A 144179-nucleotide genomic window follows, 5' to 3' on the forward strand; every position below is an offset into this window, starting at 1 on the left:
AGCACTAATGCTAAATTCCTAGAACATGAAGGCTGGGACAGGTTAGAAAAAGCAGACTATGGTTTTACAGATGTTGATGTTAAGATGGACCATATTCCTGATGATAGTTCATCTGAGATGGATGAGAAACCATCTATTAAGGTTGAAGAACAGGAACAGGAATCAGGGTTAGGGGAGGATGAACCCAATATACCTGATGTTAGTCCTGTTATGCCTAGACAATCTTCCAGGGACCGGCATCCACCAGATCGCTATAAAGCCACAGTGGTTTGCCAAGTAGATATCGAACCATCCAGTTATCATGATATAAACTTATATCCAGAAAAGGAGCAAAAAGCCTGGCAAGAGGCAATGGATAGAGAAATTGATTCATTGAAGAGGCTTGGTGTCTATGAAGTTGTAAGAATACCACCAAATGAGAAACTTATAGGCTGTAGGTGGGTCTATAAGGTAAAGAAAAGTGTAGATGGGGTAGTAACCCATAAAGCTCGGCTTGTTGCACAAGGGTTCTCACAGACAGATAGAGACTATGATGAGGTTTTTGCTCCAAGTCTACGAGCGAGCACTTTGAGAACGATGCTTGTTTGGGCAGCTAGAAATAAATGCTCTATTACTCATTTAGATGTCGAGACAGCTTACTTGAACGCTCCGTTGAGGCATACAATATATATGAAGAAACCTCCTGGTTATGATACACAGGATAGCACTGAGTGTTGGAGGCTACAGAAAAGCCTATATGGTTTAAGGCAATCAGGTTACGAGTGGAACCAATGTATAGTGCAGGAATTACATAACATTGGGTTCTATGAGGGCGTAGCAGATAAATGTCTGTTTAAAAAAGAACAGGATGGATGTGTTTCATTCTTGTTACTCTTTACAGACGACATTGCCATAAGTACCAGAACTGACGCTGAGGCCAGAGAGATTATCGGTCAGTTGCAAACAAAATTTAAACTTAGAAATCTAGGACATATACGGCATTATCTAGGGCTGGATATCCTGAAAACATCTAGAGGATTTAAAATTTCACAGTCTAATAAGATCTGCAAATTGTTGACAAAATATGGGATGGAATTATGTAAACCTGCCAAGACTCCTATGACACAGGAATTCCAGCAGGATAGTTTGCAGAGTCCACAGTTCAGTAAAGAACTGTATCAATCATTAATAGGCAGTTTGTCGTATTTGAGCAACTGGACACGGCCTGATATAGCTTTTAGTGTTAATCAACTAGCACAATATAGTTCAGAGCCTACTGATAGGCATTGGCAGGCTGCTAAACGTGTTCTTAGGTATCTTAAAAGAACATTGCATTTTGCTATGTATTTAGAACCAAATGCCAATATGGTGTTAAAGGCATATGCTGATGCCAGTTTTGCCAGAAAATCTATGTCTGGAATAGCAATCATGTTGGATAACTGCCTGATTGGATGGAAATCAATTCGCCAGAAACACATCAGTTTGTCTACCATGGAAGCGGAGTTTTCTTGTCTATCACTTACATGTACTGAACTGATTTATTATAAACAGTTGATGGAAGATATTGGATTCAAAATGGACTATCCTATCACGGTTTATGAGGATAACCAGGCAGCCATTAAAATGGCAACGAATCTTGCTGTAAAGACAAGGACTAAATACACTGATATACGTTATCTGAATGTTCGGCAATGTGTTAAGGATAACATGATTACATTGGAATATTGCGCATCAGAGGACAATATTGCCGACAACTTTACCAAAGTGCAAGGTGCCATTAAACACACCAATTGTTGTGAAAGATTTGGATTAAGAATCTGAAATGTAACTGATACTACTGTACAATGTATGATTTGGATGTGTATTTTTGTTTCTATATCTATTGTGTATATTGTCCTGCCCAATGGGGAGAATGTTAGGTTCAGCTTGCAGCGTACTCCTAACTTGTTGGTCAGGCAATATCTGTTTCTTTAAGAAACAACTGAGCCATGTAATCAGGGTTTGCTGAACCCTGTAATTAGGCTACAGTGCATAAATAAGCAGCACAGAGAAGCGTTCTTTCTTCCTGCTTCTTCCGGATTGATACCTGATTGTATCCTGTTGCTTACTGAGTCTATTATATGGTACTGTATACCAATAGTTACTAAAGTCTGTTTGCTTTGGTAAGGGAAGATACTTACTGGACTGATATTACTGTTTATGACCTTGGACTGTTTTACTTACACCGAGACTGTTATCTATAAAGTATTATTCTCACACGAGCTGGACGTTTATCTCCTTCCCTGTGTGTTTCTGCTCTGCTCGTTGCACAAGCAACAAATACTTTTTACACACACCCTAACAATATCTACCAATAATAATCTTTTTACATAGTTCAAAAGACTATTATCCATTTGTGCCAGGGAGAAAAACATGCTGAAGTGGGCAATTGAAATAAAGAGAGGATTCAAATACCTTCTATATGAGAAGTAGCTAGTTTATTTCCATCCCTTGAACTTAGAAAATAATATGATTCAAGGGGGTGTACAGGTAGTCCTCAATTTACGACTGCAATATATGTTGTTAAGTAAGAAAATTGTTAAGTGAGCTTTGCTGCATTTTACAACTTTTCTGAATCGCAGCAATTGTTAAATTAGTAACACAGTTGTCAAATGAATTTGGTTTCCCCAATTGATTTTGCTTGTCAAAAGGTTGCAAAAGGGGACCACATGACCATGGGACCCTGCGACCGTCATAAATATGACTCAGTTGCCAAGCATCCGAGTTTTGATCATGTGACCATGGGGATGCTGCAACAGTCATAAGCGTGAAAAATAGCCATAAAACACTTTTTTTCAGTGCCATTGTAACTTCAAACGGTCACTAAATGAACTGTTGACAGTCGAAGACTACTTGTAATTGAGATGTATAAAATAATACAAAGGATTGTATTCCTTTCCTTCCTTTCTTCTCTTCCCCACCTGTCTCTCTGTCTGTCTGTCTCTCCCTCCCTCCCCCCTTTTCTCTCTCTCCCCCTCTCCCTCCCTCCCTCCTTTTCTCTCCCTCTCCATTTCTCTCTCCCTCTCTCTCCCTCCCTCCCTCTCCCTCCCTTTCTCTCTCCCTCCCTCCCTCCTTTATCTCTCTCCCTCTCCCTCCCTCCCTCTCCCACCCTCTCTCTCCCTCTCTCTCCCTGTCCCTCTCCCTCCCTCCTTCTTTCTCTCCCTCCCTCCCTTTCCCTCCCTCCCTCTCTCCTTCCTTCCCCCCTCTCTCTCATCACTAAAATGTGGATCCATCTGATGAAGTTGCTTGCAATGTGATTTAGAACACTTCAGACAGCACATAATTAATCTGGGATAATTAATCACATTATACTTTGAGACTTGAAAAATTGATGTCATTCCTTTGCAATAGTCCAGATAAGACGCACAAACAGTGACTATTAACACTGCTTTATTTTAAGGTTAGGTAACAGAATGTTGCGTCTCTACAAGCATTTCTCTCCTCCTTTACATTTATTTTCCAGGAAACCACAACTTCTGGAGGCAAGTTGTTCCACTGATTAATTGTTCTATCAGGAAATTTCTCCATAGTTCTAGGTTGGTCCTCTCTTTGATAAGATTCCATCCATCATATGAAATGTTCTTCAACATTTTGGTAAGGCCACACTTGGAATACTGCATTCAGTTTTGGTTGCCATGATGTAAAAAAGATGTTGAAACTCCAGAAAGAGTGCAGAGAAGAGCAACAAAGATGATTAGGGGACTGGAGGCTAAAACATATGAAGAACGGTTGCAGGAACTGGGTATGGCTAGTTTGATGAAAAGAAGGACTAGGGGTGACATGATTGCAATGTTCCGATATCTCAGGGGCTGCCATGAAGAAGAGGGAGTCAAGCTATTCTCCAAAGCACCTGAGAGCAGGACAAGAAGCAATGGGTCGAAACTAATCAAGGAGAGAAACAACTTAGAACTAAGGAGAAATTTCCTGACAGTTAGAACAATTAAGCAGTGGAACAACTTTCCTCCAGAAGTTGTGAATGCTTCAACACTGGAAGTTTTTAAGAAGATGTTGGATAACCATTTGTCTGAAGTGGGGTAGGGTTTCCTGCCTAAGCAGGGGGGTTGGATTAGGAGACCTCCAATGTCCCTTCCAACTCTGTTATTCTATTCTATTTCCTTGTGGAAGTCACCAAACCTGCAGGAAGAAAAGCTGACGGAACTATTTTCTTTAAAGGAAGGAGACATTTTCCAACTATTTATCAAAGGTAGGATTCTCCCTGATGACAGTAGTTAACAGAATAACAGAGTTGGAAGTTCTAGGTTGGAAGTTCTAGTTCTAAATTGCTTCTCTATTTGATTAGTTTTCATCCATTGCTTCTTGTCCTGCCTTCAGGTGCTTTGGAGAATTATTGATCCCCTCTTGTTGGTGGCAGCCCTTTAGATTTTGGAACACTGCTATCATGTCTCTCTCGTAGAGTTAATTACAGATAGTGCTTAACTTATAACCATTCATTTAGCATTCATTCAAAGTTACAACCGCATTGAAAAAAGTCACCTATGACCAGTCCTTACATTTACACAGCATCCTCAGAGTATCCTCATGGTCATGCCATCAAAATTTGGATGCTTGGCAACAGATGTATTTGCAACAGTTATGCAATTGCTATTCCCAGCTGGCTTCCAGCAAAGTCAACGGAGGAAAATGAATTTGTTTAACAATTGCAGTGATTCACTTAACAACTGTGGCACAAAAGGTCATAAAATTGGATGTGACTCACTTAACAAGCACCTTGCTTAGCAATGGGAATTCTGGTTTCAATTGTGGTCATAGATTAATGACTATCTGTATAACACCTTGGAAACCAAGTCAAACTCCATCCCTAATTTATTATTAAATTCATTAAAACAGGAAGTACGTGAAGTAGGGGGGAGGAAAGGAGGAGGGGGAGAAAGGAAGGGGAAGTAGAGAAGGAATAGGAGAGGAGGGAAGAAGAAGGTAGGAAGGACAAAAGAAGGGAGGGAGAGGAAGAGAAAGAGAAGAAAGATTGCTGTGAAACAAAAAAGATGAAATGGAAGAAAGGCATCCCCGAACACGTTTAAATATATTAAGATAAAGATTGAATTAATAAAAAATAAAATTAAGGAGAATGTATATGATTAAGAATAGAAAAAATAGAATTTGAGGGTGAAAGAAGATACTGTTTAGAAAAATAAGAATAGAAAAATTAAGATTTGATTAACAAATATGGAAAAAGAATACTTTGGCAGAAACTGTAACTAAGTAAAATATATTTGGATATGACGAATTATATATGATATGATATGATATGGTCAATACTCTATTTCAAAAAATATGTGGGTGTGTTTGGGGGGGAACCAATAAAACCTATCAAAAAAAAAAAGGAAGTACGTGAAGTGTGTGAATGTGTTTTTTCTCCAGACTGTTTAACTGAAGAACTAATTGTTCTTTATCCTAATGAGACTAAAACGTCCATCTATATGTCAGGCCTTCAAGGTAGACCAGAGTTGGAAACCCTAGTACTGAAATTACTTTATTATAGGCACTCCTCAACTGACAACAATTTGTTTAGTGACTATTTGATGTTACAACGGCACTGAAAAAAGTGACTTAGGACAGCTTTTCACACTTACGACCATTGCAGCATCCCCATGGTCACGTCATCAAAATTTGGGACACTTGGCAACTGATTCATATTTATGATGGCTATAGTGCCTCAGAGTCATGTGATCCCTTTTTGCAACCTTCTGGTAAGTAAAGACAATGGGGAAGCCGCATTTGGTTAGCAACCATGTTACACTCACGTAACAACTCTAGCGATTCACTTAACAGGTGTGGCAAGGAAGGTGGCAAAATGGGGCAAAATTCACTTAACAAGTGTCTTGCTTAGCAACATAAATTTTGTTTGTGGATGTAATTTGAGGATTACTACCTGTATAGGGTTACCGTAATAGAATCTTGCAACTCTAAATATGCTTCTTTATCCTAACTCAGATAACTGATCTGAGGGCATTTTCACAGATTACACTTCTACTTTGGATTCAGATTTTTCTTATCTGACTTTAACTTGGCTGTGTTCCTTTTGTTCCTCAAGGTTATTCTCACAGTTTATTACCAGCGGTGGGATTCAGCCGGTTCGGGACAGTTTGGGCGAACCAGTTGTTAAATTGCTGGCTGGCCCCTCCCCTCCCTGCTCCTTCCAGGAGTCCCCACGCACTCATTTTGGCTTCCAGATACGTGCAGGGAGGCCTACTAGGCCCAAAACGGGGCACGAGGGGTGTGTGTGTGCAGTGCGGGCCCTTCCCCTCCCCGCTCCTTCCAGGAGTCCCCACGCACATGTTTGGGCTCCCAGATAAGTGCAGGGAGGCATACTAGGCCCAAAACGGGGCACGGGGGGGGGGATTTGCAGTGTGGGGAGACCGAGTGCTGCCTGTCACACCCCCTGGCCACGCCCACCATGACCACACCCACCCAGCTGGTCATTATGGCAGAGAACCAGTTGTTAAATTATTTAAATCCCACCACTGCTCATTACGCTGGTCTTCATTTGCCACATTTTGAAATACTCTTATTATGATTATTACTATTAAGTTTTATTTGTCACCCAACTCATGACTCTGGATGATTTACAAATTGCTTAAAACATTAAAGACAGGAGGGGAAGAAAAGAGCAAGCATCTGAAATTTCTTTCAGAGGAAGCCCCTCTTTCTAAAGAGGTCAGTGCGATTCTAATGATGCCCGACTTGGTTAAATAAACCTGGAAGTGATCTCTCAAGTATATTATTTAAAGAGCAGTCAAAGCTCCTTCATCCTCTCCATGGACTTTTTTTTTTTTTTTTAATGGAAAGGTTAAACATTATCTGGACTTCACTTCTGGCTTGAATTTATCCTGTCATACATTTCTCCCTGAGCAAATTCCACAATGCCTTTTTTTTTTTTTTTTTTGCTGCTGCTCTTATTGAATTCATAGTTCCAAACTTTTATGTCCTCTGCTTGGGAACATCCATCTGAATGGCCTAAGCATCTGATTTAAGAGAAAGCGTTTTGATGTTCCTTCCTTGTAGAAATTTATCTATGTAACCTTTTCAACACCACTCTAATTTTTTTCTGTCCACAGCCCTAGTGTAAAGCAATTTCTCCTTGCCTCTCTTGAACTGATTTGCCAGCCGTTTGAGTTCTTATGGCATGTATGTGCTGAAGAAACAATTATTTATTCACAGGCCTCAAATGAAGCCTAATGTTCAGCCTCATAAATTAGTGCAGCTAGATTGTTCCGGGCTGGCATATGTGCCCTTCAAAATAAACCCTTCCCTATGCTTGTTCCCATGTAATAAATAGCTACCCTTGTCAACTCTAATGGCCAGAAGCCATTATTAATGTTAGTTAATTCTCTATTCGAGTAATCAAATGTACAAAACCTTATTGATTAATCCCTCGCAAGGGACCGTGGTTTGGCAATTTATTTGATCTCTTCACACGCTAAGGTAACATTTTTGTCAAACTGGTACCCTTCAGAGGGGCAGCTGCAGGAGAGAAACTGCTTTCCTTTCCTTTTTATAGAACTTGATTTTCTTTTCTTCTTTTTTAAAAAAAATATGGAGTTATCCTTCTTCAGGATGGTAGTCTCTGCTCTGAAAAGTCTTTTTTGTGCAAAATAATTTTTCTCTGTTCTCCTCACCCCCATCGCTTTCTTTCCCCCAGTAATTCTCATTCAATTTCATGCAAGAGAATGTGTTCAAGGAACTCAATTTAACTCAGTTTTTCAGATGGGAAAATGTAAGCCGTTGGGAAAGCTACTCGAAATATCATACTCTACCACCTCCAGAAATAATCAATAATCAAAGATGATTATGGGACAGGAGGCTAAAGCATACAATGGATGATTGTGGGAACTGGGTATGTCTAGACCGGGTGTCAGCAACCTGCGGCTCCGGAGCTGCATGTGGCTCTTTGGGCCCTCTGCTGTGGCTCCCTGTCAGGTGATCCCACCAATGGCTGGCCTCCCCTCCTCGCCCTCCCCTCCCACTCACTCCTCGCCTGGCCTGAGAAGATAAAGGTGACGGCGGGGGATGGAGAAGCGGCTGGGGAAATAAAGAGAGATGGAGAGAGAGAGAGAGATATAGAGATACTGTCAGGTTTTCAGGCCGTCTTCAAATAAATTGCATCTCAAACAAAGTCTTTTTTGAAACAAACTTCCATTTTATTTAGCACAGCAACTTTTACACTGACTCCATGCAGCCAGCACTGACGTGCTGACTCAAAATCCCTCCTCTTTCTTCCCCCACTCCTCTGCATTCATTGGCCATCTTCCCAATCATTCACCCCTAATCTACTGCTCCAATTCAAAGAATTTCCTCCCTCCCATCCATCTCCTAGGGGACATTATCTCCAGCTAAAATAAGTAGGTGAAAGGCAACCGTCCCGTTGCAGACACTTGCGTTCTCCTTCTTATGTCAGCACTAGGATAAATGCATCTTGACGTGCTGACAGATACAGGGGGGGGGGAGAGAAAGGGGGAGAGAGAGGGGAGGGAAGGAGGGAGGGAGGGAGATGTCAAAAGATTTTTGTGGTTCCCAGTGTTTTTTAACAACCGGTTCTCTGCCCTAATGACCTGCTGGGTAGGCGTGGCGGGGGGGTCATGTGACTGGTGGAAGTGAGTGACGTTGAGTTGGCCATGCCCATCCAAGTTTTTGGCTCCTGGTGTTTTCTTTTCTGTGGGAAATGGGTCCAAATGGCTCTTTGAGTGTTTAAGGTTGCAGACCCCTGATCTAGGCTAACAAAGAGGAGGACTAGGTGTGACATGGTAGCAGTCTCCCAACATTTGAGGGGCAGTTGCAGTGTCCCAGGGACATGGGATGTCAAACTTATGCTGAAAATGTAATCAACAAGAAGGGACATTTCATCATGCTACTTGGATGTGAAAAAAATCCAGAAATCTTTTGAACTCCATTACATACAAAATATACAGAAGATGTTAAACACTCATCTACAATTGAAAAGAAAGATTTTTCTTTTGGAATTGATGGATAAGTGGTGGAAACAAATTATGGAACTTTGTTTTTATATATGACAACTGTAATGAGATTATTATATGAACAAAGGTGGAAAGATTTGACTTAATTCAAAGTGGAAAAATGGGTAGTGAAGATGACGGAACTTGCTGAGATGGCCAAATGGACTGCTTTAATTAGAGATAGGACTGTGTCTAAATTTCACGGTGGAGATTATTATTGGCTTATTGGTTTTTGCAGGAAACCTAAAAAAACGATATTATGATACGGTGACTTTGAGGATTAGAACAAAAATAATCGAGAAAATGAAACAATGCTATAACTTCATCAGATAACATCATCAGTGCTAGAAGGGAGTGGGGTTTGACCTCTGTTTATACAGGTCGTCCTCAACTTACAAAGTTCATTTAGTGACCCTTCAGTTACAATGGCACTGGAAGAGTGACTTATGATCATTTTTCACACTTATGAGCATTTCAGCATCCCCATGGTCACGTGATTAAAATTTAGGCCCTTGGCAACTGACTCATATGTATTATGGTAGCAATGCCAGGGTCATGGGATCCCCTTTTGCAGCCTTCTGGCAAGCAAAGTGAGAACAAGTTAAGAAAAATGGAGGTCTCTTTCACAGGTGTAAGAAACCTTTGAGGAATCACAAGGCAGCATTCAAAATCATATATGGCTGAACAATGAATACAAAACTGAAAGGTATGACAGAATGGTTCAATTTTGAATTAGGGCAGGGGAAACCCTGGTGAAAATTCATTGGTGCTGTTGTCCTTTAGCCCAATTTTCCTCATTGGGTTGGTTGTTGGTGGTGTGAGGAATAAAATTGACAGAGGATTGCTACCAGGGATGAAATGCTCCCGGTTCAGACCGGTTCAGCCGAACCGGTAGCAATGGTGGCCGGTGGTTCGGAGAACCGGTAGCGATGGTGGTATGAGACTCCGCCCGCCTGGTCATTACTTCCTGGTTTTAACCAGGAAGTAACCTGTTTTTTACCCTCTGCGCATGTGCAGAAGGGTTTGCGCATGTGCAGAGGGTCCACACGCACATGTGCTGTGCACACGCACACATGGCGCATGCACTTCCGAACCGGTTGGGAACGTAAGTAGATTTCACCCCTGACTGCTACATATGCCTCTACAGCTCCTGAAGGGAAAATAGAATGTAAATTTAGCAGTTTAGGATTGATGTTTTCAGTTTAGAAACCAACATGGGAGGCATAATTTATCTCTCTCTATAAGGAGGTCATTGTATGTAAATCAGCCAATAATTCTCAGAAGCCCTGTTCTTTGGCTTGCCTTACAAATTACCAGATTTGCAAAGTAGTGAAGTCTGAACTTGCAAAGGAAGGTGAAGGGAAGCACCTCACTGAAGCATATCCAAGCAGCCTGTCAGAAACTTTTATTTCAATTTATATTTTTTAAAATTGATGTATTTTATTTATTTTTACTTACTTCATTTCATTTCATCCCTCTTTCAACAGATGGGAAAGGATACAACAGCATCTATCTCCAGTCTACAACACAGTCCTTTAAGAAGTTCTGAGAAGGCTCCACACCCATTTGGGCGACCCTCAGGTGACCCTGATGACACAGATAAACCTCCAGGTGGCCTCAATGACTTGCTAAAAGAATGCAAATAACCAGCTGTCAGCAAGGAGTATAAATCCTTCCATTCCTCACCATCCAGTCAGAGCTGAAGAAGCTTCTTGGATGAGAAGCGAAACGTCTTCAAAGAAAAACCAGAAAGTCCAGTTGCCTCTTGAAAAAGCATCTTTGGCACAACCATGACCTGGATGACTAAGAATCTCCATAGACGTTTATTTCATTTCGTTTTTTTTTTTTTTATTCCATGTGTGCATCAACAGAGGGATAGCATCAAAGTGTTCTGTCCCCGTACCACGCACACACCCAACCAGCCAGTCGAGGGTTAAATAAACTCTTCAAACACTCAACGTCAGTGATAAGGAACTTGGCAGCAACTCCGTGGCTGCCTGCCAAGAACTTTTACTCCGATAACACAGACAAAAATACACACAGTTTGAATAGTCCAGTTTGTAATTAAATCCACAGCAAATAGGTGTTGTGTCCGAAGGTGCAAAGTGCCTCGCCAGAGATTAGCTTTGTCTGTCACAGAGTCCGAATGGCCACCACACTCCCTTTTATAGCCTGTGGGGTGTGGTCCAGTGACTCAGCTTAATCTCTGGCATGCCTCCTTTTCTGCTGCGCCCGCTTGTCTCTCCGACGCTGGCGTGGGTCCAACCACAATGTTTCTCGTCACTATCTGATGGCTTGGAAACACCTGGCTCCTGGCCAATCTCTTCTCCTTCGGGAGACACCTGAGGCATTGCCGGAGAGGAGGGTCCTGGAGAGGGAGGCCTGGCCGTCTCCTCTCCTTCATGTTTGGAGCCTTCTTCCTCCGATAACATAGGCTCGGAGGACGGAGCCACAACACAAAGATGATGTGAAGTCAGGGGTGAAATTCAGCAGGTTCTGCAGACCCGGAAGCGGAAACTTTGAGTAGTTCAGAGAATCAGTAAATACCACCTCTGGCTGGCCCCGCCCCCATCTATTCTCTGCCTCCCATGTCCCAGTTGATTGGGAAGAAATGGAGATTTTACAGTATCCTTCCCCTGCCACACCCACCAAGCCATGCCACGCCCACAAAGCCACACCCACAGAACTGGTAGTAAAAAATTTTGAAACCCACTACTGTTCTGCATGCTTCCAAGATGATTTGGAACAGCTACTTTGGAACATGTAGATGCATAAACACCACACTTCTTTAAATTAAACACATAATTCTAAACAAAGACAGGGCTGCTTCAATGAGTTGCATTAAAGACATGGCTGCTTTCATGAATCAATTCATTACTGCAGACCATGTCCCTTTTTATGCTTACCCAGATGCCTCTAAAAAAGACAGGGCTATTTTAAAAAGGCACTTTGTTCACTTTCCTTTGCATTCTAAAGCGTTTCTTCCAAAGAATTTTAAAGGCGTGCAAGAGCCCTGGAAGGAACCAGTTCCATCCATTTTAAGATGAAAACCTAACACAAATTACAGAGCAAGTCCTAAAAACTTTAACTCTGCTTAAAAATTTCTTAAGAATGAAGAAATTAGAATTTCTTAAGAATTAAGAAACTAAGAATTGCAGAAATCAAATCCAGAAAGCACACACAGGTAACTGATTCAGCAGGATTCATTAACTTCTCTTTATACATAATATAACACATGAACTAAATATACAATACCAACAGCAGAGGAGAGAACAGTTTTCAGCTCAGAGTTGCAGACAGATTAGACCAGTTTGCAGCTTTTGTACAGACTCAGAGATGAGCCACACCCAGCCTCCAAACTGTTTCAGTTTCCAAACAGTCCCTATTGGCTGATCCAGTTGCTATGTCTATCCAAACAGTCCCCATTGGCTGATCGATTCCAGTCTATGAATATTCATACTCTGACAAGAACCTTGGACATTTCCCAGCCCACTTTACATCACTGCTTCATTTTCAGATGTTCTTCTCCACCAAGGAAACTAGGATCCCTAATCACCAAAGTTTTTCTCCCTCTGGTTAACATGGTCACAGTTCTGCTCCTGTCATATCAAGTAATATCAGTAGACCACAAAAATAAAATAATCATGCACTAAACAAATAGTTTTTTTTAATTAAATTCTGAGTAAACAAGTTTTAGTTCATAGTCCCCATTTTGATTAAGACCATATTTCATCTTGCCAAAATCTGAAATTTTCTCATTAGAGTGCAAGCATATCGTCATGGAGGACTTCTATTTGCAAATTTGGTCATTTGCTTTCTTCTAATTATAGAGTAATCCTCCTAATTCTTGGGGATTAATTTATAATTTTGCTTCTGGATGTTCTTCAGCTGCCCATTATCACAAACATTTTTCAGTGGTTGGTTTATTTATTTATCATATTTGGATAGCGCCCATCTCACTCACAGAGTGACTTTAGGCAGTGTAGAGTTAAAAACATAAAAGCATAAAAACCACTTAAAAGATGCAAATACCTCAGTAGAAGGAAGCCAGGTAGAAACAACAAGAAACCACATCTAATTCTGGTATGCGATGGCTCAGTGGCTAAGATGCTGAGCTAGTCGATCAAAAGGTTGGCAGTTCAGCGGTTCAAATCCCTAGTGCCACATAACGGGGTGAGCTCCCGTTACTTGTCCCAGCTACTGCCAACCTAGCACTTAGAAAGCACGTAAAAATGCAAGTAGAAAAATAGGGACCACCTTTGGTGGGAAGGTAACAGCTTCTGTGCGCCTTTGGCGTTTAGTCATGCTGGCCACATGGCCACAGAGATCTGTTCGGACAGCGCTGGCTCTTCGGCTTTGAAACAGAGATGAGCACTGCCCCCTAGAGTCGGGAGCGACTAAGCACATATGTGTGAGGGGAACCTTTACCTTTACCTTAGTTCTGGTGTTCACAATACAAAAAAGATGTTGGGACTCTAGAAACTGTGTGGAGAAAAGCAGCAAAGATGATTAGGGGATCGGAGGCTGAAACCTATGATGAACAGCTGAGGGAACTAAATAAAATATGCCTAGCCAAACAAAGAGAAGGATTAGGAGGGACATGATAGCAGTCTTCCAATACTTGAAGGGGCTGTCACCTGTCACAGAGAATAAGGGGTCAACCTATTCTCCAAAGCATTTGAAGGCAGGACAAGAAGTAACGGATGGAAGATCATTAAAGAGAGATCCAACCTAGAACTAAGGAGAAATTTCCTGACAAAGAGAACAATTAATCTGTGGTACAGTTTATTTCCAGAAGCTGTGGGGTCCCATCCACTGGCAGTTTTCAAGAGACTGGGCAGCCATTTGTCTGGGAGGGTATAGGATCTCCTGCCATTGGTAGGAGGTTGTATTGGAAGACCTCCAAGTTTCCTTCCAACTCTTATTAGTGTCTGTTCTATGTTGTAAAATGAGTTAGGTAGTCATAACTTGTAAGCCACCCAAATTTACTTGGTAGAGTTGGGCTGCTACAGAAATTGAATGAATGAATGAATGAATGAATGAATGAATGAATAAGCATAAATAAAAAGCAAAGGAAAGCTCTTAAAGGAACAAACAATCCTAGGGCTGCATGCTGTTCTGTGAGCCCCACACAGGTTGACAGAGGCAGGTCTTCAAACTCTTTGAAAGGTCAGGAGAGGGGGGGCACCTCACCCCTTGGGGGAGGATATTTCACAGGACAGGAGCAATGGCAGGGAAAGCTCTCTTCAGGGGTGGGCTGCTGGGGGTTTGGGAGAACCTCTAGCTAAGATTCTGTGAAGTTCAGAGAACCCCCAAATCCCACTCCTGGCTGGCCCCTCCCACCTTGCCCCTCCCAGGAGTCCCCACGGGGCCCATTTTGGATGCAGGTAAGTGCAGGATGTGTGTGAGGCTTGGAGAGGGCGAAAAACGGGCCTACCGAAAGTTTGGGAAGGCTGGAAATGGGCCTGTTTACAGCCTCCAGAGGGCCTCTGGAGCTGGGGAGCCTGTTTTCACCCTCCTGGAGACTCAAGGAAAGCCTCCAGAGCCCGGGGAGGGCAAAAATGCCCCTCCCCGTCATGGTGCAGGAGGCCAACTAGGCCACGCCCACCATGGCCACTCCTACCCAGCAACTGGGCAGAGAACCCCTTGCTAAAATTTTTGAAGCCCACCCCTGGCTCTCTTCCTGAACCCCGCCAATCAAAATTCGTTGACTGACGTCCATAATCTACCTTCCCTGCCTGACCAAGTCATTGGGATAAGCCATGTTTCTTACCATGATTAGCTGGCATGCCATGATACATTACTGAAGCCATGTCTAAACCATGGTTGTGCATTTCAATGCCCAAATTATTGAACCAAGCTCCTTGTTATGTGTTGTGTTCATCTTGCCGCACTTCTGTGCCAGCGGATAAAGTCCTGATCAAAGCTCACAATCTTTAATCTCCTTCTTCTCTCTTTAATCCACCCGCCTACTTACCAAGAAACACTTTGTCAATAAAGATGAGGACAAAACACACCCACAGAAATACATAAACAAACAGTCTAAATGCTGTATTAATACTCCAAATTATTTTTATAGCTGTTGTGCACATATAGATGTCAATTGCCCATCTGTCTCATCCAAACTTAGAGGATCTAATTAGAGTTACAGCTCAGAATAAAAAAGTCTAAAAGCCGTGTGCTTCCTTTACACTTGGCAGGAAGAAGAAAAAGAGATTTAGTTTGCTAACAACCATCACTTTCAGCTTTAAAACTAGAAAAGCAGCAATATGCAATTGAGGAAGTAATTGATGATACCAAAAATGCAATTGTTTTGGTAGGTAATTTCTCTTTTTAGGCAAGAAAAACAAAATGCACAGGTACTGTATATGTGGTACCTTGCTCAATAGTAGTAACGATGAGAGGGATCTTGGTGTCCTTAGTGGACAACCATTTAAATATGAGCCAGCAGTGTACAGCAGCTGCCAAAAAAGCCAACACAGTTCTAGGCAGCATAAACAGCGGGATAGAATCAAGATCACGTGAAGTGTTAATACCACTTTATAATGCCTTGGTAAGGCCACACTTGGAATACTGCAAGCAGTTTGGTCGCCATGATATAAAAAAGATGTTGAGACTCTAGAAAGAGTGCAGAGAAGAGCAGTAACAGTAACATAGTTGGAAGGGACCTTGGAGGTCATCTAGTCCAACCCCCTGCTTACGCAGTAGACCTGTACTAGGGATTCGAACTGCGAAACTGCCGACCTTTCTGATCAACAAGCTCAGTGTCTTAGCCACTGAGCCACCTAGTCAGGCTAAAAGCAAAATAAATTGTTAGACAACCTGAACAATAAAGCTAATTAGGGGACTGGAGGCAAAACCATGAAGAATAGTTGCAGGAATTGTTTAATAAAAAGAAGGACTTAGAGTGACATGATACCAGTGTTTCAATATCTCAGGGGCTGCCACAAAGAAGAGGGAGTCAAACTATTCTCCAAAGCACCTGAGGGCAGGACAAGAAGCAATGGGTGGAAACTAAGGAAGGAGAGAAGCAACTTAGAACTAAGGAGAAATTTCCTAACAGTTAGAACAATTAATCAGTGGAACAACTTGCCTCCAGAAGTTGTAAGTGGTCCAACACTGGAAGTTTTCATGAAGAGACTGGGCAACAATTTGTCTGAAATGGTATAGGGTTTCCTTCCTGAGGGGGTTGGATTTCTCTTCTCTTCTCTTCTCTTCTCTTCTCTTCTCTTCTCTTCTCTTCTCTTCTCTTCTCTTCTCTTCTCTTCTCTTCTCTTCTCTTCTCTTCTCTTCTCTTCCCTTCCCTTCCCTTCCCTTCCCTTCCCTTCCCTTCCCTTCCCTTCCCTTTCCTTTCCTTCCCTTCTTTCAAATTTCATTTCATTCCCCATGATTTCATAGACACAATGACATAATTATCTTGGCAACAATAGGAAAGTGTTTGCATTCTTCTGAGATTTTTTTTTTCAACATCCTAATCTAATTTACAGCTTTGAGATTTCCTAGTGGTCTCTGGTGTGAGTATCAACAGTACTTGACTCCACTGAACTTTTTGAGATCAGCAGGGTTCAATTAGATGCGGCCACCTGCTATAACCAATTAAACATTGCATTCAACACACCAATGCCTATTATAAAAGGTTGTCGTTGAGCTGGAAAGAAAATTATACAGTAATGAAAGTTTAAAGGTGTTCTTATTAGAAAATGTCTCCATATAAATATAAATGGGCATGAAAGGAGAATAATTAATTGATGGGTTACTCATGAATGAAGGCAAATATATGTGTCCCAGAATAAGGTTGTAGGATCCAATCTGGGTGGATCACCAGGACTAGAGGTTTTGCCTTGTGGCTCCTGCTGGAGTCCATCCTCAGGGAACTTCTCTCTAACAAAGTGTGTCACACACTCTCCTAGAGAGAATTTTCCTGAGGATTGACTCCAGAAAGCTCCAGAAAGCTCAAAGACCAACCTAGATTGGATTACTTACTTTCATTCAAATCATTGTAGACTCTTAAAAGCCACATAGATAGATTTTCTCTGTGAAGATCTGTCACTAACCAGGTCCTTCAGCTCTTCTAATAGTGCCCTAATCACCACTATAGTCCATCCTCCTTGCTGCTGGTTGTCTCCTTCTTCTCTCTCCTTCTACCTTCCCCAACATGAAAGCTTCTCCAGAGAGCTAGGTTTTCACATAATATGTCAACATTAGGATCATTTGAACCTGGTCATTTGTGCCTCAAATGAAAACTCTTTTGTTTGATTTGTTTGGATGAGTCATTTGTTTGCTTTCTTGGCTGTCTAGATTCTTTTCAAGCATCTTCTCTTAACTATAGAGATTATGACATCTTTAAAAAAATATTCACAGAAAATTTGATGGAAAGAAGCTATTGGGTTTTGGGCTTCTCTGAACTTCATTGTTCTGATTTGGTTTACAAGCAAGGAAGTTCTAAGAACAAGAAGAACTCAACTGTTCAACCTTGAGCTACATATATTCTTTGTGTGGGAAAGAAACAAATTAAAACATATGTTATAGAAATTCAATGGATTGGATGTTTAATCATTCAAACCTTTTCAGAAAATACCAAGGAAGATTTTTCGTAGGAAGTGTACAGCAACTAATTAGTTAACTGTATCTATATGTAATATAATCATATATAACCATAGATAGATAGATTAGATTAGATTAGATTAGATTAGATTAGATTAGATAGATAGATAGATAGATAGATAGATAGATAGATAGATAGACAGACAGATACAGTAGATAGATAGATAATGATAGATAGATGATAGACAGACAGATAGATAGATAGACAGATAGACAGAGATAGAGATAGATAGACAGACAGACAGACAGACATGATAGAGACAGACACAGACAGATAATAGATAGATAGATAGATAGATAGATAGATAGATAGATAGATAGATAGATAGATATAGACAGACAGACAGACAAATATAATAGATACAGTAGATATAGATGATATAGATAAAGATATTGCCTAAGATTTCATGTAAGGATATAGAGATTTTGCAAATTTCCTCTCTCAATTTGGGTCATGGACAATGTACCCATCATCTTTGTTGCTCTTCTCTGCACTCCTTTTGGAATGCAGAAAAGTGATGAGCCATGACTTAGTGAAGAAAAGTATATGTGCAGGAAATAAAAAACTAATCTTGACGAGTCAATGAAATCAAAGCAGATGCAACCATGTCATGTAATGGGCAAAGCAGGGACATTTTCCTCATTTTTAGTGGAATACATCGTCTTCATTTTCTTGAGAAATAGTCAAGGAGCTCATTTATCAATTATTACTATCAAATCTCAATATCTAGAGAGTGCAAAGCAGAATTCTGCTTTGATGTTAGCCATAACTGCATCATTTTTCAATAAATTCATATGAAAGCGAAGACAATTTCTCATTTCCTAGAATGTTAATCATTTCCATTACAAGGGTTTGTAGCATTTCTGTGAGTAATCTATCTCAATTGTATCTCTGGCTCTATTTTTTATGTAGAAAAGAATCCAGTTTGACCTTGCTGGATTAAAAAAAAAAAAAATAAGGAAGGGAATTGCTCATATGAGCTACCTATTAGATGGCATAATGACAAAAGTTTGTTTAGACTGAAGGTTTTAATTATTCTGATTTAAAAAAAACTATACTAAAAATAAACCAAGCATGAAATGTTAACATATGGCACTAAAATCATATGGGAAAAGGTTGTTTTAAACATCCCTCTCAAGATCTGAGTGTTTTTAGACTTCCCCTCCCCGTCTTTAATTGCTTTATACAGTTTTGATTCATATCCTATTACCACAGGAATTCAAAGCAGCAAATGGCATACAATTATTAGGTTGGCTCAGAACAAGAAGTACAACAATGTACAATTCTGTGGTAACCAAAGCAATCAAATGTCAACAATCAGTCAACATTTCCCACAAGACGGTTTCTCCTCACATACATCTGTACAAATAAAAAGAGCCCACTCTGTGGAATTTTCTTCAAAATAACAGAATAACGGAGTTGGAAGGGACCTTGGAGGTCTTCTAGTCCAACCCCCTGCTCAAGCAGGAGATGCCTGTGCCATTCCAGACAAATGGTTGTCCAATCTCTTCTTAAAAACTTCCAGTGATGCAGGTTTTTAACTCCAGTGATGGACCCCCACAACTTCTGGAGGCAAGCCTGATTAATCGTTCTCACTGTCAGGAAATTTCTCCTTAGTTCTATATTGGTTCTCTCTTTGATAAGATTCCATCTGTCACATCAAATGTTCTTCAACATTTTCTTGTGGAAGTCACCATTTTTACCCACAATGCTTTGCAATAAGTCTCCCTTTGGAGCACTCTGAGTATTGGAAAATGGTGGCTAAGTGATTTGCTTCAGTTGCTACCATTGAAAGAACAGCAATAGCAATAGCAATAGCAATAGCACTTAGACTTATATATTGTTTTACACTGCTTTACAACTCTCTCTAAGCAGTTTATAGAGTCAGCATATTGCCCCCAACCATTTGAGTCCTCATTTTACCGACCTCAGAAGGATGGAAGGCTGAGTCAACCTTAAGCCTGGTGAGATTTGAACTGCTGAACTGCAGCTAGCAGTCAGCTGAAGTAGCCTGCAGTACTGCACTCTAACCACTGTGCCACCCTGGTGCATGAATGAATGAAAATAATGAATGAAAATAAAGTCATTTGCACATGATTTTATTTAAAAAAAACCCCAATGATTGAAAGTAAATAAAATTTGGAGATCTATTTGTTTCAACAAAGGAATTAGATTCTCCATGCCTTACTTCTCCACACCCCACCTAAAAACTTATTCTTCAATATTAGAAGAATAAAATACACTACAACATGTTTCTCAGCCTGAGTAATTTTAACATGAGTGGATTTCAACTCCCAGAATTCCCTAGCCAGTATGCTGGTCTGGTCAGCTTCAGCACAGCCTGACTTAGCATGACTAGCTGATTGGGGTTGGATCTGCCTCCTAGTATACCACCTATCAGCTGTTCCAGGCTGCAGGGATTGCCACCGCCTATCACCGCCTCTGTGCGCAAAATTTTGGCCTCCGCATGCCCCATTTTTGGCATGTTCCAGTCAGTGGGGATAGGTGGCAGTGGCAGGGATCCAAAAACAGGGTGCGCGGAGGCCAAAAATGAGGCATGCAGAGGCGGCGAGATGCCGTGGCGATCACATGACCAGGCTGTTTGCTGCAAGGAGGCAAATTGTTGGGAGGCAGTTTTTAAGAAGATGTTGGATAACCATTTGTCTGAAGTGGTGTAGAGTTTCCTGCCTGGGCAGAGGGTTAGACTAGAAAACCTCCAAGGTCCCTTCCAACTCTGTTATTCTATTCTATTCTATTCTATTCTATTCTATTCTATTCTATTCTATTCTATTCTATTCTATTCTATTCTATTCTATTCTATTCTATTCTATTCTATATTTTTTACTTATTTCAATATTGTAAGCTGTCCAGAGTTATGGATTTGAAATGGATGGCTATACAATTCAAATAAATACATTTCATATAGATTACCTTTGAATGGATTTTAATCAATTCTGACCCCTCATTTGGCAAAAAATTATACATAATTTTTATATATGCATACAGTATGTATCCATGAATGTGCCCCATGCGTTTTAGTTTCTTAGTTTTAATTATATCATTTCTTTCATTATATGTTTGTGCATTTTTCTTTTTTAAAATTGCATTCAATTAATATATGCAAATCAAGCAAAGTGGGGATTTGGAAAAGAAATGAGATACTCCTGATGATGAAATAGATGTATTACAATCTGGCCCCATCTACTGGGGTTATAAAACTGCTAGCCAACATTACAATTTGGGAACATATAGCAATAGCACTTAGACTTATATACCGCTTCACAGTGCTTTACAGTTTCTAAGCAATTTACAGAGTCCCGCATATTGCTCCCAATAATCTGGGTCCTCGTTTTACCCACCTTGGAAGGATGGAAGGCTGAGTCAACCTTGAGCCGGTGAGGATCGAACTCCTGGCAGTGGGCAGAGAAAAGAAACTAGATACTTGAACTAATGTTTGTATCCTGTGTCAGCATGTGAGATGAACTGTTTTTCAAACTTTACTTCCTTTTGCAAAGTCAAGCAGGGAAGCTAAGGTGCAGGGTTACAATGCTCACCAATTTGTACCTTTGAGGCCATCTCTGTTAAAGTGACCAAATTAAGGGAGAATATTTGTAGCTCAAGGTTGAAACAGCAACAGTATTTAGACATGTACCATTTTACAGCCCCCTCTGAGCAGTTTATAGAGTCAGCACATTGACCCCAACAATCTGGGTCCTCATTTTACTGACCTCGGAAGGATAGAAGGCTGAGTCAACCTTGAGCCAGTCAGGATTGAACTCCTGCAGTGAGCAGTAAATTAGCCTGCAATACTGCATTCTAACCACTGCACCTTCAGGAGCGCAGTGATTCCTGTACTGATCATTTCATGATTTGAATTCTTTTAACTCTGTCTTAGAATCCTAAGGTTTGAAACCACCATAGGGATGTTCTAGTCAAGTCCTTGGTGTCCAGGGCAGAAACCATCAGTCTACAACCACTGCTCCACCATGGCTCTAGTGATTAGCACCTAGTTTGGGTAATGAAACCTGTGCAAGAACTCAGGGAGCACCTCTCAGACCAAATTAACATTTGAGAATCAGCCATTCCCTTTTTGGTGTGGAATAGGAATTTTGCAGGGCTGAAATGCCACTGGTTTGGGCCGGTTCGCCGGAACCGGTAGTAATAATTGTTACCGTTCGCCCGAACCGGTAGTAAAAAAAATGTTTTAAAAAGTACAACAATCAGCTGTGCCACGCGATCGTTGGAATTTTTTTAAAACTTTTTTTAGCATTTTTTAACTACCTATTCGCCCAAACCATAGTAAAAAAATGCTTTAAAAAGTACAACAATCAGCTGTGCCACGCGATCGTTGGAATTTTTTTAAAACTTTTTTTAGCATTTTTTAACTACCTATTCGCCCAAACCATAGTAAAAAAATGCTTTAAAAAGTACAACAATCAGCTGTGCCACGCAATCGTTGGAATTTTTTTTAAACTTTTTTTTAGCATTTTTAACTACCTATTCGCCCAAACCATAGTAAAAAAATGCTTTAAAAAGTTTTTAAAAAGTTTTAATGATTAGCTATGCGACAGTCAGCTGTGCCAGGCAATGTCAGAACTTTGTTTTTACTTTTTTTTAAGCTTTTTTTTTTTTACTACCAATCATCTGTGAGACAATCAGCTGTGCCTGATTGTCTGTGAGGTTCCTGCTTGTTGCAGAGGCCATTTTGTGTGAAGTCCAGCTGCTTTTATTTATTTATTTTATTTATTTTTATTTTATATCAAATTTATATACGGCACCTTCTCCCAAGGGACTCAGGGCGGTGTACAGCCAGATAAAAACATACAATACAAACATTAAGAACAATTAAAAGAATATATATTAATTTGGCCCCAATTTAAAATGACAAACCAATTAAAAATTAAAAATTACAAATATGTTAATTCATATGCAAAATATGTTTTGCATTGTGTGTGAGTCAGTTGTGTAGCTTTTGTGTTATTTTTGTGTAGTGATAGTTTGTTTTTGAGCTCTCTGTGAGGCTCCTGCTTGTTGCAGGGGCAATTTTGTGTGAAGTCCAGCTGCTTTTACATTGTGTGTGAGTCAGTTTTTCAGCCACGCCCACCCGGTCACATGACCACCAAGCCTTGCCCACCCGGTCATATGACCACCAAGCCACGCCCACAGAACTGGTAGGAAAATTTTTTGAATTTCACTACTGGAATTTTGGGAAATATTTCCAATTGCCTTTGAATTTCCTTCTCCTTTTTACTGGTGCTGTATTGGATTATTTTTTAAGTTCCTTTCTCACACTTTCCTCTTTCTCAGAACTGTGTCATAGTTTCCACCAGTCTCCCCTTAATGACTTGCTCATGCCTTCCCTATTAGCCTTACATCATTAGCACAGCCTATGGTTTTAGCACAAGCCTTGGGATAAAAAGCATTAGTCAGTGACGAACAGTATCCTGATCTGTGTATTTATCTAGAAAGTAAGATTGATTTAAATGGGAATCAAACCAATTTCTGCCCCATTCTATTGAAAATGTTGAGCCTTGAGAAGTGAAGATGGAAGGGGATGTGACCATCTTCTTCTAACACTTGAAAGATTGTTTGAAAGGGAAAGGTTGGTCCAGTGGTTAAGGCATCAGTCTAGAAGCCAGGAGACCCTGAGTTTTAGTCTTGCTTTAGACATTTATTTATTTATATTTATTTATTAGAATTTGTCAAACAAAAACAAGAATAAAAGAATAAAAATACAATGACAGGGACGATAGGAACATTAGTGCACTTATGTACGCCCCCTCTACTGATCACTTAAGTACGATGTAAGGTCCACAGAAGTCAACTTGTGACTGAAACTGTGAAAATTTGTAGCTGAAACAACTGAATCAGGTAGAGCATTCCAGACTTTGACAACTCTATTACAGAAATCATATTTTTTTTATAGTCAAGTTTAGAACGATTTACATTGAGTTTAAAGAGGTTGTTTGCACCTATATTATTGTGATTAAAACAAAAAAAAAGTCATTTACAGGAAAAACATTACTACGTATAATTTTGTATGGAATACCTAGGTCTGACCACAAGCGACGCAGTTCTAAGTTATCCAAACCAAGAATTTCAATCCTAGTAAATGAAAGCTAGTTGGGTGACTTTGGGTCAATCACCAGCAGACTGTGATGTCTAGTCCCATCTTAGGCATGATAGCCATCTGAATGAGTTTGGGCCAGTCACCAGGAGAAAGTGCGTTCTAGTCCCATTTTAGGCACGGAAATTGGCTGGATGACTTTAAACCACAGCAGTGGTGGGTTCCTCCCAGTTCGGCCTGGTTCGGCCAAGCTGGTAGCGGTGACGATATGACGTCACCGAACCAATTCTCTTTGTTCAGGAGCTGGGATCTCCCCCCCCATCCCCCTGCATTATTCTTACCTTTTATTTGGCCCCACCCCCAATTTTTCGCTGCCTCCAGAGTCCCAGTTGATCGGCTGGAAGGAAAAAACTTTTTAAACTCTTGCCGCGGGGCTTCAAAGGGCCGTCCTATAGTTGATCAGTGTTAAAAGGCAGTGTGGTGGTAGATCGGTATCTCCAAAAACATATGGGTGGACCAGGACGCTCGAAAAACAAATGGGTAGACCAGGACACTCCAAGAACAAATGGGTAGACCGGTACAGTTCTGCAAGCAGTTAAAAGCCTGGTAGACCAGTACCTCTGCTAAATCCTAAACAATTGTCACATGACCACCAAACCACACCCACAAAATAAGCCACGCCCACAGAACCGGTAGTAAAAAAATTTAGAACCCACCCCTGAACCACAGGTATCAAACTCGCCACGTCACGTTGCCATCAAGTGACATTTCACAATGTTTTCCCCATTTGTGGAACTGGGGTGGGCACAGCCTGTGCATGACACATCCGGCCCGTGGGCCGTCAGTTTGACACCCCTGCTTTAAACCAATCATCAGGAGACTGTGAATTCAAGTCTCATTTTAGGCATGAAAGCCATCTGGTTGGCTTTGGGTCAATCACCAGGTGGCTGTGAATTCTAATCCCATCTTAGACGTGAAAGACAGCTGGGTGGCTTTGGGCCAATCACCAGGAGACTGTGAGTTCTAGTCCCGCTTTATGCACGAAAGCTGGTGGATGACTTTGAGCTAATCACTCTCTCTCTCTCAGCCCAGCTCACTTCACAGGGTTGTTGTGAGCAAAAATAGAAGAAGGAAGAAGCCTGATGCATGTTCAGCACCTTGAGTTATTTATAAAAAATAATAAAGGCGGGATAAAAATAACTAACTAAATAAATAACCTCTCCTCTCTTGTTCCAGGAAATGGAGTAATGGATTTTAAATTACAGGAACCCAGATTTCGAATGAGTGTTTCATGGTCATAAATGTCACGTTGACTTTCATCACACTCCCTCTTGTGGTTAAAGCCCGATAAATGGTTTGACACCCTTTCATTAGATATGCTCAGGGAGAGGATTGGCAATCATCCATCAAAGGTGTTTTAATTTGGGATTGAAGAAGGTATTATGGTTGGAATGGCCTTTTCTGCCTCTATTATTCTATTTAGGTCAATTTGATCTTCAGGTGGCTTTTATGGTTCCTTGTTTCTCCATTTCTTCCAATTGTGTCCCTTTTCATCAGCACTTAACTGCATTAATTTTCTTCCTCTTTGTTATTCTATCTACAAGGGTGACATAAAGGGAAGAAGAGGGCTAAAAATAATTCGAAGGAAGAAGAAGAAGTAACAACACCTGTGCATTTGGTACACCCTGTACAAAAATAGAGACATGACAATACGAAGAGTGCTTTAAAAATCCAATTGCATTTTGGGAAATTAATTGAACGTTGCGAAGATGAGACTGTCCAAGTATTGCTGCCACCAAACCTGCAGGAAGGAAAGCTGGCTGAAGGATTTTCTTTAAAGGAAGGAGAAATTTCCCAACTCTTTATCAAAGATAAGATTCTCCCTGATGACAGTAGTTAACAGAATAACAGGAGTTGGAAGGAACCTTGGAGGTCTTCTGATCTAACCCTCTGATCAAGCAGGAAACTCTATTCCAAACTTCCGACAGGCCTGTTTTTTGCCCTTCCCGAGCCTCTGTGGGAGCCCTGCACTTACCTGCATCCAAAACAGGCCGCGTGGGGACTCCTGGAAGGGGTGGGATAAGCAGGGTCAGCCAGGAGTGGGATTTGGGGGTTCTCCGAACTGCACAGAATCTTAGCTAGAGGTTCTCCCGAACCCCTGCGAACTCCCAGCAGCCCACCCCTGGCTAGACTGAAAGGTAGCAGATGACCCAGTCTTCCAGGAACTCTTCCATAGCAAAGTAAGAACTTGAAACACAGTGTCCAAAGTCCCAACCCAACTCTTTAGCCATTATGCAATGCTGCCTTTGCCTAAACAATAGCATATATTCCAAAAAAAAGTACACAATCCTTTGGATAGGCCAAGATGAATACAAGTTGATGGATGAGATGTAGGGTGAAAGTAAATGCAGAAAATCAGAAGTAAATTCAATTTGCAAAATCCTTGCCATGCTAGAGAGGCCTGGTCAACCAAAAAGGAATAAACTGCGGGTAGAATCACAAATAATAATGAGCTGCCATGAGAATAATCCCTCTTTGTGCATATGAAAAATGTTATGAAACAAGCAGTGACCTCCTGCAGAGCTTATGCGCAGCTTTCCCAGCAAAATAATTTTAGTATTACCACGTATCAGCCCAGAGGCAACTGATACCTAAGGGGCTGACACAAAAAAGATGGGGTCAACCTATTCTCCAAAGCACCTGAAGGCAGAAGCAAAAGAGGGAAACTAATCAAGGAGAGAACCAACCTAGAACTAAGGAGAAATTTCCTAACAGTGAGGACAAATAATCAATGGGAACAGCTTGTTTCCAGAAGTTAGGAATGCTCCAACACTGTAGGTTTTTAAGAAGAGATTAAGCCTAAATAATATTGCTATCTATATGAAAACATGGTTGTCCAGCTGTTCTTGAACCCATTGAACAAATGGGAGCCCACCACATCTCTAGGTGAAAATTCTGCTCTTACTCGAAGATACTTTTTCAACTGAAATGTGTTTTATCATAGTTGTTCAAGCCTGTTATTTCCTTAAGACTCCCCCCACCCCCCATGCAGTAGTCAACGAATTAAAATAAATGGTTGTGATGACAACTCACAAAAAATGAAACGGGAAAGAAGAATCAATGACCTTGGAAGGGAAATTCCTTTTCTATTTTCCACTTTAAGGTAAAGGTAAAGGTTCCCCTTGCACATATGTGCTAGTCGTTCCCGACTCTAGGGGGTGGTGCTCATCTCCAGTTCAAAGCCGAAGAGCCAGCGCTGTCCGAAGATGTCTCCGTGGTCATGTGGCCAGCATGACTAAACTCCAAAGGCACACGGAACGCTGTTACCTTCCCACCAAAGGTGGTCCCTATTTTTCTACTTGCATTTTTTACATGCTTTCGAACTTCTAGGTTGGCAGAAGCCGGGACAAGTAATGGGAGCTCACCCCATTACGCGGCACTAGGGATTCAAACCGCTGAACTGCTGACCTTTCAATTGACAAGCTCAGCATTTTAGTCACTGAGCCACCGCGTCCCTTACTTTCCACTTTAATGTGACTTTCCACTTTAGTGTGACAATAAAAAGGAGATTGTTGGCTTGAGCAACTGAGATCTTAAATTAAGTATTTCCTTTGTCAGGAAGTTTAATTAACACATTCACACCCTCTAAGCTTAAAAGTCCCACACAAGATTGTTGTAAGGATAAAGGGAAACATCTACATCTGCCATCCTGCAGCAAAGAAATTCTTCTCTATATACATAGATAGTGCTTGACTTGCGACTGCAATTAAGCCCAACATTTGATTGCTAAACAAGGCAGTTCTTAAGTGGGTCTTTTTCCTTCATATTACATCGTTTTTGCTACAGTTGTTCAGTGAATCACTACAGTTATTAAGTGAATCATGCAGTTCTTAAGCAAATCTGGCTTCCCCCATTGCCTTTCTTGTCAGTATAGGTAGTCCTCGACTTACGACCACAATTGACATAAAATTGTCAATGACGTAAAAGAGCCTTGGTGGCACAGCGGACTAAAAGTGCTGTTAAGTAGCACTTAGCTGCCAGCTGCCTGCAATTACTGCGAGTTCAAATCTCACCAGGCTCAAGGTTGACTCAGCCTTCCATCCTTCCGAGGTAGGTAAAATGAGGAGCCGGATTGTGGGGGCAATAAGTTGACTTTGTATAAAAAAGAACACCGCTTGGGGGGGGGGGGGGCAAAAGCCCTACTAAGCAGGTATATACAAAAGTATGAAGGCTATTGCTTAACGCATTGTAAGCCGCCCTGAGTCTCCAGAAAAGGGTGGCATATAAATCGAACCAATAAATAAATAAATAAATAAATAAACAAATAAATAAATAAATAAATAAATAACAATTTTTTGTTGTTAAGTGAGACATTTGTTAAGTGAGTTCTGCCCCATTTTACAACTTCTCTTGCCACAGTTGTTAAGTGAATTGCTACAGTTGATAAGTTAGTAACCTGGTTGTTAAGTGAATCTGGCTTCCCCATTGACTTTGCTTGTCAGAAAGTTGCAAAAGGTGATCACATGACCCCCCAGCAATGGTCATAAGTATGGTTATAAGTATGAACCAGTTGCCAAGCATCTGAATTTGATTATATGATCATGGGGATGGTGCAATGATCGTAAGTGTGAAAAACAGTCATAAGTCACTTTTTTGAATGCTATTGTAACTTTGAATGGTCGCTAAATGAACTGTTGTAAATTGAGGGCTATCTGTGTTTTAAAATACATAGTTGTAAGCATAGCCCTATCACTTACCCAGCTAAATATATATTTTTAAAAAGTATTTTAATATTCTCCAACAGCACCTCCTATGCCTGACAGAATTGTCATGATTGTTCATTAAAAATATAGTTTGGATAACTTTAATTGGCGTATTTGCAAAGCTGATGGGATCAGGCATATCAGATTTTGGAATGGATAAAAATCACATTTCTAGTGACTAGACAAGATTAGATAAACTGTCAGGCATGAAGAATCAGGACCACACATTGTTCCAGTTTAGCTGATTTGTTGCTGATGTCTATACACAAGAACAGAACAGAACAGAACAGAACAGAACAGAATAACAGAGTTGGAAGGGACCTTGGAGGTCTTTTAGTCCAACCCTCTGTTTAGGCAAGAAACACTATACCATTTCAGACAAATGCTTATCCAATCTCTTCTGAAAAACTTCCGGTGTTGGAGAATTCACAACTTCTGGAGACAAGTTGTTCCACTGATTAATTGTTCTAACTGTCAGGAAATTTCTCCTTAGTTCTAAGTTGGTTCTCTCCTTGATTAGTTTCCACTCATTGCTTCTTGTCCTGCCCTCAGGTGCTTTGGAGAATAGCTTGACTCCCTCTTCGTGGCAACTCCTGAGATATTGGAACACTGCTATCATGTCTCCCCCAGTCCTTCTTTTCATTAAACTAGACATACCCAGTTCCTGTAACCGTTCTTCATATGTTTTAGCCTCCAGTCCCCTAATCATCTTTACTGATCTTCGCTGCATCTAGTCAACTGTTAAGAGAGGCGAGGCAGAGCCTGGAGCCAGAGTCAAGAGAGGAATCAGCCTCGAGTCCTTATGCTCCCACAAGCAACCTACGCCAAGCCTTCCTTGAATTCCATGTAACACCAACTCAGTGCTACATAAGAATTAATGGAATTCAAGGGGGGGCTGACTTGTGTTGCTTGTGGGAACGTAAGGACTCCAGCCTGATTCCTCTCTTGACTCCGCCTCCAGACTTTGCCTTTCTTCTCCTATATAAACTGAGAAAGGAATATACTTCCAGAAGGCTTATAAAAACAAAACAAAAAGATGGACTGAATTTTGAAGTTATGACATTTCTTAGGAACACATCACATTTTAAAAGAGGAGAAAATGTAGTTTCTGTTACAATGAATGAGTGACAGAGGTTTCCTCTAAATTTCCATTCTGCCTGCAGTTTTTGAGCATCATATTATCTTCCCCGAAACAGATGTTTGAGATTTTTATGGCTTTTTTTTTTTGGTCTCTTTATTAAGGCTGGACAGGATGCTGATGAATCTTACAGAGCCACACAATTTAATTTTCCCAATTACATGATTTTTCATTCTTTGCAGACCCTGCGTGCCACAACAGGCAGCTTCCAAATGACCTTGCAACACCTCCTCCACAGGGAAGGTTGACGGGTTGGAAACCTTTCTGCATGACAGCACAAGGTTCATTACTGTAACATTTCAAAAAGCCATTTCCAAGCTGGGTAGAAAAGAACTTTGCAAATTCAATGTATTCCTAATGGACACTCCATTGGTAGCTCTTTGCAGTACGTTTGGCATGAGAACTTGGCATACTGGGCAATGTCCATTATTAGAAGCTGATGAAACTAGATGATTGCCCCATGTGATCAATTACTGAACTGGCCATATTGCCTTCTTAGAAAAGTTGTCAGGGTTCCAAGTAACACTCCCAACAAAAGAAGACTCTGAGGCTTGAATTTCCTCAAAGTTCCATTTTATTAGAGACTAGCTAGATGTCCGTGCTTTGCTACAAAATTATGTGCTCAGGCTTGATAAATTGACTGTTACCTTCCCACCAAAGGTTGTCCCTACTTGCATTTTTTAAATGCTTTCGAACTGCTAGGTTGGCAGAAGCTGGGACAAGTAACGGGAGCTCACCCTGTTACGTGGCACTAGGGATTCAAACCGCTGAACTGCCAAACTTTCGATTGAGAAGCTCAGCATCTTAGCCACTGAGCCACTACGTCCCTTTAGTCATTTTGTCTGCAGAAATAGAGATCCTCATGCTTGAGACAGAGGTCAGCTCAGACCTTTCCTTTGTTGATTACAACATGTCAATCTACACAAAATTTCCTTTGGTAAGTAAGACAGTTGTTAAGAGAGTTTTGTCCCATTTTACGACCTTTTCTGCCACAGTTGTTAAGTGAATCACCATAATTGTGAAATTAGTAACACAATTGTTTAAGTGAATCCGGATTCCTCATTGACTTTGCTTGTCAGAAGATCACACAAGGTGATCACATGACCATAAGACTCTGCAAACATCATAAATACATGCCAGTTGTTAAGTGCCCAAATTATGATCATGTGACCATGCGGATGCTGCATCAGTCATAAGTGTGAAAAATGGTCGTAAGTCACTTTTTCTGATGCTGTTGGAACTTCGAATGGTCACTAAATGAGTGGCTCTAAATTGAGGATAACCTGTACGTAATTTCTTTCACAAGATTAGCATTTATATTTGGTTGATTACATTTGTCCTTTTTAGTAAAAAAAAATTACATTTACTGTATTTAGTGCAAGGGACGCGATGGCTCAGTGGCTAAGATGCTGAGCTTGTTGATCAAAAGATCAGCAGTTCAGCGGTTCGAATCCCTGGTGCCGTGTAATGGGGTGAGCTCCCGTTACCTGTCCCAGTTTCTGCCAACCTAGCAGTTCGAAAGCATGTAAAAAATGCAAGTAAAAAAATAGGGACCACTTTGGTGGGAAGGTAACAGCAGTCCATGAGCCTTTGGCATTTAGTCATGCCGGCCACATGACCACGGAGATGTGTTCGGACAGCGCTGGCTCTTTGGCTTTGAAACGGAGATGAGCACCGCCCCCTAGAGTCGGGAACGACTAGCACATATGTGCGAGGATAACCTTTACCTTTACCTTATTTAATGCAAGATAGAAAAACTTCTCAATCCTATGATGAATGTATTTTTATGATTACTATGATCATGATTTATTACTTATTGCTTGTATGTACACTGAGAGCTTATGCACTGGAGACAAATTCCTTGTATGTCCAATCATATTTGGCCAATAAAGAATTCTATTCTAATTCTATTCTATTATTATCAGGAGTTTCCTGCTGTATGTCTGTAGTTTGTTTGTCAGTTTCACAAGGAAGCCTACAACGAGAAGGGATGCTTAGACAATCCGGTGGGTAATTTAAACAGGTTTGATTTTGTCTGGCTTGCGTCTATGTAATTTGAGCAATTCTAGGATTTAAAGAGAACTTTTGCTATTTGAAGAATTCTATTATTTTATGTTCTTCATCATTTTATATTCTGAAGCTGTCATCAAGCTATCACAAGACCTTCCTGAGCTGTGGTATTTTCATGCATTTCTTACTTTTGATTCAAGCTACATTTATCTACTATCTCAGTTCCAAATTGTGGGTTGTTTTAGATTTCTTGGTTTTTTTAACTTACATCCTGAAGTTAGATTTCTTTTTTTCCTAACTTTTAGTTGCTCGACATTTTGGTTTCTTACCTTCTTGTTCCTACCTTCTGGCTCAACTTCTGAATACTTTAGTCTGGATATATGGTGAGTTTAGCTTTCCCAACTCCATCTGCCGCTGGCATTTGGCTTACAGCTCACTTCAGACAGTTGTCTGTGGCCCAACAGAAAAGACCTGCTAGCTTTAATACACATCTTAGGACTTAGTCAAAAATACATTCAAAATCAGCTTATTTCTATAGGCAAAAAACTGTAATTCCCCTAATACACCAGCAGTGACAATTTTGTATAGAAAGAGAAACTTCAATGACAATCCATATAAACTGTCGTGAAAATAGCTTTTTTTTTCTTTTAACTTTCTTAAATTGAGGTGGAAGCGAGACCAATCTTTTTAAATTTGAAAAAAAAATGATACACTGAGAATAAGCGAAGCAGAAAGAATTGCCTGCCCCTATTTCAACCCAGAGATTCAGGAACATCGGCTTTCTGGAGATGTTGAATTACAAAGCCAATTTGGTATATACACCATGAATTAGTCTCTGGATGATTTGAATTCATTTAGTCCATTTAGGAGCCGTGGTGGCACAGTGGTTAGAATGCAGTATTGCAGGCTAATTCTGCTGACTGCCAGGGGCTCAATTCTCACCAGCTTAAGGTTGACTCAGCCTTCCATCCTTCTGAGGTCTGTAAAATGAAGATCCAGATTGTTGGGGCAATATGCTGACTCTGTAAACTGCTTAGAGAGGGCTGTAAAGCAGGGGTCCCCAACCCCCAGTCCATGGACTGACACCGGTCTGTGGCATGCCAGCAACTGGGCCGTGCAAACAAGAGAAGCCCTATCTGCAGGATGCAGGCAGCATGTGAAATCATGCCCCCCTCTGGTCTACGGAAAAACCTCTCTCTATGGAACCGGTCTCTGATGCCCAAAAAGTTGGTGGCCACTGTTGTAAAGCATTGTGAAGTGGTATATAAGTCTAAGTGCCATTCCTATTCCTATTGCTATCTTCAATTGAGAAACATCACTCTTAGGCAGTGTACTGATACTGCAAAGCGAGAGAATGTTGTAAAGTCCAATAGCACTAGCACTAGCAGTAGCACTTAGTCTTATATACCGCTTCATAGCAGGGGTGATATTCACTTACCTTCGCTACCAGTTTGCAAATGTGAGTGCGTGTGTGAAAGCCTTCTGCGTATGTGCAGAGTGTCAAAAACGGGATCTGATGATGTCCAGGCGGGTGGCCGGAGCCTCCCATAGCCGCCACTACCGGTTCGCTATACCGGTTCGCTACCAGATAGAACTGGCTGAATACCACCACTGCTTCATAGTGCTTTACAGCCCTCTCTAAGTGGTATACAGAGACGGCATATTGCACCAAACAATCTGGGTCCTCATTTTACCGATCTCGAAAGGATGAAAGGCTGAGTCAACCTTGAGCCTGGTGAGATTCAATCTGCAAAACTGCTGGCAGCTGGTGATCAGCAGAAGTAACCTGCAGTGCTGAACTCTAACCACTGTGCCACCGCAGCTCATCTGAGTTGGTCATTGGGACCAAACGTTTATTCTTCCAAGATTCAGGTTTGCGCTGGACCCCATCATCAGTGGACTTCTCTCTTTTATAGAATATGTGCACGAGGCTGTTCTCCATTTGCATGATTCCCTTTATATGGTTCCTGGTTGTGTGTAGCTTTAAGTTGTTAATTAGGGTATTGATGGCTGGCTATTAAGTCATTAACTGTTGTTTCCTTATGCTGCCCACCCTTGGCTCCTAAGTACCTGATAGACAGGTGGCAAATCAGCACTGCTATTGACTGACAAGAGGCCTGTTTCAATCATTGCTCTGATGATGTTTGTTAAATGATTGAAGCCTAGGAATGGGCCCCTTGTCAGTCAATAGGAATGTTGATTTACCACCTGCCTATCAGGTACTTAGGAGGCAAGAGTGTAGTGGCACAAGGAAACAACAATAATGACTTAATAACCAGCCATCAACACCCTAATTAACAACTTGAAGCTACTCTCAACCAGGAACCATACAAATACAACATGTAGAACAGCCTGGTGCACTTTTCTGGAGACAGAGAAGGTCTCTAGCATGAACCCGAAAGCTTGAAAGAATAAACATTTGGTCCCAGTGACTGACTAAGATTGGACCCTGCAACATTATCCTGGGATGTATATATTTACCTTCATTTGTTAGGGAATGTTATTTGTATTGCCTTGAGATCCTGGAGCAAGGGGGTCAAACTCGAGGCCCGTGGGTCAGATCTGCCCCGTGGGTGCTTAGATCAGGCCCATGGGGATGCCCTGGAAACACCAAAGGACCAGCCTGTGGTGCCTCTGCCAGTGAAAACAGAGCTCAGGGGAGCCAGACACGCCCTCCCGGGCCCTGGTTTTGGCCACGATGGCCTCCTGCAGCCCTCTGCCAGTAAAAATGGAACTTGGGGGCTGCATGCGCCCCCCTGGCCCCCATTTTTGGCTGCAACAGTCTGCTGCAGCCCTCTGCCAGTGAAATGGGCCCCGCCCACCCTGGTCCAGCCACCCTGGCCATGTCTACTCCAGCCACGCCCACTCTGTACCCCCCCCCAGGTCAAACACAACCCTGATGAAATCGAGTTTGACACCCCTGTCCTGTAGGAACCCTGAGATATAAAGGGAATAAATATACAGACAAAAAGAATATAGCTCCCAGCATCCTTAATAATTTATCGTGATGGCTAGGTATCTGGGATTTGTAGTTCAGAGGATGAAGTGTGAAGCTCCCAACTAATTTTGAATTATACTATGGCTATTAATACTGCTTCTTTTGGAATATTGGTGGAGAGAGATATGGGCTTCCATGTACACAATGCAATTAGTTCAATGAGGCAATCTAATTGCAACAGCTTGTTTAGGTGAATTGTACCATTGGTTCTTACCATTGTGCCACCTTCACTTTTTCATTCAGGAAATATGTTTTGGGTTTAAGGCACCTGTGGTCCTATTGCCCATTGTTTCATTAGCAAGCAGTCCATTTTGAATCAGAATGAATATATAAATATGCAGTTAATACAGCATGACAACCTTTTGTTCTCGGCTTGTTCGAAGAACAATTGTTCTCTTCTAGCATCTGGACTGTGAGATGCTTCGGTCTGCTACTCAAATGCATAAACTCATTTTTCTGCAATCGGCGCTGTCCTTAATATTAATTGCTTACTGTCATAACATTATGAGGAGAACTTTGATGGATCACCCCCAAGTCCTTATTCCCAACTTCCTGCATCGCACAGTGATCAATCCACATGGAGAAAGACCTCAAAGGGAACATGGACATGATTGTTCCCCTCCATTGTTGCACCATATCATTACCTAAGTTTGGACCAGATATACTTTCTCAACCCATCCTACCTCTTGTTGTGGAGATATAATGATAGGAGATCCAGAAATAAGTTCTCTTAAGTCTTTGAATCCAACTAAAAATAGAATAGAATAGAATTCTTTATTGTCCAAGTGTGATTGGACACACAAGGAATTTGTCTTGGTGCATACGCTCTCGGAGTACATAAAAGAAAAGATACATTCGTCAAGAATCATAAGGTACAACACTTAATGATAGTCATAGGGAACAAATAAGCAATCAAATCATATTAGGAAACAATCAATATAAATCTTAAGGATACTAGCAACAAGATTACAGTCATACAGTCATAAGTGGGAGGAGATGGGTGATAGGAACAGTGAGAAGATTAATAATAATGTGGACTTTGTAACTAGTTTCACAGTGTTGAGGGAATTACTTGTTTAGCAGAGTGATGGCATTCGGGAAAAAACTGTTCTTGTGTCTAGTTGTTCTGGTGTGCAGTGCTCTATAGCATCATTTTGAGGGTAGGAGTTGAACAGTATCTATTCCTACTTCATTAGCTATTAAAAAACCTGGAAAACACCCCTGGATTTGACCAGTCCTGTGTGATGTGGACAATACTGAACCAAGTTCCCACTGATCATGGTAGATGTGCAGACATCTCTATAAGTGGGCAAATACCATCACCAAATTGTGACTGTGGGGCTGAAAAACAAGCTATCCAACATATAGCATCAGAGTACCAAAATAGAGTCTATAATGGAAACTTCAATGATTTCCTGGCTGTGACAAATGAAGCAAAAAATCATATCTGTCATTTACATATATGTTTGTAATATTTTAGATTTCATATTTTGTATTTTATAGAGATGTGATGTGAATGTGTCATAGAATGAATGAATGAATGAATGAATGAATGAATGAATGAATGAGTGAGTGAGTGAGTGAGTGAGTGAATGAATGAATGAATGAATGAATGAATGAATGAATGAATGAATGAATAAGATGCGTGCGGAATGTGACAACTCACCCATGGCCAACTTGCTGTATCCAACTCACCATGGCCAACTCGCCAAGGTCAACTCATTGCAGGACAACTAGCCAAGGGACAAGTCAACAGATACAAAAGTTAAATGAATTTCGACAGAACCATATCCAATAAGAATAAAACAAAGAAAGTCAATCCAGAAATACAAGAGGTGCAATAATTCCGATGAAAGCATGGACACCAATAATAAAAGTAAGTGAATGAAATGATTAATATAGCATTGAATTGTCTTGTGGCGAGTTGTCATGTGGCAAATTGGCTGCAGCAAATTGGTCGTGGTGAGTTGGCTGTGGCAAGTTTGCTTTGGTGAGTTGGGTGAAGCAAGTTGTCCTAGATCAGGGTGTCAAACTGGTGGCCCGTGGGCTGGATGCATCATGTGCAGGCCACGCCCATCCCCGTTCTGCAAATGGGAAAAACGTCACAAAACATCATGTGATGGCAATATGACGTGGCAAGTCTGACATTCATGTCCTAGACCCAGGTGCCTGACATGCTGATTTTCCCAAGAATCCTGACCTGTTTAAATCTACTATTCTGGGGCTAATGCATTTCTCCACTCAGAGCTACCAATGGACACCTTTCTTCATTCTACTTCTTGATGTACATTCTGAGAATCCACCCTGATTTTCATCTAGCTATTTATGACAAAGAATTTATACGACAAATGCATATGTTTGTTTGGTACACTATTCTCTCATTAGACCTACCTTATTAACTAACCTAAACACCTACTTCTATTTTTAAAAGAAGACCACTTCCTTGACCTATTTCAGGAGATGGAAGAACCATTTTCTTTTCTTCTTTCTGTTTTTCACACTTCTGCTCATTATGCATACATTTTATATGAAAGCAGGTGTGTTTTGTATTATTATTGGTTAATCTTTAGTGAGATTCACAGCTTTTGAGGCTGGTTAATAGCTCAGCAGCTCGAGTCCTAACCAAGGACCTAGAAACCGTTAAGGTATCATCGGAGGATGTAAGCTGTTCCGAGTAAGGTGGTTTTTTGTAGAGTCAAAATGTTCAAGTCCGGCAAATTTAGAATTTCTAAATAGCGGGGTAGCCCTTTGGGTATTGCTCCAAGGGCTCCAATTACAATCAGGACAACACACGATTTCTTTTTCCACAGTCGCTCAACTTCAATTTGTAAGTCCCAGTACTTTGTGATTTTTTCTTGCTGCTTATCTTCAATTCGTGCATCACCAGGTATTGCAAAGTCAATGAACCATACTTTTTTCTTTTCAACTATTGTTATGTCAGGTGTGTTGTGGACCAAGTGCCTGTCAGTCTGAATCCTAAAGTCCCACAAGATCTTGAGTTTCTCATTCTCTAAAACTTTCTCAACCTGATGTTCCCAGTGGTTTTTGCTGTACTCAAATCCAAACTTCTGGCACAATTTCCAGTGAATGATCTTAGCAACACGGTCATGGCATTGTAGGTAGTCAGTTTGTGAAATTTTGCTGCATCCACTGATCAGGTGGTCGACTGTCTCATCTTTCTCATTGCAGAGGCGGCATTTGCTGTTGGTGGTAACATGTTGAATTTTCGCCTTCATGCAGTTTGTGGCTAGGGCTTGTTCTTGAGCTGCCAAAATAAAGCTTTCTGTTTCTTTTTTCAATACTCCTGATCTTAACCAGTTCCAAGTTAGTTTCTGGTCAGCTTTGCCTTCAATACTTTTCAAGTATTATTATTATTATTATTATTATTATTATTATTATTATTATTATTATTATTATTATTATTATTTTCCACCCTCTACCTTCTCCTTCCAGTTGAATCATGATGTTTGGTCAGCATGTGAGTGAAGAGAGAAAAAACATATATGCATTGGGAATAAGTAAAGAGGGGGTTTATATTTAATTCCTATTAGTTATAAACTGGAACACAAAATGTATTTGTGTTACAAAAATCTGAACCCTGTAAAAAGATAAATTATAAGCATTTTTCTCAGGCCATTATTGAAGTAATTCTTAACAGAAAAACAAAAGAATTCAGTGTTATAAGACACAACCTTCAGTTTCCCTGGGATGGACTCCCTTTTGCCCTCTCCAGCCCCAACAATTCCCCTTTCGTGTATTATTCGTATTATGGAATATGTTTCTTTCAGATTCACATTGGCAGCAACGGTTCTTTTATGTGCATTTTTGCCACTTACTCAGCTTCTTCCAGCTCATCATTTTTTGAAGTGATCTCTTACATTCTTCTATGTCACTCTGGAATCTAATTATTTTCATTCTGTTTACAAGTAGCATCTAATCCACATCAGCACTACTTGCATATCCACTTTCCATTCAGTCTGTCTGAAGATTAATCTCTTTCATGATTTCTATTCATATCCAACTCTTACTTCCAGCAATTCTTCTACATTCTACTTTTCAATTCTTCTATGTCCTTTTCTTCCAAAATCCACTCTGAATGCTGCATAAAAGGGTCTATCCCATTTTTTCTCACCACTTTTGTATCCTTTCTTGATTCTCTCAGTTCTTAATTCCTTTATAAACAGCCCAATCATCTTCACTTCTTTATTCATTCCTTTTCCATATGAACATATGAATAGACAAAAGCTTATTTATTTTATTTATTTATTTTATTTGATTTTTATACCGCCCTTCTCCTACTGGACTCAGGGCAGTGAATAGCCAAGAATAAAAACATTCACATACAAAATTTAAGATTAATTTTAAAATAATTAAACAAGGTTGGCCCAATATAAAATTTAAAACACCCCAAATAAAATCAATTTATAAATTAATAATATCTAAAAATATCTAAGGGGGGGGGGTCAAGCCAGACCAGCTTGATGAAATAAAAAAGTTTTAAGGGCACGGTGAAAAGCACGGAGATCTGGGATCCTATGTATCTCCGGGGGCAGGTTGTTCCAAAGGACAGGTGCTGCCATAGAGAAGGCCCTCCCACTGAGGGTTGCCAGCTGACATTGCCTGGCCGACGGCACAGTGAGGAGTCCCTCTCTGAGGGAGCGTACTGGCCGGTGGGAGGCTATTGGTGGCAGAAGGCGGTCCTATAAGTACCCAGACCCTAAGCCATGGAGCGCTTTAAAGATGGTAACCAACACCTTGAAGCGCACCCAGAAGACCACCGGGAGCCAATGTAGCTCGCGCAGGAGAGGTGTCACATGAGAGCGCCCCCTCACTCCCATAATCCCCCATGCAGCCACATTCTGCACCAGTTGGAGCCTCCGGGTGCTCAACGATGCCTTGGAAGTGATGTCCCAGTGCTTGGAAGCCGTGCGGGTCTGGATGGGGAGAAACAGGCTCCGACTCAACCCTTCCAAGACCGAGTGGCTGTGGCTGCCGGCGTCCCGGTATAGCCAGCTGGCGCCATCGCTGGTTATTGGGGGCGAATCATTGGCCCCCATGGAGAGGGCTCACAACTTGGGTGTCCTCCTGGACGCAAGGCTGTCCTTAGAAGGGCATACGACGGCCGTGGCCAGGGGGGCCTTCTATCAGGTCCGGCTGATATGCCAGTTGCGACCCTTTCTGGATCGGGACTCCCTACGCACGGTCACTCAGGCACTCGTCACCTCTCGTCTGGACTATTGTAACGCTCTCTACATGGGGCTCCCCTTGGGGTGCACCCGGAGGCTCCAACTGGTGCAGAATGCGGCCGCGCGGGGGATTATGGGAGTGACGGGGCGCTCCCATGTGACTCCTCTCCTGCGCGAGCTACATTGGCTCCCGGTGGACTTCCGGGTGCCCTTCAAGGTGTTGGTGATCACCTTTATACCACTCCATGGCTTAGGGCCGGGGTATCTACGGGACCGCCTCCTGCCACCAATTGCCTCCCACCAGCCAGTTCGCTCCCACAGAGAGGGCCTCCTCAGGGTGCCGTCGGCCAGGCAATGTCGGCTGGCGACCCCCAGGGGGAGAGCCTTCTGTGTGGTAGCACCCACCCTCTGGAACAATCTACCCCCAGAGATACGAGTGATCCCAGATCTCCGGACTTTTTGTCGGGCTCTCAAAACCTATTTTTTTCAGTTAGCCGGGCTGTCCTGATTTTATGATTGGTTTTAAATAATTTTGATATGGTTTTAATTGGAATGTTTTAAATTAATGGGCCAAATTTATTTAATTATTTTAAATTTATTTTAACTTTTGTATATAAAATGTTTTATTTTTTGGCTGTTCAACGCCCTGAGTCCGAAAGGAGAAGGGCAGTATAGAAATTTGAATAAAGATAAAGATAAAGATCCAAATTTGCTTTTTTGCTTTTTTTTGCTTTTAATTTATTTAATTAATAAATTTAATTTATTATTAATTGGAGGCCCAATTACTTTTTCTCAATTTTCACATCTTGTTCCCACCTACCCATGTCATCTAATAGAATGACTTTCGTTCCAGATCTAGATACCGAAAATGCCACAAAAGGCAGTCCCATGGTATCCACACTCAACCCTAACTCCCTATTGCAGTTTATGCAAAAAAAAACCATCATGGAGAGGAAGTAATAATAGGGGACATGGTAGAGCAGCAGCTTAATGAGGCTCAATATGTTGGCCAGAAATGGTTGGTTCTCCAATGGTTCAAGCCCAGTACTGCAGGATGGAGTGAGCTCCTGTCACTCGTCTCTAGCTCCTATCCACCTAACCATCTAAAAGCATACCATCCGCGAGTAGATAAATAGGTACCACCATTTCGGTGGTGGGAAATGCTCACTGAGTTCTGCACAAGGAGCAGGAACCAGTATTGGATGTGCTGGCCAGCTGGTCCTGACTAGTGGTTGTTGGCTGCCAGAATTTCTACTGTCTGTACATTGTAGACTCCCTGGCCCTGTATGCCATATGTTAAATAGATAGATAGATAGATAGATAGATAGATAGATAGATAGATAGATAGATAGACAGATAAATGTGCTTGCAATCAGATCACTATTGTTTGCCTCAATTGGAGGGCCTTGAATATTTGTTTGTTTGTTTGTTTGTTTACATTTATAGGCCACCCATCTTACCTCAAGGTAACTGGGTAATTTACAGTCATAAAAATAAATAAAAACGATATAAAGTAAATATATAAATAATAGTTGAGTTGAGAGAGGATCCTTAGTTTTTACCATTAGTCCAGTCTCCCAATCTCTTATCTGGAATGGTTACATCTACCTTATTGACCAATTTATTTTACGGAATCTATTTTATGCAAAAGGCTCTTGAATTAGTATATTTTTTTAATTATACCTCAGCACCTCACAGTCAGCTCCACTACGTTCCAGGAAAGCAGAACAACATTTCTGATAGACCTGTTTTCTCTTCGTATCTCTTCTTTTCAATCTCAGTTTCAATCTCTTTTTTCTGAAATGTGTTCCTTGCCTATTGTAGGATCTACTATCGGTCCAGTGCCATCACATCCTATATCTGAGCCGCAAAGTTAGAGAATGTGATTATCTCTGCCTGCCAGTATCTGAAAAAAGATAACTGTGTTCTGAACCCCATAATAATATTGCCATGGCAAAGTCCATCAGGTCTCTAAAAGATCTTTATCGAACGCAATTCACTCCATCTCTACTTGCAACAGAACATCTTATGCTATAGCTGCTGAATGGATCATCCAATTATTGATATGATTTCCAGGTGGAACAGAAGGGCTGCTATCATATAGTTCATAGATTAAGAGTTCTGCAAAATGCATTTTTCACTTCTGCTCCCAAGTCTTGGCTCTACTGTTCAAAAAGTGAAAACATGACAGTATTAGTTGTTTAATTACTGGTAATTTCATAGATCTGGATAATCTGGCATTGTCAGATGTTTCTACAAAAGGTTGTTTAGAAGATTTATTTATCAGTGTTATTGGAGCAAGACACAGCGATTAGTTGGCATCTGTTGTTTTCCTTTGCAAAGTGGTGCATTTGCATCCGATTCAAAGACTTTGGTACTTTAAGCTTTCTTAATATCAATATCAGGAGGCTTTCCAAGCTTATCTCTAGATTTATGGTTGGGTGGATTCTTATTTTAAGGTTTGGGGTGTCTGTCAACTTTATCATTCTTTCATTTTATCTTTATATAGTTTTATAATTCATTCATGTCATCATATAATTCATTACATCATTTTAATCTTTTAATTTTTAAAATTATTATTTTTGCCTGTTTTGATCATTTGTAAGACACCCAGAGTCACTTTGTAGGGGAAATTAATAAATAGCAATAGCACTTATATACCATTTCATAGTGCTTTACAGCCCTCTCTAAGAGGTTTATCGAATCAGCCTATTGCCCCCAACAATCTGAGTCCTCATTTTACTGACTATGGTTTTCCCAGTTGCAATGTATGACTGTAAAAGTTCGACCATAAGAAAGGTTGAGCGCCAAACAATTGAGGCCTTTGAACTATGGTGCTGGAGAAGACTCCTGCGAGTCCCTTGGACTGCAAGGCGATCAAACCGGTCAGTCCTAGAGGAGATCAACTCTGACTGCTCTTTAAAAGGCCAGATCCTGAAGATGAAACTCAAATACTTTGTCCACCTAATGAGAAGGAAGGACTCACTGGAGAAGAGCCTAATGCTGGGAAAGATTGAGGGCAAAAGAAAAAGGGGACAAGGTGACTGGATGGAGTCACTGAAGCAGTCGGCGTAAGCTTAAATGGACTCCAGAGGATGGTAGAGGACAGGAAGGCCTGGAGGAACATTATCCATGGGGTCACGATGATCGGACACAACTTCGCAACAAGAAGAACTTTTCTCAGTAATAATACAGGAGGGACTGACCACTGAATTCTTCTGACATTTTTTTAATAACTTACAGCCAACACTACAGCCATGGGATCCCTAACAGTTTCCTACCCTAATTCTAAACAGATCCAACCTTGCTTAGCATTTTTCCAGATCAGCCCAATGCTGGTTAGGTGCTCATACTTTCTGGGAGTCCACATCACATTCGCTGGTGGATTAAGTCCCTGCAGGAGGTCACACTGACACTTCTTCTTCTTCTTCTTCTTTTTTTCATGCCATAGATCAATAAATATTCATATCATGCACTTTGCAGTGGGTATTATATAATGGAGATGGGATTTTTAGAAATCTCCCAAGACAAAGCCAGAAGACTTGTGTAACTAAATTAGAGAGGTCCCATTGGAGGACGTCAATTAGTCCTTAATCTCCTTTGCATTCCTGTCTCAGAGAGCTCTTCAGACAGCTATTTATTTAAAATCTGTTTGCCCTATTTTTCTTCTTTACAGAGTGCTCCAGTCAACTCATTAGTGCTTCTTCCTAACACGGAAGGAAAAAAAAAATACTGTTATATCTCTCACTCTGTTGTGGCTCCGTTGCCTGAGCCTGGGCTATCGACAGATGCAGACTCTGAGAGTGAGGGAGAGGAGTTGGCAAGGCCTCCCTCTCCAGGACCCTCCTCTCTGGCAATGCCTCTGGGGGACACCGAAGGCCAGAAGATAGGCTCAGAGCCAAGCACGTCCCCACAGCCACAGGTGGACAGTGACAAAGGAGATAAGTGCTGGCTGGACCCTCGCCAGAGGTGCAGGGAGAAGCGTGCGCAGCAGAGGGGAAGGCATGCCAGAGATTAGCTGAATCACTGGACCACACCCCACAGGGTATAAATGTGGGTGTGGTGGCCTGTTCAGTTTGTGATGAGCAAAAACTGGAAATAATCCATGATCTCTGCGTTACTGGACTTTGCCTGCTTTATAGGACTGCATTATTGTTGAAAACTCTGCCTGTTTTATCGGAATGCTGGCAGGCTAATCTTTGTTTTGAGTGAGTAAAGTCTGAATTGGCAGCTAGCCACTGGGTTGCTGCCAGCTTTATTTTCAAAGAATTTTGTCGTGTGCCTTAGTAACTCCGGGCCGTCTGTGGAGGTGCGTGAGTGGAACGGGGACAGAACACATTCATTCCTAAAGCTGGCTCTTTTCAACATCGTTATTAACAACTTTTTGAAGGGGTTGCAAGATAGCTGAAGACCATGTATGGCAATCAGCTTCTGGACTGCACAGCCTTCCGGAGTCTTTCTTACTCTTCTGCGGTCATAATAAAGTTAGTCTCACTGCTAAGTGGTCTGATTGTTCATTAAGGAGTTCTTACGTATTTGCCATCTTCTGGAGCAATGTGAAGGAGATTACTATGTCTGGTTTAATGAAAGGATTGGAGTGACATGATAGCAGCGTTCCAATATCTATGGGGTTGCCGTAAAGAAGAGGGGGCCAAGCTATTCTCTAAAGAACTTGAAAGGCAGGACAAGAAGCAATGGATGCAAACTAATTAAGGAGAGAAGCAACCTACAATTAAGGAGAAATTTCCTGACGGTTAGAACAATTAATCAGTGGAACAATTTGCCTCCAGAAATTATGGGTGCTCCAACCCTGGAGGTTTTTAAGAAGAGATTAGACAACCATTTGTCTGAAATGGTATAGGATTTCCTGCTTGAGCAAGGGGTTGGACTAGAAGACTGCCAAGGTACTTTCCAACTCTGTTATTCTGTTACCTTTCAGCTCTTTAAGTATGTATATATCCATATTCATTTGCTAAAGCTGGCAAGAGGGAGACAGGCTGGATACTAGAATGTGCAGAAATGAATAGATTAACACTTGCAATTAAAGAAAAGGAAGAATCTGATTATTATAATGTTGTTGTTATTAGTTGCAAAGTTGTGTCCGACCCATTGTGACCCCATGGACAACATTCCTCCAGGCCTTCCTGTCCTCTACCATCCTCTGGAGTCCATTTAAGCTCATGCCGACTGCTTCAGTGACTCCATCCAGCCACCTCATTCTCTGCCATCCTCTTCTTCTTTTGCCCTCAATCTTTCCCAGCATTAGGCTCTTCTCCAGTGAGTCCTTCCTTCTCATTTGAGTTTCATCTTCAGGATCTGGCCTTCTAAAGAGCAGTCAGGGTTGATCTCCTCTAGGACTGACCGGTTTGATTGCCTTGCAGTCCAAGGGACTCACAGGAGTCTTCTCCAGCACCAGAGTTCAAAGGCCTCCATTCTTTGACACTCAGCCTTCCTTATAGTCTAACTTTCTGTACACAATACAAAATAAATAACCAAAGGAGACAGGAGATGAGGCAATGAGGGAAAAGTAAAGCTACCTGCAATCCAAAAAGGGAATTAATTATGGTTTGGTGGTCAAAATGTTGGATTAGGATCAGAAAGAACCCCAGAAAGACTCACACTCAGCTACAGAAGCTCACTAAGTGACCTTGGGACTTTCCTTCTATTTTAGCCCAGGAGCCAATGTGATAGAGTGGTTAAAACATTGGATTAGAATCTCGGATTCATGTTCTAATCCACACTCATCCACTCAAACTCCTTGAGTGATGGGTGGTAAAAGTGGGAGGAGGAATCATCATACTTGAGAGCCAGTTTGATGTTGTGGTTAAGGCAGCAGGACAGAAACCAGGAGACTGTGAGTTTTAGTCCCACTTTGGGCACAAAGCCAACTGTGTGACCTTGAGACAGTGACTCCCTCTCAGCATTAAGGAGAATAGCAAGCCACTTCTGAAATCTTGAGAAGAAAACTGCAAGGACTTGTCCAGGGATGAAGGAAAGAAAAAGAAAGAAAGAGAGAGAGAGAGAGAGAGAGAGAAAGAAAGGAAGGAAGGAAGGAAGGAAGGAAGGAAGGAAGGAAAGGAGAGAGAGAGAGAGAGAGAGGAAGAACAAGAGAGAGAGAGGAAGAGGAAGGAAGAACAAAAGAAAGGAAGGAAGGAAGGAAGGAAGGAAGGAAGGAAGGAAGGAAGGCTCTAGACAGAAAGAGAAAGAAAGAAAGAGGAAGAAAGAGAGAGAGAAAGAGAAAGAAAGAGAGGACGAAAAAGAAAGAACGAAAGAAAGGGGGAGAGGGAGAGAGGAAGAAAGAAAGCGGGAGAGAGAGAGAAAGAAAGAGAGAGAGAAAGAAAGAAAGAAAGAAAGAAAGAAAGAAAGAAAGAAAGAAAGAAAGAAAGAAAGAAAGAAAGAATTTGGGGAGGTTGCTGGTTTGAAAATTAATAAAGAGAAGACGAAGATAATGACCAAAAATATGTTAAAAAAAACAAAAATAAGAACTGAGGGAGATCTCTAAGATTCAGGTCACAAATAAGGTAAAATACTTGGGGATTCAATTAACAGCAAGATGTAGTTCTCTTAAAGAAAATAATTATAATAAGCTCAAGCAACAGATAAGACAGGATCTGGTGAAATGGGAAAATTTGCAGCTATCTTTGATTGGTAGAATTGCAACTATTAAGATGAATATTTTACCTAGAATCTTGTATCTTTTTCAGACAATTCCTGTAAAGTTGGGTAAGGAATTTTTTGCAGACTTAAATAAAATGGTTTTGAAATATGTTTGGCAGGGAAAGAAGGCAAGGATAAAACTCAAACTGTTACAAGATGCTAAAATGAGGGGTGGTTTTGGATTACTGAATTTTGAATTATACTATCAAGCGGTTTGTTTAATGTGGATTAAAGAATGGGTAACATTGAAAAACACTAGATTATTAAATTTGGAGGGACATGATTTGCTGATGGGATGGCATGCTTTCTTATGGTATAAAGGAACTAAAATTCAGGGGTATTTTAGAAGACATCAGATACGTGAAGCTTTATTTTTGACATGGGAGAAGATTAAAAAATACCATTACTTGAAGATTCCAGTCTGAGTATCTACAATTGAAGCCTTTTCTTATCCAGTGATATTTAGAGGGGAGCAAATTGTTAGATATAATGAACTATTGGATGAAAAGGATGAACTTAAATTGAAACAAAACTTAGAAGATTAGGGAATTAAGATAGATTGGTTTTCATACATGCAAATACTTTCTAGATATCGAGAAAATTTTAAACAAGAAGGTATTTATAGTATTTCGACTGGTTTAGACAAGATATTAATGGGTTTGGATGACCATGTAATTAAAAAGTTATATGGATATTTACTTGAAGTAAAATTGGAAGAAGAGCAAGTCAAAGAATCAATGATAACATGGGGGAAAATTTTTGGTTACAGTATTGATTTAGAGAAATGGCAAAAATTGTGGTTACATAATTATAAAATTACAATGTCAACAACATATAAAGAGAATTTGTATAAGATGTTTTACAGGTGGCATTTACCCCTGACGAGAATAGCCAAGATGTTTAAGAATAAATTGGAGAAATGTTGGAAGTGTCATCAAATTCCAGGATCTTACTACCATATGTGGTGGACATGCGTGGAAGCAAGGAGATTTTGGACTAAAATACATACGTGGTTAGAAAAAATGACAAAGAGATGTATTGACTTTAAACCAGAAATATTTTTATTAGGAATTTTACCAGAGACATTTAATAAAGAATTACAATACTTAATTGTGAACATTTTAACAGCGGCCAGAATTGTATTTGCCAAAAACTGGAAAGGAGAGAAGATAATTACTGATGAAGAAATTATTATGAAAATGTTGGATTGTGCTGAAATGAGTAGATTGACATTTGAAATAAGAGAACAGGAAGATAAACAATATTATTTGATATGGGAGATATTTTATCAATGGTTTGACAAAAAAGTATGGAGATGAGATAGCATATATGAAATGCTTAAATATTTATCTTCAGTTTAAGTAAAGAATAATTGTTATGTTGCAATATTTTCAGGATCAGACTCAATAAATAATTTGAGAATTAAGAGTTCAAATATATCTCTCTTTATTTACATAAGGCATTCTATATTCACTGAATATTCACAGATAGAAGCAAGGAAAATGGGTGCATACAGCTCCTTATATATACAATGGGTGGAGCTAGATATGGGAGTGGTGAATTATGAATACATTAGGAAGTGAAGAATAAATTAACCCTTGATACCCCGTTCATATACTATTTACACATTATAGAATAAGGCATTTACATCTGACAAATCCCCCTCTAAATGCCGATTCGATATACCACACCAATTACATTCAGATTCAGAACAATACAAAACATGCAACTTAGAAGTCAAGTACTTATGTTGTTTGGACGGTAATGGCTTTGTTAATATGTCTGCTATTTGCTCTGATATTTCACAATGAACTGCTTTGATAAATCCATCTTGAGACAACTGTCTCACATGTTTAAATTTTATATCTATATGTCTGGACCTTTGTCCAATGGCATCAGATCTAGATATTTCGATAGCAGCTTTGTTATCTTCATGCATGATAAATGGTAAGGTGGGTTTTTTCCAGATGTCTGAAAGTAAGTCATTAAACCATACAAGGTTATTTGCTGCTTTAGATAGACAAACATATTCTGCTTCCGTTGTTGAAGTAGCTACTAAATCTTGTTTGCCAGTGTACCAGTAAACTGGACAGCCGTTAAGTAGAAATATATAACCAGATGTGCTTTTCCTACATGAGGTATCGCCAGCCCAATCCGCATCGGCGTAACATGTGAGGATGGGCTCCTTGATATTATCAGGTTCCAATAACAAACAAAAGTCTAAACTATTCTTCAAATACCTTAATATCCTTTTGACAGCTTCCCAATGGTATAGTGTTGGTTTGCTGACATGTCTTGACAGTAAGTTGAGAGGCAAAGCAATATCAGGTCTAGTCCAATTGGAAATGTAAAGAAGGGAACCTATGATTGATCTATAAAATGTATTGTCTTTGAATTCAGGGGATGATTCGTCTGTATTCCTTAGAAAATCAGTTTGCATGGGAGTGTCACAGGGTTTAGCATTACTTAAATTACATTTATTCAAGAGCTCTATGATTTTATCTCTTTGTGAAAGTTTGAATCCCCTTCTGGTCTTACTGATTTGAACACCAAGATACTTATTAACTTTACCCAAAGATTTCAATGAAAAATGTTCACTTAGTTTTGTTACAAATGTTTCTCTCCTCTCTTTATGTTTACCTATATACAAAATATCATCCACATAGATTAATACAAATTCTATGGAATCACCATCCTTTTTTACAAAGAAACAATTGTCAGCAGTAGTGGCACTAAAATTCATAGTTTTAAGTACTTTTACTAAACAATCATACCATCGTTTACCAGATTGTTTCAACCTGTATAAACTTTTGTTTAATAACCAAGTCTCATTTTTGTTTGTGTATTGACTGTGAGGCGCTCTTACATATATTTCTTTATCTAATTCTGCATGTAAATAGGCAGTCTGTATGTCATATTGGAACACGTTGAGATTGAGTGCTGATGCTATAACTAGAGCTGTTTTGACACTCTCTGTTCTTACTGTGGGAGAGTATGTGTCTGTATAATCCTCGGGATATTTCTGTGCATATCCTTGCGCAACTAATCTAGCTTTGTATAGTGTATTGCCTCCCTCTAAATTTTTAATTTTATATATCCATCTAGTGCCAATGATGGTTTTGTCCTTTGGTGCAATTGCAGGTGTAAATACATTTAGCCCTCGTAAACTATTCATCTCTTTGGTCATTGCTGATTCCCATTTTTCTTTCTCTTCAGGAGGAAGTTTTAACACTTCCTCATATGTATTAGGTGTTGTTGATTCTCCATCCATATACATTACATAATCTTTGTATTTGTTTGGTACTTGATTTCTATTACTTCTGATTGTTCTTTCAGGCTTACTATCATTGTCATGTAAATATCTTGCTTCTTTTTTTGTTAAAGTGTCTGTCTTTATTTTGTGTTGACTGTTTGTCCATGTTTTGGTTTTGTTTCTATGTGTGTTGTTACTGTGTTCTTCTATAGTCCCTTTTCTTTGGGGCTTGGTATCTGATTTGGCGTTTGTGAATATTTCATTAAGATGTATTTTAGACCAGTTGGCCTGTTCATGAAACACAGCTGTTCTGGAAACTATAAATTTATTATTGTTATCGATGAATCTGTATCCTTTTGTGCCTGTTTCGTATCCCATAAATCTAAGTCTTCTGGATACGTTCTCTCCTTTACACCTTAATTGTTTAGGTATGTGTACGTCTGCAGTGACTCCAAATATGTGCATGTGTGCTAATTTTGGTTTCCTATTATACATTACTTCATATGGTGTCTTATTTACGATGCTGGACCAGGTTCTATTTTGTGTGTAATTTGAATATTGTAGTGCTTCTGACCAGAATTGTTTGCCTAAGCCAGCATCTTCTAATGTGCATCTAATCATGGTTTGTAACGTTGAGTTCTTTCTCTCTGCCACTCCGTTCTGGAAGGCCGAAAAAGGACTTGATGTGTAATGTAACATCCCTTTATCCTTTAGCCATTGGGAAAATTCCTTAGACATGAATTCACATCCCCTATCTGTCATGATTTGCTTTATTTTAATATTGTGCTGTGTTTCTATACATTTGTAGAACTCTTTAAATTTCTGGAAGGTTTCATCTTTATGTTTTAATGTGTAAACAAATCCATAACGACTATAATCATCTACAATGGTTAGAAAGTAACGTTTTTTGTAAGTAATTGATGGTGTTAGTGGGCCAACTAGGTCCATGTGTACCAAATCAAAAATTTTGTTAGTTGACCTTGTTGATCTTTTAGGTCTGGGACTAGTTTTCAGTTTTGTGGACTTACATACTGAGCATTCCAAATAATTTTCACAATTTTTTATTTTGACACCTTCTGCGTGTTCAGTCATCTTTTGTACAACAGGAAAACTGGCATGTCCTAACTTCCTATGTAAGACATGAGCACACTCATCGTGAATTGGTTTACCTATTTTAGGTTTTTTTTTATTGTTTGTATCTTTGTGATTATGAGTAACTTCACATTCATCATTGTCACTGTTACTATTGTTCCCATTATCTATTTCAATGCTATCTTCCATATTTGAATCAATGTTGTGTAACCATTTTTCCTTTGTCATTAAATAAGGTAGACCTCCTTTGATTATTACTGTACCTATATCTACTCCATTTTTCTCTAATGTTGCTTTTCCCTTTGAGAACACGATATTAGTGTCAGATTCTCTGCTTAGTTTTATGGCACTAAGTATGTTATGAGGTATTTCAGGTATTAGTAATACCCCCTCTATTTTTCCTATACCAGGTAGAGTTACATTCCCTCTGCCTATTACTTGGACTTTTTCTTGATTAGCTACTTTGATCACAAATTTATCTTCCACAAATGAAGACAATATATTTCTATTATTTGTAGTGTGATTAGTTGCTCCTGAATCAATGAGCCAATTATTGTTTTCTGTTTGGTGTATGTTAGTGTTGTCTTGTTTGTTTAGTCCATTCAGTGAACCAGATTTCCTATCCTTTGAATTATCTCTGCCCGCTCTACGTTCTTTATAATTAGGTGGACTTCTATACCTATGTCTATCAATGGAAGACTGTCTGCTGTTGCACTTACTTCTGTATTCTGATCTATGTCTTTTTTTTGTAATTCTAGGGCAATCCCTCCTACTATGTTCTTTGGATCCACAATTGTGACATCTAAATGTTTCATGATATCTTTCTTGAAATGTTACCTTTCTATACTGTTTGTGTTCTATATGGTTGTCAGAGCGACTCCTCCTTGAATTGTCTTCAGCTATTAGCTTATTGGATAGACTTTCTATGGATAAGTATCCTAGATTGATTGTGTCCAAATGTGACATATAATTATCCCATGATGGGTCAAGTGAGTTGATGATAACACTTTTCATCGTTTGATCTGAAATCACCTCCCCCCTCAAATGCAGTTCTGCTCTAATTTTGTTTAAATATATTAAATGTTCACTTATGGTAACTCCTGGCTTTATCCTAGAAGAGAAAAAATCTTTAGACATTCTTGTGGTGGTAGCTACACTATCACTGTGAAATAAATTGAACATGCATTGAATAATTTCTGATACAGTCAGATTCTGCTTAATGCTGTGATACATGGCAGGAGACACACTGGAAATTAATAAGAAAAAAGCTCTATGGTGTAGGCAATCTAACTTTAGAGTCCAAGGTCTCTTTGGGGGATTAATGATAAAAAACAATAAGTTTTCCTTCATAAAGACAACCTGGAGCTGCTGATACCACTCTTGCAAATTAATGCCATCTATTCTCAGCTTTGGGAAGTCACTGGGTAAATTCCCAACATTGTTGGGTCCATTACTTACAACCGGGGGTAGTCCGTGGTCTCGTAAATGCTGGAAATGGCAAAACGGCGTGGGAATGCTCGCAACGAGCCTGCATGATTCTCTCCGCATCTCATGTCTTCCTGGGTCGTCCTCGTAGTCCTGTGCATGCGCGTTGCTCATTTCGTTCCTGGAGTCGTCGTGAGAGGTTCTCGCTGCTGCAGCTCGTTCACTTTGTTCTTCTTCCGATGAATCAGTCTCCGGCTCGATCTTGGGAGTCCTGGTGACAGCGGGTGCTCTTTTCCTTTTGTTGAAGACGCTGGTCCTTGGATCAATCTGCGGCGTGGGGTGATATCTGCAGGGCTCTCTGGGTTCCGGTGTCGGTGCTCTCTTCGTCTGGATAGGAGCGGGTGGATTTTGAGGCTCTGGCTTGCTTGCTTGTTTTTTGGTGGATTTTTTATTAATCTTCAGTTTCGGTCCAAATGCAGCAAAAAGCGTTTTCATTGCTGACTTTATTTGTAAGTCTGTTGAATCTTCTTCGTTCTCTGACTCTGATTCTTCTGGGGTATACATTTTTTCTTCTTTATTTTCTTCATCGAGTAAGGTCTTTCGCGCCAGAAATTTTGAATCTTGCTTTCTGATTGGCTCTGCTTCGCTCACCTTGGGTGTCTGTTGAAACCAAGATGGCTGCCATTCGAAATTTTGCGCGGGATCACTGCCTTTCTTCTTCGCTGTGTTTTTGTCTGTAAGCATTTCACTCACTATTTTTGAGTCTTTTAGCTTTTCTGTAGCGATGTGCTTTTCTCTCGCTGCTCCGTTGTTTTTTAGTATATCTTGGAGGTTCGCAATGAGAATTTCATCGCTCTTTTGGCTTTTTAAAAGCTTTAGTATCTCTGACCTGAGTTCGTTGTTTTCTATTTCGTTTTCCTCCTGGTCATCATCTTCATTTATTATTTCTTCGTCTTCTGTGGTGTATTCTTCAGATTCTCTTGAAATTGCATTCGTGGACTCATCGATTATTTCTTGATCCGTTTCCATTTCTTTGCTGTACGCCCTGGTGTTGGGCCTATCTCTTTTAGACATATTTAAATTTTTATTGAGTCAATTCAACCATCCTCTGCTACCAGATTGTTGCAATATTTTCAGGATCAGACTCAATAAATAATTTGAGAATTAAGAGTTCAAATATATCTCTCTTTATTTACATAAGGCATTCTATATTCACTGAATATTCACAGATAGAAGCAAGGAAAATGGGTGCATACAGCTCCTTATATATACAATGGGTGGAGCTAGATATGGGAGTGGTGAATTATGAATACATTAGGAAGTGAAGAATAAATTAACCCTTGATACCCCGTTCATATACTATTTACACATTATAGAATAAGGCATTTACATCTGACATGTTATATGATGAGATCTGGAAAATTGTAAACACGAAATGATTTTAACTGATTGAGACACTGTCTATAATTGTTTGTAAGGATGATATTTTTATGTTGTTGTTTTTTTATTTTAATCTAAAATAAAACTTTTTTCAAAAAAGAAAGAAAGAAAGAAAGAAAGAAAGAAAGAAAGAAAGAAAGAAAGAAAGAAAGAAAGAAAGAAAGAAAGGACAAAAAGCCACTTTTTTTTTAATTATTTGATTTATATGCTGCCCTTCTCCGGAGACTCAGGGCGGCTTACAATGTGTTAAGCAATAGCCTTCATACTTTTGTATATTTTATACAAAGTCAGCTTATTGCCCCCACAATCTGGGTCCTCATTTTACCTACCATAGAAAGGATGGAAGGCTGAGTCAACCCTGAGCCTGGTGAGATTTGAATTTGCAGTAATTGGAGGCAGCTGATGTTAATAACAGTGCTTTAGTCTGCTGCGCCACCAGGCTCTTTGCCTGGTGGCGCAGGCAAAGAGTGCCTGAATAAATGTTCATTATAAATCTAACAAATAAAATTACGTGAAATAAAATGACTATCAGACACTAGGAAAAATAAGGTAGTAAGGGATCAATCAAGCAAGGAGTCTGGTGGCGCAGCAGACTAATAGCCTGTTATTATCATTCAGCTGCCTGCAATTACTGCTAGTTCGAATCTCCCCAGGCTCAAGGTCGACTCAGCCTTCCATCCTTTCTAAGGTGGGTAAATTGAGGACCCAGTTTGTGGGGGCAATAAGCTGACTTTGTATAAATATACAAAAGTATGAAGGCTATTGCTTAACGCATTGTAAGCCGCCCTGAGTCTCCGGAGAAGGGCGGCATATAAATCAAATTAAAAAAAAAAAAGCATTCCATAATTTAGATGATCTAATTACCATTGAGGCAATTAACCAGGAATATCAGCTGCTGATATGTTCGTGGCATTTCTGGTTCATTTTCAATTTTGCTGGCACTCATTAATGTGTTCTATCCAATTTCCACATTATCATACCATTAAAAATAAAGCAAGAGAACCTTGCATCTGCTTTGTATGTAATGCTTGAGCTCAGGCTAGTGTTGCATAATCTGAGAACAGGCAAAACTCAGAGGACGGTTCTCGTACAGGCTACGTAGCCGTCTGGAAAAGGGTGAATTGTGTTCCCTTCAAAATGAAGACCAAACAAAAATTTTCCAACTGTCCTGAGATGCCTTCAGATATCTTTGAGCTACGTCTTTAAAATATACACCATTAAGTGGCTACTATCAGGCCGAACAGCTTGCAATGCTGTTAAATTGTCAAATTGAAGTTTTACCAGTTCATTGTGGGGTTTTTTCCCCCCATCAAGTATTAATAATGATCTCTCGTAAGTATTTTAAAATACTTCACTTTTTCCCCATTTATGCTGCGTTAAGCATGAGCTCACTTCTTTCTATTTTATGCTATACTAAAACTGTTTCCATTTTCATTAATACCTGTTATTGCTTTGGATTTAAAAAAGAATAACAACAACAACAAATATTTCAGGAGACGCATCAACTAACAATTTGCCGTTAACCATTAGCACAAATTAACATTTCCATCTCCAGTATTTTATTATGTTGGATCTGCTAACTAATGGTGTAAAACCAAACATTCTGGAGGCTTTTTTTTCCAAATAATGCGTTAATAAGTATTATAAGGCTGCCTTTTTGCTTTTTCATCTTGGCTCCAGAGGAAAAGGACATAAAACCAGGAAGTGAAAGGAGAACACACACACACACACACAAAAGGTAGCTTGTTAAAAACAATTTAAGATAGAGGTATATAACTTGAGACTGGAAAGAGTGCAGAGAAAGCAACAAGAATGATTAGAGGGTTGGAGCAGGGGTGGACTTCAAAAATTTTAGCAAGGGATTCTCTGGTTGCTGGATGGGCGTGGCCTAGTCGGCCTCCTGCACCATGGTGGAGTGGGTGGGGGAGCGTTTTTGCCCTCCCCGGGCTCTGGAGGCTTTCCTTGAGCCTCCGGGAGGGTGAAAATGGCCTCCCCAGGCTCTGGAGGCCCTCTGGAGGCAGGAAACATGCCTGTTTCCGGCCTTCCCAAACTTCCGGTAGGCCTGTTTTTCGCCCAATCCCCAAGACTCCACACACACCCTGCACTTACCTGCATCCAAAACGGGCCACATGGGGACTCCTGGGAGGAGCGGGATGGGGTGGGCGGAGCCAGCCAAGAGTGGGATTTGGGGGTTCTCTGAACTGCACAGAATCTTAGCTAGATGGCCTCTTTGACCCCTCTTTCAAACCAGAGGTCCTCTCTGTCCAAAATATGGATTTTGTTGTCTTCAAAAGAGTGGCCTGTATCTTTTAAATGCAGATGCATCTATGTCAAAATTGAACAGCCCTGTCTCAACAGAGGGGGAGGGATACGACATCATCTATCTCCAATCTACAATACAGTCTTTTCAACAGTTCCAAGAAGGCTCCACACCCATTTGCACCACTCCATTTGTGACCCTGAGGACACAGATAAACCTCCAGGTGACCTTAACAATCTGCTAAAAGGATGCAAATGACCAGCTGCCTGCAAGGAATATGAATCCTTCCATTCCCCACCAATCCAGTCAGAGCTGAAGAAGCTTCTTGGATGAGAAGTGAAACATCTTTAAAGAAAAACCAGAAACTCCAGTTGCTTCTTGAAAAAAGCACCTTTGGGACAACTATGACCTGGATGACTGAGAATCTCCTAAGACAAGAGTCTTAACATTACCTTTAAAATAGAATAGAATAGAATAGAATGGAATGGAATGGAGTGGAGTGGAGTGGAGTGGAGTGGAGTGGAGTGGAATGGAATGGAATGGAGTGGAGTGGAGTGGAGTGGAGTGGAGTGGAGTGGAGTGGAATGGAATGGAATAGAATAGAATAGAATAGAATAGAATAGAATAGAATAGAATAGAATAGAATAGAATAGAATAGAATTTTTTATTGAGCAAGTGTGATTGGACACACAAGGAATTTGTCTTGGTGCATATGCTCTCAGTGTACATAAAAGAAAAGATACGTTCATCAAGAATCATAAAGTACAACACTTATGATAATAATAGGGTACTCACAGTCTCCTGGTGATTGGCCTAAAGCAGGGGTGTCAAACTCATGGCCCGCGGGCTGGATGCATCAGACGCTGGCCATGCTCACGCCCAGTTTAGCGAAGGGGGGAAAAGTCACGATACGTCATGTGACAACGCCATGATGATGTGAGTTTGACACTCCTGGCCTAAAGTTACTCAGTTGGCTTTCATGCCTAAGGTAGAACTAGAACTCACAGTCTCCTAGTTTCTAGGCCAGCACCTTAATCACTATATTAAATTGGTTCTCCTGCCCACTAGGAAGATATCATTCTGAATCACTTTCCATATCCACATTCCTTCTGTGGGCTGAGATATTTCTTGTCTGCTTGTTGTCTAGGCTGTTGGTCTTCCTCCTGTCTCCCAAGGTTATTCTCATAACCCATTGCAATGTGTTTATATTTAGCATATTTATATGGCTGTTCATCTACCATAGCATCCGGACTGCACACCAATAAAAATCAACATTCATAATCCATACCAGTAAAAAATCACATTAAAAAAGAAATAGCAATCAAGGCCTCTAAAAAGCTCACAGCATTAAAATAAATAGACCTGACCTCACCGAAGCTCCATTAGCATCTTGGCCCTAGCACTTGGGGAGGTAATGGAATAGCCAGGTCTTCATAGTACAGTGAGTCCAGAGCACGAGTTTACAAACATGACAACTTTACAACTTGTGAACTTCAACTTCACAACTGGGTCGGAGGGGGGGGAGAAATTCTGATTTGGGGTCTGCTTCAGCCTTTGGGTAAAGGCTGGAGAGAAGTGCCGCTGGTGGCAAAGAGCCGGAGGGCCTTGTTCCAGTGGGACTGCCTCATGGCCTGGAACTGGCTGACCATCTCAGCCCGCTGAGCCTCCAGGCGCCGGTACCTGGCCTTGCACTCCCACAGGTCTTCCCTCTGCTTGGAAAGCCTATGCTCGTAGTCCTCAGTGAGGTGCTTCTGCTGAGCCTCCTTCTCGGCCAGATCCAATTTGAACTGAGCTGTTTTGCCAACTCTTTCTCGTGGTGGCTGCTTAGCTCCAGCAACTGGTTCCTTTTGGGGCCCTAAAGAGCCCGGGCGGACAGGCAAGGAGTAGCGAATAGAGACTGGCAAGGTGCCCCTCAACGTGAGTGACATCGAGTTGGCCACACCCACCCAGTCACATGACCACTTTGCCATGCCCACCCAGCCGGTCATTAGGCAGATCATATTAGTGGTCTGTGGGATTTAAAAGAACAAAAAACAAAGTGAAGCCGATAAATACAATCATATACTAACAGCTAGCAAAATAAACCACAAGAGATAATCAGATTAACAGAGTTGGAAGGAACATTGTAGGTCATTTAATCCAACCCCACCCACCCACCCAAAGCAGGAGACCCTACACCATTTCTGATAAATGGCAGTCCAATCTCTTCCTCCAGTGATGAAGCTCCCACAACTTCCGAAGGCAACTTCCGTTCCATTGATTGATTGTTCTCACGGTCAGAAAATTTCTCCTAATTTCTAGCTTGAATCTCTCCTTAGTCAGTTTCCATCTATTATTCCTTGTCTGGCCTTCAGGTGCCTTGGAAAATAGCTTGACCCCCCTCCTCTCTGTGGCAGCCCCTCAGATAATGGAACACTGCTATCATGTCTCCCCTGGTCCTTCTCTTCACTAGACTAGCCATGCTCAGTTCCTGTAACCATTCTTCATATGTTTTAATCTCCAGTTCCCTAATCATCTTGGTTGCCCTTCTCTACACTTTTTCTAGACTCTAAACATATTTTTATAGTGTGGTGACCAAAACTGGATGCAGTATTCTAGGTGTGGTCTTTATAAAGTGGTATTAATATCTCACTTGATCTGATTGTATCCCTCTGTTAATGCAATTTAGGATTGCATTGGCTTTTTTGGCTGCCTCCGCACACAGTTGGCTCATATTTAACTGGTTGTCCACTAAGACTCCAAGATCTCTCAGTTAGTAACATAGTATAACATTCACTCACTCCCCTATTACTAGGTTAATACTGTTTTTACATATTTTACTCATGAAAAAATAAATATATATATATAAATTTTGATTTATATGCCTCCCTTCTCCGGAGACTCAGGGCGGCTTACAATGCGTTAAGCAATAGCCTTCATACTTTTGTATATTTTATACAAAGTCAGCTTATTGCCCCCACAAACTGGGTCCTCATTTCACCTACTTTTGAAAGGATGGAAGGCTGAGTCAGCCTTGAGCCTTGGAGAGATTCGAACCAGCAGAAATTGCAGGCAGCTGTGTTAATAACAGGGTGCGTAGACCACTGTACTATATTGTGGAATAATTCCAGTTTAAGAGTATCTGGTAAATCCCTTTGGGGTGAACCTTCATAACAGTATTATCTCAGAGCAGCTTTGTCAAAATAGTTTTAAAGACTTTTGCAAAACTTAGCGCTGAGTGCAGCTTCCTTGGGATTGCTCCCTGCCAGTTTATTCCGTTTCAGAATTTTGGTTCATTACTATTGCAGGTTGTAAAATCATGGATGTGTTAATGTCTTTAAAAGAATAAGCCGAGGCTTCCAAGTTAGTAACCTTTACAAGAAGTGGAAGAAATTTATTAAAACCGACAGCTTTTAGAATAATGCATGTGATTTTTTTTTTTCTCGCAACTGGTAAGAACCCTGATGGGCTAGAGGAGGAAGGCCAAAAAGGAACTGAGGCTTTATGTGCAAACAACCATAAAAAATACAATTTAAGATGAAGAGATACTTCACACTTATTCCAAATTCCATTTTCCATGCCAGCAACTTGGCTTAGTCCTACTAACTAAAATCTAATCCTTTATGTATTTTGAGAGGATCAAGCATCCCAATACTTGATTATGTGTGATCAAGTCATTGTCGACTCTTAGCAATTCTGTGATGATCTCTTCTTAACCTGATCCTTCAGGTCTTCCAATGGTGCACCCATCACCACTGTAATCGAGTCTATTCCTCTTGCTGCTGGCCATCCTCTTCTTTTCTTTCTTTCCTAGAATTATTCTTTCCTGTTTCTTGTTTTATTGTTTCCATACAGTGATGTTTACCAAACAATAAATATTGTCATGAAACTAAGTACATCATTCTCCTTCCCTCCTCCTCTTCCTCCTCCTTTCCTCCTCCTCCTCCTCTTCTTCTTCTCCTCCTCCTCCTTCTTCCTCCTCCTCCTTCACCTTCTCCTCCTCCTTTCTTCCTCCTCCTCCTTCCTCCTCCTCCTTCACCTTCTCTTCCTCCTTTCCTCCTCCTCCTCCTCTTCTTCTCCTCCTCCTCCTCCTCCTTATCCTCCTCCTCCTCCACCTTCATCTTCTCCTCCTCTTTTCTTCCTCCTCCTCTTTATTCTTCTTCTCCTCCTCCTTCCTCCTCCTTCCTCCTCCTTCATCTTCTCCTCCTCCTCCTCCTCTTCTTCTCCTCCTCCTCCTTGTCTTTCTTCCTCCCCCTCCCTGCTTTCTTTCCTTCATTCCTTCTCCCCTTTCTCCCTTCCTCCCATCCTTCTTTCCACATTTCCCATCATTACAGCCTTCTCCAGAGAGTTGGATCTTCACATAATGTGTCTAAAAGTAAGATAATTTAAGCCTCGTTATTTGTGGCTTCAAAGAAAAACAGGGCTTGAATGACTATATTAAACGGTAGGCCCTTTCCTTGTTGAAACCAACTCCCATCAGGCGCAGCCAACAAGACAACCTCTTAAGGATGATGGGAGTTTTCTGGAGAGCCATGGATCCTCTCACCAGTTTGGGAATGAATGTAATTTTTCTTATAAAACTAACAGAGTTGGAAGGGACCTTGGAGGTCATCTAGTCCAACCCCCTGCTCACACAGGAGACCTGTACTAGGGATTCGAACCACCGAACTGCCGACCTTTCTGATCAACATACTCAGTGTCTTAGCCACTGAGCCACCTATATATGTGTTACATATATATATGTTCCTATATATGTGTTACATATAGTTCCAAAAAGAAATGAGTTCATCACGGGGAAGAAAGTTTATTTTTTTTGCTGTACCATAAAATGCACTTCAGACATCACCCTCTGGATACATGTTACTTTGGTTGCAAAATTAATTCGGAATGCGTCCTTGCTCTCTCTACCCCATTCCTCTTGAGAAGACATGTCACCATTCCCCACCTCCTTCTCTGAGCGAATAATAAGTAGTTAATAACTTTTTTTTTCTTTTAGAACAGCACAATTGTTAAAGTGATTGATAATAACTATAAAGTACAGTTATTAAATGTAGCTCGTCGGCTCTCCTGTATCATATTGTGCACAATAACTAATACACCTCTGGAGCGATTTTATTTTTCACTGTCATATTAAAAAATGGTAATATTTTATGTTCTAGGTTGGTTGGTTGGTTGGTGTTTTTTTAAAGCTGCATGGTCAGTCAGTTTACACACACGTATATTTATTTGTAATGTAATTGCATAAAGATGAGTACATCTAAAAAATACCTAAGAGATCATGTATCTTTACCCATGTTTGGAAACTAAACCCAGCAAAAATGGAATATAATAGAATAACAGGGTTGGGAGGGCCCTTGGAGGTCTTCTAGTCCAACCCCCTGCTTAGACAGGAAACCCTACACCACTTCAGGCAAATGGTTATCCAACATCTTCTTAAAAACTTCTGGTGTTGGAGTACTCACAACTTCTGGAGGCAAGTTGTTCCACTGATTAATTGTTCAAACTGTCAGGAAATTTCTCCTTAGTTCTAAATTGCTTCTCTCCTTGATTAGTTTCCACCCATTGCTTTTTGTCCTGCCCTCAGGTGCTTTGGAGAATAGCTTGACTCCCTCTTCTTTGTGGCAGCCCCTGAGATATTGGAAAATGTTCTTTAAAATCCTAGGAATTCATAACCATATTAGATAACCAGAACAGGGATTTATTTCAGGTAGTCCCTGACTTACAACTCCTTGTTTAGCGACCATTCACAGTTACAATAGCACTGAAAAAAAATGACTAATGATCATTTTTCAGACGAGTGTTGGGGGCATCCCCATGGTTGCACGATCAAAATTCAGACACTTGACAACTGACTCATATTTATGACCGTTGTGGTGCCCACAAGATTCCATTCCATTCAGGTTTGTGATCTTCTGGCAAGCAAAGTTAATGGGGGAAGTCAGATTCACTTAACAACTTAATGTTACTAATTTAATAATTGCAGTGATTCACTTAACAACGGTGGCAAGAAAGATCATAAAATAGGGCAAACCTCACTTAACAAATGTCTCACTTAGCCAGAGAAATTTTGGGCACAATTAGGGTTGTAAGTTGAGGACTACCTGTATTTATTATTTATTAAACAAATGCATATAATCGCCCAACTCATATAACTCATACAGACTCCAGGCAACTTACATAATTTAAAGAATTTTTAGAAAATCCATACTACAATAAAGCACATTAAAAAAAAACCTAGACCCCATGACATCAATAACACAAATCAACCCCTTGATTGGCTCCGTCTTCATTTGTGGTCCCCAGGCCCACTGACAAAGCCACGTTTTCAGGGCCTTTCAGAAAAGCAGCAGAGGGGACCGGTGGTATGCTTGGCTGCAAGAAAGAAACCTTAAGAAGAATGTAAAATAAAAATCTCAATATGATTGTGGGTAAATATTTATAGGAATATTGTATGGTAGTTGGGAAGTCTTTCTTCTGGACACGCCTTCTATTTTGATGATTTTGCCTTAATGGAGGTTTGTGCTATTATCAGGTGAAAGCTGATGTTCTAAACTCTATATGTATTATGTTACTCTTTGCAATCCTATCTATATAGCTATATTTTTTCTTTTGTATTTTTTTAATAATTTTCAATAAAAATTAAAAAAAACAAAACAGAAAAGCAGCAGAGTTGGAGACAACCACTGGTGGGATTTAGCCGATTCGGGCCGGTTCGGGTGAATCGGTAGTTAAATTGCTGGTTGGCCTCACCCTGCCCCGCCCATTCCAGAAGTCCCCACACACCCCATTTTGGCTCCTAGCTAAGTGCAGGAAGACCTACTAGGTTCAAAATGGCCCGTGTGTGTGTGTGTGTGTGTGTGTGTGTGTGTGTGTGTGTGTGCAGCGCCCCCCCCCCCCGTGGCCCGTTTTCACTCCCAGGAGGGTGCAGGGAGGCCTACTAGGCCCAAAACGGGGCGTGAGGTGGGTGGTGCATCCCTGTTTTTCCTCTCAGGGGAGTGCAGGAGGCTGAGTGCTGCCTGTCACACCCCCTGGCCACGCCCACCATGGCCACGCCCACCCAGCCATTCATTAGGGCAGAGAACCAGTTGTTAAATTATTTGAATCCCACCAGTGGGGCCAACCGAACCTCAGGGGGAATGATGTTCCATTAATGAAGGGGCCACCACTGAGAAGGCCCTTTTTTGTGGTTCCACCAGATGACAATTCCTAATTGATGGGATCTGTAACATGTCCCGCCTTCCCATTCTGAGAAGGAGCTGTTCCTATAGTACAGTGATGGCTAACCTTTTTGCCGTTGTGTGCCAAAAGCGGGGGGAGCAGGGGGGGTCGCGGGTACATGTGCCCACATCCATAATTCAATGCGTCCTTCCCTCCCGCACATATGCACGTGACCCCCCCCACACTTCCCCCTGCTTTTGGCACATGATGGCACGGTGGGCCCGGTAGGCCCGTTTTTTTCCCCTCCCCAGGCTCCAGAGGCTTTCTAGGAACCTAGGGAGGGCAAAAACAGCCTTCCCCATGCCCCCTGGAGGCCTTCCCAGAGGCCAGAAACAGCCAGTTTCCCGATTTCCGGTGGGACCGGAAGGCCTGAAAATCAGTTGGCTGGTGCGCTCATGTGCGCTGGAGTTGAGCTAGGGCAACACTCACATGCCCACCAATATGGCTCTGCGTGCCACCTGTGGCACCCGTGCCATAGGTTCGCCATCACGGCTATAGTACCTCCACATTATGAAAAGCATTGTAGAAAACTACAAAGAAGACCACTCACAAAATATTAATTCAGACCAGGAAAACAGGAAAGCATGGGAAAGAAAGTCAAAATCACATCCCCTGGATTGTTTTTGATATAAATGGAAATCAGGGGAAACAGTGGGAGCTTTTCAAAATGCTGTTATTATAGCTGATATAGATAAAATAGAGTTCTAAAAATTTCTTGCAAAGTCTGTTCCCTGATCTGGTGTATCCCAAATGGCTGACAAGTATCAATTTTAGAAAATAAATTCAGCTCCACCACAGGCATCTGCTTCACAACAAAAGAGTCATGGCTTCCATCTTGATTTTTCTTGTTCTAATTCTCCCATTCCCTCCCTTCCACTTTCATGAGAAACTCCAGTGTTCCCAGACCTTCTGAATTGGATTAGTAATGATTTTCACTCTTGTTCATTTGCTGATTTCAACTCGTTCTGTCATTTTATTTATTTATTCTATTTATAGACTCACCAAATCAACGACAGACTCATGGCATTACAAGAACTATCAATAGTAAAACATTCACAATATAGAGTCAAGAATCCACAATAAAAAGACATAGAATAAAGGCTTAGAATCATAGGAAGCAGAATGAATCAACTGACAATGATAAATAAGTATAATATTAGGAGTACTATTATAGATGACAATGGTATATTAATCACCAAATGTTCTTTAAAAAGTCCTCTTTATTCCAAGTTCCCAAAACTTAACATCCCTTTAGGTAGAAAATTCTACAAGAAGAAATCATACATTGCTGATAACAGTTTTGTATGAAAGAAATGGCATTTTGGTAATCCATACTATGTAAACTGAGTTATCCATAGGAATATATCTCCCTTAACTACAGGTAATTCTTGACTTATGTAGGAAGTTAGCACCCACCCCTCTCCCAGAAAAATGAAATATTAAAAATGAAATGTTGAAAAGGCAGAATATTATATTTCCCTGGATGAGAAATGGAAAAATATGTTTTTTTAGGCAGGAAGCAGACTCACTCTTAATAGCCTCCACCCTCCTCAATAGCCCATGGCAGATGTCAGCACTTAAGAGATAAAGAGATAGCTAGATCTATTCATAAGCAAACACCCTCACCCAAGATCCAACAAAGATAAGATTATCCCTCAGCCATAATAGGAATTGCCCAAAATCCCAAAACACTGGAAATTTTTAAGAAGATGTTGGATAACCATTTGTCTGAAGTGGTGTAGGATTTCCTCCCTGGGCAGGGGGTTGGACTAGAAGACCTCCAAGGTCCCTTCCAACTCTGTTATTCTATTCTATTCTATTCTATTCTATTCTATTCTATTCTATTCTATTCTATTCTATTTTATTCTATTCTATTCTATTCTATTCTATTCTAAACCGCCCCCTATTGGAAGATGGCATTGGAAATCATTTCTGGATTGCGGCCAAGAAAACTACTTGGAACTGGTTATAAAATTGACAAGTATTGAGTGTGAGTCAAGAGACTTTACTTTCTTATACACTGTTGCACAAGGGGAATGAAAAACAGCAGCAAATAAGCTATATATATATATTTGTTTACTCCCAAAACCAATATAGTTTTGTTTCTAGGGCAATGTTAAATCTTCCTCCTGCTTTGCAATTCTTTACTAAAGGCAGTTATTTGCAGTTATTTACCCCCCAACAAAAGAAAGAAAAAAGACATGTTAAAGCGATAAGTAGATAGAGGTGGATATTAATGTATGATATGAATTTGATATAAATTCTAAAAATAGATGAGCAAAATGCATGGAAAAGAATTTGAATGGCAGAAAAATGAAACAGGCAAAAATCCCCCTTTCCCCCTCTTTAAACTGAAAGCGTTTCAGATTATAAAAGCCAAATAAAAATAAGAAGTTTGCTATCAGATATTATTCATGTATTATCACATTCAGTAAGATCAGTTTTCAATCATATGCCTATTAAAATGCTATGTTTTCTTGAACAAAAAACTTGTCCCTAAATATTTTAACAATAAAATATGGAGGGGGCATGCTTCATTTCTTAAGATGAAAAAAGATGAGTGAGAGGGTTTTTTTTTATGTACACACATAGATAAACACACAAACACACACACACACACACACACCCCATTGTTTGTGTGTATGTGTGTTCTGTCCCTCAAAGATTTTGAGCTATTTTTCATTTTAGTAAAAGCAGGACAATTTCAACTTTTAATTAAAGATAAAGGTAAAGGTTCCCCTCACATATATGTGCTAGTCATTCCTGACTCTAGGGGGCGGTGCTCATCTCCGTTTAAAAGCCGAAGAGCCAGCGCTGTCCGAAGATGTCTCCGTGGTCATGTGGCCGGCATGACTAAATGGCAAAGGCACACGGAATGCTGTGACCTTCCTACCAAAGGTGGTCCCTATTTTTCTACTTGTATTTTTTATGTGCTTTCGAACTGCTAGGTTGGCAGAAGCTGGGACAAGTACCTGGAGCTCATCCCGTTACACGGCACTAGGGATTCGAACCGCTGAACTGCTGACCTCTCGATCTACAAGACCAGTGTCTTAGCCACTGAGCCACTGCATCCCTTCCAACTTTTAATTACCAGAATATAAAAACAGAGTTTCAGATTAGATAAGGCTGGTTGGAAAGAGCATGGTGGAATAGGAGCCACCACTAAAAAGGCCCTGTAATTAACCCCTCTAGTTCAAAGGAATCTGTGGGTATGTGTCAAATAATCAAGGCAGAGATCACAATCACACAATTAAAACCCCACACTTTTTACAATGCATCACCTGATTGTCGCTACCATCGTGATTTTGTTGTTTGACCTTTTCCTGAAATTCCTTGTGCTCAAGTCAACAGAACAAATCTCTCAATAAAAGTTAGAGTGATAGAGCACTGAAAATTATCAGCTTACCGCGTGTGGAACATAGTTTTTTTAAAAAGTCACATTATTTTGCTGGCTCACACAGGGGTGAAATGCTCCTGGTTCAGACTGGATCCGATAGCGATGGAGGCGGGTGGTTTGGAGAACCGGTAGCAAAAATCCCTGGCCCCCTTCCCACCCCAGCTGAGCCGCACAATCATCAGAGGCTTTTTTTTTTGACTTTTAAAAGCATTTTTTTACAACCTCTTCAGCTGAAGAGGTTGTAGAAAAAATGGTTTTAAAAGTAAAAAAAAAAAAAATAATTGGCCAAGCCAACCCAGTCACATTACCCCCACCACCACCAAGCTACACCCACAGAACCGGTAGTAACAAATTTTAGATTTCACCACTGGGCTCACAGAAACAATAGCTATCTGTACTTTTCCCTTACTTTGGAGTGGGGAGAAAATCTCTCTTTTTTTTTCACCCTTTTTGAAAACCATCTTTCATACAAAAGGTACTGGGGAAAAAAAAAGATTATTTATGGAGCAATTTGCCAAGAAGATTGTTTCTTGGAATTAAGTTATTTTACATCTTTGACAGGCTGCATAGCAATGACAAATGTTACCCTAGTAGTAGTTAAAGAAAGATGGAACCAAGCAAATCTTTCAGCTCAGATTGTTCCCTATATAATGTTCATAGAAGCAGAACAAAAGGGAAACTCTTACGTGAGTGTCAATTCTGTTAATGTTTCAATTAATAAATGTTCCGTTAATTGGAAGGGCAGATTTGGGGGTGGCATCCAAAACATTAGCAGTCAGAACCATGCTACCATCCTGCATCTTTTTAATCTGCACCATGGGTGAAATATATGAAAAAAGATGGAGCTTTGGTCATATGGATACATCTTGATCTCTTTGAAATATTATTTTATTCTGCTCCAAGATTGCAGTAATACATTGTATTATTTACTGTAGCTACAGAAATATTTATACAGTATTAATACTTTAATCTTTTAAAGATAAGGGGGGGGGGACTTTATATCAATATTAGCTGTGGTTTCTAAAATGTTAATGTTTTTAAATCGATGGTTGCTTTAATTGTATATCTGATTGTAGGTGGCTCAGTGGCTAAGACGCTGAGCTTGTTGATCAAAAGGTCGGCAGTTCTGCAGTTCGAATCCCTAGTGCCGTGTAACCGGGTGAGCTCCCGTTATTTGTCCCAGCTTCTGCCAACCTAGCAGTTCGAAAGCTGTTCTGCCCCAGCTACAGATCCCAAAGAACACAGCACACATAAAGTTTGTACAAAACTTAATTTACTAAAATAACTCAGTCTTTTTCAAAACAAAGGCTGTTAATAAACGTTCTTAACAGCCTACAAGAAACCAAAGATAAAGTAATCACAATCTTACTAAGGTTGGCAGAAAGCCCAGAAGCAATTTGCAGAGAATCCAGACGTGAAGTAAAGTGAACTAAAGTTGTTCCCTACAGTTTGCTTCAGTTGGCGGTCCTCCTTAAATAGGTTAGGGGAGTGGCCAAATAGCCCCAAGCCTTACTCTTGAGGAGACCTCCTCCTGAGGAGTCACTCCTGCCTTTTGGCAGCTCTGCGTGCCCGTGCATTGAGAAGAGGCTCCTCCTCTTCTTCCTCTTCACTTAAAGGAGTTTCTGGAGGTTCTGAAGGCCCTGGCTGAATCCCCGCCTCTGGCACCACATCTTCTCCAGCCTCCTCATTGTCTGACTTGGGTGCCAGCTGCACAGGCTGCTGGCGCAACACCACACCAGCCTCCTCACTGTCAGAATCAGCTACAATCCGCACAGGCCGCTGACGGGCCACAACAAAAGCACATAAAAAATGCAAGTAGAACAATAGGGACCACTTTGGCTTCCCCATTGACTTTGCTTGTGATCATGACCCCCGGGGACTCTTCAACTGTAGAAATATGAGCCTGTTGCCAAGCATCTGAATTTTGATCACGTGACCATGGGGATGCTGCAACGGTCATAAGTGTGAAAAAGTTAAGGTCTAACTGTAATACTATGTATATGAATATTTGGGGGGGGGTTTAACCACACATCCCGTGGATATGTCCGAGATAGAAGAAATGGAATTCGTAGTTTGTCTTCAGTTCAACACAGTTGTACACACAGACCAGGATCTTTGACTCTCTTGGTCCTAGCCAAGCACATATTGGAGATGGCTTACACTTTTTCCCATTTTCCAACAGTTTCCATTTTCCCTGAAAAGTGTCCCTGTTCCAAATCATGTATAATTGTCGCCATAGGTCTGGGCAAATTACATTGTGAAAGTGGCATCAATCAATGTCAAAAAATTATCTTCATGTTGGAAAAAAAAACCACATCTGATACAAAGTTCAATTCAACTTGGAAATGATTCATTGGTACTAATTCTATTTACAAGTATTACATCCAAAATGTTGCTTTATTACTGAAAGTCTTGTTTGTGGTATTTGTTAAATTCTCACATCAGCAGAAATATTTGAAATAATTCATTCTGACTTACAATCCTTCCTTCCTTCCTCATTCCTTTTCCTCGCTTTCCCCTCCCCTTCCCCTCCTCTTTGCCCTTCTCCTTCTCCTTCCCCTTCCCCTCCCTTCCCTTCCTTCCTTCTTCCTTCCTTCCTTCCTCATTCCTTTTCCTCCCCTTCCCCTCCTCATTCCCCTTCCCCTTCTCATTCCCCTCCTCATTCCCCTTCCCCTCCCTTTCCTTTCCTTCCTTCCTCATTCCTTTTCCTCACCTTCCCTTCCCCTTCCCCTCCTCATTCCCCCTCCCCTCCTCATTCCCCTTCCCCTTCCTTTCCTTCCTTCCTTCCTTCCTTCCTTCCTTCCTTCCTTCCTTCCTTCCTTCCTTCCTTCCTTCTTTCCTTTCCTTCCCCTCCCCTTCCCCTTCCCCTTCCCCTCGCCCTTCCCTCCCTCCTTTTTCCCCTTTCCCCTTTCCCCTTCCCTTTCCACCCTTCCCTTCCTTCCTTCCTTCCTTCCTTCCTTCCTTCCTTCCTTCCTCCCTTCCTTCCTTCCTTCCTTCCCGTCCCCTTCCCCTTCCCCTTCCACTCCCACCCTCCCTTCCTCCTTTTCCTATTGGGGAGGGGTTTTTTCCACTCTCATCTTAAAAGACAGAAAAAAGGAACGTCTGGTTTAAATTACAAGGACTTATATTATGGTTGGAGATCAGGAAGAGTTTCTGAACAATAAGAGCTTTTCAACAATGGAATTGGATGCTTCATGAGATGGTGGACTTTCCTTCACTGGGCATGTTTGAACAGAGGGCTGGATGGCCATCTGTCTTGGATGCTGCATTAGTAGTTTTGTGCACTGGGCAAGAGGTTGGACCAAATGCTTCCCTTTCATTTGGCGTGGATAGGGGGTCATGTGACTGGTGGAAATTAGTGACATCGAGTTAGCCACGCCCACCCAGGTTTTCTGGCTCCCAGTGTTTTCTTTTCTGTGGGAAATGGGTCCAAATGGCTCTTTGAGTACTTAAGGTTGCAGTCCCCTGACCTAGCTGAAAAGATATTGGGTCTCCTGCTTGACCAGAGGATTAGACTAGAAGACCTCCTGGGTTCCATACAGCTCTATTCTGATTGATTGATTGATTGATTGATTGATTGATTGAGTCCTCTCTTCTCATTAGATGGCCAAAGCATTTGACCTTCTGCTTCAGAGTTATTTGATTATCATCCTGCAAATAGTGTTTCCTTCCATGAAAGGATGTGCAGACATGTGATCCTCAAAGGAAAAGGAAAAGGTTCCCTCTATCCAGTCATATGCAACTTTAAGGGGCGTTGCTCATTTCTGTTTCTTAGCCGAGGGAGCCAGTATTGCCCAAAGACATTTTCGGTGGTCATGTGGCCATCATAACTATGTACTGAGGTGCATGGAATGCTGTTATCTTCCCACTGAAGTGGTACCTGTTTATCTACTTGCATTTGCATGCTTTCGAACTGTTAGGTGATCAGGATCTGGGGCAAGGAACGGGAGCTCACCCCATCGCACGGCACTCGGATCTCGAACCCGAGCTATCAGCTTTCCAGCTGACAAGCTCAGTGTCTTTAACTGCCTTCAATATCTGACCCTTAGAAGACTATATAAATGGAGTTGTGTTGTCTGGAAGGACCGCCAACAGCTGGTTCCTTCTCATTTCACAGATATCAAATAACATCTAAGGGAAATTGTCAGCTCTAGCCAAGCGTCCAAAAAATTACATGACATTTGAACAAAAGATGCAGCAAAGTATCATTTGATCAGAAAGGTTTTGCACCGCCAGTTCATCTAGGTCACATTTAATATTTCTTTCAGGCAGGCATAAGGTCAACTTTCTTTTCTCAGAGAAGAAAGAGTTTACCTTTGAGGCTTTCACGTCTGTTCTTTTTGTGCTTCTGATCTTTCTCCGTTCTCACTCTAGGCTCATGAGGAAAATATTTGACAAAAAGGCATTGGGTTTCACTTCTCAAATCGGAGGCTACATTTCAGTGGAATTTCATAGCTGAGCCCAAAGATTTTCATACAGGAAAGGAGCTGAAATTGAATTAGGGGTCCTCAAATTTGAGTTCCTACTCGGAAGTCTTATCTTTTGATCTCATTTGGATTTCATGAAAAAACTGTGAAGTGGAATAGAGTTTTCAAGGCCATATGAAACCCAAAGAGATGGAATGGATCTGGAGCACTGGAATTGACTATTATAGTGTAAATTAATAGCCAGATGTTCAGGAGTTACAAATCTGCCTTGGAGAATAAATCTGAACCCTCCTTTTTAGTTTGATATATTGTGGCATTTTTCCTATGTTTGTTATCTTTTGTACAGGTGTGTTATAAATTGTACTGGCATTCTGGAAGCTTGAATATAACAGCATAAAAACATAAGTAAAGTAAAGTAAAGTAAAGTAAAGTAAAGTAAAGTAAAGTAAAGTAAAGTAAAGTAAAGTAAAGTAAAGTAAAGTAAAGTAAAGTGTGAAGTGTAAAGTGTGTAAAGTGTAAAGTGTAAAGTAAAGTGTAAAGTGTAAACTCTGGTTCTCCGAACTACTCAAAATTTCCGCTACCGGTTCTCCAGAACCTGTCAGAACCTGCTGGATTTCATCCCTGGGTGGACGTTAGATTGATACTTCTGCACATGCATAAATTGTGCTAAATATGCATCAGGGATTACTTATACTGTATGTGCTTAACTCTGTATTAGTAAATCAAGGATACAACCCGCCCCCCCCCCCCCAATTGATATTAAGACAACAGATAACAAGATCTACCAGTATACAAGTCAAATATACTATCCTTGACTTACAACCATTTGATTAGTGACCGTTCGAAGTTACAGCAGCACTGTTTTGTAACCATTCTTCACACTTATGACCTTTGCAGCATCCCCGTGGTCACATGATCAAATTCTGACCCTTGGCAACTGGTATGTATTTATGACGGGTTCCAGCGTCTCAGGATCATACGATCCCCTTTTGTGACCTTCGGACAAGCAAAGCCAATGAGGAAGCCAGATTCACTTGACAACCATGTCACTAACCTCACAACTGCAGAGGTTCTCATAACAACGGTGGCGAGAAAGATCGTAAAGATGGGACAAACCTCACTTAACAACTGTCTTGTTTAGCAAAGGAAATGTTGGGCTGAATTGCAATTGTTAAGTCGAGGAGTATCTGTATGGGTGATTTTTGCTTAGAGCCTTGGCTCTATATTCTTTTTGTCAGGTTTCGATGCTATCTCAAAATAAAGGAATTTCCAAACTGCCGATCTTTAAGGAAATTTTCTCTTTATTGAGCATAGTGATCTGACCCTGGCTCTTGCACGGTCAGTACTGACCTTTGCTCCCCAATCCCTCCCTTTCCGATCCCCAATTCTCTGTGTCTCATTGGCTATCTTCCAAGCCACTTTCCTCATCCCTCCTCCGTCAGATCACAGGAATGTTCCCCTCCTCCCATCTCCGAGGAGACAGAATCTTCAAAGGGATTAAGTAGGCAAAAGTTCAAGCTTCTCCTCTCCTAATATATGTCAGTGCTGGGACGCTGACACTTTTCTCTTTTTTTTGGAAGAATTTTTTTTTTTATTTTCAAACAAAAACAACATAAAAACATCATCCTTTCAAACAATTACAGACAGTGTTTTGGTCGGTTAAAATCCTTTCGTGCTCCCAAAATCTTCAAAATATCAATATGTGACGCATGTTTCTTTTCTCCTTAAAAAAAAAAACCCAAAATTTTACACATTTAATCTTAATTTCATTTCATACATCATATTTCATCTCCATGTTTTGTTATCTATCCATTGATAAAATAAATCCCATATCAAATAATATTGTTTATCTTCCTGTTCTCTTATTTCAAATGTCAATTTACTCATTTCAGCACAATCCAACATTTTCGTAATAATTTCTTCGTCCGTTGGTATCTTCTCTCCTTTCTAATTTTTAGCAAATACAATTCTAGCTGCTGTTAAAACATTCACAATTAAATATTGCAATTCTTTATTAAATGTCTCTGGTAAAATCCCTAATAAAAATGTATCTGGTTTAAAGTCAATATGTCTCTTTATCATTTTTTTCAACCACATGTGTATCTTAGTCCAATATCTCCTTGCTTCTACGCATGTCCACCACATATAGTAATATGATCCTGGGGTCTGATGACACTTCCAACACTTCTCCAATTTATTCTTAAACATCCTGGCTATCCTCGTCGGGAGTAAATGCCACCTGTAATACATTTTATACAAATTCTCCTTATATGCTGTAGACATTGGCTTGGCTCTATATTCTTGACGAATGTACCGTATCTTTTCTTTTATGTACACTGAAAGCATATGCACCAAGACAAATTCCTTGTGTGTCCAATCACACTTGGCCAATAAAGAATTCTATTCTGTTCTATTCTATTCTATTCTATTCTATTCTATTCTATTCTATTCTATTCTATTCTATTCTATTCTATTCTATTCTTTCATGGAATGAATATTGTGCTTATTCAACTTTGCTCTCCTTTTTTGTTCTTATGTATTGTTAAGTTACCCAGAGTCACTCGGTTGTGATAGGTGGCCTTATGAATTCTCTAAATAAATAGTTCAGCAATAAAAAAAGTATTTAAGGCTAAACAAGTTTAATCTGTCTTTGAACTGTCTTTGATCTGTTGAAATGGGTAATATTAACTCAGCCTCTATAACAGGAAATAAAACCAGGACATTTAGAACTTTTAAGTCTGGGAAGAAATTCAAAAGATCGCTTGGGTGCAGTCCAGATGAAGAAGTGTGTGTATGTGTCAGACATACAAAACACTGACATTTTATATCTATGCATTAAAATGCATATTAAGTATAGCTGAAAGGCATACCCTCCTCTGGTCCTTCCTCCCAATCAAAAGTACTATAAAGGAAATGAGCCCACCAATATTTGCACACCAATGGCTTTTTATTTATTTATTTATTTATTTATTTTTTTGGCATTCATTCCTCTAAGTAACACTATTGAAACAATGATTGATCTCTTGGACCAATAGAGACAATATAATATTTGGATGTCACAAAGAGAGACAATTGGGACATACGCTTCCTTGTAAAAAAAATACCCGTAATTTGGTAAAGATGCCAATATATTTTCCTTCTAGTCATTTTTTTATTTCCAGAGGCCATTTAACACTTCCATATGTCACTCAGGGACTAAATTAACCTTTTGTTTATTATTGTTTTTGCCTCATGGCATGTTGGCAGGCATTTCCTTCTTAAGAGCTGCCATTCAAACTTGGGTACGCAACAGAGAGTTAGAGGTGGGATTTTCGTCTCTTGATACATTAAGTGCTGAATAACTGGTACAAGCCATCCAACAGAGAAGAGAATGAAGGACATAGAACACAGAATATTATTCTATGTTGGGAGGGACCTTGGAGGTCTTCTAGTCCAACCCCCTTCTCGAGCAGAAGACCCTATATCCGTGATGGAGAACCTATGGCACGTGTGCCAGAAGTGGCACACAGAGCAATTTTTCTGGGCACGTGAGCTGTCGCCTAACTCACCTGCAGCTGCGCATGCGCACGCACCCCACCTGGTATTCGGCCCTCCAATGCCCATGCGTGCAATTCAGGGGACCCAGCTGGTCTTCGGAGCTCTCCTGTGCATGTACGCATTTGTGCATGCACGTGAGAGTACTGGTGCGCATCACGCGCATGTGAAGACAGCATTTGCACGCATGCATTGAACGCACAAAAACCACGCACATGCGCAGATAGTGAGATTGTGCATGCAGTGCATGGGGAGCCACATGAAACATGCATGTATGCGCAGATGGTACGATTGCACATGCAGTGCACGGTGGGGGGGTGCACGTGAAAGCTGCACGCATATGCAGATGGTGCGGTTGCACATGGAGCGCACGGTGGGGGCACTCGCAAAAGCTGCACACATACACAGATGGCGCGGTTGCACATGCAGCGCATGGGGGAGGAGCCGTGCATTGGCATGGATGGCACGCCGTGCACAAAGTGAGCGAAGCATGTACCTGTTCGGCACTCAGTGAGTAAAAGATTCATCACCACTGCCCTATATCATTTCAGACAAATAATTGTCCACTCTCTTTTTTGAAAGCCTTCAATGATGGGGCATCTACAACTTCTTCTTCTCTTCTTTACTTATAGTAAAGAAACTGTATATTTGATTATTCATGTAATAACCGCAGCTAGAATTGTATTTGCACAAAATTGGAAAAGCGAAGTGATCCCTATAGATGAAAAAGTGATTAAGAAAATATTAGAATGGGCAGAAATGAATAGATTAACACTTGCAATTCAAGAAAAAGAAGAATCAGGTTATTATAATATATGGGCAGGGGTGAAATCTACTTACCTTCCCTACCGGTTCGGAAGTGCATGGGCTGCACATGCGTGCCTGGACCCTCTGTGCATTTGCAAACCCTTCTCTGTTATTCTATTATTCTAAACAAGCAGTTCTACACTCTGTTCCAGCAGATATTGCTAGCCTGAAAGCAATGCTTGGAAGCTAAGCAAGGTCAGAATTGGCTGCCACAAAGAAGAGGGGGTCAAATTGTTCTCCAAAACACCAGAGGGCAGAACAAGAAATAATGATTGGAAACTAATCAAAGAGAGAAGCAACCTGGAATTGAGGAGAAACTTCCTTACAGTGAGGACAATTAACTAATGGAACAGCTTCAGTGGTGGGTTTCAAAAGTTTTTACTAACGGTTCTGTGGGTGTGGCTTGGTGGGCATGGCATGGCTCGGTGGGTGTGGCTTGGTGGGCATGGCAGGGGAAGGATATTGCAAAATCTCCATTCCCTCCCCAATCCAGGGGAAGGTTACTGCAAAATCCCCATTTCTTCCCGATCAGCTGGGACTTGGGAGGCAGAGAATAGATGAGAATTTTTACTACTAGGCCAAAAAATTTTACTACTACAGCCAAAAAATAAAAATGAATATGCTGTGTTCAACAGCCAAACAAAACTGGTTATGCTGTGTAACAGCCAAAATAAAAATGGATATGCTGTGTAACGGCCAAGAAACAAAATGAATGTGCTGTGTTTAACAGCCAAGAAATAAAAATGATTGGTTTAACAACAAAGACAAAGACAAAGATGCTGGGTTTTATAGCAAAAATAAAATGAGGTGGGATAGCTAAAATAAGGAGGAGTATGTTGAGATTAATAGTTAAAATGGAATGAATAAGTTGGGTTTAATAACAGAAATAAAGATTGTAAATGTTGAGTTTAATAGTAAAAATAAAATGATTATGTTGGAATTAAATATTTTATGAATGTTTACAATAATTATATGATTTATGTTTTAAAAATATATTCATCTAAGCAAATGAAAGGGAAAAAGGGAATGATAATTGGTTAGGATTTAAGATTTAAGTAACAGGTTTTTGGGGATAATGACATAGTTAAATACAGATATGAGGGAAATAACTGAGTAAAATATTAAGTTGTGTTAATTGAAAATTAAGATTTGTTAGTGATTTGTATTAATTTGTGACCAGATCAAAAGCTTTGTTTTGCAAAGATGTGTTTTATGTTTATGTTTTAAAAAATAATAAAAAACTTTAAAAAGAATTTTTCAGGACATTTGTGGTAGAGAGAGGGAGCAGTCTACTATTATATTAGTTGATCCAAAAGGTTTTTTTTCAAGCTGCTTAACTCTGTTGGAATAACTGCTAGCAAATAGCTACTACACATTTTCTGCTATTAATTCAGCACATTACAGCTATTAAGCTCCCTGGGAAGAAGCTGCAAGAATCCTAGCATCTGTCCTGGACATTAGAAAAAAGAAAAGATTGTAGCAAACAGACCATCTCTTTTCACTGGCATAACTCTAGTTTAAGATAGTGCTGCTTTTAATGTTGAAATTATAAATGCAAAGAAATATGCATATTTGTTAAGCGGTTCCTAGGAAGATATTCACAGGCCCATATCATAAAAGCCAAAAGCAGGTGGATTCAATTTCAGGCTCACCTGTCAACCTTTATGAATATCTTGTCACCACTTGTTTGGGAATTAGGGGTTCTTTCTGTCATGAAATCCCTTTCGCTATGAAATTAAAAGACGCTTGCTCCTTGAGAGGAAAGCTCTGGCAAATGTAGATAGCATATTAAAAAGCAGAGCTATCACCTTGTCACCAAAGGTCTGTATAGTCAAAGCTATGGTTTTTCCCCCAGTAGTAATATATGGCTGTGGGAGCTGGACCATAAGGAAGGCTGAGTACCAAAGAATGGATGCTTTCAAATTGTGGTGTTGGAGAAGACTCTTGAGAGTCCCTTGGACTGCAAGGAGATCAGATCAAAATTAGAATTAGAATAACAGAATTGGAAGGGATCTTCTAGTCCAACCCCCTGCTTAGCCAAGAAATCCTTCACCACTTCAGACAAATGGTTGTCCAATCTCTTCTTAAAAACTTCCACAACTTCTGAAGGCAAGTCGTTCCACTGATTAATTGTTCAAACTGTCAGGAAATTTCTCCTTAATTCTAAATTGCTTCTCTCCTTGATTAGTTTCCACCCATTGCTTCTTGTCCTACCCTTTGGTTCTTTGGAGAATAGCTTGATTTCTTCTTCTTTGTGGCAACCCCTGAAATATTGGAACACTGTTATCATGTCACCCCCAGTCCTTCTTTTCATCAAACTAGACATACCCAATTCCAGCAACCCTTCTTTATATGTTTTAGCTTCCGGTTCCCTAACCAACTTTGTTGCTCTTCTCTGCACTCTTTCTAGAGTCTCCACATTTGTTTTTTACATCATGGCGACCAAAAGTGGATGCAATATTCCAAGTGTAGCATTACCAAGGCATTATAAAGTGGTATTGACACTTCACGTGATCTTGATTCTATCCCTCTGTTTATGCAGCTTAGAACTGTGTTGGCTTTTTTTGGCAGCTGCTGCACACTGCTGGCTCACATTTAAGTGATTGTCCACTAGGACTCCAAGATCCCTCTCACAGTTACTACTATTGAGCAGGGTACCTCTATATAGATCAGTCAGTCATAAAGGAAATCAACTCTCATGAATGAAGGTAAATATCCATGTCCCTCAGATTGCAGGTCCAATCTGAGTTGGTCACCGGGACCAAAGTTTATTCTTCCAAGCTTTCAGGCTCATCATCAGGAAGTTCTGTCTCTCCAGAATATGTGCATTGGGCTGTTCTACTTGTATTTATATGATTCCTGATTGTGTATCGTTTTTAGTTGTTAACTAGGGTGTTGATTAGGGGTTGGTTCTAAATTTTTTTACTACCGGTTCTGTGGGCGTGGCTTGATGATCATGTGACAGTGGGTGTGGCTTGATGGTCATGTGACTGGGTAGGCATGGCCAACTCAATGTCACTCACGTCAAGGGGTGCCTCGCTTGGCCCCTCCCTTCCCAGCGATTCCTTGTCACACCCACCCTCAACGTATCTATAGTTCTGTAAAAATGTTGTTCAGCTTTTTTCAACTTTGTTGTCTACATACTATAGATGCACTTTCATGGACCACTGAAAGGAGGGAATGGCTCACATGCCTTGCCCAAGAGTGTGATAGGCAACAGGCTTTTAAGGGGCTGCCAGAAAGAAGGGGGGGCAATGTATTTTCCAAAGCACCAGAAGGAAAAACAAGAAGCAATGGATGGAAACTGAACAAAGAGAGAAGCAACCTAAAACTAAGGAGAAACTTCCTGACACTGTGAACCAATATAGGTGCAGAAATATTTCGGTCATAATTTCACATATAAAATAGCCATTCGTGTAATACAACCTGCATATTGTTCAAAACAGTCATTAATTTATGGCTGATGTTTGACAGCAAGCCTAAAAGTCAAAGATTACAAGAGTGCTTCTTTCTCTGTATGTATACAAAACATCACCAGGAATAGCATATTAAGATGGACTCTGTTGATGGCTGGCTATTAAGTCATTAATTGTTGTTTCCTTGTGGCACCACACCCTCAGCTCCTAAGTATCTGATAGGCTGGTAGTAAATCAGCACACCTATCATTTGACTCTTGACAATCTTTGATATTGATATTATCAAATCTGTTCCTTTTGCTCTCTTCTACTAGTTGTGCTGCTTTCCATTAAATGCAGCATGACACTTGGAATTTTAAAGGAGGTCAAAAATGACTCCTCCTTTTATCATACTTTTAGAAGTTCACCTGGACCACTTATAAGAGCTCTGGTGGTGCAGTGGTTAGAATGCAGTATTGCAGGCTGACTCTGCCCACTGCCAGGAGTTTGATCCTGACCGGTTCAAGGTTGACTCCTCCTTCCATCCTTCTGAGGTCAGTAAAATGAAGAGTTAGATTGTTGGGGAACAGGATGTTGACTCTGCAAACTGCTTAGAGAGGTGTCAGGGTTCCGATGGATGCCCTAATTAAATCATGAGCCTCAAGCCAGGCTTCAAAAGAAATCCAGTTATTTATTAGGAGCTTCATGTTGGCACGTTCCAGGTGAAGCCAACTCTGACCCCACATAATTTACGTCCCAATCATGACCCTGTTTCCCCCCTCCCCCCCAGGGTGTGTCATTAATCACATTCGCCAACAAAGCAATTTCGCGGGTTGTAGAGATCACTCCCCTCAGGCCGCTGTGGGTAACTCTGGGAGACAGCCTTGAGAGAGATATGTCTGGAATGTGCTTCTTCTTTTTGGCTGCTGTGCTGCTTTGTCGGTTTCCCATCCCCCTTGCCTATGGCAACTCGAAAGCAGGCCAGGGATGCTTTGCGAGTTGACAAGAGGACATTATAACTCTAAGTGCTATTGCTATTATAGGTATGCTTGTTCTTCAGATCAGGTCGACAGTGTCAACTTCCAGGATGTCCCATTCCATAGCCACTTTTTCTTCTCTTTTTAAAAATTGAACATGCTTTCTCTTTGAGGGGGCCATTCTGGGAGCCAGTTCTCTACTTGTGATTCTCCTTAAACCTTTTTACATGCTTCTGCAAACCTCTGGAGTCCACTGGGAAGGCCACTACCTTTCCTTTCTCACTCCAGTCCCCTGATTTGTCTGTTTCTGGCTGGCACTCTCCACCTGAGTTCAGAATCAAAAGCAATGATGCATAAGACGAGAGTCATATTGCAGTATTTCATCCTCGTTAATTATGCAGCGATGATCTTGGTGGCTGAGTGAATACACACTCAGAGAACAGGCAGCAACAAAGAAACTCTGTTGGGAATCTGCGGAGGTGATTCATGCCTTTAATAAACTCAAAATATACTATTTATGGGTCAGCAAATCAGTGATGCAAATGTATGTAGATTCAGCAAGGTAGTGATGGAAGGTAGAACACAACAGTGTTTGAAGTGAGAGGTCACGTTTGGTTGCACAGAAGCATGTTATAACCATAACTGAGGATAACAGGTCCCGGATTCACACAACACACTAAGTACAAAACTGTTGTGTTTATCTAATAAGATAAAAGGTAAAGATTCCCCTCGCACATATGTGCTAGTCGTTCCCGACTCTAGGGAGCGGTGCTCATCATGTTTCAAAGCTGAAAAGCCAGCGCTGTCCAAAGACGTCTCCGTGGTCATGTGGCCGGCATAACTAAATGCTAAAGGAACACAGAACATTGTTACCTTCTCACCAAAGGTGGTCTCTATTTTTTTACTTGCATTTTCTATGTGCTTTCGAACTGTTAGGTTGGCAGAAGCTGGGACAAGTAACAGAAGCTCACCCCGTTACACGGCACTAGGGATTCGAACTGCTGAACTGCTGAACTCTTGATTGACAAGCTCAGTGTCTTAGCCACTAAGCCACTGCGTCCCCATATCTAATAAGGAATGCCAATTAAATAAATTATAAAATAAATGTTATTTTGCTTATTGGGGAGCAGGGGTTCTGAGAACTCACCCATTGTAAATGGGGAGTAATTTACTTGCTTCATTTTAAATATGAATTGCATGCCCCCATTGAGGTTGCTTACAATAATGAAAATAGCATTATAGTGTAGAAAGAAAAATACTAAACATGAAAGCAATAGCAATAGCATTTAGATTTATATACCGCTTTACAGTGCTTTGCAGCCCTCTCTAAGTGTTCTGTCCCCGTCTCACACACGCACCCCCACAGACAGGCAACAGTTAAAGAACTCAGCCGACAACAGTTTATCCGGTATCAGAATTGGCAGCAACCCAGTGGCTGGCTGTCAGGTATTCTTTACTCAAGAGGGGGGAGTTTCTCCCTTTGTCTGGGAACAAAGCCAATACACAATAATCCACAAAGTCCAGTAGATACAAAGAAGGTTGTCCGATATCCATTTTTTGCTTGTCACAGAGCTGAACCGGCCACCACACCCTCTTTTATACCCTGTGGGGTGTGGTCCAGTGACTCAGCCTAATCCCTGGCATGCCTCTTCCTCTGCTGCGTGTGCTTATCTCTGCGATGCTGACGAGGGTCCAGCCAAGACTCATCTTCCTCATTACTGTCCACCTATGGCTGCGTGGACGTGCTTGGCCCCGGGCCTATCTCTTGACCTTCGGAGGACACTGAAGGCATTGCCAGAGAGGAGGGTCCTGGAGAGGGAGGCCTTGCCAACTCCTCTCCTTCACTCTCGGAGTCCTCTCCTGCCGATGACACAGGCTCAGGTAACGAAGTCACAACACTAAGTGGTTTATAGAGTCAGCATATTGCCCCCAACAATCTGAGTCCTCGTTTTACCGAAGGCTGAGTCAACCTTGAGCCTGGTGAGATTCGAACTGCCAAATTGCAGGCAGACGGTAGTCGTCACAAGTAGCCTGCAGTACTGCACTCTAACCACTGCGCCTCCACAGCTCAGTGCAGAACAACATTTGATAATCAAAGATAAATACCCAGAGCAGTCAGGACTATATGCTCTCCCAGATCAAATTATGCATAGTATTGTTGTTGGACATCTGTTATAGCAAGAAATTACTGAAATATTTCCATGCAGGTTCTTAAATCGTTTTTGAGTGAGAATCAGGAAGCAGGATTTGTATACCAGGAGTTACAACTCTATCATATCCCCTAAGCACAGTTCTTCTCCAAATAATATTCTAGATCAGTGGTGTCAAACTCAAGGCCTGGGGGTCAGATCTGGCCCATGGGATGCTTAGATTTGGCCCACAGGGCCACCCTGAAACAGCAAAGGACTGGCCCACATTGCCTCTGCCAGTGAAAATGGAGCTGAGGAGGGCCACAGACGGCTCTCGCAAGGTCCATTTTCGCTGGCAGAGGGTTGCAGGAGGCCATCGCAGCCAAAAATGGAGCTCGGGAGCCTGTTTTTGCTGGCAGAGTGCTCGGGCCACCACAGGCACCCCCAACACGAGTGACATCAAACTGGCCACGCCCACCCTGGCCATGCCCACCCCAGCCCCCCAAGGTCAAACACAACCCTGATGTGGCCCTCAATGAAATCGAGTTTGACACCCCTGTTCTTGATTGACCCCAAAATTCATTATAGATTTATTGGATCCATGGAAAACAGTGAAAACTCAAATGTTAAGGTATTTCATTCTGTATCATTTTGCATTGCAAATGCCTGTAATGCATTGAGTTCTACGGGCATAAGAATTACAACTGAGCAGCAGAGATTAGATGAAGGAACCATTGGCTGGCTAAGGAAAGCCGTGTCACTGCAGGGCAGCCAACCCGACATTCGTTCAGATGTTGCTTTTACAGATGGCAGCATCTTGCTGATCTCTCCTGAGCAAAATTGGAGCCAATTAGTCGTGGAAAACTAATGTCATTTCCAGCTTAGTTTTCCACCTAGCCCATGGCACAAACAATCCCTGTATCTGGATCAAAGCAAACACACATGTCACTCAGTTCAGCTAGCAATAAAGAGTATAACATTTATTTGTTAAATGTCAACAAACATCTAAAAGGGTTAATGGGCAAAATGGGCCAAAAGCAATGAGGAGGAGAGACATGAACTGTGCTCACTTTGGCAGCAGATATACTGAAATTGGAACGATACAGAGAAGATCAGTGAGAAGGAGAGCCATACACCATACACCATATGTATGTTCTCTCTCTGTCTCTCTGTCTGTCTCTGTCTCTCACTCTGTCTCTCTCTCTTTCTGTCTCTCTCTCTCTCTCTGTGTCTCTCTGTCTCTCTCTCTCTCTGTCTCTCTCTCTGTCTCTCTCTCTCTCTCTGTGTCTTCTCTGTCTCTCTGTCTCTGTCTCTCTGACTCTCTGTCTTTGTCTCTCTCAGCTTTGTTCCCTATGCCATCTGTCTGGTAAACTTGCAAAATTCATTTTTCTTGCTATGTACATGTATACATCTGGACTAGACTGTGGTATATATGAGCAATGTGGTATATGCAGTACCATGTGCAGATCTTTACATTGGGGAAACAAAACAACCACTTCCTAAACACATGGCACAACATAGGAGAACAAACCCATCAGGACTAGATTCAGCAGTCCATCTGCATCTAAAAGATACAGGCCACTCTTTTGAAGACAGCAATGACACATTTTGGACAGAGAGGGTCACTGGTTTGAAAGAGGGGTCAAAGAGGCCATCTATGTCAAAATTGAACAGCCCTCTTTCAACAGAGGGGGAGGGATATGACATCATCTGTCTGCAATCTACAACACAGTCCTTTCAACAGTTCCAAGAAGGTTCCAATTTGCACCACTCAGGTGACCCTGATCATACAGATAAACCTCGAGGTGGCCTTAAGGACCCGCTAAAAGGATGCAAATGACCAGCTGTCTGCAAGAAGTATAAATCCTTCCAGTCCCCACCATCCAGTCAGAGCTGAAGAAGCTTCTTGGATGAGAAACAAAACGTCTTCAAAGAAAAACCAGAAAGTCCAGTTGCCTCTTGAAAAAAAAAAAGAAAAAAGGAAAAAAGCACCTTTTGGACAACCATGACCTGGATGACTAAGAATCTCCATAGACGGACTAGACTGTCTTGTTTCTCGGTGTTATATATTATATGCATAATTTTGTATTTGTTTATTTAGTCATGTTTATGTAGTATATATTGGAGGTGGTGACCTTTTGAGAGCTGTATGCAACGAAATTTCATTTTAATGTATGCCGATGTAATGTGTACATTCAAAGTGTCAATAAAGTTGTTATTCTATTCCCATGAGAGCGAACCTATGGCACATGTGCCAGAGGTGGCACGCAGCACCCTCTCTGTGGGCACGTGAGCCGTCACCCCAGTTCACTTCTGCCGTGTATATGTGCGCACTTCCCACCAGCCAGCTGGTCCTTGGGTCTCTGCTGTGCATGCGTGGGTGGTGGGCACATGCGGGGGGCTGAGCATGCATACGTGGGGGCTGCATGTGCACTAATTTTGGGGGGTTCAGAAACGCAGACGCACATTCATGTTCTTGCGCACTTTGGGCACTCGGTCCGGAAAAGGTTAGCCATCACTGTTCTATTCTCTCTCTGCCTCTCTCTCCCCCTCTCTCCATCTCCTTCTCCTCTTCTAACTCTCTCCCGCTTCCCAGGGGTGGGTTCTAAATTTTTTTACAAACGGTTCTGTGGGCGTGGCTTATTTTGTGGGCATGGCTTGATGGTCATGTGACAATTATTTAGGATTTAGCAGAGGTACTGGTCTACCAGGCTTTTAACTGCTTGCAGGGTACTGATCTATCCATTTATTTTTGCAAACACTGGTCTACCCATTTATTTTTGCAGGCACTGATCTACTCATGTATTTTTGCAGGCATTGGTCTACCCATTTATTTTGGCAGGCACCGGTCTACTCATTTGTTTTCTTTTAACACTGATCAGATGTAGGGCGGCCCTTTGAAGCCCACGGCAAGAATTTAAACATCTTTTCCCTCTAGCCATCAACTGGGACTCAGGAGGCAGCAATAGATTGGGGGTGGAGCCAAATGAAAGATATGAATAATGTGGGGATGGGGGGGGCGGGGGGGCAGAACCGGTTCAGTGACATTATATCGTCACCTCTACCGGCTCGGCGGAACCGGGCCGAACCAGGAGGAACCCACCACTGCCGCTCCCTCTATCTTGCTACCTCCCTAAGTATCTCAAAACGTTAAACAATTTCCAGCTCCATTGGAATCAAAACTGTGGTTAATTAGCATGGGCAGTCCAAAGGGAGTAGCCTTTGGTTGTTCCAGCTGTAGCCCTTTTATGCAACATAATAGGAAGAAAGAGGAGAACACCAGATGGTGCCTTTTCTGTTCGGCACTTTGAAAGGCACAGTTTGATGGATGGGGTTATGAGCACTTAAATGGGAGAATGTCAGGAAATACCAGGGCTGGAAGCTAAATTGCAAAGCGAAAAAAATTAAAATAAAATAAAAAGAACAAGGGGACAACAGCAAACCTTTAACTGACAAGAAAATTACATAGATGGGTTCATGAAACGACCAGGAGCTAAGCTCAGCTTAGAGGCTTTCGATTTGATAAAAGCACCAGAGGCCTCGGGAATCCAGAAAGGGGAAGGCAAATGAGGAATTTCACCCATGGAAGAATTTCACCAAGGAGGAAACCTTGAAGAATGCCATCCAGGCCAACTGACAATAAAATATGCCATTTCTCTTTCTAAAAAAAAGTTTAGCAAGTGATAGAAGAGAATATTTGTAGCTCATGGTCGAACTGTGCACTCTTTGGGGCTTCTCTGCATTCGGTGGTTTTCTTGTAGAAGTTTCATTACCATCATTTTGGTTATGAAACATCTCAATAAAGGAGAATATTTGTAGCTCGGGGTCAAAATGAGGGGTCCTTGGTGTTCTCTGGGCCTAGTTGTTTTCTTGCAGATGTTTTATTACCCAGACTAGGTAGCATCAACAGTGCTAGTTCCTAGTCTAGGGGTTGGCAACCTGCAGCTCTGGAGCCACATGTGGCTCTTTCACCCCTCTGCTGTGGCTCCCTGTCCCTCAAAATATGAGTCACAACCACCAATGTGCGACACCCGCCGGCACACAATTTACTGAGTTTTTCAACTCCTGGTAGGCCAACCATGGATAAATCCAAGAAAAGAAAAGTTGCAGAAGCAAACAGAATGTTTAATTCAACTACATGTGCCAGTTTTGTGCCACTCAAGAAATAGTCAGGCATGGGAAGGGTTTTGTGGCTCCCGGTGTTTTCTTTTCTGTAGGAAACAGGTCCAAATGGCTCTTTGAGTGTTTAGAGTTGCAGACCCCTGTCCTAGTCCCTAGTCTGAATACTGAAATGTCTGCAAGAAAACCATCCAGCTCAGACCATCAAGGACCATAGTGTAGGAAGTTGAAGAAGATGTTTTTCTTTTTCTACTCAGGATGTTGGTTGTTAAAAACTGCACAGGAGATCTTCTTAATGAACTCCAGAAAACCTTGTTTGGGAATCTCTTTTGTCCCTTTTCAAGACCCAAGCACTGTATCACAGGCTGAGCTCCTTTTTCTGCTCCAGCTCCTACCAAGGACAAAAAGCAACAGATGGGAGAAACAGGGCAGGACAAGAAGCAATGGATGGAAACTAATCAAGGAGAGAACCAACCTCAAAATAAGGAGAAATTTCCTGAAAACAGTTAATCAGTGGAATGGCTTGCCTTCAGGAATTGTGGAGGTTTTTTTAAAAGATTGGATGGCCATTTGTCCAAAATGGTATAGGGCGAATAGGTAGTAAAAAATGCTTTTAAAAGGTAAAAAAAAAAAGCCTTCGACAATCACAGCTGTGGCGCGCACAGAAACCTGGAAGAGGAACAGGCGACGCCACGCATGCCAGGTGACATGGCTTTGTGTGCCACTTCGGGCACACGTGCCATAGGTTCTCTATCACGGACCTAGCAGTTTGAAAGCATGCAATGCAAGTAAATAAATAGGTACCACTTTAGTAAAAATGTAATAGTGTTCCATGCACCTCGGTGTATAGTCATGCCAGCCACATGACCACGGAAGCATCTTCTAATAATGTTGGCTCCCTCTGCTAGAAAATAGAAATGGGCACTGACCCTAGATTAGGATTCAACTGGACAGGGGAAACCTTTATCTCTTTACCTTTCTATGCTTAAAAAGGAGTTCAAATTCTCTTCTTCAAATAGGATCCTTCTGTGTTCCTGTTGTCAATTTTGCTTCCTTGATCACGGATCCCTCATTTCTACCTGTCACCCACCTTAACTGTTGATTATTTGCTTGGTTGGAAAGAAAGGCTGTTAATGACTTCCTCCATTACAGTAACATTTGTTTTTTGAAAATCTATAGCAAAATAACCAACCAGCACCTCTCTCTCAACGTTTAGCAATAAAAACTAAGATAAAAACGAATAATTTCCAGGCTTTTCATGACACCAGAAATAAGCTGCTTGACACGACTCCTTTCTCTGCTGCATAGCTCTGTCAGTTACACCTATATTATTCACTCTCATTTATTCTTTTTATTTTGAGCTTTTTCATGACTCTGAGACAACCAACATCCTACCCATATCTTATAGAATGCATTTTACTAGAATTGATACTAAGACCTAGGGACTAAAATCTATCTATCAGCTATATTAGTATTAAAATATAAATTAGAAAATAAGCAGACAACATTAGCAATTGCACGACTCAGCCAAGATTTGATTCAAATTTGAGAGGAATCTACCATTTAAATCTGTATGAATCATCAGTTTGATTTGAATGGTTGGTTGATTTCTTTCAAATTGGTAGTTCTATTAGAAGAGTTCAACAGAGTGGCAAATGAAGCAATCAAACCAAATCTGTATGAAGATTCAATTTGATAGTGCATAAATACACGTGCAAAAGTTCAACAAATTGAAGATTTGCACTGTTGTACAGAAATAGCTATGGCTAAGACGCTGAGCTTGTCAATCGAAAGGTCGGCAGTTCAGTGGTTCGAATCCCTAGTGCCGCGTAACAGGGTGAACTCCCGTTACTTGTCCCAGCTTCTGCCAACCTAGCAGTTCAAAAGCACGTCAAAAATGCAAGTAGAAAAATAGGGACCACCTTTGGTGGGAAGGTAACAGCATTCCGTGCACCTTTGGCGTTTAGTCATGCCGGCCACATGACCACGGAGACGTCGTTGGACAGCACTGTCTCTTCGGCTTTGAAACAGAAATGAGCACTGCCCTTTAGAGTCGGGAATGACTAGCACATATGTGCGAGGGGAACCTTTACCTTTTACCTTTTACAGAAATACTGTAGCTAAGAGTAGAGCCTGGTTAATTTCAGAGTTGCTGCCCATCTTACATAACCCATCAGGGTCAAGATTCTTGAGTTTCATTGATTAAGCAATACCAGGTGTTGGTACCCAGGAACTGGATCTTCAAATCAACTGCCATTTGGAATGATGTCCCACCAGAGTTTCATACAGCCCCATCCTTACCCTATCTAGATAAGACTTTTTTTTTTTTCCCCTTGGTCATGGGCTAGATTGCCAGCAGGCCCTTTGAGGATTAATTGACTAACCTATGAACTTTAGGTTAGAAAACTCTAGACTTTTTCTAAAGTCTCCACATCTTTTTTCTATCATGGTGACCAAACAGGCAAACTTTGGTAGAGATTTTTTAGACTTATCTCACTCTTCTTTTCACTTTTCTACTTTTTTCCCCTCATATTCTGTCTCCTTTTCCACATTCCTCTCCCTGATTGCCTCTTTATGACTTTCTTCCTTACTAGATCTCCTCTTCCTTATGAAGAACAGCTGGGCTTTAATAAAATCAAGTGATTTCTCCCTTAATAGTCATCTCTTGTTTTTCTAATTAAGTGGAATTTTACGGACAATCTGAAATCCCTGAGGCTGAATTAAAAGAAACAGAGTTGAAGGGAGAAATTAGGCACACTGTGCTTAAAATTCTTTATTGGCAGCTATGCATTATAATTTATAGTAGTCCACTTGTGACACTTTACCTTGTAAAACACCCAGGAAATTCTGATGTTTTGTTGTTATCGGGTCAATATGATTCAGTTTTCTTGAATGTGACTAAATCTTGTTATACTGCCTGTAAAATTAGGCAGCCTTTTATTATCCTTCCTGAGCCACAGTGGTGCAGTGGTTAGAGTGCAGTACTGCAGGCTACTTCTGCTGACTGCTGGCTGCCTGCAATTTGGTAGTTCGAATCTCACCAGGTTCAAGGTTGACTCAGCCTTCCATCCTTCCAAGGTGGATCAAATGAGGACCCAGATTGTTGGGGGCAATATGTTGACTCTGTAAACCGCTTAGAGAGGGCTGTCTCTAAGTCTAAGTGCTATTGGTATCTGCCCAGGAATTCAATTATAATATTTTATTTTGCTTTTCCTTCATTTTTTATTTTTTAATTATTTTATTTTATTTCTATCTATTTTATTTCGTTCTTACTTTATTAACTTTCGATTTCTATTTTTAATTTTAGTTCTAGTCAGTGACCGTAATAAAATATTCATGCATGAAATAATATCATAAAAAGCATTTGGAATAATCCAAGCGGCTTTCCTTTTAGGAACTCAGGATAAGAAGCAATGAGTGGAAGAGGGAGATCCAACCTGGAAATGAGGAAGAATTTCCTAATAGTGAAAACAATTAATCCATTAATCAACAGCTTGTCTGTTGGACTTGTGGCTGCTCTATCACTGAAGGTTTTCAAGAAAAGATTGGACAACCATTTTTCTGGGATTTTATACGGTCTCCTGCCTTGAGCAGGGGGTTGGACTCAGGGTGGGCTTCAAAAATTTGAGCAAGGGATTCTCTGCCTGGTTCCTGGGTGGGCGTGGCCATGGTGGGTATGGCCTACTTGGCCTTCTGCACCATGGAGGGGGGCGTTTTTGTCCTCCCCAGGCTCCGGAAGCTTTTTTTGAGCCTCCGGGAGGGCAAAAACAGCCTCCCTAGGCTCCAGAGGCCCTCTGGAGGCCAGAAACAGGCCCATTTCCGGCCTTTCTGAATTTCTGGTAGGCCTGTTTTTTGCCCTCCCCAAGTCTCCGTGCGTGCCCTGCACTTACCTGCATCCAAAACAGGCCACGGGGGGACTCCTGGGAGGGGTGGGGTGGGTGGGACCAGCCAGGAGTAGGATTTGGGGGTTTTCTGAACTGCACAGAATCTTAGCTAGAGGTTCTCCCAAACCACTACGAACCTCCAGCAGCCCACCTCTGATTGGACTAGTAGACATCCTAACTCTCTTCTAGCCCTATGATTCTAGGATTCTAACTCTTCCTGCCCCTACCTTGACCAGAAATAAATTAAAATAAGGTTCAGGTTGGGTGTGTGTGTATGTGGAGAGCTTTCATGATTGTCTGCTTGACATCAGTTCTTGGCATCCAGAATCCATAACACATATCAAGTTTGGAAGGAAATCAAGTGAGTGAATGGCTTTTTAACAGGTGAAGCCAACTGCCTTGTGCTTTTAGTAATTAAAAATTCATTAAAGAATTAATAACCTCTTTTTTTTTCTCACTCTGAAACACTCAACTGATCGTTAATTTGATTGGAGTGAGGAATTAAGAGCAGATGTTCCCCCCTCTCACAGTATGCCTTTTTCTGATTTCCAGAGCAATAAATTCATAGGCGTTCATTTCCCAAAAAAACCTTCCAGATACTGAAAATAGGAAGAAACATAAGAAGTCTTATTTTATGGATCTGTTCTCCCATTGTAAGGTTTTATCATGACTCTTGAGAAAAAAGTCCCCAAGTTATTTGACCCCAATTCCAATTTTTTATGAGAATTGGCCATGAAAACATAAGAGTTCTTTATGTGCTGGCAGAAGGCCAATTTATGTCCTTTGGTACAATTTCAAGATGACCCTTTAACATCTGTTCCAAGGGTGCCACTTATTTCAGGGTGACACCAAAATAAGAACATCTCCTAAAATTCTTATGGGAGATCTTCTATAGACTCATATGAGGAATGTGGTTTTTAAAGAAAATGTGTGCCAAGTTGTACAGACCTTCATTTGTCATAATCAACACTTTAGAATTTGACCCGAACATAAATGGTGGCCAGAAATCACCAGCCAATCTTTTCTTCATATGGACATAGCATCCTGGATCATGTTTGTGAACATCTGGATCACAAGGCAAATCTATACACAGTACAGTGCAGTAGTACAGGCGGGGTATCTCTAAAGAATGAATTGCCATATTTTTGGAGTATACAGTAAGAAGCTCCGGAGTATAAAATACACCTTAGTTTTGGGGGAGGAAAATAAGAAAAAAAAAATTCTGTCTCTACCTACCAGCATCCATCGGTATTCATCTGGCTAGTGTCCTGTCAGTGTGTGAGATTGTTTGGAAACTAAAACAATATTTGCTGGGTGAGCAACAAGGAAGGAGACAGCAAGGAGCCTGGGTGTGGTTTAGGTCAATTGTTCTAAAGCTGCATTCTATGGTGATCTCTGAAACTAAAACTGAAACTGAAACTCCTCTCCTCTGCTTGTGTTTTGCTTGCTACTGCAAACTCTGACAGTCCTTGCAGCAAATAGGGAACAGCCAGGTCAGCTTCAGCACATTATTGCAGCCTGATTCAGCACAAGCAGCTAATTGGCGGGTGGATCAGCCTCCCAGAATACTATCAATCAGCTGTTCCGGGATGCAGGGATTGCCATAGACCATCACCTCCTCCGTGCCTCATGTTTTTGGCTAACCCTCTTTTTTTTGGGGGGGAGTGTGTCTTGTACTCCGAAAAGTATGGCACCATGATGAGATCTGATGTTTCTTCAAGTTTAAGTGTAATGAGAACATAGGTGCAGAAAAAAAATGAGAACATTTCTGGTACATTTGGTATCTGAACATCCTGGGCACTATGGCTATCAAATAAATGTGTACAAAGTCTATTTCTTATTTTTCAGTGAGTAAATTTGGGGTTCAGAAAATAAATAGGCACTTAAAGAAGAGACAGGATATGATAATCCACCATAAATCAATTTTTAATCATTTTCTTGCGGTATCAAGGATACCTCTTCCTCAACTGGATTGCTGGTTTTTTTTTTTTAAATCCACTTTCAGAGTTTCAGGCCACAGTCTTTTCCAGCCTTTTCTGGATAGCATCTACATTACATTCAGAATTCTAAATTAAATTTCTGGCTTCTTAAACTTTCTTCCTCAGGAAGCAGCTTCCCCTCTTTCTATTCTAGAACATGGGTCTATTTTCCCTTCCAATCATGTTAATCAGGAGTGGTATTCATTTACCTTCGCTACCGGTTCGCAAATGTGAGCTATGCTCACGTGCGACACGGCCACATATGTGCAGAGGGTCAAAAATGGGACTTGATGACGTCTGGGTGGGTGGGCGGAGCCTCCCGCCGTCAGCACTACCAGATCACGCGATCTGGATAAAACCGGCTGAATTTCATCACTGATGTTAATGCCTCTAAACTCATGCATCAAGCAATGCTGCCAAAAACATCCAACACCGAAGAGGACCCTAAGAAATGAAGTAACATGGAAGATAAATGGAGAAAGGTCTCATTATGTATGCAAATTATCAGAAATTGTGGTCAGGGCATAGACCTGAGAAGGAGGAAAGAAGCAACCTAAAACTAAGGAGAAATTTCCTGACGGTGAGAATAATGAATCAGTGGAACGGCTTGCTTTCAGAAGTTGTGCGTGTTCCAACACTGGAGGTTTTTAAGAAGAGATTGGACAACCAATTGTCTGCAATGGCTGAGGGTCTCCTGCTAGAGCAAGGGCTGAACTAGATGACCTTCAAGGCAGGGATGAAATGCTCCCGGTTCGGACCGGATCACCTGATCCGGTAGCGATGGAGGCGGGTGGTTCGGAGAACCGGTAGCAAAAATCCCTGCCCCCCCCCCCCCGTGCCCAGCTGAGTTGCGCGATCATCAGAGGCTTTTTTTCTTTTAAATGCTTCTGACGATCCAAGCTCTGACGATCCAAGCTGAGTTGCCTGATTGGCAGAGGGTTTTTAAAAAATCCTCTGACGATCAGGCAACTCAGCTGGGATTGTCAGAGCCTTTTGAAAGCAATTTTTACAACCTCTTCGCCGAAGAGGTTGTAGAAAAAATGGTTTTAAAAGTAAAAAAAAAAAAAAGGCCATGCCCACCCAGTCACATTACTCCCCCCATCAAGCCAGGCCCACAGAACCGGTAGTAACCAATTTTAGATTTCACCACTTCTTCAAAGTCCTTTCCAACTCTGATGATATTCCATCTTCTATGTTCATGGTGGAATGTCCCTTCAGGAAAACAGGAAGATAGATTTCAGCATAGCATTTGAGCAAGCTAAGGAATGGGGTGTCTTCATTTTTTTAGAGACTGATACAGAATGGAGACAGATGAGGCTGACCTGAGAAGGGATGAGAGGGGAGATACGTACATTGGCTGACAATGATTAATAATCTCCTATCCCTTTACCTGAAATTTATAATAAAGAGAGTGTATATTTAATTATTCATGTATTAACTGCAGCTAGAATTGTATTTGCACAACATTGGAAAAGTGAAGAGATTCCCATTGATGAGAAGGTGATTAGGAAAATATTAGAATGTGCAGAAATGAACAGATTAACATTAGCAATTAAAGAGAAAGAACAAACTGAATATTATATGATATGGGAAGTATTTTATCATCGTTGGACAATAAAAAATGAGTTTGGAAATGAAAACAACTAAAGAATAATAGAAAATACATGAAGATAGAGATATAAATAAGATGAAAATTATTAGTACATGTATGATGAGACTAACGATGTTTAATGTTAATATGGAATTATCACTAGAAGATATTAAGAAGAAAATGAAGAGCTTTACAATGTTTAATCATTTAATATATTATAACTTTAAGTTTAGAGAAATAATGTTAATGTGAAGGATGCTGCGAATGGTGAAAGATGTTGCACAGAGATGTTTGTACGCAGACAACACACTGCTTAAGGAAAGGTGGAATGTTTATATTTTTGAAACTGAAAAAATAAAAAACTTTTTTATATATAAAAAAATCTCCTCTCCCATCCATTATTGGCCATCTGACTTTAATGTAATCAGACAAATTTTACATGCCTTGCAACTATCGTTGAATGCTGTCATCTTAAGAAGGAAAACAATGCCTTACTAGCAAGGATGACATTGGCCTGTCTTACACATGAGCCGGGGTCAGGTGGAGGCAACTCACTCGACATGGCAGAAAAAGAAAATACATTGCCACAAGCAGGTTTATGCCACAAGCCACCAAAAGTGGCTGGAGTGTGCCACAAGAAATTGACGGCCTTCCTCTCATCTTTCTAATTTGAGTCATGCCACCAAAATATTGTGGCCGAAAGCTGGCTCCCTTTTAAAAAAACAAACAAACTAAATTACTTTGAAGATACAACATAAATTCATTAAGCATGCAAACTACAAGCAGTACTGAGCTCTTGGCATAGGAATTGGCAGCTTCTGAGCAGCCCTGAGCAAAAGGGGACCCACAGCTTATATAACTTTTATACCAAATTTCAAAGACAAGACACAGAAAAAGGCAGGCAGAGGGTAAAACATAGCATGACATTGGAATATTTTTGATAAATACATCTGGGGGATCTTCTCATTATATCTTCCGGCTAGGCTAGCAAGTCAGCTACACTATCTCTAAGATATGTCAGGTAATATTTTAAAAAAAAATTGTTTACTGGGCAAGTGGACCAAGTTTGAATCCTCCCCCTGTTGCTGCTCAAGGTTAGATATGTTTCCTTACACAAGCACTTTAAGGCAGTGGTGGAATTCATTTTTTTTTTTACTACTGGTTCTGTGGGCATGGCTTGGTGGGCATGACAGGGAAAGGATACTTCAAAATCTCCATTCCCACCCCATTCCAGGGGAAGGACACTGCAAAATCCCCATTCCCTCCCCACTCCTGGGGGAAGGATGTTGCAAAATCTCCATTCCCACCCCACTCTGGGGCCAGCCAGAGGTGGTATTTGCCTGTTCTCTGAACTACTCAAAATTTCCACTACCGGTTCTCTGGAACCTGTCAGAACCTGCTGACTAGCACCCCTGCTTTAAGAAAGGGTAGGACATCTCATAGGGTTGGTAACTCAATGTGTAAGTGGGGTATGCATAAAAAAAAATCTGGATTTTAGGAAAAGATGGAAGGAATTGGAATTGTGGAATATTTATCAGACACTTAAATAGTTGAATGGAAATCGTGCACCCAAGAAGATGTCAGCAGGAAATATGGCCAGACTTCACTTGGAATAATGCATCCAGTTTTGGCCACCAGAATATTTAAAAAAAGATGTTGAAAGAGTACAGAGTACAGAGAAAAGCAACAAAGATTATTAGGGGAGTGGCAGTTAAAACATATGAAGAACTGTTGCAGGAATTGGATATGTCTAGTTTAATGAAAAGAAGGACTAGGGGTGACATGATAGTAGTATTCCAGTATGGATAGAAACTAATCAAGGAGAGAACCAACCTAAAAATAAGGAGAAATTTCCTGACAATTAGAATAATTAATCATTAGAATGGTTTGCCTTCAGACGTTGTGTGTGCTCCATTATTGGAGGTTTTTAAAAAGAGATTGGACAACCATTTGTCTGAAATGGTATAGTGTCTCCTGCTTAAACTGGTGGTTGAAGACCTCCAAGGTCCATTCCAACTCTATTATTCCATTCCATTCCATTCTTCTATTCTATGCCATGCCATGCCATGCCATGCCATTCTACGATGGACTGATTTTTCTTTATTGTAAGGTTACTGTCAACTTGCAAAGCTTTCAAGTTGCCATGAGCAGGAGGGAGGGAGAACTGATAGAGCTGATTGATTTCCCTAACTGAAGTGCATTCCATACATTCTTCCTGACCGCAATCAGAAGGAGGGTGTTGGATTTCACAGCCAGCCAAAGTGGTTAATTGGAGAATGTGATTTATGACATGGCCAGAGAGGAGGGGAAAGACAGGGTCATAGGGGAACGTAAATCTACGTGGGATTAGTTCTAACTGCATCTGAATATTGCCGAAATGGTGCTCCTAATAAATGACTGTATTTCTTTTGAAGTTCGGCTCATGGCTCATTAATTAATTAGGGCATCTTTCGAAAACTTCACAGTTACATTAACAGAATTTTGCAAGTCTGAAAACTCATTTCTTGCCCATTACCTTTACAATCCATTAAACTAGGGAGGGTCCCCTCTGAGACTTTTGTCACACCCGCATTTCTTTTCTGGACTAAACTGTCTCTTGTCCAACTGCTGCCCTAACTCTCCCCCCTCTCTTCCAAGGTCATTCCTACATACTATTACAGAAAGTCAGGATCTGTATTCTTTAATTCCAGAATGAAGGGCATGCAATAACAGAATGAAGTTACCGGAAGGTAGATACCAGATTAATACCTTCCAAAATAGAAACCCCCAAAATCACAACTTGCCCTCTGTTTTAATAGTAAGTGCAGTCTGACTTTGGAGCCAATTCCCAAAATAGAAAGTGGATTCCCCTTCACTGAGTATATTCAGATGGAGGTAAGATGTTCGCCTGTTGTTGGGCTATCTTCATTGGAATTCCTCTATGATTTGATGGCCTAGAATATTGTTTGGAGTCTTTGTGTTCTTGAGAATATTCTCTAAGTTCTGGAGAAATTGCGTATTGTAATATTGCATATTGCAACGTCCTGGAGAATTTTGTGAAATATATAAAATCCGTTACGTTGAGGACAGATTTACAACTCAGTACAGGTTATGAGTGCTAAGGCCCACCTGTAAAAAAAACAAAAAAACCCTTGAATGGCTTATGACAAGGGAATATATCTTGCCAATGAGGTACCTAAATTATTTCCTGCAGAACAGCTAATGGTATTGATATTTCTCCATTCCCAGCCCCAAATTAAATCATTTGCATTTGCCCAAAGGCACTTTTAGTCTAGTTGGGTTTTGAAATGAGTTTGGCTGTCTCTCCATTGGTACACTGTCATGATTGCTTTCATTTTATTATATATTATTATTTACAGCCACACTTCTTTGTTCTACCATAGCATCTGGAAATATGAATGATGGCATATGTGGGTGCCGACATTCAAGCTGAGCTGAGAAATTCTCCGGCATTTTATCCTACCTTCTCATTTTGGTTTGATGTAACAGAGTTCACTTTGCTCTTTTAATAAGCAAAGAGAAAAAAATCTTCTAATGAACTAATGAATTTATTTACTTGATATACTGTAGGAAAGGAAAGGAGTCCCTGCAGAGCCGTGGTGGTGCAGTGGTTAGAGTGCAGTACTGCAGGCTACTTCTGCTGACTGCTGGCTGCCTGCAATTTGGTAGTTCGAATCTCACCGGCTCAAGGTTGACTCCTCCTTCCATCCTTCCGAGGTCAGTAAAATGAGGATCCAGATGGTTGGGAGCAATATACTGATTCTGTAAACTGCTTAGAGAAGGCTGTAAAGCACTGTGAAGCGGTATATAAGTCTAAGTGCCGTTGCTATTGTTATTTTACTCCACTAGTCAATGCTGACTATAGGGGGTGGCATTCATCTCCATTTCAAAGCCATTGAGCTAGCACTGCCCAGAAACATTTTCATGGTCATATGGCCAGCATGACATTGCAGAGTGTTGTTTCCTCCCCTCTTAAGTGGTACCTATTTACCTACTCACATTTGCATACTTTCAAACTGCTAGGTTGGCAGGAACTAGGTGAAGACAGGTGCTCATGTCCATTGTGCGATGCTCAGGTCTCGAAACTGGTTCTGTCGGCTTTCCAGCCGATAACCCCAGCATCTTAACTGTGCCTCCCCAATCCTATAATAACACTATAGAAATGTTCTCTAAATTCTCGATGTAGGTCCTAGCTTAATTTGTACCACTTGCCAATTTGTACAACAGTGGAACAACTTGCCTCCAGAAGTTGTAAATGCTCCAACACTTTTGGAAGTTTTAAAGAAGAGATTAGATAACCATTTGTCTGAAGTGGTTTCCTGCCTAAGCAGGGGGTTGGACTAGAAGACCTCCAAGGTCCCTTCCAACTCTGTTATCCTATTCTAACTCAAGCTGGCTCCAGACTTTATTTATTTGCCAAATTTAGGGTCTAGCCTTCTCCTTCATTGAGGAACTCTGAAATTTATTTTTTATTTATTTATTAAATTTTTATCCCTCCTTTTTCACTTCATAAGTAACTCAAGGTAGCCAACATACCTAATACTCCTTCTTCCTCCTATGTTCCCTATAACAACAACCCTGTGAAGTGGCTTGGGCTGAGAGAGAGTGATTGGTTCAAAGTCACTCAGCTGGCTTTCATGCCTAAGGCAGGACTAGAACTCTCAGTATCCTGGTGATTGGCCCAAAGTCACCAAACCAGCTTTCAGGCCTAAGGTGGGACTAGAACTCACAGTCTTCTGATTTGTAGCTTCTTAACTACTATACCAAACTTGCTCCTTCTTCCTGCTTTCCTTACAACAACAGTCCTGTGAGATAGGGTGGATTGAGAGAATGTGACCAGCTCAAAGTTACTCAGTCAGCTTCAGTGCCCAAGGGAGGACTCGAATTCAGGGTCTCCTGGATTCTAATCCAGCACTTTAATAACTCACCAAAGATGGATAGACCCAGTGGTGGGATTCAAATAATTTAACAACCGGTTCTCTGCCCTAATGACCAGTTGGGTAGGTGTGGCTCGGTGGTCATGTGACCGGGTAGGCATGGCCAACTCAACATCACTCATGTTGACGGCCGCTTCGCTTTAGCTGTTACAATGTAATAAGGGTTAACCAGAGAGGCAGTTTCTGTAAGCAAGGCAATAAAAATTAGGCTAGAAATAACACCAGAATGTTTCCTTCCTGCCTTCCTTACAGGATTATCCCTGTAAAGTGGGAAAAAACAAAATAAGATTTCTTCCAACAACCGGTTCTCCGAACTGCTTAGAAAGTTAACAACTGGTTCTCCCGAATAGGTGTGAATTGGCTGAATCCCACCACTGGATGGACCATCATTCCCTTGAGAAACAGTTGGAAAATTTCTCCTTCTTCTGGAGAAATTCTGAATAATCCTCCATCCATTTTCTTTGCCCTCATATTTGGTAAAAAACTTTTTTTAAAAAAATGTTAGGGCTATTTTTCAGGCAGCTCATGTTAAGTAAGAACTATTTTTAACTTTATGCATGCACCCGCAGATTATTGCATAAAGGTACATTTGCAAGAATTGAAGAAGATGTGGAATTACTAATACATACATTTAAAAAGAGGGGAGGGTATGGTGAGATTTATTCCTAAATAATCCATTTCATCCCATGGAATTAACTTCCCCTTGGCAAACATCCCATTTACTGAGTAGATATAATATTACTTTAAAGGGGCTGCTAGAGCTTCGGTTTCCTTTCAACAGAATAAGAAAGAAAACTTAGATAAGGACGCATTATGTACTTACTGTCACCTATCCAGGATTACAGTTTAATATATACATGAAGCAAAAGCTTCTACAAGTACAGCTTTCTATTCTGAAGTGTATTTCCCCTATCTTTCATTCAAAGTAACATGAGGTATAATTTACCTGTTGCAGTCAGAGTGAGCTTTGATAGATGTTTCTTATCTTTTTCAAATGAGAACCGAGAAAGGCAAACTCCAACAAAGGACCAGGGAAAGAAATTAAAGCAGTGGTGAAATCCAATATTTTTACTACCGGTTCTGTGGGCGTGGCTTGGTAGGCATGGCAAGGGAAGGATACTGCAAAATCTCCATTCCCACCCCACTCCTGGGGGAAGGATATTGCAAAATCTCCATTCCCATCCTACTCTGGAGCTAGCCAGAGGTGGTATTTGCCGGTTCTCCGAACTGCTCAAAATTTCCGCTACTGGTTCTCCAGAACCTGTCAGAACCTGCTGGATTTCACCCCTGAATTAAAGAGACCCAATGTAATGGAATGTAGTCTGGATTCCCAGGAAGGAGGGAATGCAGTCCAGAGAAACAAGAGACAATGCGATTCAGATAGTTTGTGTGGGAGAAAGAGGGTGAAGACGGCTCCTCGTTAACAGTTCCCAGAGTAAATGCTTTAAGGGGTATTAGCACACTTTAATTTGGCAAGATTCTGTCTATGGGGGAAGAACAATAAAGAATTATGCTTGGAAGAATCACAAGGTATCTTTCTTGGTTTTTGGAGCCTGAGGTGTGATATGTTATTTCATTGTAGTAAAATATGAGAGGCAACTCACTGGATGCAAAATGAAAATCAAATAATGAGTCATGGAAGAAAATACAGCCTAAGGGAGTATCATAACCAGACAAACAGTTATTTCCAATAGAAGAAAATATATGCAGCTCAGGGTTGAACTGTGGAATCCTTGATGATCCCTGAGCTTGTTTGTTTGCTTGGAGAGGTTTCACAACCCAACTAGGTAACATCATCAGTGCACCGATCGTGAATAATAATAATGATAACGAAATGTCTGCAAGCAAACAAGAGCCCACCAAGGATTGTTTAGTTGTTTAGAAGATTCTGTAAGGATGAGTCAGACGATGAGTTGAGCAGTCTTCTCAAGTAACGGAATTTTTGTCCAATAAAGGCTGCAAAGTTCAAGGTTAAATATTTAGAAATAAGGGCAGTTTTAAGAAAGCTAGTGGAGTAGGTTGGAATAAGGCTTAGAGGAGAGAGGAGAGGGGAAAGGAAGAGGGGAGGAGAGAGAGAGGGGAGGAGAGGAGAGGGAGAGGGAGAGGAGATAAGATTGCAGAAGCCACATGGTTCAGATTCTCCAGCTGAAGGAAGCATTCTGTCCTTATTCATGGTCCTCATTCTTGCCTAGCTAATTCTTTTCGACTAACACACAAACACTGATAGGCTGGAGAATGAACAACACGTTTCACTGACCTTGCTTTCTCCTTCTGGTGTTCTGCCCCAGCTCTGGATTTCTGAGGATATTGACACACACCAATGGTCCTTATCAAATTTATTAAGTAACAAGAATAAACAAGACCGGCAAATGTTGGCAACCAGCCCAGAAAACAAGATATGATAAACCAAAATACTCTGATAATAATACGAGTTGTTTCCAGCAAGTGCTTTCTTAAAGAAAGAGATTTAAATAAGCTAAGGGAGTGGTCAATTATCCTCAAGCCCTACTCTCAAGTAGACCTCCTCCTCCTGAGTAGCCACTCCTGCCTTTTGGCAGCCCTGTATGCCTGAGCATTGAGGAGAGGCTCCTCCACTTCACTCTCTCCACTGGAAGGAGCCTCTGGAGGTTCTGAAGGCCCTGGCTGAGTCTCTGCCTCTGGCACCACATCCTCTTCAGCCTCCTCGCTGTCCTACGCAAGCGCTGGTTGTGCAGGCTGCTGGTGTGACACCACACCAGCCTCCTCTTCATCGGGATCAGCCACGATCCGCGCAGGCCGCTGGTGGGCCACAACATCTGGTGAATGTAGAGTTTGATTATTTTGATTGGATCCAAAGGGAAAAGGAAAGTTAACACGACAGGGCGGAGATACGGGGAACAGCCAGAAGGATGGCTCTCCAAACCTGGAATTTGCACAAAGTCTAGCAAACATAGAGCAGGAACACGGAATAAGTTCAAGTGCTGGTCCCTGCCCTTGTGTGTCTTGGAGAAGAAGAAGGTTTCTGTAGCATGATATTGAATCAGCAAGCATTATTACATCACAATCAAGGGTGGGTTCTACTTACCTTTACTACCAGTTCGCATCGCTCATGCGCAGATCACCTATGATGACGTCCGGGTCAATGGGCGGAGCTTCCCGCCGGTTTTACTACCGGTTCTTGCGAACCGGTCCGAACCGGGGGCAACCCACCACTGATCACAATCTATCTGGCCACCTTGAGTTCTTGGATATTGTGCTACAGTTTCAACATTCCAGCCCATCAGAATGTTGATTTCAAAAGGCAAGGATCATTAGACCAATTATATCTACATACCTAGATCTGAGAATCTTTGATTAGGTATTTCTTTAAATCATGATTGTAGTTCATGATTTATTGCTGGTCTGCAACCAGGGGTGAAATGTAAAATTTGTTACTACTGGTTCTGTGGGTGTGGCTTGGTGGTGGTGGGGTAATGTGACTGGGTGGGTGTGGCCAACTTTTTTTTTTTTAACTTTTCAAAGCATTTTTTCTAGTGCTTTGAAAAGCCGCTGCCGATCAGGCAACTCAGCTGGGATCGTCAGAGACTTTTCAAAGCATTTTTTTTACCACCTCTTCGGCCAAGAGGTTGCAGAAAAAAATGCTTTGAAAAGCCTCTGGCGATCCCAGCTGAGCCGCGTGATCATCAGAGGCTTTTTTTTACTTTTAAAAGCATTTAAAAGCAAGTAAAAAAAAAAGTCTCTGATGATCATGCGGCTCAGCTGGGCATGGAGGGGGGGGGACAGGGATTTTTGCTACCGGTTCTCCAAACCACCCGCCGCCATCGCTACCAGATCGGGCGATCCAGTCTGAACCGGGAGCATTTCACCCCTGTCTGCAAACCAGGATTACACTTAGCAGATAAAATCCATGGCACGTGGATCAGACATTCTTCCTGTTTGAGATTTTGAGCCATAAATGACTGTTTGCTATCTTTGAGGAACACAAAAGATAACTTCATCTGTGAGATATCAGCTAAGAAGAGGAAGTTCTTATGACAAAGGATACAAACTAGAGTTTCTGATTCATATTAGCCATCCTTGGCAATAACCCTTGGAGACTCTCCAAACTAATTTGCTGGACTTTGAATTTTAATAGGACATAAGGGGAAAATTAATACGTGCATAGTGAATAAACACCTTGCCTTAAATCAAGTTACTAAATTCAATTTAATTCAATTAAATAGAATACAGTTTTGGTCTGCGTCTTAGGAATGCAGTCCCTAATTTTCTACTCAAAAGCTAAACACAGCCTTGGTAAAATAAATGGCTTTAGAAGATATTGGACTCAGAAGGTTTTAAATTTAAAAGCTACCCTTTGCATTTTGATGGAAAATGAAGCCACGGTGTGGTGCGTAGCCTTTTTCCAATCAGAACAGTATTTCAGCTGCCAGTAGCTGCAATTGCATTTTAAGATTGCTCGATCCAAAAGAGCTGGCTAAGGTAAGTTTGTTAAATATGTACACTCCAAATTCATTGCATTGGCAGCCAGCTATTAAGTGTATGTATCCACTATGTTAAACTCGGCTCCGCAACTGTTTTATTGCTTTCTGTTTTATAGCTCTGCAGACAGATGGAGCCCTGCAGGTTTATGACCATGGCTTCACTGGAAATGCTAAGAAACAATTAATTGTTCAAGTAAGAAGCAGAGAGGAAACATAATGGCCGTATAAAGCTAAAAAGCCAACTGTGGGGAATAGAGAAATAGAGCAATGGCTGCTAAAAGAGGTGTAGTGGGGAAGGATTCTGGCAGGAATACAGGGATCCAGAGATAGATAAGGTTTCATCCAACTCCCATCATTTTTTTTAGGCATTTTCAGATAGTTTTCTTAACAGTCCGTTCCATGCAACTTGTGCAGGCCAAACCATTGTCAAGGATAGGCAAGCTGTATCAGTGGTGGGTTCCTCCCGGTTCCGCCTGGTTCCGCCGAGCCGATAGCGGTGACGATATGACGTCACTGAACCGGTTCTTCCCCCCTGCCCCCCTGCCTCCCCACCCCCGTGTTATTCTTACCTTTTATTTGGCCCCACCCCCAATCTATTGCTGCCTCCTGAGTCCCAGCTGATGGCTAGAGAGAAAAAAACTGTTTAAACTCTTGCTGCGGGGCTTCAAAGGGCCGCCCTACAGCTGATCAGTGTTAAAAGAAAACAAATGAGTAGACCGGTGCCTGCAAAAATAAATGGGTAGACCAGTGCCTGAAAAAATACATGAGTAGACCAGTGCCTGCAAAAATAAATGGGTAGATCGGTACTGCTCTGCAAGCAGTTAAAAGCCTGGTAGACCAGTACCTCTGCTAAATCCTAAATAATTGTCACATGACCATCAAGCCACGCCCACAAAATAAGCCACACCCACAGAACCGGTAGTAAAAAATTTTAGAATTTTAGAATGAGCTGTACCCATTAGTCTGCATAAACATTTTTTGAGCTCACTGCCACAATTATAACATTCTATTTTATGTTTTTAATGAAAAGGAAAGTGGGATGGAAAGTCAAGCAACAGCCCACAACTTCAGCAACAATGAAGAACATTGTAGGAATTGGGTAGGACTCCTTTAATGAGAAGGAGGACTAGGGGTGACATGATGGCAGTCTTCCAATATCTAAGGAGCTGCCACTAAGGAGAAGAAGGGGTCAACCTATTCTCCAAAACATCTGAAGGCAGAATAGGAAGCAATGGATGGAACTAATCAAGGAGAGAAGCAACCTAGAACTAAGGAGAAAATTCCTGACAGTTAGAACTGTTGCAATATTTTCAGGATCAGACTCAATAATGATAATAAGAGTTAGAGGTTTAAATATATTTCTCTTTAATTATAACAGGCATTCTATATTCACTGAATATTCACAGATAGAAGCAAGGAAAATGGTGAAGGTGGCTCCTTATATATACAAGGGGTGGAGCCAAGAATGGGAGTGGTGAATTATGAATACATTAGGAACCAAAGAATAAGTTAACCCCCGATGTCCCATATATACATTATTTACACATTAGGGAATAAGGCATTTACATCTCACAAATCCCCCTCTAAATGCCGGTTCGCTATACAACACCAATTACATTCAGATTCAGGACAATATAAGACATATAATTTTGATGTTAAATATTTGTGCTGTTTAGAAGGTAAAGGCTTCGTCAATATGTCAGCTAATTGTTCAGAGGTATCACAATGCACTGCTTTGATAAATCCATCTTGAGACAATTGTCTCACATGCTTAAATTTTATATCTATATGCCTGGACCTTTGTCCAATGGCATCGGATCTGGATATTTCAATGGCTGCTTTATTATCTTCATGCATAACAAAAGGCAAAGCAGGTTTTTTCCAAACATCTGAAATCAAATCATTAAACCATACAAGGTTATTTGCAGCTTTGGACAAACAAACATATTCCGCTTCTGTGGTCGAAGTGGCTACCAGTTCTTGTTTACCAGTGTACCAGTAAACTGGACAGTCATTTAATAGAAAAATATAACCAGAAGTGCTCTTTCTGCATGATATATCTCCAGCCCAATCCGCATCTGCGTAACATGTAAGTTTTGGTTCTTTACCATTACTAGGTTCTAATACTAAGCAAAAGTCTAATGTACTTTTCAGATATCTTAGAATTCTTTTGACTGCTTCCCAATGATACATTGTTGGTTTGCTAACATATCTTGACAATAAGTTGAGTGGTAATGCAATATCTGGCCTGGTCCAATTAGATATATAAAGAAGTGAACCTATGACTGATCTATAAAATGTATTATCCTTGAATTCAGGGGAAGATTCATCAGTGTTTCTAAGGAAATCAGTTTGCATAGGAGTGTCACAGGGTTTGGCATTGTTTAAATTGCATTTGTTCAGAAGTTCAATGATTTTATCTTTCTGAGTAAGTTTGAATCCCCTTCTAGTTTTGTTAATTTGTACACCAAGGTATTTGTTTACTTTACCTAGAGATTTCAACGAGAAATGTTCGTTTAGCTTATTTACAAAGGTTTCTCTTCTCTCCTTGTGTTTTCCTATATATAAAATATCATCTACATAAATTAATACAAATTCAATATGATCATCACTCTTTTTTACAAAGAAACAGTTATCAGCAGTGGTAGCGTTGAAATCCATGGTCTTAAGTACTTTTACCAAGCAATCGTACCATCTTTTGCCAGATTGCTTTAATCCGTATAGACTCTTGTTCAATAGCCAAATTTCATTCTTATTAGTGTATTGACTGTGTGGTGCTCTTACATATATTTCCTTATCTAGTTTTGCGTGTAAATACGCAGTCTGTATGTCATATTGAAATACATCAAGATTGAGTGCAGATGCCACTACTAGAGCTGTTTTAACACTCTCTGTTCTCACTGTGGGGGAGTATGTGTCAGTGTAGTCCTCCGGATATTTTTGTGCATAACCTTGTGCAACCAATCTAGCTTTGTATAGAGTATTGCCTCCTTCTAGATTCTTAATTTTATAAATCCACCTGGTACCTATAATCGTTTTATCTTTAGGTGCAATCGCAGGTGTAAACACATTTAATCCTTGCAAACTTTCCATCTCTTTTTTCATAGCTAGTTCCCATTTTTCCTTTTCTTCACGAGGGAGTTTTAATACTTCCTCATATGTATTAGGTGTCATTTGTTCACCATCCATATGCATTATGTAATCTCTGTATTTATTTGGTACTTGATTTCTATTGTTTCTAATAGCTCTTTCGGGTTTGCTATGGTTATCATGCAAATATCTTGCTTCCTTTTTTGTTAATGTGTCTGTCTTTATTTTGTGCTGACTATTTGTCCAAGTTTTGGTTTTGTTTTTATTTTTGTTGATATTTTGATTTTCTATTGTCCCTTCCTCACAAGATTTTGTATCTTTGCATTTATTTGGAAATATTTCATTAAGATGTAATTTAGACCAATTGGCCTGTTCATGGAACACAGCTGTTCTGGAGACTATAAATTTGTTATTATTATCAATGAATCTGTACCCTTTGGTGCCAGTTTCATATCCCATAAATCTTAATCTTCTGGATACGTTTTCTCCCTTTCTTCTCAACTGCTTAGGTATGTGTACGTCTGCAGTGACTCCAAATATGTGCATGTGTGCTAATTTGGGTTTCCTATTATACATCACCTCATATGGTGTTTTATTCACAATACTGGACCAGGTTCTATTTTGAGTGTAATTTGAATAATGTAAGGCCTCTGACCAAAATTGTTTGCCTAAACCAGCATCCTCTAATGTGCACCTAATCATGGTTTGTAGTGTGGAATTCTTTCTCTCTGCAATCCCGTTTTGGAACGCAGAAAATGGACTAGACGTGAAATGTAGCATTCCTCTATCCTTTAACCATTGGGAGAATTCTTTAGACATGAATTCACATCCCCTATCTGTCATAATTTGTTTTATTCTGATATTATGTTGTGTTTCTATGCGTTTGTAGAATTCCTTAAATTTCTGAAAGGTTTCATCCTTGTGTTTTAATGTGTAAACAAAACCATAGCGACTGTAATCGTCTACTATTGTTAGGAAGTAACGTTTTCTATAAGTGATTGATGGAGTTAATGGACCAACTAGGTCCATATGTACTAAGTCAAAAATTTTGTTAGTTGATCTGTTGGATTTTTTTGGTCTGGGACTAGTTTTTAGTTTAGTGGATTTACATACTGAGCATTCCAAATAATTTTCACAATTTTTTATTTTGACACCTTCTGCGTGTTCAGTCATTTTTTGTACTACAGGAAAACTTGCATGTCCTAACTTCCTATGCAAGATGTGAGCACACTCATCATGAATTGTTTTACCTATTCTTGGTTTCTTCTCATTGTGTGTATTTGCGTGATCATGAGATATTTTACATTCATCATTGTCACTGTTACTAACATTTTCATCATCTGCCTCAATACAATCTTCCATATTTGAATCAATGTTATGTAACCATCTTTCTTTTGTTATTAGATAGGGTAGGCCTCCTTTAATCATCACAGTGCCTACATTTGTTTTGTCCTTCTCTAAAGTTGCTTTCCCCTTTGAGAAAACTATATTGATGTCAGAATCTCTGCTTAGTTTTATGGCACTTAGTATGTTATGAGGTATTTCTGGAATTAACAATACCCCCTCTATTTTTCCTAGGCCAGGCAAGGTCACATTTCCTCTGCCTAATACTTGAACCTTTTCTTGATTAGCTACCTTTATTACAAATTTATCTTCTGTAAATGAAGACAATATATTTTTGTTATTAGTGGTGTGGTTGGTTGCCCCAGAATCAATAAGCCAATTATTGTTCTCATTTTGTTGTGTTTTAGTGCTGTCTTGTTTATTTAGTCCATTCAGTGAACCAGATTTTCTCTCTTTTGAATTTTCTCTACCCCCTCTACTATCTCTGTAATTTGGTGGGCTTCTATATTTATATCTATCTGTGGAAGACTGTCTATAATTGTATTTGCTCCTATACTCTGACCTATGTCTCTCCTTTGGGATTTTGGGACAGTCTCTTCTATTGTGTTCCCTGGACCCACAATTATGGCATTTAAAAGCTTCATTGTATTTTTCCTGGAAAGCTACCTTCCTAAAAGATTTGTGTTCTGTGTGATTGCTGGAACGATTTTTTCTTGAATTGTCTTCTGCTATCAATTTGTTAGATAGACTTTCTATGGATAAATATCCTAGATTGATGGTGTCTAAGTGTGACATAAAACTATCCCATGATGAATCAAGTGAATTGATAATAACACTTTTCATTGTTTGATCTGAAATCACTTCCCCCCTCAAATGCAGCTCAGCTCTTATTTTGTTTAGAGATATCAAATGCTCACTTATGGAAACCCCTGGTTTTACTCTGGAAGAAAAGAAATCCTTAGACATTCTTGTAGTGGTAGCTACACTATCGCTGTGAAACAGATTAAACATGCATTGAATTATTTCTGAAACAGTTAGGTTTGGTTTGATGCTATGATACATTGCAGGAGACACGCTAGATATTATTAAGAAAAATGCTCTATGATGTAAACAATCTATTTTTAAAGTCCAAGGTCTTCTTGGAGGACTAGTGATAAAGAATAGTAAATTTTCTTTCATAAAGACAACCTGGAGCTGTTGATACCATTCTTGCAAATTAATGCCATCAACTCTAAGTTTTGGGAAGTCACTGGGTAAGTTTCCCACATTATTTTGTTCATTACTTACAACCTGAGGTAGTCCGTGGTCTCGCAAGTGCAGGAAATTGCAAAACGGCATGGGGATGCTCGCAACGAGTCTGCGCGGTTCTCTGGCCAGTTCAAGTCTTTCCGGACCGTCTACGTAGTTTCGCACATGCGCGTTGCTCATTTCTTCTTTGGCGTCGTCGTGGAAGGTTCTCTCCATTGCAGCTCGCTCGCTCCGCTCCTCTTCAGACGAGTCGGTTTCTGGCTCGGTTTTAGGAGTTTTGATGGCGGCGACTGCTCTTTTCTTTCTTTTGTGTGCGTTGGTACTTGATCCGGTCTGCGGTGTAGGGCGGAATCGACATGGCTCTCTGGGCTCGGGCGTTGTCGCTCTCGAAGTCAGGATGGGAGCGTGCAGGTCTTGAGGTATCGGCTTGTTCTCTAGCTTCTTCGTTGTCGCTTTGGAAATTTTTAATTTTGGCCCAAATGCAGCAAAAAGCGTCTTCATTGCTGACTTTACTTGGGATTTCGTTAAGTCGTCTTCGCTTTCTGATTCTGGTTCTTCTGAAGAGTTTGAATCTTCCTTTTCGCTTTCGTTGTCTGATAACGTTTTTCGCGCCAGAAATTTTGAACTGAGCATTTTGATTGGCTCTGCTTCGCTCACTTTGGAGGCTTGTTGGAACCAAGATGGCTGCCATTCAAAATTTCGCGCGGGATCACATCTTTTCTTTTTCATAACGACTTTCTCTGTAGTCATATCACTCACAGTTTTTTGGTCTTTGGGTTTCTCTTTAGCAATGTTTTTCTCTCTCGCTGCTCCGCTGTTTTTCAGCATTTCTTGGAGATTCGCGATGAGGCTTTCATCATTCTTCTGGCTTTTTAATAGTTTTAATATCTCTGACCTGAGTTCGTTATTTTCTATTTCGATTTCCTCCTGGTCATTATTTTCATTTATTAGTTCTTCTTCTTCAGTGGTGTATTCTTCGGATTCTCTCGAAATCGCGTTTGTGGATTCGTTGATTATTTCTTGTTCAGTTTCTATTTCTTTGCTGTAGGCCCTGGTGTTGGGCCTATCTTTCTTAGACATCTTTAAGTATTTATTGAGTCAATTAACCATCCTCTGCTACCAGCTTGTTGCAATATTTTCAGGATCAGACTCAATAATGATAATAAGAGTTAGAGGTTTAAATATATTTCTCTTTAATTATAACAGGCATTCTATATTCACTGAATATTCACAGATAGAAGCAAGGAAAATGGTGAAGGTGGCTCCTTATATATACAAGGGGTGGAGCCAAGAATGGGAGTGGTGAATTATGAATACATTAGGAACCAAAGAATAAGTTAACCCCCGATGTCCCATATATACATTATTTACACATTAGGGAATAAGGCATTTACATCTCACAAGAACAATTAATCAGTGGAACAACTTGCCTCCAGAAGTTGTGAATGTTCCAAAGTGGAGTTTTTTAAGAAGAGATTGGACAACTACTTGTCTGAAATGGTTTGAACAGCAGGTTGGATTAGATGACTTTCCAGGTCCCTTCCAACTCTGTTGTTCAATTAACAACATATTTGGTGTCGGCCTTGTGTATATCTTTAACAAAATCCAAATTATTCTATTATTCTTTCAAGTGAAGTGTTAATACCACTTTATAATGCTTTGGTAAGGCCACACTTGAAATACTGCATTCAGTTTTGGTCATCATGATGTAAAAAAGATATTGGGACTCTAGAAAGAGTGCAGAGAAGAGCAACAAAGATGATTAGGGGACTGGAGGCTAAAACATATGAAGAACGGTTGCAGGAACTGGGTATGTCTAGTTTGATGAAGAGAAGGACTAGGGGAGACATGATAGCAGTGTTCCAATATCTCAGGGGCTGCCACAAAGAAGAGGGAATCAAGCTATTCTCCAAAGCACCTGAGGGCAGGACAAGAAGCAATGGGTCGAAACTAATCAAGGAGAGATTCAACCTGGAAATAAGGAAAAATTTCCTGACAGTTAGAACAATTAATCAGTGGAACAACTTGCTTCCAGAAGTTGTGAATGCTCCAACACTAGAAGTTTTTAAGAAGAGATTGGATAACCATTTGTCTGAAGTGGTGTAGGGTTTCCTGCCTAAGCAGGAGGTTGGACTAGATGACCTCCAAGGTCCTTTCCAACTCTGTTATTCTATTCTATTCTGTTCTGTTCTGTTCTATGATTTTTGCAGATGATATAGGTTGAAAGCAAATTTGGAGGTCTTCTCATCCAACACACTGAGTGATAAATTCTCTGCACTTTGCAGTAGCACTCCATTCATTTTTGTAGATCCATTCTTCTTGAAGGAATCCCATATCTCTGTCCACACTCTTCTGTCCAGAACGGTACATTTACTGTGGGAGATGGGAGAGTTGCTGGTCAGCAGCAATCTCACCTGGTGTCAAGGTATCAAAAGTGTCAAGATGGCAAGTGTTGCATGCACCACATGGTGTAAAAAGGGGAAGAGCTTTGTAGATGTGGTTGCATTTGCCATCTTGACTTTTTTGATTCCCCATTTTGGATGTCCGTGAATCTCAAATATTCCTTTGTTCTCAGCATTGGGACCTCTGCTTCTGAGCCACCTGAATAAAAGGATAAATCTTAATCTGTTGTGACCGAGGCCCAAGTAGTGATTATCAAACACAAGTCAGTCCTGAACAAACTTATTTTATTAAAACAACTGAGAATTAATTCAATCTCAGCTTTATTTATTTATTATTGAGATTTATATGCCGCCTTTCTCCCTGGGGACTCAAGGCGGCTTACAAAATGACAAATTCCAATACAAATCACAATGAAATAAAATTAAAACCAGTGACCCTATTAAAAACAGTTTAAACTTATGGCAGTGTACCCCCAAACGGATCAGTTGAGTTGACGAAAGAGCCACGTCTTCAGCTCGCGACGGAAGGAAAGAAGGTCGGGGGCTGTCCTGAGCTCGGTGGGCAATCCATTCCAGAGGGTCGGGGCTCCCACAGAGAACGCTCTCCTCCTGGGGGCCATCAGCCGACATTGTTTGGCCGACGGCACCCTGAGGAGGCCGACTCTGTGAGAGCGCACAGGATGGTGGGAGAGCGGCTGGAGATGGTCCTGCAAGTACCCCGGGCCTAAGCCATGAAGGGCTTTATAGGTGAGCACCAGCACCTTGAAATGTATCCGGAGCGCCACCGGCAGCCAGTGCAGCTCACGCAGGAGAGTTGTTACACGGGAGTATCTAGACGCCCCCGTAACTACCTGCGCTGCTGCATTCTGGACTAGCTGGAGCCTCCGGACGCATCCCAAGGGCAGCCCTATGTAGAGGGTGTTACAGTAGTTCAAATACTTTGGCCACCAAATGAGAAATGAGGACTCACTGGAAAAGACCCTGATGTTGAAGACATCAAGGCCTCTTCCCTTTCCCCATTCCTTTCCCTCTCCCTCTCCCTCTCCCTCTCCCTCTCCCTCTCCCTCTCCCTCTCCCCTCCCTCTCCCTCTCCCTTTCCCCTTTCCCTCTTTCCTTCCCTTCCCTTCCCCTTCCACCTTAATGTTTGGCTCAGTAAATAAAAAAGAGCTGAGGGCTGCTGAACCATAAATTAAATAAAATATAAAATAATGTAAAGTAAAATGCCAAATCCCCTTTAAATTCACAATATTCTCCTTTTCTTAAGTCAGCTGGGAGTTGATACACTTTGAATTTTATTACAATGGTCTGCAGGGCTACTATTCAGCTTTGATACAACTTAATTAAAGGGTTCAATGGGTATTGCCAAATTAATTGAGGTTAATGAGGTTGAGCAGAAATTAGAGTATTCTTATTTCGGTATCTACCATTCTGCTCAGAGGTTCTTCTTTCACACTACAACTTTCTTGGGAAATTATGCGGAGGAGTTCCAACTTTAGTTCAATTCTTCAGCCAAAATATAATACATTTTCACAGAACATCTGCTTTGTTCTTTTGGATCAAATCTGTTTGTGTTTGTTAGGCCATGTTCCTGTTATTTCTCAGGGAAATCAGGGGCAGTAAGGGTCCCACTACTGAAGCACTGTTATTTGCACGGATAGACATTTCCACAGATATCATAGTTGAGCCTTCTCAGTGTTTGTCCTCCTCCCCTTTCAAACAGCTTAATAAATATTCAGACCTTTCCCTCTTTATCAACTATCTGCTCAAACATAGCTTTTGGGAAAGGATTTGAGGATTAAATGGAAGATCATAGTCTCCCTTGGGTGTAGGTGCACTGGGCTGGTTGTTATTAGCAGAGATGTAATGGCTTTATATGGTGTAAATCCGTGCAATGGTTTTATTGTTCAAAGAATCATAGTGAAGTTGGAAGGCCCTACAACAGGGCTGTCAAACTTGCAGCCTGCGGGCTGAATGCGTCACACGTTGGCCACACTCACACCCAGTTTAGCGAAAGGGGGAGAATCGAATAGAATAGAATAGAATAGAATAGAATAGAATAGAATAGAATAGAATAGAATAGAATAGAATAGAATACATAAAAGAAAAGATACGTTCATCAAGAATCATAAGGTGTTGTGGCTCCGTCCTCTGAGCCTATTTTATCGGAGGAAGAAGGCTCTGAACATGAAGGAGAGGAGACGGCCAGGCCTCCCTCTCCAGGACCCTCCTCTCTGGCAATGCCTCAGGTGTCTCCCGAAGGAGAAGAGATTGGCCAGGAGCCAGGTGTTTCAGATAGTGACGAAGAAACATTGTGGTTGGACCCACGCCAGCGTCAGAGAGACAAGCGTGAGCAGCAGAAAAGGAGGTGTGCCAGAGATTAAGCTGAGTCACTGGACCACACCCCACAGGCTATAAAAGGGAGTGTGGTGGCCATTCGGATTCTGTGACGGACAAAGCTAATCTCTGGCAAGGCACTTGCACCTTCGGACACAACATCTATTTGCCATGGATTTAATTCAAACTGTGTGTATTTTTGTCTGTGTTATCAGAGTAAAAGCTCTTGGCAGGCAGCCACGGAGTTGCTGCCAAGTTCCTTATCACTGACGTTGTGGGTTTGAAGAGTTTATTTAACCCTCGGGTGGCTGGTTGGGTGTGTGCATGGCACAGGGACAGAACATAAGGTACAAAACTTAATGATAGTCATAGGGTACAAATAAACAATCAGGAAACAATATCGATATAAATCGTAAGGATACAAGCAACAAAATTACAGTCATACACTCATAAGTGGAAGAAGATGGGTGGTGGGAATGATGAGAAGATTAATAGTAGTGCAGACTTAGTAAATCAGTCAAGTGTTGAGGGAATTATTTGTTTAGCAGAGTGATGGCATTCGGGGAAAAAATGTTCTTGTGCCTAGTTGTTTTGGTATGCAGTGCTCTATTGCGTCGTTTTGAGGGTAGGAGTTGAAACAGTTTATGTCCAAGATGTGAGGGGTCAGTAAATATTTTCACAACCCTCTTTTTGACTCGTGCAGTCCCGATATGTCACGTGACACTTCTGTGATGATGTGAGTTTGACAACCCTGCCCAACAAGGATCTTCTAAGTCCAGGGGGTCTCCAAACCTGGCTATGTTGGCTGGGGAGTTCTGGAAGTTGAAGTCCACAAGTCTTAAAATTGCCACGTTTGAAGAGCCCTGTATCTAGTCCAACCTTCTCCAAAGTACAGAAAAAGAAATTAAATTAAAAGCAATTCTACCAGAGGGGACCCTCCAGCCTCTTCGTAGAAGCTTCCAGAAATAGAGAACTCACAACCTCCATAGATAAGACTGTTCTACTCTATTGTAGATCTTACCAACGGAAAAATGTAATTTAATACAGAGTTCCTCAACCTTTCCAGGTTGGCGGCCCAGAGTGGGAGGGGGAAAGAGGGGATGGTTTTGTAGGAGGGGTAGGCATGTACGCATGTGCGACAGGGGTGAAATTCAAAATTTTTCCCTACCGATTCTGTGGGCGTGGTTTGGTGGGCATGGCAGGGGAAGGATATTGCAAAATCCCCATTCCCTCCTCACTTCTGGGGGAAGGATATTGCAAAATCTCCATTCCCACCCTACTCTCTGGGCCAGCCAGAGGTGGTATTTGCCAGTTCTCCAAACTACTCAAAATTTCCACTACCGGTTCTCCAGAACCTGTTAGAACCTGCTGGATTTCACCCAGTGGTGGTTCCTCCCGGTTTGGCCCGGTTCAGCTGAGCTGGTAGCAGTGACGATATGACATCACCGAACTGGTTCTCTTTGTTCGGGAGCTGGGCCCTCCCGCCCCCTGCCCCCCATGTTATTCTTATCTTTTATTTGACCCCGCCCCCAATCTATTCGCTGCCTCCCGAGTCCCAGCTGATCGGCTAGAAGGAAAAAAACTGTTTAAACTCTTGCTGCGGGGCTTCAAATGGCCGTCCTAGAGCTGATCAGTGTTAAAAGGCAGTGTGGTGGTAGACCAGTGTGCTCGAAAAACAAATGGGTAGACTGGTACCTCCAAAAACAAATGGGTAGACCGGTACAGCTCTGCAAGCAGTTAAAAGCCTGGTAGACCAGTACCTCTGCTAAATCCTAAAGAATTGTCACATGACCATCAAATCATGCCCACAAAATAAGCCATTCCCACAGAACCGATAGTAAAAATTTTTAGAACCCACCCCTGATTTCACCCCTAATTAATCATGCATGTGGGGCCCAGAGCACTCGTACTAGTGGGACCAAGAGCGCCTGAGATGCTCACGTGAGACCCCGAGGCCCTGCAATACTCACACAAGCTGAGCTGTGAGCCCCTGCGACACTTGCATGAGTGGGGCTGTGTGCACTCACACCAGCCAGGCACTTACGTGGCCCAGTTGCAAAGAGGCCGCAGACCGGTAGTGGGTCACAGGTTGGGGACCCCTGATTTGGTCTGTATTTGGGTAGAAACAGGTAGAAGGCAGCTGTAAACCATTCAGTGTCTCTGGAGCAGCCTGTAAACTGCAGGATGTAATAGAGTGTGCAAATAAATTCATATATTAAGGAATTTGAAAGAACTCATTTCAACAACCTTAGATGAATTTCCATGCAAATCTATTCCTCCTCCCTGAAGCTATTCTTACAAAGCTCTCATATTACAGCATGAAAAAGGCTGGAGGACACCACCTCCTCTTCTTCTTTGTAGTGACAATGAGCATTCACCATTCTGAGCAGCCCTTCCCCCACCCTCCAAAAATATATATAATGCATCAGGGGTGGGTTCTAAAATTTTTTACTACCAGTTCTATGGGCTTGGCTTATTTTGTGGGCATGGTTTGATGGTCAGCTGACAATTCTTTAGGATTTAGCAGAGGTACTGGTCTACCAGGCTTTTAACTGCTTGCAGAGTTGTACTGATATACCCATTTGTTTTTGGAGCATACCGGTCTACCCATTTGTTTTTCAAGCGCACTGGTCTACCACCACACTGCCTTTTAACACTGATCAGCTGTAGGGCGGCCCTTTGAAGCCCCGCGGTAAGAGTTTAAACTGTTTTTTTCCTTCTAGCCGATCAGCTGGGACTCGGGAAGCAGCAAATAGATTAGGGGCGGGGCCAAATAAAAGGTAAGAATAACATGGAGAGGGCAGGGGGAGCTGGAGGGCCTAGCTCCCAAACAAAGAGAATCGGTTCGGTGACATCATATCTTCACCGCTACCGGCTCGGCCGAACCGGGCAAAAACGGGAGGAACCCACTACAGCAGTGCATTCAGAAAGTATTCAGGCCCCCACCTTCACTTGTGTCAATTCTGTTATGCTGAAGCCTGATTCTACAATTGTTGAAATGCACTTTTTCCCATTAATCTATATGCGGTATCTAATAGTGAAACCAGAATTTTAGAAATGTCTGTAAATTTATTAAAAAGAAAAAAACAAATATCACATTGGCATAAGTATTCAGACCAGTGGTGAAATCCAATGTTTTTTTACTAATGGTTCTGTGGACGTGGCTTGGTGGGTGTGGCTTGGTGGGCATGGCAGGGGAAGGATGCTGCAAAATCTCCATTCCCACCCCACTCCTGGGGGAAGGATATTGCAAAATCTCCATTCCCACTCCATTCTGGGGCCAGCCCAGAGGTGGTATTTGCCGGTTCCCTGAATATTCAAAATTTCCATTACCAGTTCTCCAAACTGCTCAAAATTTCCGCTACCAGTTCTTCAGAACCTGTCAGAACCTGCTGGATTTCACCCGTGATTCAGACCCTTCACTCAGTACTTTGTTAAAGCACTTTTGACCGCAATTACAGCATCGAATCTTTTTGTATATGACATGACAAGCTTTGTGCACCTGGATGGGGAATTTTTCTGCCATTCTTCCTGGCCAATCCTCTCAAGCTCAGTCAGGTTGGATGGCGACTGTCAGTGGACAGTCATTTTCAGGTCCCTCCAGAGATGTTCAATAGGGTTCAAGTCAGGGCTCTGGCTGGCCCACTCTAGGACATCACACGTTGGCCACGCCCATGCCCAGTTTAGTGAAGGGGGGAAAAGTCCCGATACGTCATATGACGCCATCATGATGACATGAGTTTGACACCCCTGATCTAGAAGAAGAATTAGAATAGAGCTGGAAGGGATCTTTGAGGTCTTCTAGTCCAACCCCCTGCTCAAGCAGGAGATCCTATACCATTTCAGACAAGTGATGTCCAGTCTCTTCTTAAAAGCCTCCATTGATGAAGCCCCTACAACTAATGAAGGCAAGCTGTTCCACCGATTAATTATTCACACTATTAAGAAGCTTCTCCTTAATTCCAGGTTGCTTCTCTCCTTCATTAGTTTCCATCCATCCATGTTTCTTGTCCTGCCCTCAGGTGCTTTGGAAAATAAATTGACCTCCTCTTCTTTGTGGCAGTCTTTCAAATACTAGAATATTGCTATCATATCCCCTCAGTCCTTCTTTTCTCTAGATTAGAGAAACCCAAATCCTGCAACCATCTTTCATATGTTTTAGTCCCCAGGCCTTTAATCATCTTAGTTGCTCTTCTTTGCACTTTTTCCAAAGTCTTAACATCTTTTTTTTTGAAATGTGATGACCAAAACTGGATGCAATATTCCAGGTGTGGCCTAAGGTTTTATAAAGCATATTTTATAAAGCTGTGTTTACCCAACAAAACTAAACTTCCAAACCCTCTGTTAACAATCTATTATTGTATTTTACATGTAGAAAATCCACTACGGCTTCTAATCTACCACTGCAATCATTATCTCTAATCTGTCCAGAATCAAATATCTTCGATTGATTCCTAATAATAAAGCTTTTCCTTAAAATTGTAACTGGAATCTTTCCCAGCAATTGCATTTCATTCCCCAAAATCATAGTTCATCGTTGTGAACATCTTTGCAGCACTTGTTATTCAGAGGATTTTTGTGCCAATTGAACTACAACATCTCTTAACAGTGGTTAAGAAATAGAATAGAATAGAATAGAATAGAATAGAATAGAATAGAATAGAATAGAATAGAATAGAATAGAATAGAATAGAATAACAGAGTTGGAAGGGACCTTGGAGGTCTTCTAGTCCAGCGGTCACCAACTGGTGGTCCGCGAGAAAATTTTGGTGGTCCGCAGAAAAATTATTTGCATTTTTTTATATTGCACTAAATCAGGGGTCCTCAAACTATGGCCCCTGGGCCAGATACATGCAATGAATGTTTGTGTTTGTCAGATGTAAATGCCTTATTCTATAATGTGTAAATAGTATATGAACGGGGTATCAGGGGTTAATTTATTCTTCACTTCTTAATGTATTCATAATTCACCACTCCCATAACTAGCTCCACCCATTGTATATATAAGGAGCTGTTTGCACCCTTTTTCCTTGCTTCTATCTGTGAATATTCAGTGAATATAGAATGCCTAATGTAAATAAAAGGAGATATATTTAAACCTTTAACTCTTACTAAATTTATTGAGTCTGATCCTGAAAATATTGCAACAGTGTTTCTACAGAGAGTCTCCCCCTTCGAGGTCTTTTTGTGTGGGTCAGAGGGGGGAAGAAATTCTGACTTGGGGTCTTCTTTGGCCTCCTGGTGTGGGGCTTTGGGCGAAGGCTGGAGGGAAGAGCTGCTGGTGGCAAGGAGCTGAAGGGCCTTGTTCCAGTAGAACTGCATCATGGCCTGGAACTGGCTGACCATCTCAGCCTGCTGAGCCTCCAGGCACCAGTACCTGGCCTTGCAATCTTGCAGGTCTTCCCTCTGCTTGGAAAGCCTATGCTCGTAGTCCTCAGTGAGGTGCTTCTGCTGAGCCTCCTTCTCGGTCAGATCCAATTTGAACTGAGCTGTTTTGCCAACTCTTTCTCATGGTGGCTGCTTAGCTCCAGCAACTGCTTCCTGTTGAGGCCCTAAGGAGCCCAGGCGGGGAGGCGAGGAGTGGCTGGCAGGGAGTGTGAGTAGTGGCAGCTGAGGCGCCCCTCGATGTGAGTGACATCGAGTTGGCCACGCCCACCCTGTCACATGACCACCTAGCCATGCCCACCCAGCCGGTCATTAGGCAGTGGTCCGTGGGATTTAAAAGTATGAATTTAGTGGTCCCTGAGGTCCAAAAGGTTGGGGGCCCCGTTCCAGTCCAACTCCCTGTTTAGGCAGGAAACCCTACACCACTTCAGACAAATGGTTATCCAACATCTTCTTAAAAACTTCCAGTGTTGGAGCATTCACAACTTCTGGAGGCAAGTTGTTCCACTGATAAATTGTTCTAACTGTCAGGAAATTTCTCCTTAGTTCTAAGTTGCTTCTCTTCTTGATTAATTTCCACCCAACGTTAGAGGGTAGGCACGCTTGATTAAGATTTATATATAATCAGTTGAAAAATGAAAGGGTTTTTTTTTTTCAATTGATTATGAAGGATTTGTAAATTTTAGGCAAACCTGACTTATCCTTTAATGTTTCTGAATCACGTAAGGGAGCAGAGTCATGCTGCAATGTTTTATTGCATAACTCAGATTTTTAAGTATTGAATACTGGCCTTGAAGAAAAGATGTATTTGTACTCCATTTCAGCCTACAGTTAGACTTTCTTTGCATTTGGAAAAATTTGTGGCTGGGAAAGAAGAATGCAATCGTTCATGGTCCTATCCTTGTAGATTTGTCTTATATACCTGACTGATTAGAATCTAAAAGTTCTGCATGTTGATCATTCCAGATGTAGCAGAAAGCAAAAATCTTGGCTTCGGAATGATAAACACTTTCCTTTCATATCTACCAACAGCACAAAAAACGCATACAAAAAAAGTTGATATATGCCACACTCAGAAAGTCATTAAAATCTCAACAGCTGTCATAGCTTTTGTAGCTTTCGCAGCTGAAGCCAGGTAGTGAAACTATTTCATTTAAAAAAACAAAAATTAACTGTGAATGCTTGCCCACCTAAAACTGATTTTCCTGTTTTCTTTCTTTACTTTACAGACCAACGCAGTTATATTCTCTTCAATATAATTTTCATTATAAGTGATGGATTATAAATGATAGATAGATGATAGATCGATAGATAAATCGATAGTTAGTTAGTTAGTTAGTTAGTTAGTTAGTTAGTTAGGTAGGTAGGTAGATAGATAGATAGATAGATAGATAGATAGATAGATAGATAGATAGATAGATAGATAGATAGATATAAATGGATATAAATGGATAGGTAGGTAGGTTGGCAGGCAGGCAGGCAGACAGACAGACAGGCAGAGATATGGATGGATAGATGGATGGATGGATGGTTGGATGGATGGATAGGTAGATAAAAGATAGATAGATAGACAGAAACAGACAGACCGACCGACCGATAGACAGACAGACAGACAAAAAGACAGACAGACAGACAGACAGACAGACAGACAGACAGATGGACAGACAGACAGACAGACAGACAGACAGGAATGAATGGATAGATAGATAGATAGATAGATAGATAGATAGATAGATAGATAGATGATAGATAGATAGATAGATATAGATGGATAATGAATGGATAGATGAATAGACAAACAGACAGACAGATGGAGATAGATAGATGGAGATAGATAGATAGATAGATAGATAGATAGATAGATAGATAGATAGATAGGCAGGCAGGCAGGCAGGCAGGCAGGCAGGCAGGCAGACAACTGTTAGGGGATAAAGAGGAAAGTTCTAAAAGCTGGAAAACTGGGTTACAGGAATAGCAATGGATGGGCATGCTGCAGATCCCATTAGCTAAAGACTGTTGACTGCCAGGTACTAGAAGAGGGGCCTTTCCTGCAGTAGCTCTTACTCTGTGGAATATCTCCCCCTTGGAGATTAGAATGGCCCCACCCTGTTGGCCTTTCATAAGGCTTCAAGAACTAGGCTTGGTACCTGATCCTGGGGTTCTGAATGTGCTAAGATCCCCATTTCTTGGTTTTACAATTAACTAATTGATTGTCTCAACTGCTGTCTGTGTTTATTTTGGATTTTATTGTTTTAAATATGTTTACTCTTTTTATAGTTTTAGAACTGTAAACTGCCCAGAGTCATTGATTGGGGCGGGTGGCTATAGAAATTGGAAAAAAATAAATAAGTAAAACATGTCCAAGTGCTGTTCCAGGACAAGAGTGGTGGGAAAATGGTGTGTCCACCTTCCTCTTATGAGCATCCCGGAGACTTCTGCTTGCCGCTGGGAGATATAAGATGTTAAACTATGATGGGATTTCACATGACCCAGTAGACCTATCCTTAAGTCCTTATGTTCTTCATTAAAAGTGAATTAGTTTCAGTGTGACTAAGCATTTCCTATTTATTATCTTATTGATTTATTGTATTAAAAGATTAACCTTTGTATATTGAATACTTTTCCCACTTTATTGCATCAAATCCCTTTGGACAATTTTCTACAAGGGTGCTGGAAGCTTAAGTGCTGCATCGCTCCAGAGGTTGCGAATTATTCAACTCAGATCAATCCGCGTAAAGTTGTCTGTAAATTCTTGGTATTTACATTCCCACCAGCTCCAGCCAACAAGATCAGCTGCAAGGGATGGTGAGAACTGTTGTCTGAAATTTCTGGAAGGCAACCGCTTACATATTCGGGAATTTTCCAAGGATTGCAAACTGAGAGTGTTGTCTCCTTATCATGCTTGCTTTGACTCTTGGCGGCTCCCTAGGTGGCTCAGTGGCTAAGACACTGAGCTTGTCAATCAGAAAGGTCAGCAGTTTGAATCCCTAGTATAGGTTTCCTGTGTGAACAGGGGGTTGGACTAGATGACCTCCAAGGTCCCTTCCAACTCTGTTACTGTTATGTAGCTTTATCACATGCCAAGTCCTTTTCAGTAGTAACACAGCTAGCATTCCTCTTACACCTGCGTTGTCAGGTAGAGCAGTATTGAAGAAAGTTAGCACCCACCCCTCTCCTAGAAGAATGAAGTATTTTGGGAAATATTAAAAAAAAGGCAAAATTTTATATTTCCCTGGATGATAAAAGAAGAAACATGTTTTAAAGACAGAAAGCAGCTCCCTTCCCCCAGAAGATATGTGGTGCCCATTAAGAAAGACTGGGCCAGCCTATCTACAAGACAAAAGACCTCCAGCTCCAGGTTGATGGGATTAAGACATGACCCTCCAGGACATAATAGGATTAACCCATCTAGCAGCAAAGCTCACCACATGGCACAATCACCTGGGGACATTGCATCACCCAGCAAACTTCAACCAAACTAGCTCAGACAAACATGATCCCTACATGGTCCCATGGGAGTCTGACAACAGCCAATAGAATACATGTTCTTGCACAGGAACAGGAAGCTCAAGTTCAAAGCCCAAGAGAAGGTATAAAAACCCTTCACTCTGAACTCCATGTGGTCAACTGCAAACAGAACCACAAACATGTGCTTCTGTTCATCAATAAATGGACCCTCTTTCCAATCAGCCTCCATTTTGTCTCCAGTGCCTTTCTCCCGGCTTGGAACTGAACCAGATGGATATTTCTTCCAATAGTATCTTCTTAATACTGCAGAAGACGTTTAGAAGTAATGGAATTTTAGGATAGAAATGGTACACCAAGATCATCTAGTCTAATTCTCTGCAGTGTAAAGCAGATAAAGTTTTGGGCGCTCCATACCTGGAGATTTTTAAGAAGAGATTGGACATCCATTTGTCTGAAGTGGTATAGTGTCTCCTGTTTGAGCAGGGGATTGGAATAGAAGACCTCCAAGTCCCTTCCAACTATGATATTCTATTAAATCATCCATGAAGAGCAGGGGTGGGTTCTAAATTTTTTTTACTACCGGTTCTGTGGGTGTGGCTTATTTTGTGGATGTGGCTTGATGGTCATGTGACAATTCTTTAGGATTTAGCAGAGGTACTGGTCTACCAGGTGCTTGCAGAGCTGTACCGGTCTACTCATTTGTTTTTGGAGGCACCGGTCTACCACCACACTGCCTTTTAACACTGATCAGCTGTAGGGCGGCCCTTTGAAGCCCCATGACAAGAGTTTAAACAGTTTTTTTTCCTTCTAGCCAATCAGCTGGAACTCAGGAGGCAGCAATAGATTGGGGGTGGGGCCAAATAAAAGGTAAGAATAACGGGGGGGGCAGAACCAGTTCGGTGACATCATATCGTCACTGCTACCGGCTCGGCGGAACCAGGCCATACCGGGAGGAACCCACCACTGATGAAGAGTCACTGTCCATTGTCTTCATAATCTCCAGAGATGGTGTAGTAGCAGTGCAGAAAATTGGCAAGCAGCTAATGGTGTGATCCATGTTTTCCTTCGGCATATATATGATAGATACTCTAATGAGATGTTGCAAATTGTGTGTAAACTTGGCAAAGTTTACATTGTAAATCCTTTCACACATATGCTTGGAGTTACTTGGCAAACTTTGTAGATGTCATCATTGTAATTCCTGCTTGCTTTTGAGTTTTTTTTTTTTTTTAATTTGATTTATATGCCGCCCTTCTCCGGAGACCCAGGGCGGCTTACAGTGCGTTAAGCAATAGCCTTCATACTTTTGTATATTTTTATACAAAGTCAGCTTATTGCCCCCACAAACTGGGTCCTCAATTTACCTACCTTAGAAAGGATGGAAGGCTGAGTCAACCTTGAGCCTGGGGAGATTCGAACTTACTTTTATTGCAGACAGCTGGTGTTAAATTACAGTGCTTAGTCTGTTGAGCTATCCAGGCTCCTTATGACTGTATGATTGTAAGCTTGTTGCTGGTATCCTTACGATTTATATTGACTGTTTCCTAATATGATTTGATCGCTTATTTGTTCTCTATGACTATCATTAAGTGTTGTACCTTATGATTCTTGACGAACATATCTTTTCTTTTATGTACACTGAGAGCATATGCACCAAGACAAATTCCTTGTGTGTTCAATCACACTTGGCCAATAAAGAATTAATTTTCTCTCTCTCTCTCTCTCTCTCTCTCTCTTTCTCTCTCTCTCTCTCTCTCTCTCTTTCCCAGTGTATATTAAATTAGAAATCATACTCTATATATTTTATGAATGTATTGATTTTAATTTTGGCTATTACACAATGAAAAGGTCCCTTGATCTGTTTAAGCCTTGGATTGAAAATGTCACAGACGTTGCTTCTCGGAGCTGCGTATTGGAGCAACGTAGCTTTTAAATGAAGGCTTAATTAAAAATCCTTCTTGCAGTAACAGATTTGAAGAAACATTTAAAAAGAAAAAAGAAAAATGAATTAAGTATTTTCTATTTAACGATGTAATACATAGGAAAATATTAGCAAATATGTACCTCTGTTTTGTTTTTTTAAAATCACACATTTTGTTATGCAGCGATATGGGGAATTAATTGGAGATCCCTGTGCAAAACAAGAGATGGGCTGATTGCAATATTTACAAATGTGATTACTTCCCCCAAAGGCACATCTGTACCATGTTTTGAAGTGTTTCCTTATGAGCTGGTGTAATTTCTGCCACTTGCTAGTGTGTTCTTTGTTCTACTTTGTCAAACTTTTATTGGCGACGCCGACAAAATCATTAAATAACTGGAAGATGAAAACACAACAGCCTACTACAGTTTACTATTATGGGAAGCCCCCACCCCCCCACCCCTCCTAGAAGAATGACATATTTTGGGAAATATTAAAAAGGCAGAATATTATATTTCCCTAAATGAGAAATGGAGAAACATGCTCTTAAAGGCAGAAATCAGCCCCCAAGTCTTTCTTAATAGCCCACAGCAGATGCCAACACTTAAGAGATAAAGAGCTTATTGAAAGAAGAAGACAAGTATCTAGATAGCTCTATTCATATGCAAAGCAAATACTGCAGGGAGAAATACATTCAAGACAGGATAGAAGCTCCCTGCAGCAAAGTCTGAACCAAGGCAGAATAGTAGGATTAGAAACAGTCCCTCACCCAAGATCCAACACAGGACAAAAGCCATTAGCCACAATAGGAACTGCCCATCACCCTTTCAGAACACAAGGCCCTTCGTTGCACCACCCCCAGAGCAGTTAAAACTTCAAAGTCACAGAAACCTATAAAGATCCATCCCCTCATTCAGCTGACCCAGAACTGCACACTGTCTTTGTGGTTCTGTTCAATAAGCCAACTTTCCAAACAGCTTCCTTCCAACACTATGACGCCAAATTCAACTACAGGCTATCCTCGACTTACAACCATTCCTCAGATTAACAGAGTTGAAAGGTGACCTTGTAGGTTATCTAGTCCAACCGCCCTCCCAAACAGGAGACCCTACACCATTTCTGACAAATGGCAGTCCAGTCCCTTCTTGAAAGCCTCCAGTGATGAAGCTCCCACAACTTCCGAAGGCAACTTCCGTTCCATTGGTTGATTGTTCTCGCTGTCAGAAAATTTCTCCTTATTTCTAGGTTGAATCTCCCCTTGATCAGTTTCCATCCATTATTCCTTGTCTGGCCTTCAGGTACTTTGGAAAATAGCTTGACCCCCTCCTCTCTGTGGCAGCCCCTCAAGTATTGGAAGGCTGCTATCATGTCTCCCCTGGTCCTTCTCTTCACTAGATTAGCCATGCCCAGTTCCTGTAACTGTTCCTCGTATGTTTTAGTCTCCAATCCCCTAATCATCCTGGTTGCTCTCCTCTGCACTTTTTCTAGAGTCTCAACATTTTTTTTAAAGTGTGGTGAGCAAAACTGTATACAGTATTCTAGGTGTGGTCTTACTAGGGCTCTATAGAGTGGTACTAGTACCTCACTTGACATTCCTTAGACAACCGTTCAAATTTACCACAGTGCTGAATAAAAGTGATATGCAAGCAGTCCTTGTCTTTACAACTGCTGAAACACATCCCTAAGGATATGAGATCGTAATTCAGGCATTCATGAACCAACATGTATTTACAATGATTGCAGCATCTCAAGGTGATGGACATTTGCGACCTTCTCAGAGAACATCTGATAAGCAGAGTCAAGGCTGGAAGCCAGATTCGCTTGAGGACATATGATTCACTTAAGAACTGCAGTGATTTGCTTAACAACCATAGCAAAAAGGTCATAAACGTGGACATGACTCACTTAACTACCGGCTTGCTTACCAATGGAAATTTTGGTTGCAGTTGTGACGTTACGTTGTGGACTTAGATGTCATGACATGATAGTAGTATTACAATAACTAAGAAGCTGCCACAAAGAAGAGGGAGTCAACTTATTTTCCAAAGCACCAGAAGGCAAGACAAGAAGCAATGGATGGAAACTAGCCAAGGAGAGAAGCAACCTAGAACTAAGGAGAAATTTCCTAATAGTGAGAACAATTAACCAGTGAAATAGCTTGCCTGCCTTCAGAACAAAGGTGAAATGCTCCCAGTTCAGACCAGATCACCTGATCCGGTAGTGACGGCGGCGGGTGGTTCAGAGAACAGGTAGCAAACATCCCTGCCCCTCCCCATGCCCATCTGAGCCGCGCAATCATCAGAGGCTTTTTTCGGCCGAAAAAATGCTTTTAAAAGTAAAAAAAAAAAAAAAAGCCTCTGATGATCCCGCGGCTCAGCTGGGATCATCAGAGGTTTTTAACCTCAGCCGAAGAGGTTGTAAAAAAAATGGTTTTAAAAGTTAAAAAAAAAAAAAGTTGGCCACGTCCACCCAGTCACATTACCTCCCCCCCAAGCCATGCCTACAGAACCAGTAGTAACAAATTTTACATTTCACCACTGCCTCCGAGGTCCCTTCCAACTCCATTATTCTGTTAATACCTGTTTTGTCGAACTGTATGTACACAGAACACAATTAGGAAGAAGGTTTTCGGTAATGGCATATAACCAATCTGGTTCCCACTTACAGCCACCTGACCATTGATCTGACTTTTAACGTAGCTAGCTGAAGTCTTTAGCTCTTGGAGGAGAAGGGCTGGCCCTGTGGCTTTAGTCATGCGGAAAAATTCCCTTTAGAATGGCAGTGTGTGGAACAGACAGGAAGAAATTGCCCTGCTATTTCTCAGGGCGCCTGGCTGCTGATCTGAAAGATCTCCTATAAAGGGAAAGAAGAAGAAAAAAACAACAACACTTCCAATATTTAAACTCTCCTAAGCCCAACAGAACAGTGAGTGTGTTTGCATGCTAAGCATGATTTTTTTCCCCAAAACCATGGTTTATTTGCATAACAACAATTGCTGCCTGCAATCTTGGGCACCCATTATTTGGATTGCTTAATTATGGGTTTTAATTTTGCACACCACCCAGAGCCGCAGCTGTGAGATGGATGGCTGAGCATATTATTTAAAGAACTATATATAAGCCGGGTTTACATATAACACTAAGCTCTCAACCATGGTGTGCGAAGGTTGAATTTAGCCGACATTGTTGATTGTGCCGAGAATGTTGTCCTTTGTTGTGACTTACAGAAGGGGAATTGCACGCTGTTTCACAGTTGGTTCCGAGTGGAGTATAAACCATGGATAAACAAGCCTACAAGCAAAACAAACTCAAAACAGCCTCACCTATTATTGAACTGAATGTACACAGGCCCAAGCAACATCATATCACCAATTTGGTTCAAGCTGATGGCCAACTGCAGTGACTTCAATAGGGTTGAAATGGTCCCATGCTGGTTACAGTTTCATGCCTTGGTTAGGGAAGGCATGACCTCCTCTCAGATTCTTAGCCTTTTTCTCCATCCAGATGCCAGAATGGAATGGAATGGAATGGAATGGAATGGAATGGAGTGGAGTGGAGTGGAGTGGAGTAGAGTAGAGTAGAATAGAATAGAATAGAATAGAATAGAATAGAATAGAATAGAATAGAATCTGGAAGGGACCTTGGAGGTCTTCTAGTCCAGCTCCCTGGTCAAGCAGCAGATCCTACACCAGTGATGGCTAACCTTTGTGCCATCGCGTGCAAAAAGTGGGCAGAGTTGGGGGGACTGCACGCACGAGTGCCCACACCCATAATTCAATACGCCCCATCCCCCCACGCATGCATGCATGACCCCCCTGTTCTCCCCCCACTTTTGGCACATGGTGGCACGGTAGGCCTGATAGGCCCATTTTTTTTGCCCTCCCCAGGCTCCAGAGGCTTTCTAGGAGCCTGGGGAGGGCTAAAACAGCCTTCCTCCTGGAGGCCCTCTGGAGGCCCAGAAACAGCCCATTTCCTGACTTCTGGTGGGCCCAGAAGGCCTGAATATCAGCTGGCCAGCGCACACATGCGTGCTGGACTGAGGTAGGGCAATGCTCGTGTACCCACAGATATGGCTCCATGTGCCACCTGTGGCACCCGTGCCGTAGGTTCGCCATCACGGTCCTACACCATTTCAGACAAGTGACTGTCCAGTCTTTTCTTAAAAACCTCCAGTGATGAAGCACCCACAACGTCTGAGGGCAAGCTGTTCCACTGGTTAATTGTCCTCACTGTTAGGAAGTTTCTCCTTAATTCCAGGCTGCTTCTCTCCTTGATTATTTTCCATCCATTGTTTCTTGTCCTACCCTCTGGTGCTTTGGAAAATAAATTGACCCCAACTCCTCTTTGTGGCAGCCTCTCAAATACTGGAATACCGCTATCAAAAAAACCCTAGTCCTTCTTTTCTCTAGATTTGCCAAACCCAAATCCTGCAACAGTTCTTCATATGTTTTAGTCTCCAGGCCTTTAATCATCTTAGTTGCTCTTCTTTGCACTTTTTCCAAAGTCTCAACATCTTTTTTCAAAGTCTCAACATCTTTTTTGTAATGTGGTGATCAAAACTGGATGCAATATTCCAGATGTGGTCTTACTAAGGCTTTATAAAGCGGTACTAATACTTCACATGATTTTGATTCTATGCCTCTGTTCATACAACCAAGGATTCCATTAGCTTTTTTGGCAATGGCTACCCATTGCTGAGTCATGATTAAGTGATCGTCTGATTCCAAGGTGAGGTCCCTCTCACAGTTGCTGTTTTTGAGCCAGGTTTCATCTAATATGTACTTGTATCTTCGGTTTTTCATGCCCAGGTGTAAAATCTTGCTTTTTCCCACATTAAATTTCATTTTGTTGGATAGAACCAGCCCCCTGGTCAAGCACTCCATTTTGGGAGTGAGGGGAAGATCTCATAAAAATCAGGTGGCAGACATAAAACTTTAGAGGAGAGATTCAACCTAGAAATAAGGAGAAATTTTCTCACAGTGAGAGCAATCAACCAGCTTGCCTTCAGAAGTTGTGGGTGCTTCATCACTGGAGGCTTTCAAGAAAAGACTGGACAGCCACTTATCTGAAATGGCATAGGGTCTTCTGCTTGAGCAGGGGGTTGGACTAGATGACCTACAGGACCCTTTCCAACTGTTCTGTTCTGAGAAGTCATAGTCGCAACAGAGATGGATTCTTCATGAATGACATTTCAGCTCCAAAATCAAGAAAGATATGTTAAATAACTTCAAAACAGTTCTCTTTATTGTTCCAGAAGACAGAAATCTTCTCAAGCTAAAGCAACTACTTGCTTCATTAAAGATAAATTCTGATAATTTTTCAGGAGGAACTATCTTAACCCTCTTTCTCCCAACCAATCTAAATTTGGCTGACTATTGGTTCTCTGGAATGCAGCCCCTCCTTCCTGGGAATCCAGACTACATTCCACCACATAACCTGGACTGCTCTCATGTGACCATCTAATGTCATGTGCTGGCTTGGAACTTGTAGGAGTTTCTGGATTCCTCAGGAATGCCTATAATTAATTAAATGCAACACCTCCTTTCCCATATTGCTTTCCAACACCTACTGATACCGCGGAAAGTGTTTCTCAAATGAATGGATCTATCCAGGATGCACTTTTCTGTACTTTTCATATATACCTAATCCTATTGGACAATCATTTAAATATGAGCCAGCAGTGTGCTGCAGCTGCCAAAAAAAGCCAACACAGTTCTAGACTGCATAAAGAGGGATAGAATCAAGATCATGTGAAGTGTTAACACCACTTTATAATATCTTGGTAAGGTCACACTTGAAATACCGCGTCCAATTTTGGTGACCACGATGTAAAAAAGATGTTGAGACTCTAGAAAGAGTGCAGAGAAGAGCAACAAAGATGATTAGGGAACTGGAGGCTAAAACACACAGTTGTATCTTTAGCTGGAGGCTAAAGAACAGTTGCAGGAACTGGGTATGTCTAGTTTAATGAAAAGAAGGACTAGGGGTGACATGATGGCAGTGTTCCAATATCTCAGGGGCTGCCACAAAGAGGAGGGAATCAATCTATTCTCCAAAGCACCTGAGGGCAGGACAAGAAGTAATGGATGGAAACTGATCAAGGAGAGAAGCAACTAAGGAGAAAATTCTTGACAGTTAGAACAATTTATCAGTGGAACAACTTGCCTCCAGAAGTTGTGACTGCTCCAACAGTGGAAGTTTTTAACAAGATATTGGATAACCATTTGTCTGAAATGGTATAGGGTTTCCTGCCTAAGCAGGGGGTTGGACTAGAAGACCTCCACAAGTTCCCTTACAACTCTGTTATTCTGTTCATTTGTTAATGACCAAATAATATGATAAAAAGTGAAGATGTATACCATTAAGAGGAGAAAGACTTTGATATAGAGCAAGATTAGATTAGAAAATGCTTAATCTCTGGTTTGTCTTCTTTTTCAGATGTTCATGTCACACAGTCTTTGCTCTGTTATTAAACAAAGATACATATCTTGGGGAAAAGGCATTTGAAGAAAGGAAGATTTCTATGGAAGTATATAATCCCGACAACCTAAATAATAATTTGTAGAACACATGGAACCAAGTACAGAATGTATGACCTATTTGCAGATGATAGGTAAATCTGTAAGAATATTTGGCAGGCTTTGTTATTTAGTACAAGAATGTAACTATCTTGGAATTAATAATAAGCAGCTTACTTTATTAAAGGGAAGAAGCATGACAGTCATAGGAACATGCCAAAAGAGAATGGACAATCATTTCTCTGGAATGGTATAGGGCAGTGATGGCTAACCTTTTTTTCCTCACGTGCGTGCCCACACCCATAATGAAATGCCCCCCACGCACACCCTGCCCCTCTGTGCATGTACGTGAAAAAACCCCCATAGTCCCCAGCCCACCCCCGCGCATACATGCACGACCCCCCACACCCTGTTTTGGGCCTAGCAGGCTTCCCTGAAGCCTCCAGAGGCCAGAAACAGCCCATTTCCGGACTTCAATAGGCCCGTTTTTCATCTTCCCCAGGCTCCGGAGGCTCCGGAGGTTTTCCTGGAGCCTCCAGGATAGCGAAAACGTCTTCCCCTGGCCCTCTAGAGGCCAGAAACAGCCCATTTAGGTACTTCCAGTACTTCCGGGAGGCCTGTTTTTCATAAGGTGACCAGATTTTAACATTGGTAAAGAGGGACATTGTGGGCGTGGCTTATTTTGTGGGCGTGGCTAGCTGGTCATGTGACTGGGTGGGCGTGGCTAGCTGGTCATGTGACCGGGTGGCCATGGCTATGTCTATAGGGTAAGGTGAACAGATTTTAATATTGGTAAGAAGGACACCATTGTGGGCGTGGCTTATTGTGTGGGCGTGGCTTGAGGCCATGTGACTGGGTGGGCGTGGCTAGCTGGTCATGTGACCGGGTGGCCATGGCTATGTGTATAGGGACTACTCAGAGGGCTGAAAAGTCATTTCTGACAGGTCCTCACACTTTTGACTGGTCCTCACACTTATGACCATCCTCACATTTATGCCCATGCAGCATCCTTAATAACCATGTCACTCATTTCACAACTGCTTCTCTTCACCATGGTGACAAGATAGGGCAAAAAACGTAAAATGTGAAGACAGTCGTAAGTTCGAGGACTGGTCAAAAGTGCGAGGACCAGTCAAAAATAACTTTTTCAGCCCTCTGAGTAGTCCATATGCATAAAAGGATACAGCAATAGAGAGGGATGAAGGAAGGGAAGGGAAATTAGAGTAGGAGGGAGGGTAAGAGAGGGAGGAAGAGAGGAGGAGAAAGAGAAAGGAAGAGGAAGTAGGGAGGAGAAGAAGAGGGGGGGGAGAGAAAGTAAGAAGGAAAGAAAAGAGAGAGGTGGTAGGTTTGAGGAGAAAGATTGCTGTACAATAAAAAAGATGAAAGGGAAGAAAGCCAACCCCAAACAAATATAAAGATATTAAGATAAAGAATGAATGGTTAAACTTTAAAGAATAAAAGAGAACAAATATGAATAAATAGCAGTAATTAGAAACACACATACAAACATACAATTTATTTTCTTTGAACAGAGTATTTGGCCGGTTCACAAATTTAAACAGTGTTTAGTCACTTCAATTAAATTTACAATTTCTATATTTCCTTTTTGCCATATTTATTCCTCATCTATTTTTTTAAAAAAACCAATATTACCCTTCATCCTCATCTCTAATCTTAATCAAATTCAATTTTTCCCTTCTATTCTATGTTATACCCCTTCCCATTGTCATCTATTTTTATATCCATCCTCACATTGGTTAATTATGTAATTATGTAATACAGTTGTTTAATACAAATTCAACATTTTAATATAAATCAATTAGTTATATAACTATCTTTTTTGTATATTAATCAATATGAACATGAATATTCCAATTATTTCCATGCAATCCAATTTCTTACAAATCAATTAATTATATTTACCAATAATAATAAACCAAATAATTTCCCCCATATATTCCTCCAAACCACAACTTAACCATTTCTGCTTTCAACACAATATACAATTATTAATAGTATCTCAATTATTACAATTCCCTAGTTAAATAGAGCTTTTTTTCTTTTGTGTTTTAAAATCTTGAACTCTTCTCTTTTGCCCTAAATTTCCCATTGTTTGCAGTTTTGTACCTACCTTTTTTGGTGAGGAAAAAGAAAAAGAAAAAGAAAGAAATCTCTCTCTGCCTCATTTTGTCACGTTGCAGCTTTACTTTTGCTTTCGCCTTTGTTTTCAGCATAGCTAGGGGGGAAAAAATCTGCTCCAGGAACTTTTTGCAGCTAATTAACCTAGCAGAAGCTGTAGGGGCTGTTTTTTCTATTTTTGCAGGCATGGGTCTACTCATTTTTTTTTAACACTGATCAGCTGTAGGTCGGCCCTTTGAAGCCCCGCGGCAAGAGTTTAAACAGTTTTTTTTTCCCTCTAGCCATCAGCGGGGACTCAGGAGGCAGCCGGGACTCAGGAGGCAGAATGAAAAATCGGGACTTTTTTAAAACGCCGCGGGACGCGGGACAAATTGCTCAAAAGCGGGACTGTCCCGCCAAAAGCGGGACGTCTGGTCACCTTAGTTTTTCACCCTCTACAGGCTCCGGAGGCTTTCTTGGAGCGTTTGGGAGGGTGAAAATGGCCTCCCCCAACCCTCCAGAGGGCCTCTGGAGGCTGCCCATTCTTCACCCTTCCAGAGCCTCTGCCCACGCCTTGTACTTACCTGGCATCCAAAACGGGCCGTGTGGAGACTACTGGAAGGGGCGGGGTGGCATGGGCATGCACGCACATCTCCCACATGCGTGGCAGAGACCCAAAAATCAGGTGGCCAATGGGAGGCATGTGCATATGCGTGGAGGAGCTGACCTAGGGTGACGGCTCGCGTGCCTGCAGAAATGGCTCTGCGTGCCACCTGTGGAACGCATGCCATAGGTTCATCATCATGGGTATAGGGTCTCCTGCTTGAGCAGAGGGTTGGACTAGAAGACCTCCAAGGTCCCTTCCAACTCTGTTATTCTGCATTCTGCATATTGTATTTGGGTTATGGGGACTGTGGAATTTTTAGTATCCTATGTGTACACACTGTCAGTATTCCAAGTAATGCACCCATAGAAAGCAGAACTCAAAGGCAGGCATATTCCTCAAAGAACAATTTATTGGATACATCATATTGGTAGAACTGGTGAAAACCGATTCTGAAAGTTCCTGTGGTTTCACCTAATTAAAAAGTGAACGTTTCCCCTTCCTCCCGCTAGTCATCAGTCACATCATCCAATAGAGGTGCTGGCCAGTTGCTTGGTTACTCCACTCCTCCTCTCCCCAGCCACCTGCTGGAATGTCCTTGGTTCCCACAGGAAAATCTTTTTGTTTTGACTACAATCCCAGCTATCTAGTCTCCCCCACCCCTCATCCCATCTTCTGTCTTGTGGCAACCCTGAAGCCTCAAAGATAGCCTCAGCCAGGTTTGCTTCAGGGTTGATAGTACACAAAATCCTGATTCTTCAAGGAAGATAAAACAGCACTTGCTTATATTTATTTTCTTCTGAAACAACATTTAATGCTGATAAAAAAATCCATATTCGATTTGCTTAAACATCCATCTTGTTTTCAAGGCAAGCAGGAGACAGTTTTATGGATAGATTTTTTTTTCAACCTTTCAAAAATCAGACAGTTCCCTCTAGTATATAAAAATCTGATACATCCAAGGATTTTCCATAGTTTTAAAACTCAGAACCAGTTTATACTTATATTCTATTCTGAAACAATTCAAGCCATTAGGCTGAATGATTGAATAGGGAAGAGTAGTTGGCAGATTCACCAGAGAAGGAATGGATTAAATGGTGATGGTGGTAATATCAGAAGAACCACAATTCAGTGCCTGCAAAATGACTGTTTGTTCTCAGGCTGGCCTTACCCAATTATTGCATCCAAACCTGGGGACCATGAGTTCTAGTCCTATCTTAGGGATGAAAGCTGGCTGGATGAACTTGGCCCAGTTGCCAGGAGATGGAGAGTTCTAGAGCTGCCTTAGGCACAAAAGCTGGCTGTAATGTAAAGATTCTAGGCTGAGTCCTTTCTTGACTCCACCCCCAAGCTTTGCCTGCTCTTCTACAAGGAGCCAGTTTGTGCAGAAGTTAAATTAACAGGCAAGAGACTGGGTGACAGTGAGTTCTAGTTCCACCTTAGGCAGGGGTGGGATTGAAAAATTTTAGCAACCGGTTCTCTGCCCGGTTGCTGGGTGGGTGTGGCCATGGGGATGTGGCCTACTCTACCTCCTGCACCACAGCAGGGGGTGGGGGCATTTTCATATTCCCCAGGCTCCGGAGACTTTCCTTGAGCCTTGGGGCGGGTGGGGGGGGCAAAAACGGCCTCCCCTGGGCTCCGGAGGCCCTCTTGAGGCCGGAAATGGACTCATTTCTGGACTTCTGATACTTCTGGTAGGCCCATTTTTCGCCCTCCCCGAGCCTCCGCGCGGGCCCTGCACTTACCTGGAATCCAAAACGGGCCACGTGGAGACTCCTGGGAGGGGAGGAGAGGGGTGGGCAGGGCCAGCCAGTCCTTGCAACTACTGGTTTGGCGAATCAGACATAAAATTAGCATCCGGTTCACCTGAACCAGTCCTAACCGGCTGAATCCCACCCCTGACCTTAGGCATGAAAGCCTGCTGGGTGACTTTGGGCCACTCATTCTCTCTCAGAGCAGCTGTAGGAGTTCTGGGGAAAAGAGGAGAAGGAAGGAATATTCGGTATGTTTACCGCCTTGAGTTATTTATAAAAATAATAAAAGTGGGATACAAATACATGCATAAATAAAAACTAAATAAATATGACGACCAATAAATTTCTCTTGGCAACCATGTTATGAGTGCCATGATAGGTTTTAAACTTCCATCATAGATAAGGACATAAAATGGTTCTCTTCTATTGTTTTAAGAGTAACTTTGAGAGGGAACTTGGAATCTTAGTGGGTGATCCCTTAAATATATGACCCAGCAGTGTGTGGCAGCAGCCAAAAAAGCTAATATAATCCCTTTTTGTATAAACAGAGGCATAGAATCAAAATCCCATGACGTATTAGTACTGCTTTATAAAGCTTTAGTAAGGCCACACCTGGAATACCGCATCCAGTTTTGTCACCACATTACAAAAAAAATGTTGAGACTTTGGAAAAAGAGCAAAGAAGAGCAACTAAGATGATTAAAGGCCTGGAAACTAAAACATATGAAAAACAGTTGCAAAATTTGGGTTTGGCCAGTCTAGAGAAAAGAAGGACTGGGGGGGACATGATAGCAGTATTCCAGTATTTGAGAGGCTGCCACAAAGAGGAGGGGGTCAATTTATTTTCCAAAGCACCAGAGGACAGGACAAGAAACAATGGATGGAAACTAACCAAGGAGAGAAGCAACCCGAAATTAAGGAGAAACTTCCCAACAGTGAGGACAATTAACCAGTGGAGCAGCTTGCCTTCAGAAGTTATGGGTGCTTCATCACTGGAGGTTTTTAAGAAGAGACCGGACAGCCACTTGTCTCAAATGGTATAGGATCTGCTGCTTTTTCAGGGGGCTGGACTAGAAGACCTCCAAGCTCCCTTCCAGCTCTATTCTGATTGATTGACAACGAGACAGTCTGTTCCAAAGCCTGACTCAGATTAGCCTCCACCACAGATCAAATGACAGAGTTGAGTCTCTTTGATGAACTATATCCTTAGAAAACAAAGAAAAGGGGGAAAGTAGAATTAGTGCCACCAATCTATTCCTCCCCTCCTTTGAGCAATTGGCACTTAGGCCACCAACAAATTGTCACCTCTTTTTACTTAAGTTTCCTTGTTCCTTCCATTAGCATTTGGCTGGGATACCAATGCCTGGACAGGAGGACAATGTGTTTTGTTTTGTTTTTCCAAAGGAAAAAGTCAGCATTCAGAGGTGTTATTCCAAGGGAAAACTGCTCAATTTGAATCTTGGCTATGTTGAAAATTGGCAGAAACTCGTTTTCTTCCGATCAGCATTTTTGCTCCATTTGCTATTTACCTTGTCTCTTTTTTTTCCCTCCCCTGTTCCTGGATGCTAAAACTTGATGTTCCAGGGTTTATTTCTCTCTTGCATTTTAGTGGAATCTATCCACTCACCAACCCATAAAAGGAACAACCTGATTCATAAGTGCAGTTTAAGAAGAGGATATGACTCAAACTGGTATTTTTCCTAGGATTGAATCGTAATTGAGAATTTTTGTATCTTGGGGTTAAAATTTATTGATTTACCTAGCACATGACATGTAACACATGGACAGCAGGGTTGAAATGAGGGGTCCTTAGTGCTCTCTGAGCTTGTTTGTTTTCTTGCAGATGTTTCATTATCTGAAGTAGGTAACATCACCATGAGCCATGGTGGTGCAGTGGTTGAGTGCAGTACTGCAGACTACTTCTGCTGCCTGATGGCTGCCTGCAATTTGGCAGATTGAATCTCACCAGGCTCAAGGTTGACTCAGCCTTCCATCATTCTGAGGTGGGTAAAATGAGGACCCAAATTGTTGGGAGAAATATGCTGACTCTGTAAACCGCTTAGAGAGGGCTGTAAAGCACTGTGAAGCAGTATATAAGATTAAGTGCTATTGCTATCTGTCATCTGCACCTCTATAACTGTCTGGTTTGGTTCTGCAACCCAACGAGACAGACACCGACTTCAGAGGATAATTAGAACTGCAGAAAAAACAATTGCTACCAACCTGCCTTCCATTGAGGACCTGTGTACTGCATGAGTCAAAAAGAGGGCTGTAAAAGTATTTACAGACCCTTCACATCCTAGACATAAATTGTTTCAACTCCTACCCTCAAAACGATGCTATAGAGCACTACACACCAAGACAACTAGATACAAGAATAGTTTTTTTCCCTGCTAAACAAATAATTCCCTCAACACTGTCAAACTATTCACATTAGGCTGCATTACTATTGCTATTAGTCTCATCATTCCTGTCACTCATCTCCTCCCACTTGTGACTGCATGACTGTAACTTTGTTGCTTGTATCCTTGTGATATATATTGATATTGATTGTTTCCTAGTATGAGTTAATTGTTTATTGTACTATATGACTGTCACTGGGTGTTGTGCCTGATTCTTGATGAATGTATCAGTGATGGGTTCCTCCCGGTTCTGCCCGGTTCTGCTGAGCCGGCAGCGGTGACAATATGACATCACTGAACCGGTTCTGCCCCCCCTGCCCCCCCACCCCTCCTGCATTATTCTTACCTTTTATTTGTCCCCACTCCCAATCTATTGCTGCCTCCTGAGTCCCAGCTATTGGCTACAGTGAAAAAAACTATTTAAACTCTTGCTGCGGGGCTTCAAAGGGCCGCCCTACAGTTGATCAGTGTTAAAAGAAAACAAATGGATAGACCAGTGCCTGCAAAAATAAATGGGTAGATCAGTGCCTCCAAAAACAAATGAGTAGACCGGTACAGCTCTGCAAGCAGTTAAAAGCCTGGTAGACCAGTACCTCTGCTAAATCCTAAAGAATTGTCACATGATCATCAAGCCATGCCCATAAAATAAGCCACACCCACAGAACCGGTAGTAAAAAAAATTAGAACCCACCCCTGGAGTGTATCTTGTCTTTTTATGTATACTGAGAGCATATGCACCAAAGACAAATTCCTTGTGTGTCCAATCACACTTGGCCAACAAAGAATTCTATTCTATTCTATTCTATTCTATTCTATTCTATTCTATTCTATTCTATTCTATTCTATTCTATTCTATTCTATTCTATTCTACTCTACTCTACTCTACTCTACTCTACTCTACTCTACTCTACTCTACTCTACTCTACTCGTAATGAAACGTCTGCAAGAAAGCAAGCAATCTCAAAGAGCACCAAGGACCCCACCTGGAACTGTCTTGGGGAAATATCTGACACCGTTCAGTCTTAGCTCATGCAATTTTGCATGTTAATGTCTCTTGTTATTTTTTTAAAAAAATCCAGTTATGACTATTTGCTTTCCCTTTGACAAGCATTACCTATCTCATGGTGCATAGCTCTTTCCGTGAATGTCTCAATTTGCAAAGGATTAATTTTAATTCGCTTCTTGTTCATCCAGGAATTCAGGCACAACAATTGATCCACTTATAGAGTTACTCTTCACAGTTTGGCAGGATGTCTGTTAACTTCCAAATTCCACAAGTATTGTTCAGTCATTTTCATTATCATTAAGCAGAATTTTATGTCCTTTCAGAACATAAAACTCTCATCAGCAATCATAAAGTCAACTGCACAGCAGCAGTTATATTTGGAAGCAGCCAAAGATAATTCTGTCTTCACTGCTTCCAGCAAACACGGCACCACGTTTGAGGGGAAGAAATCGCAATAAAGGGATAATGTACTGCCAAAATCAGACTGCCTTTGTAACTCATTCTTTCTCGGAGTGCTCGAGAGTGTTTAAATTTGCTTTACAATTTTCATAAACTAGTGTTGAAAAGTACTAGTTTATGTTTTTCAAGAGTAGCAGAATAACAGAGTTGGAAGGGGCCTTGGAGGTCTTCTAGTCCAACCCTCAGCTCAGGCAGGAGATCTTATATCATTTCAGACAAATGATTGTCCAATCTCTTCCTGAAAATCTCCAGTGTTGGAGCACCCACAGCTTCTGGAAGTGAGTCATTCCACTGATTAATTGTTCTAATTGTCTAATTCCTCCTTTGTTCTAGGTTGTTTCCCTCCTTGTTTAGTTTCCATTGGTCAACCCCCCCCCCCCGTTCTTTGTGGCAGCCCCTCAGATATTGGAACACTGCTATCAAGTCATCACTAGTCCTTCTTTTCATTAAACTAGACATACCCAGAGAACACACCCAGTCTAGCAGTCTAGACCAGGGGTGTCAAACTCAAGGCCCATGTGGTCAGAACCAGCCCGTGGGGCCATCCTGGAAAATGTAATGGACTGGCCCATGTCACTTCGGCCCAGTCTACCCAATGCAAAGAGGAAACGTAGGGCCAGCGTGACTTCAGCCTAGTCTACCCAGTACGAAGAGAAAACATGCCAGCAGTTTGGGGAGTGGTGTCAAGCTGGCCACACCCACCCCAGTTGCCCACGCCCAGTGAGCGGCATCAAGCTGGCTATGCCCACCCAGTTGGTAACATTTATTTATTTGTTTGTTTGTTTGTTTGTTTGTTTTAATTTGTATACCACCCTTCTCCAACAGGACTCAGGGTGGTGAACAGCCAGAATAAAACAGAACATACAAAATTTAAAAACAGTTTAAAAATAATTAAATATTTTGGCCGCAATTTAAAACAACCTAATTAAAATCAATTAAATTTAACCAAAAACAGTGGAATCAAGCCAGCCCGGCTAGGTGAAATAAATAAGTTTTCAGGGCCCGACGAAAAGTCCGGAGGTCTGGTATTGTACGTATCTCTGGTGGGAGGTTGTTACAGAGGGCGGGAGCCACCACAGAGAAGGCTCTCCCCCTGGGGGTCGTCAACCGACATTGTCTGGCGGACGGCACCCTGAGGAGGCCCACTCTGTGCAAGCGTACTGGCCAGTGGGAGGCTATTGGTGGCAGAAGGCAGTCTCGTAAATACCCCGGCCCTAAGACATGGAGCGCTTTAAAGGTGGTCACCAACACCTTGAAGCACACCCGGAAGACCACCGGGAGCCAGTGCAGCTCGCGCAGGGGAGGTGTCACATGGGAGCGCCCCGTCACTCCCATAATCCCCCACATGGCTGCGTTCTGGACCAGCTGGAGCCTCCGGATGCACCCCAGGGGGAGCCTGCCTGGCTCCCCCTCATCCAGTCAGCCATGCCCGGCTGGCCTCTCAAGTTCAACCACAGCCCTGATGCGGCCCTCAATGAAATTGAGTTTGAAACTCCTGTGCTAGACAATTCCTGGACCTTTAATTTTTATCCATTTCACATGACTACATGTCTTTCAGTAACTAGGAGTGCCTTTCATTAATGTTTCTAGTTCTTTGAAGGAACATATAACTTCTCTAAGTGGAATGTGGATTCTGATAAAAACCAGTTTAAACCTGTTCAAGGCAATGACTGTGCAAAGATTTGAACTTCAGTAACTTGAAAACTCATTGTAATGTAAAAACCAGAGCTACTGAAAGCATTAACAAGATCATCATCATAAGAATATTACGGGACACTATGAAATGTTACATGATCCATATAAAGCTGCTGAGCATATATGCCTTATCACGGATGAGTCAAAGGATGCTAATCAATGAAAGAACGCATTCCAAACACAATATGTTTACCTATCTGTTTAAGGGGTCCCTCACCTTGTATCTTTGGAGTGCCTCTCCTTAAAGTAAAGGTAAAAGGTAAAGGTTTTACCTGTCCAGTTGTGTCCAATTCTAGGGAGCGGTGCTCATCTCCCATTTTTAGCCGAAGGAGCCAGCATTGTCTGAAGACACATTTTTTCGGAAAAAATGGGCTGGAAAAAGCCTCAAAAATGGGCTGAAAAAAGCCCCCAAAATGGGCTGGAAAAAACCCCCAAAAACATGCCGAAAAAAGCCTCAAAAATGGGCCAAAAAAGTCTCAAAAATGGGCTGAAAAAAGCCCCAAAAATGGGCTGAAGAAAGCCCCAAAAATGGGCTGAAAAAAGCCCCCAAAACAGGCCAAAAAGCCCCTAAAAATGTGCCGAAAAAAGCCTCAAAAATGAGCAGAAAAAGCCTCAAAAATGAGCAGAAGAAGCCTCAAAAATGGGCCAAAAAAGTCTCAAAAATGGGCTGAAAAAAGCCCCAAAAATGGGCTGAAAAAAGCCTCAAAAACGAGCAGAAAAAGCCTCAAAAATGAGCAGAAGAAGCCTCAAAAATGGGCAGAAAAAAGCCTCAAAAATGAGCAGAAGAAGCCTCAAAAATGGGCAGAAAAAAGCCTCAAAAATGGGCAGAAAAAAGGCTGGAAAAGGGCCAAAAAAGGGGGGGCAGAAAATGGGGTGTGTGGAGGCCAAAAACTTTTTGTTGTTGTTTTCCTCTTCTAAATTTAGGTGTGTCATATAGTCCGAAAATGAACCAGTTTGAAGTTGTGAGTGCTCCAACACTGGAGGCTTTTAAGAAGAGACCGGACAGCCAGTTGCCTCAAATAGTATAGGGTTTCCTGCTTGAGCAGGGGGTTGGACTAGAAGACCTCCGAGGTCCCTTCCAGCTCTATTCTGAGTGATTGAGTGAAAATATGGTATTCGTCTACTTGCCTTTGCATGCTTTTTAACTGCTGTGTTAGCAGGAGCTGGGGCAAGTAACAGAAGCTCACCCTGTCGTGTGGCACTTGAGTCTTTAACCAGGGCTGTCAACTTTGCAGCTCAGTGTCATTAACCATTGAGCCATTACAAAATATAAATTTATCTTTCCGGCTTGGATCCTATGTAGGTAAGGCATACCGGGCTAATGAATAATTTCTAAGGCTAACACCAAGAAGGCAATATTCCACTGCAAAGAAAAGACAGTCGCACATAAATTCAAGAATGTTTTTCTTTTGAATATATTCTAAAGCTCTCATCAAATCGAATGCGAGCTGATGGAGAAGAAAGGCAGGAGAAATTTTCAGCTTGGCACCACCTTCAACCTCTTTTTCTGCCCTATCTTCACATACTTTGCTACTCACTTGCCAATTTTATCTCTAGATGTCACAATATTCCAAAGATAAAGACAATTGAAGATAAGTTAAAGGAGATGCTTACATAAGATGTTTTTCTTGGCCCGTTTCTTTGTGCTGTTTTGTCTGTTTCACTTTTTCACCTCTTCGGGGGTCACTTCTTTTTTCCTGATTTTTTTTTTTTAAGGTGGTTTGATGACAATAGAAAGAATATTCAAAAGCATTTCAGCGATTTTTTTTTTTAAAGGCTGGACTTTTTCAACAGGACCATTTTATGTTTAACTGGAAACCTCTGGATTCTGAGCACCAAAGTGCACACAGCAATGCTAGATGCTATGTTCAGTTGTGTACAAAATTGCATAATTTAGGGCACACAGCATGCTAGAAAAAGGAGAGTGTTTTTGGCAGGAACATTGGACTATAAAAATATGTATAAAATGAATTGAAATGATAGGTTTCGGGGTAAACAGCGAAATAAATGTCATGTCACAAATGAAGTAAGATGAAGCAGATTCATCAATGAATATATCCTTGCTTGGACAAAATTAATCCATTTCCTGACTATATATTGAAAGAATCTTCAGGCAATTAATCTTAGGAGAAATTCGAGCCACTGATTCTTATAAACCCGGGACTGCCTAGACCTGAGGTGTTAAACTCAATTTCATTGGGTGCTGCATCAGGGTTGTATTTGACCTCGGACGGCTGGGAGGGAACATGGCCAGTGGTGGGAGTGACCATGGTGGGCATGGCCGGGGGGTGAGCATGGCCATGGTGAGTGTGACACAGGACTCGTGTCGGGGGCACCTGTGGTGGCCATGTGCTAAGGCAGGACTTCATTGAGACCAGGGGTGGGTTCTACTTACATTTACTACCAGTTCGCATCATGCATGCACAGATCACTTATGATGATGTCTGGGTCAGTGGGCAGAGCCTCCAGCCAGTTTTACTACCGGTTCTTGTGAACCGGTCTGAACCGGGGGCAACCCACCACTGACTGAGACCGTCCCTCACTCTCATTATAATCTCCTTTCTTCTTTCCTTCCTTCTTTCCTTCCTTCTTTCCTTCCTTCCTTCCTTCCTCCCTCCCTCCCTCCCTCCCTCCCTCCCTTCCTTCCTTCTCTTCTTTTTCCTTCCCTCTTCATTCTCCTTCCTTCTTCCTTCTGCCTTTCCCTTTTCCCTTATTTTCCCCTCCTTGCTCTCTTCCCGTCTTTCCTTCTTTTTCTTTGTCTTTCCTCTTTCCCTTTCTTGCATGCTCAAATACAAAATGTTTTGTATTTATTTATTTATTTATTTATTTATTTATTTATTTGTTCGATTTATATGCAACTAAAGGATCTGCGCACCTTCCGTCGCGCGCTTAAGACTTTTTTATTTCATCAAGCTGGCCTGGCCTAAATCTTCTCCCCTTTTTAAATGTAAATTTTAATTTGTTTTTAAATTATGGGGTATTTTAAATTTGTTCAGCCAAATTATTTAATTCGTTTCTAATTTATTTTAAATTTTTGTATTTATGTGTTTTATCTTGTGGCTGTTCACCGCCCTGAGTCCTTCGGGAGAAGGGCAGTATAGAAATTTAATGAAATAAAATAAATAAAAATAAATAAAGCCCTTCAAAGCATCCTAAGTAAATCAAAAGACCCAGCAGCCCCAGAAGTAAAAACAGGAGTCTTCTACAACAGGGGTGGTAAACTCGCAGCCTGTGGGCTGGATGCATCACACACTGGCCAGACATGGTTTAGCGAAGGGTGGAAAAGTCACGATACGTCACGTGATGACTCCCTGATGATGCGAGTTTGACACCCCTGACCACAACATATAGTGGTAGCTGTGGAATTCTGGGACTTGAAATCCATGTGTCTTCAATTTGCCAAGGTTGAGAAGCGCTGGTCTAGACTGTTTTTTAGAATAGAACAGAACAGAACAGAACAGAACAGAACAGAACAGAACAGAATAGAATAGAATAGAATAGAATAGAATAGAATAGAATAACAGAGTTGGAAGGGACCTTGGAGGTCTTCTAATGCAACCCCGTGTCCAGGCAGGAAACCCTACTCCACTTCAGACAAATGGTTATCCAACATCTTCTTAAAAATTTCCAGTGTTGGAGCATTCACAAAGTCTGCAGGCAAGTTGTTCCACTGATTAATTGTTCTAATTGTCAGGAAATTTCTCCTTAGTTCTAA

This window comes from Pituophis catenifer, unplaced genomic scaffold, assembly GCF_029215685.1.
Source record: "Pituophis catenifer annectens isolate HBS135680 unplaced genomic scaffold, rPitCat1.0.hap2 SCAF_1, whole genome shotgun sequence".
Lineage (NCBI taxonomy): Eukaryota > Metazoa > Chordata > Lepidosauria > Squamata > Colubridae > Pituophis > Pituophis catenifer.